The following is a 105316-nucleotide window of genomic DNA, read 5'->3' on the forward strand; positions in this document are numbered from 1 at the left end:
AGTATTGTGGATTTTATTACATAGTAGTGTAACATACTAAACTCTACTCATTTTGGCGGTGTCATCCATAATATCTAGCATATGTTGAGATTTTTGCTTAAAAAAACTTTTGTGTATTTGAAAAACAGACAGAGAGATAGCACTCCCATCTGCTGGTTCACGCCTCAAATGTCTGCAATAGTCCCTCCTTGGTGCCGCCCAAGCTGGGAGACAGGAATTCACTCCAGGTCTCCCATGTGAGTGCAAGGAGACCAATCATTTGAGTTGTCACCCCTGCCTCCCAGGGTCTGCAAGAGCAGGAAGCTGAGTCAGGAGTGGGGCCAAGTATTGAACCCAGGCTCTCTAATATGGGACATGGGCATCTTATCTGGCATGGTAAGCCTTAAGTCAAACACCTGCCCATAGAATTTTACCTTTTATTCTCTCCATTTTATCCACATCTGCCTTTACATTGTGATCCCTGTAGGACAGGGTAGTTCATTTTCACCTCCCCCACCTGCCAGCCCACGCCCTCCAACCAGAGAACTGAGGCAGAGAGGGTCAAGACTTGTCCAAGAACCCAGTGCTCACTAGTGGTAGAGCAAGGTCCAGAACCCATGACCTCTGCTTTCCCTCTTGGCACTTCTTCCTCTTGCTCAGAACACACCCGGAGAGAACATTCTGCAGAATGTCATCAGGCTAGCCACTCGGCACACTGTTTGCGACTATTTGCTGTAAAACTAAAGGAAGGAAACCAACACTCACTGGAGACCTTGTTAGGCACTTCACTTACATTATATTATTTAATTCGCATAATAATCTTTCAAGGAAGGAAGAAGGAAACAAAGAGCTCCGGAGAATAAGTATTCTGTCCAAGGCCACACACAGCATAAGTAGGGAAATTGAAATCTGAGCCCGGATCCTAGGGTCATTCCTATTACTGGAATATTGAGATGCTGGGAGAGGAAATGCTGAGCCTGGGGTCTATTAGCAACATAACATGTCTTTTTTTTTTTTTTTAATAGAATGAAGAGCTGAGGTTCTCAAGCAAAGTGAGCTGTATCGTCTTATTTTCCCATTTCCAACTCAAATTATGACCTTACCAAAAGTATTTATAAAAACATTCCCATGCGGCCGGCGCTGCAGCTCAATAGGCTAATCCGCCTTGCGGCACCGGCACACCGGGTTCTAGTCCCGGTTGGGGTGCTGGATTCTGTCCCAGTTGCCCCTCTTCCAGGCCAGCTCTCTGCTGTGGCCCGGGAGTGCAGTGGAGGATGGCCTAAGTGCTTGGGCCCTGCACCCCATGGGAAACCAGGAGAAGCACCTGGCTCCTGCCTTTGGATCAGTGCGGTGCGCTGGTCGCAGCGCGCCAGCCGCGGTGGCCATTGGAGGGTGAACCAACGGCAAAAGGAAGACTTTTCTGTCTCTCTCTCTCACTGTCCACTCTGCCTGTCAAAAAAAAAAAAAAAATTCCCATGCATAAATTTTCTAAACACATATATACATTTTGTCTCATTGTTGCAATTTGACTGGTTACACTGAATCAAATCAATAACTGACACATGGGCCATAGCACTGGAAGAAACTTGATGTGCCTAAAATGTGACCATCTTTATTTTTCTTATGGTGTATTTTTACTTAGGTTTTTTTCATGACTTAGTATCATTATCCAAATTTTAGTTTAGTTTTCCTTAAGCAAACAATAACAGACATGAGCACATCATTTTAAATTGGACTACATGCTTAGAGGAAATTTAACACCACTGTGATGCATGTTGCTATGGTCTGAATAACAGTGCCCCTTCCAAAAACTCAAGCTGAAACTGAATCCCCAGTGCAACAGTAGTAACAGATGCAGTCTTTGGGAAGTGAGTAAGTCCTGGGTGCTCTGCTCTCATGAATGAGGTTAGCACCCTTACAAAAGGCCTGAGGTTGAAAGGAGCATTCTCCTGCTCTCCAGTCCTTTCCAGCAGGGGAGGGCACGGCATTCATCCCTCTGGAGCACGCAGCAATAACGTGGCCTCTGGGAAACAGACAACAGTCTTCACCAGACCCCAACGTCAGCCCCTTGATCGTGGACTTCTCAGCTTTGAAAACCATGAGGAAGCAACCTGTGTTGTTTATAAACTACCCCATCTTATAGCAGCACAGATGGACTAAGACACACTGTTGTATCACAGAGGGAGTGCCCATGTGCCCAGAGTGGGCCAGCAGCCTGGTTGCTTCTGTCCTTGGACAAATGACCAGATCATTGGGAGCATCAAGTAAGTCAGTGATCGTAAAACCTCTCATAAATATCCAACAAAGAACCTCACAGAAAAAAAATAGTTAAGTGCTTTGGTTGAGGTCACCCAGTACCCATAGCTGGTAGATCTGCAGCTGGGATACAGCTTCAGGGGTCAGACTAGAAAAAGGATCACTTAGCGTTTTTGTTTATAGTGCAGATTATTAGAAGGGCCTAAAAATGTCATTTTAAACAGCAGCCCTGCTATTGTGTAAAAACTTGAAAAAAAAAACAAAAACCGGTTTGCCTTGATTTAATGATACCTGGACCCTCACTCTTCCCACTCTGCCGACCTCCTTCCTGTTTGCTTGGGTTCTTTCCCTCCTCAGAGGGCTGACCTTTTCTTGGTCTCATCTCCAGACTGATAGCAGAGCACCCGCTGTGGACTCCGGGGTGCTGACCACAGGGATCAGTGTGTTCATCTTCTTACAGGGCAGCTCAGATGTGCTTTGAAGGCACGGGAGGGGTTAAGTTTGATCAGAAGGGATTACTTCATAAAATTAAACTTTCACCCAGCCTGCCCTCCTCCGGCCTCAGCGGGGTGCCCTTGCCCAGGGCTCAAAGCCGGCATGTCTCTTCCTCACACCCAGTGACTCACCAAATCCTTTTTCCTGCCTTTCCATCCCTTCTGATGCCACGGAGTTGTAGTAGGAGCTAACTGCGGCCTGCTAGGAGCTACTGTAAGACTTTCCATCCACCCATCAGTTCACTTGACCCTCAAAGCAGCCCTGTTTTAATTGCACTTTGCAAATGAGAAACCAAGGCAGGAACTAAGAAACAAACTTGACGATGCACTACACAAAGGGCAGTCAGAATCCCACCCAGGCCTTATGGCTCCTGAGCCCATCCTCCAAGCTTTCACAGCCTCTCTCTCCTGTCCTTTGTCCAACAGCTTCCTCCTGACTCATCTTCAGGCTCCATCTCTCCCCCCCCCCCCCGCCCCCCAATCTCTTCCGGGCAACTTTGTTCTCCAATACCAACGGAACCTGCCATCCCGATTATTTCGAAGTCCAACCACCATTCTCGGCTGATCTCTCTGGGCCCGCTCTTATCGCAGCCCACCACTTTCAAGCTTTTTAAGTTCCAGGAATTCACCCATGTCTTTCCTGTGCTTAAGTGTCCCACTCCCCCACCCCCATGAATTCCTGGAGAAAAGCACTGGAGCTCAGTAACATTTATCACGTAGGTTGTTAAAAAGCGGCAGCGGCTTATGGGCAGTGTTACAGACAGAATTGTGAAATCTTCCCCGGGGCTTCTCCCGAGCCAGGACGAATTCTCATCCAGCTGGATCCGGATGCTTTACCACCTCGCAGTGCTCTGCGGGTTTCTGCCCGCATCCTCACGAAGCCTCCGGCTGCCTCTCCCGGCGCGCTCTAACGCGCAATGGACGAAGGCGCCGAGCAGCGCAGTTCTTCCCGCTGCCGGACCAAACGGCCAACTTCACGACCCCTCCCGGCCGCACGCATTCTGCAGGAGGGGTGGCGCCGGCTTACCAGGGGCCGCGGGGACCCCGCACCCTGGACCCGCACGCGGCAGGGCCGCTGCGGCCTGAGCTCTCAGGAAAAGGGAAGGGTGCAGGCGCCCGAGAAACGTGGGCCCGGAGAACCGCGAATGTTTTCTCAGTATAGAGCCCCGCGCATGACGCCACCAGGAACCTAAGGCTGCCTCCCCGCCGCCGGACCCACAGGTGCCCCTCCCTGCCCTCGCCTCGGCCCGCCCGGCCTCCCTCCCTCCTTCCCTCCCGTGCTCCTCTCGGAACAAACAGCCTGCAGTTCCCGCAGCTGCAGCGGGAGCCGCGAAACGCGCGCCGGGAGCGAGCCCCGGAGGGGGCGGGCGGCGCGGGCCGGAGCGGGGCCCGGGCGGGACTCGGGAGCTGGCGCCGCTCCCCGCGCGCTCGGGCGCCGGGCCTCTGCGCGCTGCCTTCCTGCGCCCTCCCTCCGGGGGGGGGGCGGGGGCGGGGGCGCAGGGCGAGGCTCGGGCCCCTCGGCGGCACCCCCTCCCCGGGCAGGCGCGGGCGGAGCCCAGCCCGCCTCAGCCGGCCGCGGCGGGAGCAGCTCGGCGCGGCGCCGCGGGCAGCGAGCTCTGCATTCGAACCTCCCTCGCAAAGACAGTCTCCGCCCCACAATGCACCGCGGCGGGCAGCCTTTGAAAAAGCGGCGCGGCTCGTTCAAGATGGCGGAGCTCGACCAGTTGCCTGACGAGAGTGAGTAGCACCTCAAAGCACCCCCCCCCGCTTCCCGCCGGCCGCCTGCCCCGCGCCTGCACCGGCCGGGACGTGTGGCCGTGCCCTCCGCCCGGCAGGTAGGCTGCCTGCCAGCCCCACCGTGGTCCCCTAGTCGTCCTACTCCGGGGCTGCCGCCGCGTCGCCGCCTTTGTTATGGTGTCTGTGTGTTGGTTTCTGGGGTTGTGTGAGCGCCAGGGCCGGAAGCCCAAAGCCCAGGAGTCCAGCGTGTGCCGGGCGGAGGCGGTGGCTGCTTCCCTGGCCCGACTCCGGCCCCCGGCCGAGGCGAGCGAGGAGCGGCCCCCGGACGCCGGGGCTGTCCTCGCCGCCTGCACCACTCGCCCGGCGCCGAGAGACGCCCGCCGGGTTATGTAACTCGCCGGGCCGGGGGGCAGAGGGCGGGCTTGGGCTGGGCACGCGGTGGTCCCAGCCCCTTCTTGTTGTCCCGGCCTCTGATCATGACCTGTCACAGCTCCTACCTCTGCTGGCGCCGATGATCTCCACCGTCCCCCACCCCACCCCACCCCACCCATCGCTGTGTCCACCCCTGGAAGTGTTTCCGTGTCAGAGGCTTGGCCCCTTCCCTTGGGACCACAGGTGGCCATGGAGCTTTGCGGAGATAACCCAGACGGGCGACATAGTGTTCTGGTCTCCCCATCCCAGACTGCTCTGTGCGTCTGTGCCTTCAGAGTCCTCGGGGTCCTCCTGACGGTTGGGTGCCACCTGCACAGCACACAGGGTCAGTGCCTTACCTGACACCCACTCCAAACGCTGGCCCATGTAGCTGCACCCTGCCCCTGACAGCCCGGACGCGTGTGCCCGCCGTGTTGAGCAGGGCAAAGCACCAGTTCAGTGGTCTAAGGACAATGGAACCTTATTTTGTGATTTTCGATATCGCATAAATTATATAAAAAATTTTAATTACAAAATGGTCCTGAATCCACACATACTGTTCAGTGTATGTGTACATATCATTTGAGAGGGTTTTCGTGTAACAGACTTAGAAAGCTCAGTCACTATGCACAAGGCAAATACATAGATTTTAACAATGAGAGCTCAAGATAGTGCCAGTTCTGTTTTCTTTGTGAGGTCAAGTGTGAAGTTAAAAGTTCAGGTTGCCAAGCTGGTGAAAAGTTGTATTAAAAAGTGTTTTAAATTTTGTCTAGACCAGCACTAGGTCCCCAGAGAACTTTCTCAGTGATGGAAATAGTCTCTTTTGTGGTGTCCCACAGGGCAGCCACAGTGACTGTGGAACACTTCAAGTATGGCTAGCATGACTGGAGAACTGGATTTGAAATTTTGTTTCATTTTAATTAAATGGGAAATAGTTATATGTAGGTATTGTACCGGCCCGCCGGGACACAGTTGCAGACCCTCCATGAGTTTTATTGCAGCCCCTGGGTTGGAGACTGCAGTTGCTTGTGATTTAAGATGCCTGCAAATACAGGTGGGCCTAGTGAGCATGCCGAGCTCGAAACCTGCAGCCTTGTTGTGTCTCTCATACTTGTCTTTGCTGGAGGATGTCTTACTACCCTCTTAGAAATCACAATCAGTAGAGCTGTTGTTCTGGTTACTGTAGTAATTCTGTTGAAATGAGAGGTGTTTTAAGTGACTTTCTTATTAGGAATATTTGTCATATCATCAGCAGACACTTACTGAAAACTTACTGTGGTCCTTTGTAAGGATTGAAACTCAACACGAGGATTCACATTCCAGGCACAGCTTCAAGCTGTATAACCTAATCATTTGGGTGACTTTGTGATGTCTCTAGTACATTGCAGGATGTGTGTATGTATAGGGGGTGTCTTGTTTAACTGGACTATAGCTTTGCTGAAAGCGGAAATTGCTTTACCTTTTGTTACAAAGTGCCACGAATCAGCTATACATAAGTACTTGATTTATATGGAGTTGATTGTAGAGTTATGGGCGTTACTAATGAAACTGGAGCAGAGAACCGAAAAGGAAAAGTAGTTTCAATTTGGTGCTAGAAATAGCAATGTTTTCTGACAACTTTGGTGAAGGAAGCTAGGTAATGAACTAGCTGATAGCCATTATAACATTTTCAATAATAAAAACTACCATTTATTGAGTACTTACTATTAGCCAAGTACTTACTATTAGCAAAGCATATTATGTGTTTGCTCAGTTAATTCCCATTTCAATTATGTAATGCTAGATTTTATAGATGAGGAAACTGAGGCTGTCTTTGGCCCAGCTCTTTCCTCTGAGCTCCCAGCCTTGATATCTCTTGCTTTGTCACATCTTTTAGATGCCCTCAAACCTCAGGTTGAAAATCTACCTCTCATAATCCCATCCCGTATATAGGTACTTCCAGTGGAGCCTGTCTTAATGAATGGTTCCTCTGTGCATTTGGCAGTCAGAAACCTTACAGATTATCTTCGACACTCCTCTCTCTCCCTCTGATTTCCCACGTTTAAACCTTTACCAAATCTTGTAACTTTGTGCCTTCAGGATGTCTCAGTTCTACCTATTTATCATCACCGTAGCCCAAGCTGTCACCATCTCTTCTGTAATCACTTCAACTTCCGATTAATTCATTTCCTCCCCACATACTCACAGCTGGAGCAATCCTTTGGAAATGTTTAAAACCCTTCAGTAGCTAGCTACAAGACCTTTCGTTGGCTGAGAGACCGCACATCCCCAGCTCCGTTTTGTAGCACTTTTCCTCTCTGTCCCTTGGACTTAATTGGACCTTTTCCTTCCCGTTGCTCGCCTGGCTCCCTTTTCTGCAGTGCCTTTGGATGTGCCGTTCTTGTGCCTACAGTGTCGTTCTCTCTCCCCACTTCCAGTTAACTTTTACTTACTCTTTAGGCCCCATTGTAAGCTGCTTTGGAGAGCTCTTTCCCATCCTACCTGACTAGATTTGGTCCTCTTTAAGTCTTTTTCAAGCCACTGTGTAATTTAGTGACAACTGTCACCATTGTAGTTTAACATACATGTGTCTGTCTGGTTAGTAGGCGCACCAGAGCAGGTGCTGTTCCCTTGCATTGCTAGTTCTGTGGATGACACCTGGCATTGGTAGTCCTCAAGCACTCTACCCCTCCCATTGTTCAGGCTCCTTGAGTACGCCAGCTTCTCAGGGCTTTTTACCAGCTGTTGTTCTGCCCAAACTCATGGCCTGGACTTCTGCTCTCTCGCGGCTAGATTTTTTCAGCTGTTCCTTCTGAAAGAGGTCTTCCCTACCTGCTGCGTGTAAAGTAACCCTCCACATGGAGATCACCCTGTTGATTTCCTTTATAGCAGTTATCGTGAGTAGTAATAATTGTTTTCTGTGGTCTCTTCACTAGAATGTAATCTCTGAGAGCAGATGCTTTGTCTGATTTGTTCCTTGGAATAACCTCAGTCCTTGAATAGTGTTTTTCACAAACATCCACTACATATTTGTTGAGTGAAGAGTGCACATAAACCAGTTGGAGTTGAATTCAAACTTAATCAGATGCACCTGTCTGGGAAGTTCCTGTTCTTAACCTAATAGGTTCTTTTTGATTGATCAAAGTAATTCCAACAGTAAACACTATATGAAAATTAGCTATGTAGTGTGTGCACTGTTCTAAGCACTGTTAATACACAAGGATACTTTAAAAAGTTCACGGAAAATGGAATTAAAAGTTAAGTTTATTTTGGTGAAAATATATTTTTAAATCCACAGAAATTTTTCATAATATGCATTTTCCCTGAAATTATTTTATTTTTTAAAGATTTATTTTATTTATTTGAAAGAGTTAGAGAGAGAGGTAGAGCCAGAGAGAGAGACGTCTTCCATTCTGTTGGTTCACTCCCCAAATAACCACAACGGCCAGAGCTGAGCTGATCTGAAGCCAGGGCCTTCTTCTGGGTCTCCCATGTGGGTGCAGGGGCCCAAGGACTTGGGCCATCTTCTACTGCTTTCCTAGGCCATAGTAGAGAGCTGGATCAGAAGAGGAGCAGCCGGGACTTGAACTGGTGCCCATATAGGATGCTGGCACCGCAAGCTGGGGCTTTAACTCCACAGTGCTGGCCCTCCCTGAACTTTCTGAAGACTTTTGCTTATTAACCCATTTAATTTCTATTTTTAAAGGAAGAAACAGCAGCATAGAGAAGTTAAGTACTTGCTAAGGTAACCAAGAAAGTGGCAGAGTGAGATTCAAACCCATCTGGTCTGAATCTAGAACCTATACTCCTAACCACTGTACTATACTGCCACTCAAAAAAAAAAATCTGGAGTGGGCATTGTGGCACAGTGGGTTAAGCCCCCAGGTGGGACACCCTCATCCCATATCAGAGTGCCAATTGGAGTCTGATCCAGCTCACTGGGAAATAAGTGGAAGATGGCTCAGGTACTTGAGTCCCTGCCACTCACATGGGAGATCTGGATGGAGTTCTTGGTTTTTTTTTGTTTGTTTGTTTGTTTTTAAGATTTATTTATATGAAAGGCAGAGTGACAGATCTTCCATCCAGTGGTTCACTCTCCAAATACCTACAACAGCCAGGGCTGGACCAGGCTGAAGCCAAGAGCCAGGAATCCATCCCAAACTCTCACACAGATGGCAGGGACCCAGGTATGTGGACCACCATCTGCTGCCTCCTAGCCATATTAACAGGAAGTTGGATCAGAAGCAGAGTAGCAGGGACCTGGGAACTGAACTGGCTCTCCAGTATGGGGTGTGGGCATCCTCAGCTGCATCTTAACCTGCTGAGCCACAACAACCAACCAGAAAAGAAGTTTTAAAGGTGATAGGTCAGAAGCCCTAAGGTGTGGTTTATACAGGGATGGGTTTCCTTGTAGTTTCCAGATCTCTGTTCAGATACTAGCACAAACACCTTATATAAATATAATGTTTCATCCTATCATGCCCATTCCATACTCACTGTCTTCCTGCTTTATTATTTTTTCCCGTGGTGCTTATCATCACCTGATGTGTATTTGTCTCCCTTCAAAACTATATACCCTCCACAAGAATTGGGACTTTTGCTGTTTTGCTTGCTCTTGTACCCCCATTGCCTGGAGCATAGACTGGCATGCAGTCAGCACTGCTTACCACTTTTTTCTCAAATGAACTATATTCCTTTGGTAACTTCATGGATATGAGTATTTTGTACTACTGCTGCTTCCCAGTTGTATTGTTGAGGCTTCTTAAGATTTTACAGTATTCTCCCAAACCCCCTCACCCCTGACTTTATCTGCCTTTGGTCATTAAACTTCAAAAAAGTTTTTTTTTCTATTGATTCTCCTTCTCCCCACACCTATAGATCCTGTCCATTGTTCATGCTGAAATCTTTAGTCCGATGTTCGTCAAAGTGGGTTGCCTGTAACAAAGTTCTCCAAGAGCTTTTTTAAGCAGTGCAGATTCTGCGTGCATGGGGAGCTTCCTACTAATTCTTATAAACACTGTGGTGTGCCTTGTCTAGTGAACCCCTCCTACTTTAAGCTAGCCCCTCTTGGCTGTTCTGAGGATCTTGAAGTATTTTTTTTTTTAATTTTTATTTAACGAATATAAATATCCAAAGTACAGCTTATGGATTACAATGGCTTTCCCCCCCATAACTTCCCTCCCACCCACAACCCTCCCCTTTCCCGCTCCCTCTCCCCTTCCATTCACATCAAGATTCATTTTCAATTCTCTTTGTATACAGAAGATCAGTTTAGTATATATTAAGTAAAGATTTCGACAGTTTGCCCCCACATAGCAACACAAAGTGAAAAAAATACTGCTGGAGTACTAGTTATAGCATTAAATAACAGTGTACAGCACATTAAAGACAGAGGATCTTGAAGTATTACACATACCTGCTTTCTAGACTTGGAAGGGACTTGTTGCCTGCTATGGCAGTCCCTGAATCATTTCTACTGTCTGTTTTCTCTGCTCCATTACCTGTTCTGATCTTTGCCTCAATGAATGTCAGTTTCCTTTCTCTCTTGCTCCAGTGCCAGAGCATGAATGAAGATACAAAATTACTTCTGTCCCTACTGTTTCTTTTTCCTCTCTTTTTACATTTTGCTGTCTCAGAATGGTCTCTACTTCTCACAACTTATACAAGACTCCCAAATGTCTTCTGCATTTCTTCCCTACCCTGTCTGGGTTTTGGTCTGTAGTTGTACTTGTCTACTAGTTATTTCCAGGAGCGCAGTGGTATTTTCCAGTACCACTTCAATCTCAATATTGCTAACTAAACACATCTCTTTCTTTCTCTTCCTGTTGATTATGAAATAATTGTTGATTTGTTTTATCTTTAATTTCAGGCTCTTCAGCAAAAGCCCTTGTCAGTTTAAAAGGTAAGAATTACAGTGTTTTTAGGTGTCCCAGAAGCTAGAAATTTAATTCATAAGATTCATTTGGATATCATGTTTCTTTTTTCCTTTTTAAGTTGATTCATTATAGCTTTTAAATATTTTCACTGATAGCCTTAGCTTTAAGAGTTTTATTTTTGGGACTGGTATTGTGGCATATGCCTGAGATGCTGGCATCCATATGGGCACACTGGTTTACTTCCTGGCTGCTCCACTTCCCATTCAGCTCCCTGCTAATGGTCTGGGAAAAGCAGTGGAAGATGGCCCAAGTGTTTGGGCCCCTGCCACCCACATGGGAGACCCAGATGAAGCTCCTGGCTTCAGCCTGGCTCAGCCCTGACTGTTGCAGCCATCTGGGGAGTGAACCAGCAGTTAGAAGATCTGCCCCCACACCTTGTGTGTATCTCCCTCTTTCTGTATAACTCTTTCAAATAAATAAATACTTTTTTGAAGATTTATTTATTTATTTGAAAGTCAGAGATACAGAGAGAAGAGAGAGATATATATATATTAATCTTCCATCCGCTGGTTCACTCCCCAAATGGTCACAACTGCCAGTGCTGGGTCAGGCTGAAGCCAGCAGCCAGAAGCTTCTTTGGGTCTCCCACATGGGTACTTGGGCCATCTTCCACTGCTTTCCCAGGTGCGTTACAAGGAGCTGGATCGGAAGTGGAGCATGCCCAAATGAGATGCTGGCTCTGCAGGCGGCAGCTTAACCTTCTGCACCATAGCACCAGGCCCATGAATACATTTTTTTTTTTTTTAAAAGCTGCTGCTTGGCCGGCGCCGCGGCTCACTAGGCTAATCCTCCGCCTTGCGGCGCTGGCACACCGGGTTCTAGTCCCGGTCGGGGCACCAATCCTGTCCCGGTTGCCCCTCTTCCAGGCCAGCTCTCTGCGTGGCCAGGGAGTGCAGTGGAGGATGGCCCAAGTCCTTGGGCCCTGCACCCCATGGGAGACCAGGATAAGCACCTGGCTCCTGCCATCGGATCAGCGCGATGCGCCGGCCGCAGCGCGCCTACCACGGCGGCCATTGGAGGGTGAACCAACGGCAAAAGGAAGACCTTTCTCTGTCTCTCTCTCTCACTATCCATTCTGCCTGTCAAAAAAAAAAAAAAAACCTTAAAAAGAAAAAGCTGCTGCCTGCATTGCCGACATCCCATATGGGCAATGGTTTGAGTCCTGGCTGTTCCACTTCCGATCTACCTCTCTGCTATGGTCTGGGAAGGCAGTAGAAGACGGCCCAGGTCCTTGGGTCCCTATACCCGTATGGGAGACCCAGAAGAAGCTCCTGGCTCCTGGCTTTGGATTGGCATAGCTCTGGCCGTTGCTACCATTTGGGGAGTGAACCAGCAGATGGAAAATTTGCCTCTCTCTCTCTGCTTCTGGCTCTGTGTAACTCTACCTTTCAAATAATTAATTTTTAAAAAATTATTCTTTAAAAAATTCATTTTCTTTTTGAGATAAAGGGAGATAGAGATCTATCTACTGGTTTGCTGCCCAAATGCTCATAACAACCAAGGCTGGGCCAAGTTGAAGCCAGGAGCCCAGAACTTCAGTTCAGGTCTCCGATGCTCATGGCAAGGACCCAAGTACTTGAGCCATCACCTGCTGCCTCCCAGGGTGTGCATTAGCAGGAAGCTGGATCAGATGCAGAGGAGTTGGTACTTTTACCAGGCACTTGATACTGGATGTGGGTGTCCCAAGCAACGTCTTAACTGCTATACCCTATGCCTATTCCATTTGGCAACTTTCTTTTTTTTAAAAGATGCATTCATTTATTTGAAAGGCAGAGTCACAGAGAGGCAGAGGCAGAGGGAGGGAGGGAGGGAGAGGGAAAGGAGGGGAAGGAGGGGTCCTCCATCTGCTAGTCCACTCCCCAGACGGCCGCAATGGCCAGAGCCACTCTGATCTGAAGCCAGGAGCTTCCTCTGGCTCTCCTACTTGGGGCCCAAGGACCCAGGCCATAGCGGAGAGCTGCTTCGGAAGAGGAGCAGCCGGTACTCGAACTAGTGCCAATACAGAATGCTGGCACTGCAAGTGGCAGCCCCACCCGCCACACCACGCTGTCAGCCCCCTGGCAACTTTGAATTTATATAATTTTGTAGGAGAATTGGCCTTCAGTAGAAATTATAAAGAAAAAATTATTCCAAAAATTAAAGAATTTCCTAACTAAATATTCCAGAAAGATCTTATTTAGATTTTTTTTAAAAGATTTTATTTATTTATTTGAGAGGTAGAGTTACAGATAGTGAGAATTAGAGAAAGATCTTCCTTCTGTTGGTTCACTCACCAAATGACTGCAATGGCTGGAGCTGCGCTGATCCGAAGCCAGGAGCCAGGAGCCACTTCTGGGTCTCCCAGGTGGGTGAGGGGCCCAAGCACTTGGGCCATCTTCTACTGCTTCCCCAGGCCATAGCATAGAGCTGGGTTGGAAGAGGAACAGTCAGGACTAGAACCGGCGCCCATAAGGGATGCCAGCACTGCAGGCAGAAGATTAACCTACTGTGCCACAGCGCCGGCCCCCTTATTTAGATTTAAAGCGTTTATTAAACAACTGTACTGAGCCATATGCTTTCATAATAGTTCAGTTTTAAGATTCCTGACTTTTCTAACTAATGATGCAAGTTTCCTGAAATAAAAGGATGGTACTTTGGTCTTTCTGAGAAGAAAATTAGATGTATTCCATGGTTTTGATAGTTTAACTTTTATTATAAAAGTCTTAAGGTTCTACTGGGTTGGGGGCTGGACTTGTGGCAAGCTGGTAAAACAGCTGCCTACAAGCCGGCGCCGCGGCTCACTAGGCTAATCCTCCGCCTTGCGGCGCCGGCACACCGGGTTCTAGTCCCGGTCGGGGCACCGATCCTGTCCCGGTTGCCCCTCTTCCAGGCCAGCTTTCTGCTGTGGCTAGGGAGTGCAGTGGAGGATGGCCCAAGTCCTTGGGTCCTGCACCCCATGGGAGACCAGGAGAAGCACCTGGCTCCTGCCATCGGAACAGCGCGGTGCGCCGGCCGCAGCGCGCTACCGCGGCGGCCATTGGAGGGTGAACCAACGGCAAAAGGAAGGCCTTTCTCTCTGTCTCTCTCTCTCACTGTCCACTCTGCCTGTCAAAAAAAAAAAAAAAAAAAAAAAAACAGCTGCCTACAACACTGGCATCTCATATGGACACCAGTTGCAGTCCTGGTTCAGTCCCGGTTCCACTTCTGATCCAGCTCCCTGCTAATGTGTCTGAGAAAGGAGCACAAGATGGCTAAAATACTTGGGCCTCTGCACCCATGTGGTAGACCCAGGTAAAGCTCCTGGCTTTGGCCTAGCCCAGCCCTGGCTATTGTGGCCATTTAGGGAGTGAATCAGTGGATGGAAGATCTCCCTTTTCTCCTTTCTCTGTAACTCTGATTTTTCAAATAAGTAAACAAACAAAAAGATTCTACTGGGTAGATAAATTTGGAACCAAGCTAAAATTCTCAAAGGCTCAGAGAATATTTAGTCTTTAAAATTACCATGTTGTGTTTTAGATTGGTGATTTATTAGATTATGTCCTTATAGCTTGAAGAGACTGCTCACTCATCTTCCAGAATGCCTCAGCTTCTTTGGCTAGCAGGATCAGCTCCATTTCACCTCTTTCTTTTCATGCTTCTTAAAATACACATCTGAAAAAATATTTCATGATCTAATTTTTTTCCAAAGGTTTATTTATTTGAAAGCAGAGTTACAGAGAAGCAGAGGCAGAGAAGAGAATCTTCCATCCGTTGGTTCACTCCCCAGATGGCTGCAATGGCCAGAGTTGTGCTGGTCTGAAGCCAGGAGCCAGGAGCTTCTTCTGAGTCTCCCACATGGTGGCAGGGGCCCAAGGACTTGGGCCATCCTCCACTGCCCTCCTGGGCCACAGCAGAAAGCTGGACTGGAAGAGGAGCAACTGGGACAGGATCGGGCTCCCCAGCTGGGACCAGAACCCGGGGTGCTGGCACTGCAGGCAGAGGATTAGCCTAGTGAGCCGCGGCGCCAGCCCTCCTCTTTGTTTTCATAATATGTCTAATCAGTTACTTGCTACATTTTTCCTGGTTGTGCACAACTTTGAAGATAGTTCTTTCAATTAATAAAAACATACTAATTTCATTTTCAGATGTTCAGGGTTTCATATATTGAAGCAAAAAGCATTTAGAAATATGCTCTAAATTCAAGGTTAGAAAGGGCTTTTTCCATTTTCCATTGCCTGCCCTACTTTCAGTTAGAGTTGTACCAACAATTATAAGATAGCTCCTGGCGATTGGAGTTGAGGGATTATTAAAAGCCAACAAGAAAAAAAAGGGCCAGCATTGTGGTATAGCAGGTTAAGCCACCACCTGTGATGCTAGCATCCCATAACGACACTAGTTTGAGTTCCACTTCCAATCCTGTTCCCTGCTAACATACCTGGGAAAGCAGCAGAAGATGGCCCAAGTACTTGGGCCCCTGGTACCCACGTGGGAAACCTAGATGAAGCTCCTGGTTTCAGCCAGGGGTCCTACTTTGCGGCCATTTGGGGAGTGAATCAGCAGATCGAAGATCTCTCTCTGCCTCCCTGCTCTCTAACTCTGGCTTTCAAATGATTGAAGTTTTTTTAAAAAAAGGGAAGCTATATGTTTCTGTGTAGACATTTAATACTTTCAAGATGCATTGCCCTATCAAATTATTAAGGAAGATGGACAGAATTAAGGAGGGATTTTTTTCATGTAATAAACTAAAATTGACACATCGGTAAATATTTCATATATATTGCGGTTACTAAAAAGTAATGTTCATAATATGAAACCCTTTGAATTAAACTTAAATTTTATTAGTATTACTTATTCATTACAGAGGGAAGTTTATCTAACACATGGAATGAAAAGTACAGTTCTTTACAAAAAACGCCTGTTTGGAAAGGCAGGAATACAGGCCCTGCTATGGAAATGGTAAGGAACGACTTTTTCTTACACTTTAAAATATAGCTAAACTGTATTATTGTCACATGTAAGTTATTAGAGTACAGTAAACAATTTCTAAGGTTTTTTTCCTCCCAGCCTCAAGCATTTGAGTTTTTAAGTGTCATGGAGTAATATGATATTATTTAATAAATTGTAGATAGTGATAAGCTGGTCATCATTAAGTATTTGTTAAGTAATTATTTCTTTAAATTGGGAAAAAACAAACTCTTGCATCCCCCAATCATACATTTTTTTAGATATACAAAAATGTTACATGAGTCTGGCCTTTGTGAAAATACATATAAATAGGCCGGCGCCGTGGCTTAACAGGCTAATCCTCCACCTTGCGGCGCTGGCACACTGGGTTCTATTCCTGGTTGGGGCGCCGGATTCTATCCCGGTTGCCCCTCTTCCAGGCCAGCTCTCTGCTAGAAGGCAGTGGAGGATGGCCCAAGTCCTTGGGCCCTGCACCCACATGGGAGACCAGGAGAAGCACCTGGCTCCTGGCTTCGGATCAGCGAGATGCGCCGGCCATGGCAGCCATTGGAGGGTGAACCAACGGCAAAAAGGAAGACCTTTCTCTCTGTCTCTCTCTCTCTCTCTCACTATCCACTCTGCCTGTCAAAAAAAAAAAAAAAAAAATATATATATATATATATATATATATATATAAATAGTGGTAAGGTAGTACTGTCTTGTGTAGGTCAAGGCTAAATACATTTAGAGGTGGGAAGCAGAGAAATATAACTAGTATGATTAACAGTTTTCAGTCCTTACAAGTCAATAGTGAAGTGGGCCTGGAGCTGGGATAGCAGTAGTCACAGTAGCTGGGGCAGCTAATCACAGTGAATGTGAGGGACTTCCTCATATTGTCAGTTCCATCTGTCATTCTGTTCTTCCTCTCTGTCCCTGATCAAGAGAGGGGGCAGAGTAGAAGGGACTTTGTGTCAGACCTATGGAATGTTGAGACTCTGAGTAGTTTTAATTTCAAGGGTCCAAACCTCTAGTCTTGACCCAATTGGATACTACCTGTGTGTTATACTAGCCCAGTGCACCCGATTGCCTTTCAGATAGGATGAAGGTATGTCTTTAGTGGGAGGAGAAAGCTTTGAAAAGGGAACTGGGTCTTACTGGAATATTATTTCTGTTGTTTGTTTCTGTTAATGAAACCTCTGAACCTAGGGTAGACTGAAATTTTTCAAGTTACAGACCCTTGAGTGTATTATATGCTTTTGGTAATTAACATTTTCTTTTAGTTTTACAGGTAACTCTTAAGTATTTATTTTTATCTTGTATTTTTATTTACAAATGGAAATTTGGTTAACAATTAAAAAAAATCATTTGATAGGTAGAAAGATGGAGGAGGTAGGTGGGGAGGGAGGGAGAGAGGGAGAGAGAGAGATGACTTCTATCCTTTGATTCACTCCCTAAATGCCTACAATGGCCAGCTGGGCCAGACCAAAGCCAGAAGTTAGGAATTGGGTCTAGGTCACCTACCTGGGTGGCAGAGACTCAACTGCTTGGGCCATCACCTGCTGCCTCCCAGGGTGTGCATTAGCAGGGAGCTGGTATTGGGAACAGAGCTGGGACTCAAACCCAGGCACTCTGATATGGGATGCTTACATCTCAAGCAGCATCTACCAGGCCAGATGCCTGCCCATTTAACAGTTTTTAACAGCTCACCTGGTATAATATTATATACATTTAAGCTTACTTTTCCAGAGAGATTTTGTATCTTTGCCCCAGCCTAACCTTAAGCAACAGACATATCTTCGTAGTACACCCAACTGGTATTAATTGAAGTGCCAACATAATTTGAACTGGAATTTCCAGAACTTATTTCCTTATCTTTATTATCAAAGGCTGCCAGTGTACTAAGGAGATTTGCATTCTAGTTAAAGTTTAATCATCAGTTAGGTGTTTCACTTGTAAACAAATTACAGAAATATATATCTTATACTTCCTAAATCTAAGATTATTTAACATTTGGCTTTTTGTGCCTTGTATTACCCATATTTAGTTCTTCCTTAATGCTGATAATCCAGTTATTTTCCAAGTATATTCCAAGTATAAAATTATATTTTGGATCAAAAGTGGGAAGTGTTCAGCTTTTTCATTAAATAAAAAATTTCTATGAAGCCTTTCAGAAATTCAAAAAGAAGTCGACTCTTTTCTGATGAAGATGACAGACAAATAAATACAAGGTCACCTAAAAGAAACCAGAGGGTTGCAATGGTTCCACAGGTATGTTTGCTAAACTTTTGTTTCCTGCAAAAGGAAGTAAACAATTGCTCCACATTATAAAAGTTATTCATTCTGTTACATTTTGAGTAACAAGTTTTTTTTTTGTTTGTTTGTTTGTTTTTTTTTTTTTAATCAGTACTGCTGCTTGGCTCCTACTTTGGTTAGCTAGAAAATGTCATTGATTTCTTGATCCATTTTAAATCAGAGTAGAAAGCCAGCTGTCAGTTCTACATATGCACACCTTTCTTTTAAGCAGGAAGATAGTAGATACTACGGAAGTGGATTTGACAATATAGAATCAGTTTGGAATTTGACATAGAAATAAGAGGGGAAAGATGTTTTACTTTGTCACTGGGGGAAGTATGTTGAAGACTTTGGTTATCCAAAAAAGGAAAACATAGCATGAAATCATTTCTTTTTTGTTTATTTTTGGCATCTTTTATTTATTTGTTTTTAAGTCGTTGTGGACACGTAAGAATCAAAGGAATGAAAATTGGATGAGGAGATAGTAACTTTAAGGATAATGTAGAGTGGGCATTTGGCACGGTAGTTAAGATTCTGCTTGAGATGCCTGCATCCCTTAGTAGAGTGCCTGAGTTTGGGTTCTGCCTCTGTTCCTGATTGCAGTTTCCTAATAATGTACACCCTGGCAGCAGCTGGTGATGGCTCGTACTGCCCAAAGGGGAGACCCACAATGAGTTCAAGGCTTTTGGTTTTGGCCTTGCCCATTCTTAGCTGTTGTGGGCATTTGGGGAGTGACCCAGCAGATGAACGCTTTCTTCATGTGTCTGTCTCTCTCTCTCTCCCTTTCAATTAAAAAAAATTTTTTTAATTAGAAAGGATAATGTAATTTTTCTGTCAAATTTATGACTTCTTATATAGTCATTCCCAACTTTTTTCTCATTATTTTCTCAAAAGTGTTATAAAATAAGATTTTCCGAACACAATTTTCTAACCAAGGACTTGGTATCATATAAATTAAAGGAATGACCTGCCCTCCCCCCCAAAAAAATGACGTACCTTTATGATAATTTCAAACAGTAAAATATTTCATGTTCTATATAATAAACAAAAATATATCAAACTTTTTAAACATCAAGAAAAAGTATACATAACGTTTGACCTGATTGAAGCCAAAACACAATGAACATTTCTTGGTGTGGTAGATATTGGATACGAGATTGAATGACTACAGAAGTAGTTAACAATAGCTTGACTTTGGAAGAGCTACATTATTAGAATGATGTAGATGATTCACAAACGTAAGAACTCTGGTCTTTATGAAACTTTCCTATCCCAACCCTGTCCGCTGCATTCCTTCCCAGGTACGTCATTCCTACTAGGACTATTTTACAAAGTCCTTTCTACTTCTGAGCAATACAAGACAAACATGATATGAGACTTCTTTAAAAATGTGAGTTTTTATATCATCTGAGTTTTCTCTAGTTTGTTGTTTTTTTATTTTATTTATTTATTTATTTTTTTTTACTTTCAAAGTCAGAGACAGAAGAGAGAGATCTTTTATTCACTAGTTCACTCCCCAAATGCCCACAACAGCCAGGGCTAGACCAGGCCAAGACCAGGATCTCAGAACCCCTGTAGTGACCGAGACTCAAGTACTAGAACCATTATCTACTGCCTCCCAGAATGCATAGTAGCAGGAAGCTGGATTGGAAGTGGAATAGCTGGGACTCCAACCAGGCATTCCAGTATGTGAGGCATACCAAGTGGGGACTTAAGTCATTATGCCAAACACCTGTTCCTCTTTACTAGGTTTTTTTTTTTGGACAGGCAGAATGGACAGTGAGAGAGACAGACAGAGAGAAAGATCTTCCTTTTGCTGTTGGTTCACCTTCCAGTGGCCGCTGCGGCCGGCGCATCGCGCTGATCCGGAGCCAGGAGCCAGGTGCTTCCTCCTGGTCTCCCATGCGGGTGCAGGGCCCAAGCACTTGGGCCATCCTCCACTGCACTCCTGGGCCACTGCAGAGAGCTGGCCTGGAAGAGGGGCAACCGGGACAGAATCCAGCGCCCCGACCGGGACTAGAACCTGGGTTGCCGGCGCTTATTGAGCCATGGCGTCAGCCCTCTTTACTAGTTTTAATATCCCTAGTATTTTTGGTCTTCATTTACATGATGTGACTTTTTCCCTTACCCATCTAGTTCTCTAAATCCATTGCATTTTGTCTGTGTGTTTATTTAAATACCATCCAGAGCAATTATGAAAAGCAAATCTTTTACTGATTCTTAGTATTTGCCAGGTCATGATCTAAGCATTTTGAATGCATCTGTGGATTTAATCTTTAACCAGGAGATTGGTTAATATGATATTAGTCCCCATCTTACAGATGGAAAATGGACGCTGAAAAGTTGTCTAACTTCAGATCATGAAGCTAGGAAGTGAAGATTGAGAGTACAATGGCAGGCATCTTATCTGCAGAGTCTTTCTAAAAAATATATACAGGGGCAGATGTTTGGTGCGATGGTTAAGACAGCACTTGAGATACCCACACACTATGTTAGAGTGCCTGGATTTGAGTCCTAGTTCTGCTTCTGATTCCACCTTCACGCTAATACAGACCCTGGGAGGCAGCTATGATGGCTAAGTAGTTGGATTTCTGCCATAAATGTGGGAGAGCTGAATTGAATTCTAGGCTTCCTGCTTTGATCTGGCCCAGTCCTAGCTATTACAGGCATTTGGGGAGTGATCCAGCAGATGGGACCTCTCTCTATTAAATAAATAACAGATATCTTTATTGAGATATAATTCACATATCATAAATTAATAAGCTCAAAGTGTAGTTTAATGTTTTTTTTAATATATGCACAGAGTTGATCAACTATCATAGTCAGTTTTAGAACATTTTCATCATCCTGAGAAGAAACCTTGTACCTGGTATCAGTCACTGTCTATTTTTCAATCATTGAATAATCCCTTAGAAGTCTAATTGCTATAACAAGGATATTTACATTAAAAAATTGGAAGATATGGGATAGGAATTTGGCATAGTGGTTAAGACACCACTTAGGACTCTGGCATCTGATATCACAGTGCCTGCTTGGAATCCTGACTACTCTGCTTTCAATCTAGCTTCCTGCTGGTTTGTACCTTAGAAAGCATATTGGGATCCTGCCACTCACAGGGAGACCTGGATGCTGAGTTCAGTCTGCTGGCTTTCACCTGGCCCAGTCCTGGCTGTTGTGGGTGTTTGGAAGTGAACTAGATGGAAGATCTCTGTCTCTCTGCCTTACAAATAAAATGGAAATAAATCAATTAATAAATTAATTAAAAAGCAAACAGGTAACACTGAATTATCCTAAGTAAAATGTGAAGCCTACTTTTTTTTAAAAGGTACTATCAAATAATCTGTCCATAAAAGTTTTAACAATTTAACATTGTGAATATATTTCCCCAAACTGACCAGTTACATATACTTTTATTATATATTATTAGAGAGAGAGAATCTCCAGTGAGCTGCCAATACCCTATTTAAAAATCTGCTCAATAACTCAGTAGAAAGACAGCACTTTATGTGATAAGTAACTTAGTTGTTATTTAGCTAAACATCTCCTGGCTTACAGGCTTTTTTTCTTATGTTAAAAAGTTAATTTTATAAATATAGTGTGGTATCCTGGACTGGGTTCTGGAACAGATAAAAGACTAATGAGAAAACTGATGAAATCCAAATAAAGTCTACAGTTATTAATACTAATTTTATACTGTACTAAAGTCTATAGTATTGTACCAGTTTTGACAAATATATAACATGGTTATTTAAGATATTGATATCAGGAAAAGCTGAGTGGAAGACATAAGGGAACTCCATGCTGTCTTTGCAGCTTTTCTGTAACTACAGTTTTTCCAAAATAAATTTATAACAAAAAATGAAAAGCTAATTTTGATCTCAATTTACCATCCTGATCTTCTGTTTCACTCACCTAATGGTAACCACCCTAACTAGGTTTATTATCGTAGGTTTTACATATAAATATATATATATATATACACACACACACACACACACATATATATATATAAAAATCTTGACTTTTTATACTTATAGAACTTTGTTTTCATAGAATATATATTAATAGTATTTTCATTTTGAATGTCTATTTTAAAATTACATTTAAAGTATCATTTTCATGATAATTATGGCATGCATCATCCTATAATTTTTTTTCCTCTCCCAAAAGTCTTTTTTTGAGATTTAATCATTTTGGTTGAGATGGACTGTCAAATAGGGTTCAACATTTAATTTCATTTTATTGTATGGTAGTCAGTCTTACATGAGACCATAATTTATTTATAAATTCTTTATAAATTATTCTGTTTAAATAGTGTCTAAGGTTTACTCTTGCAAACAATGCAGTGAACATCCTGAGCATGTTTGTATAAATTTACAAGTGTTTCTCTAGGACCAATGCCTAAAATGTGGAATTGCTGGAATATAAGATATGCACATTTAAAGTTTTTAAAGTACTGCCAAATTACTCTCCAAAGAAATTGTACTTGTCTATATTTCCTACCAACAATATATCAGTTCCCAATTTCCTGAATGCTTGCCAACTCTGTATATAACCAAAATCCAGATTTTTGCTAATTTGATACATTTAGAAATAACCTCTCGCTTGTTTAAGTTGGCATTTCACCTGTGAGTGAGGCTCAGACACTTTTCATATTTTAAAAATTATTTCTTTTTGTAAATTATTTTTTCATTTTTCTATTGGATTGTTGGTTATTTTAGTTTGTAAGGTTTTTGTACATAATAGAGTATTAGAAAGAGTCTGTATATTAGTTGTAATTTTTTTCCAGATTCTGTGGTTTGTCTTCTGGCTTTATTTCTATATTTCTTTCAATAGGCAAGATTTAGAAAAATTTTAATGTCAGATATAACCTACTTTCCTTTTTATAACTTCTTTACCTTCCTTAAGTAAATTTTGTAGTTCTAAAATTCTCACTTTTTTATTTCATATTTTTAAAATATTTAAATATTTCATACATCTGGAATTTATTTTGGAATAAGGAATGAGGTAAGACTACAGTGCAGTTTTTTTCCCAGAGGTCTATTTAGTTGTCTTGGTAACATTTATTGAGTAATCCATCTTTTATACATGGTTTCAAAAGGCTGTCTTCATCACAAGCTAAATTGCTCCATGTAGCTTGAATGACTTAAGTCTTTCTATGTCTAGGCTGTCTCTGTGGGTGCTTGTATTAAATTATTTTAACATGACCTTATATTGTTTCAATGTCTGATAAGACATTATTCTTTTAGGTTTTTCTTAAGTATTTTTTAAAAAAAATTTTATTTATTTGAAAGAGTTACAGAGTGAGGTAGAAACAGAGAAAGAGGTCTTCCACCTGCTGGTTCACTCCCTAGATGGCCGCAACGGCCAGAGCTGCACCAATCTGGAGCCAGTGGCCAGGAGCTTCTTCCTGGTCTCCTGCATGGGTGTAGGGGCCCAGGCACTTGGGCCACCTTCTACTGCTTCCCAGGCCATAGCAGAGAGCTGGACCGGAAGAGGAGCAGCCGGGACTAGAACCGGCGCCCATATGGGATGCCAGCACTTCAGGCCTGAGCTTTAACCAGCTGTGCTACTGCACTGGCCCCCTAAATATTCTTGGACATTTGAATTAGCTTGAGTAAGAAAGTCTTGTTGGCATCTTTATTAGGACTGCATAATATTTTAAGTTAATTTATGGGAAATGGGATATATGTAGTATTTTTTTTTTTTGACAGAGTGGATAGTGAGAGAGAGAGACAGAGAGAAAGGTCTTCCTTTTTGCCACCCTCCAATGGCCGCTGCGGCCAGCGGATCGCGCTGATCCAGAAGCCAGGAGCCAGGTGCTTCTCCTGGTCTCCCATGCGGGTGCAGGGCCCAAGCACTTGGGCCATCCTCCACTGCCTTCCCGGGCCATAGCAGAGAGCTGGCCTGGAAGAGGGGCAACCGGGATAGAATCCGGCACCCCAACCGGGACTAGAACCCGGTGTGCCCGCGCCGCAATGCAGAGGATTAGCCTGTTAAGCCACGGCGCCGGCCAGGGATATATGTAGTATTGAGTCTACCTATCCACCTATCCAAGAACTAGTTGTAGTTGTACTTTTTCAAGTCCTTAAAATCCCTCAGTAGATTTTAAAATTTTTTTCTCTGTCAATCTTTCAGATTTCTTAAATATATTCCTTTATGTTTAATATTTTATGTCAATTTTTCTGTCATTAAACAATATTTTTTCTATTGTCTAATTCTCATTTGTAGGTAGAGAAGAGTGATTTTTTTGGTAAATACTAATTTTTACTTGTAAACTTTGTATTCACCAACTTTATTAAATTCAATTCTTGTTTTTAATGAATACAGTTGATTTTCGTAAGTTTTTTGGGGCAGTCATAACACCTGCAAATAATAGTAGTTTTGTAATCTTTCCAGTTTTTATTCCTTTTATCTAATTGAGCAGTTCCTTCAAAACAGTGTTTAAAAATAGTGGTAGAACTGGCGCCGCGGCTCACTAGGCTAATCCTCCGCCTTGAGGCGCCGGCACACCGGGTTCTAGTCCCGGTCAGGGCACCGATCCTGTCCCGGTTGCCCCTCTTCCAGGCCAGCTCTCTGCTGTGGCCAGGGAGTGCAGTGGAGGATGGCCCAAGTCCTTGGGCCCTGCACTCCATGGGAGACCAGGAGAAGCACCTGGCTCCTGCCATCAGATCAGCGCAGCGCGGCGGCCATTGGAGGGTGAACCAACGGCAAAAGGAAGACCTTTCTCTCTGTCTCTCTCTCGCTGTCCACTCTGCCTGTCAAAAAATAAATAAATAAATAAATAAAAAATAAATAAAAAAATAAAAAAGTGGTAGATTGATATCCTTTTCAGTTTTTTGTATTTTTTTAAATTTATTTATTTATTTGAAAGTCAAAGTTACACACAGAGAGGAGAGGCAGAGAGAGAGAGAGAGAGAGAGAGAGAGAGAGAGACACATTTCCATCCACTGGTTTACTCCCAGTTGGCTGCAATGGTCAGAGTTGTGCCAATCCAAAGCTAGGAGCCAGGAGCTTCCTCTAGGTCTTCCCACATGGGTGCAGGGCCCCAAGGACTTGGGCCATCTTCTACTGTTTCCCTGGCCATAGCGGAGAGCTGGACTGGAAGTGAAGCAGCCAGGACTCAAACCAGTGCCCATATGGGATGCCGGCACCACAGGTGGTGGCTTTACCCACTATGCCACAATGCTGGCCCTGTTTTTTGTATTTTAACATTGAATATGATACTTATTTTTGGATTGAAGTGGGAAGAAATGTGTTTTATCAAGTGTCTTAGTACATTTTCTGTTGCTATTACATTTTGTGAACACCAACAACTGATTAATTTATAAAGAAAGGTTTATTTTGGCTCATAGTGCTCATTGGTCCGATGGTCTGGTAGCCTGATGTTGGCATTTGTTCTGCTTCTGGTGAAGACCTGTCTACAAGATCATGGCATGGGGCCAGCACTGTGGTGCAACCAGTTAAACTACAACCTGTGATGCCAGGATGTCATTTGGGCACCAATTTATTCCTGGATGCTCCGCCTCTGATTCAGCTTCCTTCTAATGCATCTTTGAAGACAGCAAAGGCTGGCCCAAGTGCTTGGCCCCTGCCGACTACATGGGTATCCAGATGGAGTTCTGGGCTCCTAGCTTTGGCCTTGCCCAGCTTGGGCTGTTGCAGCCCAAGTGAACCAGTGGGGAGTGAACCAGTGGATGGAAGATTGATTGATCGACTCTTTTTCTCTCTCTGGCTCTGCCTCTCAAATAAATGATTAAATATATATATATTTTTTGACAGGCAGAGTGGACAGTGAGAGAGAGACAGAGAGAAAGGTCTTCCTTTTGCCATTGGTTCACCCTCCTATGGCCGCCGCGGATGGTGCGCTGCAGCCGGCACAGCGTGCTGATCCGATGGCAGGAGCCAGGTGCTTCTCCTGGTCTCCCATGGGGTGCAGGGCCCAAGGACTTGGGCCATCCTCCACTGCACTCCCTGGCCACAGCAGAGAGCTGGCCTGGAAGAGGGGCAACCGGGACAGGATCGGTGCCCCGACCGGGACTAGAACCCGGTGTGCCGGCGCCGCAAGGCGGAGGATTAGCCTGTTAAGCCACAGCGCCGGCTCAAAGAACCTTTTTTGAAAAAGATATTTCATTTACCTGAAAGGCAGAGTGATGGAGAGAGCACACACAAGTGAGCACGAGGAGCCTTGAGCTCCATCTGGCAGGATCCCAAGTCCTTGACCCATCCTCCTCTGCCTTCCCAGTGGAGCATCCCTTGTTAGCAGGGAGCTAGATGGAAAGCTGAGCAGCCAGGATCAAACTGGCATTCAGATATGGGATGCATTACTGGTGGCAGCTTAGCCCCTATGCCACAACACCAGCCACTTTTCAAAGAACTTTTTTTTTTTTTTTTTGACAGGCAGAGTGGACAGTGAGAGAGAGACAGAGAGAAAGGTCTGCCTTTTTGCCGTTGGTTCACCCTCCAATGGCCGCTGCGGCCGGCGCATCGCACTGATCTGAAGCCAGGAGCCAGGTGCTTGTCCTGGTCTCCCATGCGGGTGCAGGGCCCAAGGACTTGGGCCATCCTCCACTGCCTTCCCGGGCCATAGCAGAGAGCTGGCCTGGAAGAGGGGCAACCGAGATAGAATCCAGTGCCCCAACTGGGACTAGAACGCGGTGTGCCGGTGCCGCAAGGCAGAGGATTAGCCTGTTAAACCACGGCACCGGCCCCAGAACTTTTGATTCTACTGATTGTTTTCCTATTTTTCTATATTATCTTTTTTTTTTAAAAGATTTATTTATTTATGTATTTATTTGTTTGAAAGGCAGAGTTACAGAGAGGCAGAGGCAGAGAGAGAGAGGTCTTCGATCTGCTGGTTTACTCCCCAGATGGCCGCAATGGCCGGAGCTGCGCCGATCCCAAGCCAGGAGCCAGGAGCTTCTTCCAGGTCTCCCATGCGGGTGCAGGGGTCCAAGGACTTGGGCTATGTTCTGCTATCCCAGGCCATAGCAGAGAGCGGATCGGAAGAGGAGCAGCCGGGACTAGAACCGGTGCCCATATGGGATGTTGGTGCTTCAGGCCAGGCGTTAACTCATTGTGCCACAGCACCAACCCCTTTTTATTATCTTTTATTCTGCTCTAGTTTCTTGGTGGGGGGGGGTGTGGAAGTGTAAATTATTTGATATCTTCTTTTCTAATAAAGACTTAAAATTTTTTTTAAAGATTTATTTATTTGAAAGAGTTACACAGAGAGATGAGAAGCAGAGAGAGAGAGAGACAGAGAGAGAGGTCTTCCATCTGATGGTTCACTCCCCAGATGGCCTCAACGGCTGGAGCTGTGCCGATCCGAAGCCAGGAGCCAGGAGCTTCTTCCCGGTCTCCCATGTGGGTGCAGGGGCCCAAGGACTTGGGCCATTTTCTACTGCTTTCCTGGGCCATAGCAGAGAGCTGGACAGGAAGTGGAAAAACCAGTCTTGAACTGGCACCCTATGGGATGCCAGCGCTTCAGGCCAGGGTGTTATGTTAACCCACTGTACCACAGCGCCGGCCCCAAGACTTAAAATTACAGTTAAAAGATATAGTCTATAAATTTTCCTCTAAGCACTACATTAGCCTTATTATTTAACTTTTGGTATTTTGTGCCTTCTTCAGTCATTTCATCTATTTCTATTCTATGAAACTTAAAATTGGTATTCAAATTATTTTAACATCCAGCAGAGGTGATCACAGGGCTTTTCTTAGATTATTAATAATAATAGATTATATTAATCTGATACTGGATCATCTTGATATCTGAATTCCCCTGGGTTGTTTTGTTTTCTTTTAATTTTATGATGTTCATCTGGTAAGATTTTTTTTTAAAGAGTTTTTTTTTTTGTTTTTGACAGGCAGAGTGGACAGTGAGAGAGAGAGACAGAGAGAAAGGTCTTCCTTTTGCCGTTGGTTCACCCTACAATGACCGCCCTGGCTGGCGCGCTGCGGCCGGCGCACTGCGGCCGGCGCACTGCGGCCGGCGCACCGCGCTGATCCGAGGGCAGGAGCCAGGTGCTTCTCCTGGTCTCCCATGGAGTGCAGGGCCCAAACACTTGGGCCATCCTCCACTGTACTCCCTGGCCACAGCAGAGAGCTGGCCTGGAAGAGGGGCAACCGGGACAGGATCAGTGCCCCCGACTGGGACTAGAACCCGGTTTGCCGGCACCGCTAGGCGAAGGATTAGCCTATTGAGCCGCAGCGCCGGCCAAAAGAGTTCTAAAATCCATATACATGAGTGATATTTTTTGAGGTTTTATGATAGTTTGGCAGATTTTATTATCTGTGTTATGCTGGCTTTATATAGAGTTGGGAAGCTTTTTTTTTTTTTTTTTTTTTTTTTTTAATGATGCTTTTAATGACCTTAAACATTTAAATAGTCTTAGAGTTCTGTGGTTTGGTATAGAATTCACAGAGGAAACCTTCTGGGCCTTGTGACTGCTGGCATGTTTATTCTCTCACTTTCTTATCTCTATATGTGTGTATGTCTCTGTCTCTCGTAGTAGTCTTTTGGTCTGTGAAGTCTAGGGATATTTCGTGTAAGTCTTTCCTTCCAGCATACCTAACTTGGAAATTTATTGCAGTTCAAACATCGTGGAGGCAAATAACTCACATTTCTTATCAGAATACCTTATGAAACTAGTGGCTTTAACTTTCTAAAAAATAATCAGGGAGTCAGTGTTTGACCTAGCAGTTAAGATGCCATTGTCACAGATTGGAGTGCCTGGATTCGATTGCTGTCTCTAGCTCGCAATTCCAGCTTCCTGTGAAGGTACACCCTGGAAGGCAGCAGGTGATGGTTCATGTACTTGAGTCTCTGACACCCATGAGGGTGAGCTGAGCTCAGTTCTTGGCTCTTGACTCCGGCCATTGTGGACATTAGGGGAGTGAACCAGCAGATGAGAATTCTCTCTCTCCCACTGTCTCCATAGATTTACTTCCTCAGGTAAGTGAAAGAAATTACTAGAATGTTTATTTGTTAAGCAATAATAAAAAATTCCGTGTTGAATCGTTGTGAGTAATTATCAGTTATGTATCAGTTTACAGATATACTCAGTGTTAAAAATGTTCATTTTTAGCCGGCGCCGTGGCTTAACAGGCTAATCCTCCGCCTTGCGGCGCTGGCACACCGGGTTCTAGGCCTGGTCGGGGCTCCGGATTCTATCCCGGTTGCCCCTCTTCCAGGCCAGCTCTCTGCTATGGCCCGGGAAGGCAGTGGAGGACGGCCCAAGTGCTTGGGCCCTGCACCCGCATGGGAGACCAGGAGAAGCACCTGGCTCCTGGCTTCGGATCAGCACAATATGCTGGCCGCAGTGGCCATTGGAGGGTGAACCAACGGCAAAAAGGAAGACCTTTCTCTCTATCTCTCTCCCTCACTATCCACTCTGCCTGTCAAAAAAAAAAAAAGTTCATTTTTACTTGCTGGAACTGTTATTAATCTCTGTTTTTTATTGCATAGAAATTTACAGCGACAATGTCAACACCAGATAAGAAAGCATCACAGAAGATTGGTTTCCGATTACGTAACCTGCTCAAGCTTCCCAAAGCTCATAAATGGTGCATATATGAGTGGTTCTATTCAAATATAGATAAGTATGTATCATGGCTTTTATCATGAATATTACTTGGACTAGAAATTTAAGTTTTTCAAATGTTATAAGCTACAACTTTTTCAATAGGTCTAATTTGATCCTTTTTCTCCTTGAGTCTGTTTTTCTATTTCTTCTTTCCAGTTCAGTTTGTTTTTATTTCTCATGTTTTTCTTCCTTCCCTTTTTAGGGAAGAAGCTGTAGATTTTTGTGAAAAATTAAATGAAAGCATTCTTTATATATTATAATTTGTAAAGACTATAGAGATAACCTATGCAGAACACCTTAACTTGCAAAGAATGAGATTTGTTTTGGAAATCTTAAAATTTTATGTGCTGGTATAAGAGTGGAGAAATTGTTATTCATGGTAAAGATAGCTCAAGAATTTTAGCAGAGTAGTCTTTCTATTTTGAGGATAGTACTTAATTAAGCACTTTATTTATAAATGTGTAAGTAGAACATAGTAAAAAATTTGGCTGAAATCCAATTATTCGACAACAGAATTTACTGAGGAAACATTCTGATTTGTAATCCGTATTCATATGCCCGTCACTGGGGCTTACTTTGCTGGCTATTTAGCTTTACTTCTTTTCTCTGCTTTCCAAACCAGTTGCCTCCTGTAAAGCTTGTGAATCTCATGAATATTCATATTTCAGTCCAAAGCATTTATGTATCATTGCTAAGACTGAGTCTTGGTTTCCCAAATTCATGAATAGAGGTTTTTTGTTCTTGTCCACAGGTTTTCTGTAGGTTTTCTGTAGAGCTTTCAACATGTCCTTGTGTGATCTGAGATTCACAAAAACTAATACAAACCTCTAGAGTCCTCCAGTGTTCTAAACTTGGCTTAGTCCTAAAGAGAACTCCTTGGTGATGGTATTACCTTTGGGACAAAGATACTTTGTTGTTAACATTACTTCTCTTTACAGATGTAATGCCAAGGCCAGGATAGCCTCCCAAAGGATGTTCTTAAGTAGCAGATTGAACAAAAATCAGTGTCTCCTGGAATCTCTAGCACAAGCAGCATTTCCTGAGTTACTTTCATAAATAGTTGTTTCACAAATGCCAAAGATTAGTTTAGTTTTAATGATTTGAATTGGTGCCTTTCTATATATATATCCTATATATAGTGTAAGTAAAAATTTGGCTTTTTTTGATTAGCACGATAGAGAAAATTGGAGTGCATATTTTGGATTTTATGTCTTTTAAGAACATAAGACATTGTACATTAACCATTAAAATACCATGTCTGTTTTACAGACCACTTTTTGAAGGTGATAATGACTTCTGTGTATGTCTAAAGGAATCTTTTCCTAATCTGAAAACAAGAAAGTTAACAAGAGTAGAATGGGGAAAAATCAGGAGGCTTATGGGAAAACCACGGAGGTAATAATGTTTGTTTAAAATTGATTAATAGTTGATAGTATCATTGCTACATTGATTTTCTTATCTTCAAAATGACTAGTACCAAAACATAACTTTTAGAATATTTGATTACATGTTAAATATATCCTGTTAACCAACTGTATTATAGGTGCTTTTTATTCTTATGCATCATATCATTAAAGCTGTAGTTTGAATTTTTGTTCAGCTCACAGGTTTAGAACATAATTTTATTGTTCTAAATTATTCATTCTATTTTCCGAAAAATATTTAGTAATATCTTAACAAGTATATTTAAGGAGGCTATAAGGTTATCTATGTATTGTTAATGTCTTTTGTGAAAACCTTTATTGCCTCAAGAACCTTTTCTCAAGAGTCTGTTTCACTTTCTATAAAAATAGAAACTAAGTTAATCTATCCAATATGTTAACTTTCCAAGAATTACTCTTCGTGTGAAATGACTTCCTATTCCAGTGTTATCTTTGTAGCATATTGGAAAGCCTGTATTACTTGTGAGTGGAAATTTGAGCTATATTAGAATAAGATCATTAGTTCTCACATTGTCTGCCAGGAAAAAGCACGTGCAAGACTTTTTCATTTTAAGTGATAGAAATGGTCAAAGAAGGCCTAGAAATATAAAGTGATTTGGAGAAGGAGAAATAGAATTTAATTTTAATGATCCCTATTGCATGGGGAACATCCAGCCTATGGGTCCTCTGAGGCCTGTGAAATCATTTGGTCTGGCCTTACAAAGGCTACTGTAGGTGAGACTCAAAATTCAATAAATCTTCGGCCAGCGCCGTGGCTTAACAGGCTAATCCTCCGCCTTGCGGCACCGGCACACCGGGTTCTAGTCCTGGTTGGGGCGCCGGATTCTATCCCGGTTGCCCCTCTTCCAGGCCAGCTCTCTGCTATGGCCCGGGAAGACAGTGGAGGATGGCCCAAATGCTTGGGCCCTGCACCCGCATGGGAGACCAGGAAGAAGCACCTGGCTCCTGGCTTCAGATCAGCATGATGCACTGGCCGCAGCGGCCATTGGAGGGTGAACCAATGGCAAAAAGGAGACCTTTCTCTCTCTGTCTCTCTCACTATCTGCTCTGCCTGTCAAAAAAAAAAAATCAATAAATCTGACTTTAAAGTAAATAAGTAAATTTTTTTTTAAAAAAGGAATGAACGATTGATACATACAACCAGATAGAATTCAGAAAACTTAATGCTTAATGAAAGAAGCCTTACAAAATAGTATATACTAGATGATTCCACATATATAAACTTTCAGAAGGTAGAAACTATACTGAGAGAAAACAACTTAGTGGTTGCTTGAGAAGAGGGGTATAAGAATGGAAGCAATATAAAAGAAAATGCACAGGAAATTGTGGATATGTTCATGTGTTCACTGTGTTGTGAGGGGTTTTATAATTTATATATAATATGCATATATCAAAATTTACCAAATAGTACACTTTAAACATATATAATTACATGCTGATTATACTTCAAAATGTTAACAAACAGAAATTTCAAAACAGAATTGAGGAAAGTGAGTACAAGAGAGGAAATGGTAATTTTGGTATTTAAGGAAGCAAACATTTGGAATTGTCAACTGTAGGAGGATAGTATGAGTCCTTTGTTCTTAAAGGCCAAAACAACCTCTAAATGATGTTGTATAGAGCAGAAGAAAATCCATTTTATGAAACTATTCTATTCATTTTCTAATAACCTATTATTCTTTGCTTAGCATTTTCACATTTTTCCCATGTATATTCTTCTGGTTTTTTGTTTTCTTTTGTTTTTTTCTAAGATTTATTTATTTGGAAGGCAGAGCAACAGAGATCTTCTGTTTGTTGGTTCACTCCAAATGGCTACAACACTCAGGTCTGGGCCAGAGCACAGCCAGGAGCCAGGGACTCCATCCTGGTCTCCCACATGAGTGGCAGGGACCCAAGTACTTCCACTGCCTTCCCAGGACATTGGCAGGGAATTGGATTGGAAGTGGAGCAGCTAGGACTTGAACCAGTGCTCTAATATGGGATGCCAGCATTGCAAGCTGTATCTTAACCCACTGTACTGCAACGCTATCCCCCTTATTTTAACTAGTGGCAGAAACTATATTATGAAGAGACATCTTCTGGCTCAGCCCAGTGCTCTTTATGCCAGCTTTAAAAATTATTAATGAGATACAGAAATCTTCGATTCACTGATTCACTCCCCAAATGGTCACAACACCTGGGGCTCGGCCAAACCTGGCTAGGAGACAAGAACTCTATCCGGGTCTCCCATGTAGGTGGCAAGGTACTTGAGTACTTGAGTTTTTATCTGTTGTTGCCAGGGCAAAATAATTAGGAGCTGGATTGGAAGCAGAATAGCCGGGATTCAACCCAGACACTCTGATGAGGGACATGGACATTCCAAGAGGTAGCTCAGCCTACTATGCCACAATGCCCAGCCCATTGTATCATTTTTACTCTTTGTTTTTAGTTTTTGAGACTATTTATTTATTTATTTTACAGTCAGAGTGGATAGTGAGAGAGAGAGAGACAGAGAGAAAGGTCTTCCTTTTTGCCATTGGTTTACTCTCCAATGGCCGCTGCGGCCGGCGCATCTCGCTGATCCGAAGCCAGGAGCCAGGTGCTTCTCCTGGTCTTCCATGTGGGTGCAGGGCCTAAGGACTTGGGCCATCCTTCACTGCCTTCCCGGGCCATAGCAGAGAGCTGGCCTGGAAGAGGGGCAACCGGGATAGAATCCTGTGCCCCAACCAGGGCTAGAACCCGGTAGCCTGTTAAGCCGGCAGAGACTATTTAATTTAAATGACAACAGTGTACCTTTGAAGATGGTAGTCATAAAACAGCGTGAAAGTCATATTTAAATGTTTTAGTTCATTGTAGAATTTGAAAAGGGGAGCAAGATGGGCATAAATGTGATTAAAAGTTTACACATGGTGCTCACTTCGATAGCACATATACTAAAAAAGAAAGTAAAAAATTTCATCCTTAAATTTATATTATTGTGCTCACTGGGTAACTGGAAAAACGTCATGTTCTTCTAAGTAGAATATTGAAATTGAACATTGTCTTTAAGAGACCTGTTAAGCTCCAGACACTGTTTTGTCAACATGTTGATGAAATCCTCTGGTTTTACAGGAAGAAATAATCTAGACCTGCTTGTATAGCTTTGTTTTGTGAGATCCTTCCCCCACCTCCCCCCAGTTTTAGGAAATTAAAGGTAATATGCTTGCAAGAGAAAGAATTTCTAAGAACCATTATTAAATACAGTGCTCAAAAAATAAGAATGAAAAAGGGAACAGTGAAATGGACGGTCAGATTTTAAATTTTTGTATAGGATAGTTATTAGTTTATGTGATTTTTATAATTTATTCTAGATGTTCTTCTGCATTTTTTGAGGAAGAGAGATCAGCATTAAAACAGAAACGGCAGAAAATAAGACTCTTACAACAAAGGAAAGTTGCAGATGTTTCACAATTTAAAGATCTCCCAGATGAAATTCCTTTGCCTCTAGTTATCGGAACCAAAGTTACAGGTAGGTGAAGACAAGTTTATTATTATTTTGAATTGTAAATTTTAGACAACACAATGTAATTAGGTTTAGAAAGCATATAGTTCTAAAGCAGTTTACTACAGAGATTACTCTTTTTTATTTTTAAAGTAGTTGGGAAAAAGTGTGCTGGTTCAAAGTAACATCTACAATGTAAGGTAAAGGAAACTATCACAAAGGTGGAATTTAAAATTCACTGAAATAAGTTTATAGAGTGTAGTTTAAATTTTCTAATTATTGTATCTTTTGCTTTTACAACATTTGTTTTCCTTTCCAAAACTAGCCTTGTCTGTGTAGTTCACAAATACTACTGTTTTTGTGGTCACTTGGTCTAGAAGCAGTTCATTTGGGATGTCTGAATAAAACTCTTTAGTAGTTTGCTTGAAATTTTCTAAGAGTGTAAAATCTGTCAGTTTTATAGATGTGATTCCTGTGTTCCCACTTCAGTTATGACAAGAAGGGGAAGGGAAAATGCAACAAAGTATCAAGTTTTTTTTTTTTTTTTTTTTTTTTGACAGGCAGAGTAGACAGTGAGAGAGAGAGACAGAGAGAAAGGTCTTCCTTTTGCCGTTGGTTCACCCTCCAATGGCCGCTGCGGTAGCGCGCTGCGGCCGGCGCACCGCGCTGTTCCGATGGCAGGAGCCAGGTGCTTCTCCTGGTCTCCCATGGGGTGCAGGACCCAAGGACTTGGGCCATCCTCCACTGCACTCCCTAGCCACAGCAGAGAGCTGGCCTGGAAGAGGGGCAACCGGGACAGGATCGGTGCCCCGACCGGGACTAGAACCCGGTGTGCCGGCGCCGCAAGGCGGAGGATTAGCCTGTTGAGCCACGGCGCCGGCCTTTTTTTTTTTTTTTTTTAAGATTTATTTATTTGAAAGAGTTACACAGAGAGAGAAGGAGAGGCAGAGAGAGAGAGAGGTCTTCCATCCACTGGTTCACTCCCCAATTGACTGCAATGGCCGGAGCTTCACCAATCCAAAGCCAGGAGCCAGGAGCTTCTTTTGGGTCTCCCACATGGGTGTAAGGGTCCAAGGACTTGGTACATCTTCTACTACTTTGCGAAGCCATAGCAGAGCTGGATTGGAAGTAGAGCAGCCGGGTCTCCAACCAGTGCCCATATGGGATGCTACACCACAGCACCGGCCCCAAAGTATCAAGTTTAAGTTAATTCTTCATAATTTATTGAAAAAGTAAAATTACAAAATATGTAAATACAGGACGAAAGGTAGGAAGTAGGTAAGTAGGTTAGTATTTAAAAGAGTTTGAGAAATAGCTCGATCGATCACGGAATGTTTTGTAGAGGAAAGGGAACCTGGAGTTATATATTTAGATCACTTTTTACATCATGAAAGTAGCACGTGGCGGCCGGCGCCGTGGCTCAACAGGCTAATCCTCCGCCTTGCGGCGCCGGCACACCGGGTTCTAGTCCCGGTCGGGGCACCGATCCTGCCCCGGTTGCCCCTCTTCCAGGCCAGCTCTCTGCTGTGGCCAGGGAGTGCAGTGGAGGATGGCCCAAGTGCTTGGGCCCTGCACCCCATGGGAGACCAGGAGAAGCACCTGGCTCCTGCCATCGGAACAGCGCGGTGCACCGGCCGCAGCGCGCTACCCCGGTGGCCATTGGAGGGTGAACCAACGGCAAAAGGAAGACCTTTCTCTCTGTCTCTCTCTCTCACTGTCCACTCTGCCTGTCAAAAAAAAAAAAAAAAAATGTTTGAAAGTAGCACATGGCATTGTGGCACAGCAGGTTAAGTTGCTACTCGTGTCACTAGCATCTCATGTCAGAGTGCCAGTTTGAGGCCCAAGTGTTCCACTTCCAATCTAGCTTCCTGGTGCTGCTCCTGGGAAGACAGTGGAAGGTGGCCCAAGTGCTTGGGCTCCTGCTGCCCATGTTGGCGACCAGAATGGGTTTCCTGACTCCTAGCTCCAGCTTGGTCTGGTCCTGGCTGTCTCAGCTATTTCAAGAGCCAACCAGAGAATGAAAGATTTCTCAAATAGCTTCCAACATGGTGGAGTTGGGAGGGAGCTTATTTCTCTAGTCTAGGAGAAGATAGTTTAAAAAAGTGGAGAGTGCAGTCTCAGGGAAGAGTTAGGGAGAAAATGGCAAAGGAAACTACGCAAATTAGAGGGACACAGTGGACCTGTGGGGAGGGTGTGGACACCCACAACTCAGGACCCCAGCAGCTGAGAGCCTACATACCACTGTTGGAGAGTGAGGTGAGACTAGACTGCAACCACCCAAGCCATTGGTGATCAAGCTGCAGGAAGAGCCTATAGGGAATCTGGCTTGGAGCCCTGTGGGGGATAGTGTACCTCCCAAACTAAAGAAGAATAAAAATAGGAGGGACACATCTCTCTCTTCCCAGTCACCTTGCAACAGCGTCCTGTAACAAGCTGATAAAGCGGGTGCCAATTTGGACATACGTAACAGCTATACCAGCTCATGTCCACGTCCAGCAAGCAGTTGAGTGGAGACTTCTGACTAGTGAGGAGAACTCACAGGGGGCTGGGTGCTCATGACTCTGGGAGGCTTGTGTTGTAGGACTGTGAAAAAAAGGGAGGCTGTGCGGGAGGACTCATGGTGTAGCTGGGACTTTGGGCAGTCACTGTGGGAGACTCCATACACTTAGGGCTTCCTGGTTACCTGGTGAGGGATATTGCTAGGGAATCTGAGCTTACACTGAGGACTGCAAGATCCTTTGTGTGGTTCATGGGGCAGGGTGAACAAATATTATACCCACTGGGCTAGCACTCAGGCACTGGTCTCCTTTGAGGAGAGAAGCTCAGCTGAGCAAAATAAACTTCTTTTGATTAAAAAAAGATTTACTGCACTAAACCAGGGTGTGTCACCTTGGACACTCCCTTCATCCTGGAGAATTGAACAGAGCTCCCTGGCCACACCCACCACACGCCTCTAGATATTCACTGAAAGCATACACTCCACTTATCTACAGAGGCATAGAACAAAGATAAAAGCTGCCACAGTGAAAAAACAAAGAAAAAAATCAATGAGTATCTTCACAAATGCCAAATAACAAGCACCAATTGAAGAAACAAGAATAAGGAAGACAACTTGATGCCCCCAAAAGAACACAACACTTCAATACTAGATTGTGAAGATGATGAGACTGAAGAAATGCCAGAAATGTAATTCAAAAATTGATCATAATATTATATAGAAGTGGCCGGCGCCGCGGCTCAATAGGCTAATCCACCACCTGTGGCGCCAGCACCCCGGGTTCTAGTCCCGGTCGGAGCGCCGGATTCTGTCCCAGTTGTTCCTCTTCCAGGCCAGTTCTATGCTGTGGCCAGGGAGTGCAGTGGAGGATGGCCCAAGTCCTTGGGCCCTGTACCCGCATGGGAGACCAGGAGAAGCACCTGGCTCTGGGCTTCGGATCAGCACGGTGCGCCAGCCTCAGTGCGTCGGCCGCAGCAGCAGCCATTGGAGGGTGAACCAACGGCAAAAGGAAGACCTTTCTCTCTGTCTGTCTCTCTCTCACTGTCCACTCTGCCTGTCAAGAAAAAAAAAAAAAAAAGATTATATAGAAGTCATTAGAAACAAATGCACGAACTACTGAAATCCAAATATGACATGAAGAAGATTTCCCCCATGAAATTGAAATCTTAAACCAAAATGAAATGAAGAAAATAGAACAAATAAAAAATGCAGTGGAAATCTTTAACAACAGAAGACAGGCTAAAGAAATTTTGGGATATGTACACTATGGAATACTACACAACGGTAAAAAAAAAAATGAAATTTTGTCATTTGCAACAAAATGGATGAATGTGGAAAGCATACTTAGTGAAATAAGCCAGTCCCAAAGGGACAAATACCATAGGTTCTCCCTGATCTGTGAGAACTAATAGAGCACCTAAAATGAAATCTGTGGAAGTGAAATTGACTATTTGAGCAGGGATGACTTGAGTTACAATTACAAGGCCCTTCAACAGGAAGCAGGGGGATGTGCTTGGGGCTCCTGCCACCTGCCAGCAGTCAGGTTATGTGTGGTGCTCAGTGTACCTGAGCCCCGAACCAGGGTCTTTCCTGGGAAGCATGCTGTGCCATCCCTTCTTGGCCTCCTTCATGGGCTAGGCAGGCAGTCTCCCAGCCAGGCACAGGATCACCCATAAAGAGCCTCGTGTGGTCACTGACATCATACATAAGAATGTTAATTGTTAACAACACGAGTCACTGTACACTAACTCCCCATGCAGGACCTCTGTCCTCAATGAGTTATATTATGAGAGTTAACTGTAAAACTAATTCTCAAACAGTCTCTGTGTGTGTGCGCATGTGTGTGCAAAGTGTTGAAATCTTTACTTACCCTAAGTTGATCTCAGGAAAGAATTGAAGGGAGTGACAAGGGGCTGGCTTGGTGGGAGGTTGGGGAGATAGCAGTCAAAGGATACAAAATTTCAATTAGACAAGAATAAATTCAAGAGCTCTTTTGTGTATCATGGTGACTATAGTTAATACATTCTTGATAGATGCCAAGAGTAGATATAAAGTGTTCTCACCTCAAAGCCCATAGCTATAGAGGTATTGCATATGCTAATTAGCTAGATTTAGTCATTGTACAATGTATGTATACTTCAAAGCATCATATTGTAGATGACAAATACATATGATTTCATTTGTAATGTTTCAAAGAAAAATTTGAATACACACTTGCTATGTATCTAAAGTCTTCCACTGTTTCTTTCCCCTTCCATCCAAACCTGCTGTTGAGCTCTTTCAGTGAAACTTTCATTTCTGATAGTATATTTGCTTATAGAATTTCTGTTCTTTTGTTTCATTTCAGTTTCGCAGTTGAGATTCCCTGTCATCGTCTTCCTTTTAATTCTTTTAACATTTTATAATAGTTGATTTTGAAGTTACTGGCAAGTCTATCATCTCTGCTTACCCCTTACCTTTTTCCTGTGCCACAGTTTGCTATTTCACTACATTCCTAGTAATTTTTGGATGAAAACTTGAAATTTTAGATAGTATATTGTGACAGCTTTTTTTGTTTTTGTGATAACGTATTTCCTTATTTGTTTTTGTGATACCATATTTTTAATTTACATTATAGTAAAAATCTTAATACTCCACTAAATAGTTCTTTGGAAAGTTGTTGGATTTAGTAACTTAGTAAACATTGATGTCTCTGCTCTGGGCTTGTTTGTTTAATTCTTATGTTTATTTTTAACCTGGCTTCCTAGAGGAACCCTTGTGTCTGTGTGATCAGTGGTCAGCCAATGATTTGGGCAGGTGATGCCCATTTTGAACTTGAATGACCTCAGATTGATTTGTGTGTAGGTTGAGGAATTTATACAAAGTTGTTGCCAATAAAACACTTTTTGCCAATCACTCTTGAGTCTTCCCCACCTATTTGCATAGTTTCCAAGTTAGCCTGGGATGTGTGGATAGATAGTTTATATTAGCCCCCCCCCCCCCTTTTTTTTATGGCTTTCTAGTTTCCAAGATCTCTTAGTTAAATACCTGATTAAGCTGCCACTCATTTTATCCAGGATCACCCCTTGGGCTTACAAAGCTGTGGGTTTTTCTTGTTCTTTCCTGAGCAAGTTTTCTACTTTTTTTTTTTTTTGACAGGCAGAGTGGACAGTGAGAGTGGGAGAGACAAAGAGAAAGGTCTTCCTTTTGCCGTTGGTTCACCCTCCAATGGCCGCCGCGGCTGGCGTGCTGCGGCCAGCGCACCGCGCTGATCCGAAGGCAGGAGCCAGGTGCTTCTCCTGGTCTCCCATGGGGTGCAGGGCCCAAGCACTTGGGCCATCCTCCACTGCACTCCCCGGCCACAGCAGAGAGCTGGCCTGGAAGAGGAACAACCGGGACAGAATCCAGCGCCCTGACCAGGACTAGAACCCGGTGTGCCGGCACCGCTAGGCAGAGGATTAGCCTGTTGAGCCACGGTGCTGGCCAAGTTTTCTACTTTTAACCAACTTGCAGTCACAGCTTTTTGCCTGCTGTCCCTCAAGTCTCCCTACTGGCAGCAGCACTGCAGGTTCTTATTACCAGCCCTTCACTAATAAAACCATTTTTGCCAGCAGAGATGATGACAACGGTGGGAAAGTAATTAACCTCATGCAAAAAGGTCACTGGCTCCCTTTGTCCTAGGCTGAAGCTTTGTTTTTCTCAGCAGTAAACATTTTAAAATTACTTTTTGCATTTGATTCATTTCCAGTGCTCTGGAATGGTTGTTTTTGATAGTCTTTTATTATTTGAGCGACTGAAAGAGCTCCCATCACCTGGTTCATTTCCCAAATGCTCTCAATGGCCAGGGCTCAGTAATCCCCACATACAGCCAGGACCAAAGCTGTAAACTGGAGACTCAACCCAGGTCTCCCAATAGGTGGCAGGAATCCAACTACTTTGAGTCATCACTTGCTGCCTCCTAGAATCTGCACAGGCAGGAAGCTGGACTCAGGATGCAGAGTTGGTAATCAACCCAGGTACTTTGATATGGGATACAGATGTCTCAATCTGCATTGACACCCCTCCCTTTTTGACAATCTTGTCCAAGTTGTCCTTTGTGAAGAATCACCAACCTCCTCTTGCTACCATAACAAGAAGCCTTTTCCTTTTTTTTTTTTTTTTGTTTCCACTTTTTTTAAAAATATATTTAGAAAGCTTTTATTTAATATAAATTTCGTAAGTATAACTTTTGCATTATAGCGGTTTCCTATGTTTTGTTTGTTTGTTTGTTTATTTGAAAGGCAGAGCTACAGACAGAGAAGGAACAATATAGAAAGGGATCTTTTATCCCCTGATTGATTCCTCATATGTCAACAATAATAGGAGCCAGGAACTCGATCCTGGTCTCTCACATTGGTAGCAAAGGCCCAAGAAATTGCACCATTTTCTTCCTTCCCAAGCACATTAGCAAGAAGCTGGATCAAAAGCACAGTAGCTGAGATTTGAACTGGCACTCTGATATGGGATATCTATACCCTTTTTCTATTTTTAATTCTTATTTGACAGAGACAGATAGGAATCTTCTATCTCCTTCCATCCCAGAATGCCCATAATATCCAAGGATGGACTAGGCTGAAGCCAGAAACTGGGAACTCATTCTGGATCTCCCTTACGGGTGACAGAGACCTAAGTACTTGAGCCTAAGGACTTGCTGCTTGCCAGAATGCATATTAGCAGGAAGCTAGAATCAGTAGTTGAGCCACGGGGGCCAGTGCTGTGGCATAGGGGGTAAAACCGCCACCTGCAGTGCTGGCATCCCGTATGGGCAGCGGTTTGGGTCCCGGCTGCTCTACTTCTGATCCAGCTCTCTGCTATGGCCTGGGAAAGCAGTAAAAGATGGGCTGAGTCCTTGGGCCCCTGCACCTGCGTGAGAGGCCCAGAAAAAGCTCCTGGCTACTGGCTTCGGATCAGTGAAACTCTGGACCTTGCACCATCTGGGGAGTGAACCAATGGACAGAAGACCTCTCTCTCTGCCTCTGCCTCTATGTAACTCTGCCTTTCAAATAATAAATATTAAAAAAAAAAAAAAAAAAAGTGGAGCCAACACTCTAATCCAGGCACTCCAGTGTGGAATGTAGGTATCTCAATCAGTATCCTAACTACTCTATCAAATGTCCACTCTTCCATTTCTATTTTTCATTTTTGTTTTTTGAGATTTATTACATGTATCTTCTATATCTTTGTTTACTCTTCCTTTAATCTGTCAGAAACTGAGAGATCTTTTCATTTCCTACAATTGTTTTTATCAGTTGATCCTTTTTAATTAGTTTTGCATGGAATATGTCTGTGTTCTAATAAACCATGCTTTTAAAGAAGATTTATTTATTTGAAAGGCAGAGTGAAAGAGACGGAAAGAGAGATATCAGTTCACTTCCCAAATGCCTACAGTGGCCAGATCTGGGCCAGACTGAAGCCAGGAGTCGGGAACTCCATCCAGGTCTTCTACTTGGGTGGCAGGGACTCAAGTATTTGCACAATCATCTGCTACCTCCCAGGCACATCAGCAAGAAGCTGAATCAGAAGTGGAGTAGATAGACTCAAACCAAGCTCTCTAATAAGGGATGTAGATGTCCCAAGTAGCGTAACACACTGTACAACAGTGCCTACCCCAAAAATATTGTGGATTATGCTTTTTGTTCAACAGAAAATGTATCACTTTTCCCAGTTTAAAGCCTTAAATGGTACTATTATATTTTTCACTCAAGTTAATATATCCGTTTCAATTTTCCTAATACTATTTCAGGCTGGATTTTAAAATGAGGTAACATGAGTTCATCTGTGTCAGCAGTCCCCAAGACCAGCCCCAAGTGTGGTGACTCACTAGGACTCACAGTATTTGGCACATACAGTCATACATCACTTAACTACAGGGATGTGCTATAAGAAATGTGCCATTAAACAATTTCTTTATTGTGTGAACATCCTGGAGTATACTTAGAGAAAATAATACACCTATGAAATCATTGGACAATATAATCTTACTGGATGACCATTGTATATACTATCTCTCATTGATCAAAACTTTGTTAGGTGATGCATGACTGTACTTGTACTCACAATCAAGATTTATTACAGTGAATGATACAAAACCGTGTACAAAGATGCATGGAGGAAAGTCCAGAAAAAATCAGGTGCAAGCTTCCAAGAGTCCTGTTCCAGTAGAATCACATGGTATTTGTATAATTACGCCAAAAACAGCTTGTCACAACATTTGAGAAGTGTCATCTTCTAGAGAAGCTCATTAGAGACACAGTGCTAGTTTTTTATAGTGGACTGGTCACAGAGGCATACTCTGCCGAGAACATACTCCTGAAAGGAACACAGGTGTCCAGCATTCTTTGCACAATCTAGATTCAGTAAGCCACCTTTGTTAGTTGGGGAACTGTTTAACATTCCCAAAATCTAAGTCTCTGGATGCCAGCCAGAAGCCAGTCAGTCTTGCAGGTAGGCAGTTGTGAGAATAGCAGTCTGGCCCTGCTGTGTCTTTTTTTTTTTTTTTTTTTTTTAACGTAAACTAAAGGTAGTGTTTTATTCATGAGTATAGTAAAAAGAGTTCTTTTGTTAGCTTTTTTTTTTTTTTTTTTTTTTTTTTGACAGGCAGAGTGGACAGTGAGAGAGAGACACAGAGAGAAAGGTCTTCCTTTTGCCGTTGGTTCACCCTCCAATGGCTGCTGCGGCCGGCGCATCTCGCTGATCCGAAGCCAGGAGCCAGGTGCTTTTCCTGGTCTCCCATGCGAGTGCAGGGCCCAAGCACTTGGGCCATCCTCTACTGCACTCCTGGGCCACTGCAGAGAGCTGGCCTGGAAGAGGGGCAACCGGGACAGAATCCGGTGCCCTGACAGGGACTAGAACCCGGTGTGCTGGCGCCGCAAGGTGGAGGATTAGCCTGTTGAGCCGCGGTACCGGCCAGCTTTTTTTTTTTTTTTTTTTAAAGAGACCTAAATCTCAGTAGTTTCATAGTTAAGTGTTTTCATTAATATGTCAAATTAGGGACATTAGTTTTGGTTGTTTCAAACAGTTCAACAGTTTCTGTTTTTCTGTTAACTATGAAGTGTGTGCTTCTTTTGAAACATGAAGAGATAACACTTTCTTTCCATGGTTTAAACTATATGCTTGGGAGTGGGTTTTGTGGCACAGTGGGTTAAGCCACCACTTGAGACCATCAAATCTGCTATTTCAGTGTAGGTTTGAGTCCCAGGCACTCCACTTCTGATCCAGCTTCCTGCTAATGTGCCTGTGAGAAAGCAGGTGCTGGTTTAAGTGTTTGGCATCTCCCCAAATGTCCAGTGAAGTACAAGGTTCCTGACATTGGCCTGGCCCACCCTGGCTGTTGTGGGCATTTGGGTAGTGAACCAAAGGATGTAGATCTCTTTTCTTGGGGTTAGCGCTGTGGTGCAGCAGGTTAATGCCCTGGCCTGAAGCACCAGCAACCCATATGGGCACCGGTTCAAGACCTGGCTGCTCCACTTCTGATCCAGATCTCTGCTATGGCCTGGGAAAGCAGCAGAAGATGGCCCAAGTCCTTGGGCCCCTGTACTCGCGTTGGAGACCTGGGGGAAGCTCCTGGCTCCTGGCTTCAGATTGGTGCAGCTCCAGCTGGTGCAGCCATCTGGGGGGTGAACCAGCGAATGGAGAACCTCTCTCTCTGCTTCTCCTTCTCTCTCTCTGTAATTCTGACTTTCAAATAAATAAATAATTTTTTTAAAATAGGAATGATTTAAATTTTTTAAAAAAAGATTATATTTATTTGAAAGATAGAAGGAGAGATGAGAGAGAGATAAAAGAGGTCTGTCTGCTGGTTTATTCTCCAAATGGTCAAAATGGCCAGGCAAGGGTCGGACCAAAGCCTGGAACTCAGAACTCCATCTGGGTTTCCCATGTAGTGGCAGGGCCCATACACTTGGGCCATCTGCTTTCCCAGGTGCATAAGCAGGGAGCTGGATTGGAAGCAGAGCAGCTGGGACTCAAACTGGCACTCTGACATGGGATGCTAGGGTTGTAGTCTGCAGCTTAACCTGCTCTATCAAAATGCTGGCCCCTTAAAGATTTTTTGTTTAAGTAAAAATAAGTTACATACTCAAGACAGTTTTATACTGGACAATTCTTTGATTCTCCCAAACATAATAATGCCTTTGTTTATTTTCAGCACGATTACGTGGTGTTCATGATGGCTTGTTCACTGGACAGATAGATGCTGTGGATACTCTGAATGCTACGTATAGAGTCACTTTTGATAGGGCCGGCCTTGGAACCCATACCATACCTGACTATGAAGTTCTTGTAAGTACTGTTTTGTGATACATTTGTGCTTTATGCCTATTAAATTGTTACATAGAGTTTGCTTGGAAATTGTATTTTATGATAGAATCCAGACTTAAGCTTACAAAGGGAAGAAATTCTTAGGGATTCCCAGCCTTGTACTAGACCCCTGGAACAGAACTACACTGTAATTCTTCCATTTGCCAGAAACAAAAACCTCTCTATCATACCTTACCCTCAACAGTACTTTAGTGTAACAGAACCAATGCTCCCTGACTAATCTTGGGAAGAAGCTGCACAATATTTTCATACCAATTGTTAGATTAAAATATATTCCTGCAAACTATAATGAAATGAGCATATTTTAGGGCACAGCATGCTGAGCCACTTCTTGGGACACCCATATCCTATATCAGAGTGCTAGTTTGAGTCCTGGCTACTCCATTTCTAATGCAGCTTCCTGCTAATGTATCCTGAGACACAGCACATGATAGCTCATGTGCTTGGGCCCCTGCCACCCACAAGAGAGACCCAGATGAAGTTGTGTCTCTTGACTTTGGCCTGGCCCAGTCATGGCTCTTAGAGACATTTGGGGAATGAACCAGCATGTGGAAAATCTCTTATCTCTTAATTTTCCATGTGTGTGTATATATATCTGTCACTCTTTCAAATAAGGAAAAAATAAATAGGCTCTAAAAATTATGAAGCAATATCTTGTACTTTAAATATTTATTTATTTATTTATTTGAAAGCAGAGCTTGGAGAGAGAAAGAGACAGAAAAGGAGAGACCTTCCATCCCCGGTCTGCTTCCCAAATGGTCACAGTGGCCAAAGCTGGACCCATCCAAAATCAGGAGCCAGGAGCTTCTTTCAGGTCTCCCACATGGGTGGCCAGGGCCCAAGGACTTGGGTCATCTTTGCTTTCCCAAGTACATTAGCAGGAAGCTGGATTGGAAGTGGAACAGTTAGGACTTGAACCAGCGCCCATATGGGATGCCTATTTTGCAGGCAGCAACTTTACCCACTATACAACGTGGGGCCCAACATCTTGTAATTTAATATTTGTCCTGTTTTATCCTCACACTTAGGCAGGTTGGGTATTAGTTACCTTCATTTTTTACATGATGAAACTGAGTTATAAGTACATTAAATAATTTACTCAGGGCTTTAGAGCTGGTTTCCTATAAGGCTAACCACAATTCAGATCTTTTAAATTTTGAGTATACTCCATTAAACTGCTAGACCGTCATTTCATGTTCATTTTTCATTTAGCTATGTCAAGGAGATTACTTTCTAATAAAATAATTATTAAAATTAATATAAGTGTGTGATCTAATAAAGCTTTAAGAATGAATAATGTAGGGCTGGTTTTTTATCACAGTGGATTAAGCCACTGCCTGTGATACTGTCATCTCATATTGTCACCAGTTCAAATCCTGATTGCTCCACTTAGAATCTAGCTCTCTGACGATATGCCTGGAAAGGCAGCAGAAGATGGCCCAAGTGTTTGGGATTGTACCACCCATGTTGGAGACCCAGATGGAATTCCACTCTCCTTGCTTCAGCCTTGCCTTGCCCTAGTTGTGGCCATTGAGGATTGAAACAGCGAATGGAAGATCTTATCTTTTCTCTGTCTCCCTCTTTCTCTGTAACTCTGTCTTTTAAATAAATTAATTAATCTTTTTTAAAAAAAATGAATGACAGGCCTGGCATTGTGGCGTAGCAGGTAAAGCCACCTGCTATGCTGGCATCCCATATGGACACTAGTTAGAATGCCAGCTGCTTCTGCTTCTTGATCTTCTTTTTTTTTTTTTTAAGATTTATTTTGGCCGGCGCCGTGGCTTAACAGGCTAATCCTCCGCCTTGCGGCGCCGGCACACCGGGTTCTAGTCCCGGTCGGTGCACCGGATTCTATCCCGGTTGCCCCTCTTCCAGGCCAGCTCTCTGCTATGGCCCGGGAAGGCAGTGGAGGATGGCCCAAGTGCTTGGGCCCTGCACCCGCATGGGAGACCAGGAAAAGCACCTGGCTCCTGGCTTCAGATCAGTGCGAAGCGCCGGCCGCAGCGGCCATTGGAGGGTGAACCAACGGCAAAAGGAAGACCTTTCTCTCTGTGTCTCTCTGTCTCACTATCCACTCTGCCTGTCAAAAAAAAAAAAAAAAAAAAAGATTTATTTATTTATTTGTTTGAAAGAGTTACACAGAGAAGGAGAGGCAGAGAGAGAGAAAGAGAGGTCTTCCATCCTCTGGTTCACTCCCCAGTTGGCTGCAACGGCCGGAGCTATGCCGATCTGAAGCCAGGAGTCAGGAGCTTCTTCTGGGTCTCCTGCATGGGTACAGGGGCCCAAGGACTTGGGCCATCTTCTACTGCTTTCCCAGGCCATAACAGAGAGCCTGATCAGAAGAGGAGCAGCTGGGTCTCAAAACGGTGCCCATATGGGATGCCGGTACTGCAGGCGGCAGCTTTACCTGCTGTGCCACAGTGCCACCCCCCACCTTTTAAAAAAAATTTTTTTTAAAGAATTTATTTACTTGTAAGAGTTATACAGAGAAGGACAGGCAGAGAGAGAGAGAGAGAGAGAAAGAGAAAGAGATCTTCCATCTGCTGGTTCATTCCTCAATTGGCTGCAAGGACCAGAGCTGCGCCAATCAGAAGCTAGGAGCTTCCTTTGCGTCTGTCCACACAGGTGCATGGGCCCAAACTTGGGCCATCTTCTGCTGCTTTCCCTGGCAATAGCAGAGAGCTGGATCAGAAGTGGAGCAGGGGGTGGGAGGGCGGAAATGGGGGGAAGAAACACTATATCCCTAAAAGCTGTACATAGGAAAATTTGTATTAATTAAATAAAAACCTTCCAAAAAAAAAAAAAAAAAAAAGTGGAGCAGGAGCCAGCACTATGGCATAGCGGGTGAAGCCCCAGCCTGCAGCGCAAGCATCCCATATGGGTGCCAGTTCAAGTCCTGGCTGCTCCATTTCCAATCCAGCTCTCTGCCATGACCTAGGAAAGCAATAGAAGATGGCCCAAGTCCTTGGGCCCCTCTACCCCTGTGGGAGACCCGGAAGAAGCTCCGGGCTCCTGGCTTTGGATCAGCTCAGCTCTGGTTGTTGCTGTCATTTGGGGAGTGAGCCAGCGGTTGAAGACCTCTCTCTCTGGTTCTACCTCTCTCTATAACTCTGTCTTTCAAATAAATAATGAATGAATGAATGAATGAATGAAGCAGCTGGGACTTGAACCAGCACCTATATGGGATGCCACCACTGTAGACAGCAGCTTTACCATCTATGCCACAGTGATGGCCTCTCTCTCTCTTTTTTTTTTTAAAGATTTATTTATTTGAAAGGTGGAGTTACGGAGGCAGAGGCGGGAGAGGGGGGATGGGGTTGGGGGCCGGTACTGAGGTGCAGTAGGTTAATCCTCTGCTGCATCACAGACATCCCAAATGGGCGCCAATTCCAGTCTTGGCTGCTCCTCTTCCAATCCAGCCCTCTGCTATGGCCTGGGAAAGCAGTGGAAGATGGCCCAAGTCCTTGGGCCCCTGCACCTGCATGGGAGACCCGGAAGAAACACCTGGCTCCTGGCTTCGGATCTGCGAAGCTCCAGCCATTGAGGGCATTTGGGGAGTGAACCAACAGATGGAAGACCTTTCTCTCTGTCTCTCTCTCTCTCACTGTCTGTAACTCTACCTCTCAAATAAATAAATAAAATCTCTAAAGAAAAAAAAAAAAGAGAATGAGTGAGAGAGAAAGAAAGAAGTCTTCCATCCACTGGTTCACTCCCCAGATGGCTGCAACGGACAGAGCTGCGCTGATTCAAAGCCAGGAGCCAGGTGCTTTTTCCATGTCCCCCATGAGAGTACAGGGGCCCAAGCACTTGGGCCATCTTCTACTGCTTTCCCAGTCCATAGCAAATAGCTGGGTCAGAAGCGGAACAGCCGGGACTCGAACCAGTGCCCATATGGGATGCCAGCACTGCAGATTGCAGCTTTACCCTCTAAGCCACTGTGCTGGCCCCTGCTTCATTTTCTTTTCTTTTTTTTTTTTTTATTTTAGACAGGCAGAGTGGACAGTGAGAGAGAGAGAGAGAGAGAGACAGAGAGAAAGGTCTTCCTTTCCATTGGTTCACCCTCCAGTGGCCGCCGCAGCCGGCTTGCTGCAGCCGGCGCACCGCACTAATCCGATGGCAGGAGCCAGGTGCTTCTCCTGGTCTCCCATGGGGTGCAGGGCCCAAGCACTTGGGCCATCCTCCACTGCACTCCCCGGCCACAGCAGAGAGCTGGCCTGGAAGAGGGGCAACCGGGACAGAATCCGGCCCCCCAACCGGGACTAAAACCCGGTGTGCCGGCGCCGCTAGGCGGAGGATTAGCCTGTTGAGCCACGGCGCCGGCCCCTGCTTCATTTTCAAACCAGCTCCCTCTAATGTGGCTAGGAAAGCCGCAGATTACCCAAGTGCTTGGGCCCGTGCACCCACATGCAAGACCCAGAATAAGCTCCTTGCTCCTGGGTTCCATCTAGCCCAGCCCTGGTCATTGCAACAGTTTGGAGAGTGAACCAACAGATAGATCACTTGATCAGCTGATCTCTCTGTCTCTCACCCTCTTTTTCTCCCTCTCTCTCTATTAGTCTGCCTTTCAAATAAATAAATCTTTTTTTAAAAATGAGAAAATGAACGTTTTATAACAATGTTTTCCTCGAAACATTATGAAAATTAATCAACCTTTCTTCATTTCTTTGTTATACTTGATTATGACCTTAAAATTAAAAATCTCTATCTCCTTAGTGCAAAAATAGAAATAAAAAAGCTTCTTTTCTGACATGTACTATTTTTTTCTTAACAATTTATGTGGTATAGCACATAAAGCTGCCACCTGCAGTGCCTGCATTCTATATGGGTGCTGGTTCGAATCCCAGCTCCCTGCTGAGGCACCTCGGAAAGCAGCAGAAGATGGTCCAATTATTTGTGCCCCTGCACCCATGTGGGAGACCGAGATGAAGCTCCTGGTAGCTATTGTAAATCAAATTGATCTCAGAAGTTCTTTCTCAGCCATGGCATTGTCTGTGTGTACAAAAGCTATTAATTTTTGCATGTTAATTTTATGTCCTGCCACTTACCAAAGTCTTTTTAGGAGTTCCAGTAGTCTCTTAGTGGAGTCTTTTGCTTCTTCTAAATATAGAATCATGTCATCTGCAAATAGGGAGAGTTTGACTTCCTCCTTTCCATTGTGTATCCCTTGGATTTCTTTCTTTCTTTTTCTTCTTTTTTTAAAGATTTATTTGTTTATTTGAAAGAGTCACACAGAGAGAGAGAGGGAGGCAGAGAGAGCATGAGGACGAGCTTCCATCTGCTGGTCTACTCCCCAGTTGGCCGCAATGGCCAGAGCTGCACCGATCCGAAGCCTGGAGCCGGAACTTCTTTCGGGTCTCCCACGCAGGTGCAGGGGCCCAAGGACTGGGACCATCTTCAGCCACTTTGCCAGGCCATGATAGAGAGCTGGATCAGAAGAGGAATAGCTGAGTCTCGAACTGTCCATATGGGATGCCAGCATTGCAGGCAGTAGCTTAACCTGCTATGCCACAGTGTCGGCCCCCCTTGGATTTCTTTATCTTACCAAGTGACTGGCTAAAATTGCAGTGGTGAGAATGGGCATCCTTGTCTGGTTCTGGATCTTGATGGGAATGCTTCCAACTTTTCCCCATTCAGCATGATGCTGGCTGTGTGCTTGTCATTAATTGCTTTGATTTTGTTGAGGAATTTTCCTTCTACACTCAGTTTGCTCAAGGTTTTCATCATGAAAGGATGTTGTATTTTATCAAATGCTCTCTTGTGCAGTCACAGAGTTCCCACAGTCCACAGTCACGCAGTACAGAGGATCTGCCCCACCCCTCTAACCTGTCCCATTCACAGAGCGAGCTGCCTGTGGGTGCTCCACCTAGGCAGTTTGAAACCTGAAGCCTGTGATAGATTGAGAGGCGGGGGTCACCTCACAGTCTTATGTGAGTACCCAGCCCTTGTCAGTCCTCCCAGCCAGACTCAAAGTCAGTGGAGAGCACAAATTTTTCTATCTGGTAAAATCTCTGGATCACATGCATGCAGGAAAGCCACTGGCCGCAGCCCCTACTCACTTCACTATGGTGCCTTCTCCTTGCCAGTTGCAGGGTGCATACACTGAGCTGCTATCCCCACTGCTTGTGCTCCACAAGGTGGCATCTTGTCCTGGCCAGTTGCTAGACGCATACACAAGAGCTGCTACAGCTGCTACTTATGTCCAAAATGGTACCCACCTTCTCTCAGCTGGTGGCTGGTGCTGTTTTCAGGGAGGATGGGGAGAGAGAAATGTGCCCCTTTTCTTTGCTGGGTTAGCAAGTACCCTGTCCCCCTTAGGGATCCAGGCTGGATTCACACCAGGCTCTCCCTGAACCATATCCCCAGTGGCACCAGCCTGCAGTCTGATCCCACCTCATTCTCCAAAGCTGGCACTGTCTCTGGCTCTCAGCTGCTGGGATTGTGTGTTGTGTATGTGCTTGTCACTGTGTATCCACACCTCCCGCAGCATCCCTCTTCCTTTTGTAGAATTTCCACTGTGGTTTTCTCTCTGACTCTCCTCTGAGAATGTACTTCCTTCAATTTTTTTGACTGTTTTCCCCTAGCCTAGAACAGTATACCCTTTCTGTATTCTACCACCTTGGAATCTCCCAAACATGCCTTTTAGAGAAGAGCAATGGGGGAGAAAGAAAATTTGGACTAAGTATAGACAAAATGACCACTCTTAAATTTTTACATTAAAGGATGAAATCTTCAAATCTCCTCTGTCAAAAAACGGTAAATTACTTTTCTGTTTCAGTGATATACTTTCTGTTTTGAGATCACCCAAATGTTTCTTGGGGGCAAAGTGAGAGTTGACTTTAACTGCAATAGGATATGTTCTGATAGTCTAAATGCAGAATGCCAGAGGTAGTCATAGAAGGCTTTTATTTTAATCTTTGATTCTCTGAACTCTTTCGATCCTTTAGTCTTTTTCTTCTCTTAATTCTTCTCTCGTGTGTGTTCAGTCTTTTAGCAGCAAAGTAGTGTTTTCATATTCTGATTTATCTTGTAGCCCTTGATCTTTATAAAATTATATCTTGTCTTAGAAATACTAATCCACAGAATAAGCTTTAATACTATAGTACAGCATAGTGTATGTCTGAGTATGTATCTCAGGCTGAAATACATTGTTTATAAAGCTTGAATAGCTGGTAAATTTCTTTAAGTTATGTGGATTATTCTCTTTTTTCAAAGAGTAATGAACCTCATGAGACGATGCCAATTGCTGCCTTTGGACAAAAACAGCGGCCTTCTCGATTTCTTATGACCCCACCACGGTTACATTATACTCCTCCCCTCCAGTCACCAGTTACAGTAAGTAATATTTTAGAGATATCATCAGTAATTTTATTTTTATGAATATGAACTATGTTCCTATAAAGTACACATCTATTACAACTTGAGGTATCCATATATTTTAAGTTGTCAAATATTTTTGTTCTTACTGGATTTTAATATAATAATTGCAATAGGATTTTCACTTTTCCTAAAAATAAGTTACTTTATTTGAGCAATCATTGATTAAATGATTACCTTTTATTTCCATAGGATAATGATCCTTTATTAGGACAGTCACCCTGGAGAAGTAAAATATCTGGTTCTGACACTGAAACACTGGGTGGTTTTCCAGTAGAATTCCTTATCCAAGTGGTAAGAATTTCTCTGAATACCTTGCTATTTGTTTAAAAACTAGATTTTCTTTTGTTGTGTTAAAGTTGAAAATTTTTCTGTGACCAAACTTTTTTTTAAGGCAGAGTTATAGAGTGGAAGAGAGAGTGAGAGAGAGATCTTCCATCCACTGATTCACTCCCCAGATGGCCACAATGGTCAGGGCTGGGCTAGGCCAGTCTGAGGGCAGGAGCAAAGAGCTTCTTCCACGTCTCCCTCTTGGGTGGTAGGGACCCAAGGGCTTGGGCCATCGTCTACTGCTTTCCCAGGCCTTGAGCAGGAAGATGGAGTGGAAGTAGAGCAGCCAGGACACAGACCAGCACCCACATTGAATGCCAGTGTTGCAGACAGTGGCCTTGCCACTATACCACAACCCCAGGCCCTGTGACCAAATATTTTTGTGTAACATTGTTTTATCATTGTGTGGGTTTTAGGATCTATGCTATTTCCAAAAACTGTTGAAAATAAAAAAGTCAAAAAGGACATCAGTCTTTTTGGTGGGGTTTTCTTGGATTTGGGTTCTTCTTTTTATGATATTTTAAGGACTTAAATATTGTAGCCTATGTCCTATGAAATTCTGAATGGTTGGTTGTTGGTCATTATGAGCAAGGCTACTATGAACATACATATACAAGCTTTTATGTAGATAAATGCTTTCATTTTCATGAGTATATACCTCAGAGTAGAATTGCTGGGCCATATGGTAACTCTGTGTTTAGCCTTTTGAGGAACTGCTGGGCTATTTTACAAAAAGACAAAGCAATTTTCCCCTTCTCTGTTCTATAGAGCAGCTAAGGTTTTAAGAGTGTATATTATTAACCTTTAAATGAACTACTAACTTGACTTAAATATATATTAAATGGGGCCGGCACAGTGGGTTAGACCTCAGTGGTTCAAGTACCAGCTGCTCTATTTCCAATCCGGATCCCTGCTAATGCACCTAAGAAAGCAGTAGAAGATGACCCAATAGTTTGGGCCCCTGCCACCCACATGGGAGACCCAGAAAAAACTGGCTTTGTTTTGTTTTGTCAAACCCTGGTCCTTGCAGCTATTTGGGGAGTAAACAAGTGGATGGAAGATCTCTGTCTTTCCTTCTGCCAGTAGCTTTGCCTTTCAAATAAATAAATCTTAAAAAAAATAAATAAATAGGGCCGGTGCCGTGGCTCAACAGGCTAATCCTCCACCTTGCGGCGCCGGCACCCCGGATTCTAGACCCGGTCGGGGCGCCGGATTCTGTCCCGGTTGCCCCTCTTCCAGGCCAGCTCTCTGCTGTGGCCCAGGAGTGCAGTGGAGGATGGCCCAAGTGCTTGGGCCCTGCACCCACATGGGAGACCAGGAGAAGCTCCTGGCTTCGGATCAGCACGGTATGCCTGCCGCGGCGGCCATTGGAGGGTGAACCAACGACAAAGGAAGACCTTTCTCGCTGTCTCTCTCTCTCTCACTGTCCACTCTGCCTGTCAAAAAATAAAAAAAAAATTAAAAATAAATAAACAAATGTGTTTTAAATGACTAACAAGACTCTTGAAGATAATATTATAGTATTAGCAAATTAATCTTACATTAATAAAATTTTAAGTGTAATTCATATTAAGAAAGTAAATTCACAAGATCATTTCAATAAATATTAAAAAAAAATCTTACAAAATTAAACTATTACTCTTATCAAACCAAGAATAGAAGGGAAAATCCTTAATCTGATGAAGAATATTTGCCAAATAACATATAGAAAACATAATTACTAGTCAAATGTTAAAAAATTTCTCTTTATGACTAGAGATGAGATCTTGATGCCTGCTATCACAGTTTTCTATTTAACAAATTTATGGATTTTCTTTATTCTTTTTTTTAAAGATTTTATTTCAGAGGTAGAGTTACAGACAGTGTGAGGGAGAGACAGACAGAAAGGTCTTCCATCTACTGGTTCACTCCCTAAATGGATGCAATGGCCGGAGCTGTGCCAATCCAAAGCCAGGAACCAGGTGTTTCTTCCTGGTCTGCCATGCGGGTGCAGGGGCCCAAGGACTTGGGCCATCTTCCACTGCTTTCCCAGGCCATAGCAGAGAGCTGGATTGGAAAAGGAGCAGCTAGGACTAGAACCGGCATCCATATGCGCCATAATGCCAGCCCCTTCTTTATTATCTTAATGTGATGTCTTGGGTTTAAAAAGAGCTCTTGGTGTTAAACATTTAAAGGGTTTTTTTTTTTAAGATTTATTTTATTTATTTGAAAGAGTTACAGAGAGAGGTAGAGACAGAGAGAAGTCTTCCATCCGCTGGTTCACTCCCCAGATGGCCACAACGGCCGGAGCTGGGCCAATCCAAAGCCAGGAGCCAGGAGCTTCTTCCGGGTTTCCCGTGCAGGTGCAGGGGTCCAAGGACTTGGGCCATCCTCTGCTGCCTTCCCAGGCCATAGCAGAGAGCTGGATCAGAAGGGGAGCAGCCAAGACTAGAACCGGCGCTCATATGGGATGCTGGCGCTTCCCGTCAGGACTTTAACCCTCTGTGCCACAGCGCCGGCCTAAAGGTTGGTTTTTTTTTTGTTTGTTTGTTTGTTTGTTTTTTAACAGGCAGAGTGGACAGTGAGAGAGAGAGAAAGGTCTTCCTTTGTCGTTGGTTCACCCTCCAATGGCCACCATGGTCGGTGCGCTGGGGCTGGCGCACTGAGCTGATCCAAAGGCAGGAGCCAGGTGCTTCTCCTGGTCTCCCATGGGGTGCAGGGTCCAAGCACTTGGGCCACCTCCACTGCACTCCCGGGCCACAGCAGAAGCTGGCCTGGAAGAGGGGCAACTGGGACAGAATCCGGCGCCCCGACTGGGACTAGAACCTGGTGTGCCAGTGCCGCTAGGCGGAGGATTAGCCTATTGAGCCGTGGGCCGGCTCTAAAGGGTTTTGACATATGTGTAGTACTATAAATATCGACCATTATAGTTTCATAATGAGCAGTTTCAGCACCCTAAAACTCTTCCATGCTCTACCTTTTCATTCCTCTCCCTGAACCCTGGCAACCACTGAATCTTTACTCTGCTCATAGTTTTGCCTTTTCCAGAAAGTCATATAATTGGAATCATACAATATGTGTCTTTTTCAGATTAACGTCTTTCACTTACTTACATGTATTGAAGTTCCTCCTTGTCTTTTCATGACATGACAGTTCATTTTCCTTCAGCACTGAATAATTCATTGTATGGATGCACCGCAGTTTATCCATTCACCTACTGAAAGACATCTTGGTTGCTGCTAAGTTTTGGCAGTTATAAATAGAGCTACCATAAACATCTATGTGTGAGATTTTGTGTGGGCATAAGTTTTCATCTCCTTTTGCAAGTTGCTAACTGGATCTAGAGATCTGGTTCGATTTGTGTTACTTCTTTGGTTTGTTTGTTTGTTTTATGTGACTAATGTAACTTTCTAGATTTTGTCTTCTGATAAGAGACCCATACTGTTTTATCTTTTTTTTCAGTGTTAGCTGCCATTGATTATCAATCCTAGGTCAATTCATTCGTTAGCTGCAAATGGAGTTCTCATTGTGTCTTCCTCCTCCTTTTTTTCTTACTAGTGAAAATAGTTTTTGAAAAAAACAAAATCTCCTAATATATTATTTGGTTACCTAAATGGTATAGTTTGTATTAAGAAAGGTAGGATAGGCTGGCGCTGCGGCTCACTAGGATAATCCTCTGCCTGCCGCGCCAGCACTCTGGGTTCTAGTCCTGGTCGAGGTACCAGATTCTGTCCCAGTTGCTCCTCTTCCAGTCCAGCTCTCTGCTGTGGCCCAGGAAGGCAGTGGAGGATGGCCCAGGTCCTTGAGCCCTGCACCCACATGGGAGACCAGGAGAAGCACCTGGCTCCTGGCTTTGGATCAGCGCGGTGTGCCGGCCGCAGCAGCCATTGGGAGGTAAACCAACGGCAAAAGGAAGACCTTTCTCTCTGTCTCTCTCTCTCACTGTCTACTCTGCCTGTCAAAAAAAAAAAAAAAAAAAGAAAGAAAGGTAGGATAAATGTTTATTCTTTTTCTTTGTTTCTATAAAATAATCAGTTTGGTCACTAGCATTTTCTAATGATGGCTAATTTGAAAAAAAAAAAAAAAAAAAAAAGTCACTGTGGGGGCCAGTGTTGCACCACAGTGGTTTGGGCTGCCACTTGGAATGCTGGCATCCCATGTGAGTGCTAGTTTGGATACCAGCTGTTCCACTTCCAGTTCAGCTCCCTGCTGGTGTGCCTCAGGAAGCAGCAGAAGATGGCCTAGTTACTTGGGATCCTGCAACCACATGGGAGACTGGATGGAGTGCTAGTCTTCGGCCTGGCCCAGCCCCAGCCATTATGGCCATTATTTGGGGAATGACCAGCAGATATCAATCTTAGATTGATTCTTTCTCTCTCTCTTTCTGTTTTTCCCTCTTCTGTGAAACTGCCTTTCAAATAAATAAATAAATCTTTTAAAAAAATCACTCTGAATTTACAAATTTTAACATTTGTGCTTCACTTCCTTACAATTACTATACTAATTGACCTACAAATTTTTCTATTTTGAGTCAGTGTATGCTTGTTCAGGTTGACATTTTAGTTCTTTAAACATATGCTAGTTACAGTGTATTTTAAAACAATATTTCTTGTTATCTAAAATAAAGTGCTTTGCTATCCTTATTAAAACACTCAGATCTGTAAAATATCTTGGTGAAAAATTGGAAATCTAGTGTCTGGTAAGCTTAAGTGCCTCTATTTTAAAACTTTTTTTTTTCTTTGTAGACTAAATTATCAAAAATTCTCATGATTAAAAAGGAACATATCAAGAAATTAAGGGAAATGAACACAGAAGCAGAAAAACTGGTAAGGGTTTCTTTTTCCCTATTTGCTTGTCTGCTTTTAAAATGGTAAGGCCTTCTGTATCTAATGATGAAAAAATATGGAAAGAAACCCATGAGGTAAATATTATTTTCAAATCCTCATCCTCTGTCATTAGCTCTTGTTATACTCAACACATAGATTAACAATGCAGTGTTGACTGTATAGTTGAATAGGATTAATGCGTATGGTAGGTACTTCGTCAGTTTTGCATGAATGTAGAATCCCTTGGATTGACTCCTCTGATTAAGGAAGTTGTACTGACAGAGGTTGTAAAAGAGTATTTCAGAAAAAGTAAATCAGGAAGTATGTAAGTTGCCAACTTTAGGTTATCTTGTTAGAGTTTATACCCTGTTTTATTAAGCTAATGAGTCCAAAGAAATGAGCAGTTTTATTCATAAAAGATAATAAACAGGGTTTGAAAAAACTGTAGAAAATATTCACTTGTGGCAGGCACTGTGGTGCCGTGAGTTAAAAACCCCAGCCTACAGCACCGGCATCCCATATGGGTGCCAGTTCGAGTCCCGGCTACTCCTCTTCTGATCCAGCTCTCTGCTATGGCCTGGGAAAGTAGTAGAAGATGGCCCAAATCCTTGGACCCCTGTACCCGCATGGGAGACCCGGAAGCTTCTGGCTCTTGGCTTCAGATCAGCTCAGCTCTGGCTGTTGTGGTCATTTAGGGAGTAAACCAGCAGAATGGAAGATCTCTGACTCTCTGGCTCTGCCTCTTTCTGTAACTCTCTTTCAAATAAATGAAATAATTCTTAAAAAAGAAAATAGTCACTTAAAGTCTTTATATTGTGGTGAACTTCACGTATTAAGAATTTGTAATGTGGCAAGTAGGTTTTATCTTAAGTACCATCTTCAGGTGATTGAAAAAGGCTGCATGATATGAAAAGAGAGGGCTTGGTCATTAGACTTAGGGAGAAAATACTGTGACGGGTTCCAGTATCTGTCATGTGTGCAGGAATGGGAAGTCTGAGCACTAGTCATCTCTAGGATAATAAGAGGATTGGTATGAATAAACAGTTACACACATAGATATCTAAATGGGAATAGGTGTAGATAAATAATTGCACAAATAGATACATAAATGAAAAACAGTTCTCTTTTAGCATTATAGAAATTTTTCCATAAAAAAGACTTTGGGGCAGGCACTGTGTGGCACAGTAGGTTAATCCTCTGCCTGCAGTGCCAGCATCCCATATGGACACCAGTTCTAGTCCCGGCTGCTGCTCTTCCGATCCAGCTCTCTGCTATGGCCTAGGAAAGCAGTGGAAGATGGCCCAGGCACTTGGGCCCCTGAAGCCACAGGGGAGAACCAGAAGAGGCTCTTGGCTCCTGACTTCAGATCGGCTCAGCTCCAGCCATTGTGGCCATTTGGGGAGTGAACCAGCAGATGGAAGACCTTTCTCTCTGTCTCTCCCTCTCGCTGTCTTCACTCTACCTAGTAGTCTGTGTAACTCTACCTCTCAAATAAATAAATAAAATCTTTAAAAAAAAAAAAAAAAGAAGAAGAAGAAGAAGAAAGAAAAAGACTTTGAATTATCTAATTCAACCTCTTCATTTTATGAAATTGTAAACTGAAGACCAAAATTAAGCATAATGTGAAATCAGTAATGTTAGATGGACAAGCTGTCAGATTGGAAAAGATCAGCCACCACATATTACTACTACATATCCTAAACATAGAAAGGTACATACTTACTCTGCTTTCCATCATTTTCATGTCTCCCCTTTATTCTATGCCTTTTCGGTGCTCTCCCCCTCTTCTGTGTTTCCTTTGATCTCTTCATCATTGCTTCCATCCTTGTGCATAATTTAGTTATTTCTCTTTAATTTCCCTAGCTAGAACTTATGTCTGAGTTTTATACCTTAAGGTATTAGGCTTGCATATACTCAGTCTAACCAGTTTTTAAACAGAGACCTATTTTGATGGTGGTTTGCCTTCTTGGCAGGTGAGAGCTCTGTAGAAGAGGGCTCATTGGCTTGGTTTGTCCTATATATAATTGAAAGTAACAATTCCTGTTATAAAAATTCTAAAGAGGGATAATTTAATGAGGAATACAGGTTTTTTAAATAATATTTAATGTATGGATTTCTTTTTCTTTACATTTACTATCATGGTTTTTTTTTTAAGATTTTATTTATCTATTTGAGAGGTAGAGTTACAGGCAGAGAGAGAGAGAGAGAGAGAGAGAGAGAGAAAGGTCTTCCTTCTACTGGCTCACTCCCCAAATAGCTGCAACAGCCAGAGCTTTGCCAATCTGAAGCCAGGAGCCGGGAGCTTCTTCCTGATCTCCTGTGTGGGTGCAGGAGCCCAAGCACTTGGGCCATCTTCCACTGCTTTTGCAGGCCATAACAGAGAATTGGATCAGAAGAGTAGCAGCTGGGACTAGAACCCACACCCATATGGGATGCCAGCGCCTCAGGTAGAGGATTAAGCTACTGCGCCACAGCACCAACCCCTATCATGTAGTTTTGAAAATTATCTTCTATGGTTAATCCTCCACCTGTGGCGCCAGAATCCCATATGGGCGCCGGGTTCTAGTCCCAGCTGCTCCTCTTCCAGTCCAGCTCTCTACTGTGGCCTGAGAGGTCAGTGGAGGATGGCCCAGGTGCTTGGCCCCTGCACCCGCATGGGAGACCAGGAAGAAGCACCTGGCTCCTGGCTTTGGATCAGCGCAGCGCCGGCCGTAGCGGCCATTGGAGGGTGAACCAACGGAAGGAAGACTTTCTCTTTGTCTCTCTCTCTCTCACTGTCTATAACTCTACCTGTCCAATAAATTAAAAAAAAAATTTAAAATTATCTTCTAACAAATGAATTTATGTGTCTTCTAACAAATGAATTATGTATTTTTTTCAAAGATTTACTTATTTATTTGAGAGAGTTAGAGAGAGAGAGAGGAAAGAAAATTTCCATTTGCTGGTTCACTTCCCCAGATGGTCACAACAGCCAAGGCTAGAGCCAGGAGCCAGGAGCTTCTTTCTGGTCTCCCATGTGGGTGGCAGGGGTCCAAGCATTGGGCCATCTTCCACTACTTTTCCAGGTACATTCTCAGGGAGCTGTATCGGAAGTGGAGCAGCCAGGATTCAAACCAGCACCAATATGGGATACTGGTGTCACAGGTGGAGGCTTAATCTGTAAATACCACAATGCCAGCCCTTGTCATATGTATTGACTTGTCTTTTTACTGTATTGTACCATAATCTAAGCAGTCTCCTATTAATGGATATTTGTGTTATTTTATAAACATAGTGCTCCAGTAAATATCCTTATCCATATAGCTTTGTGATTTTATGTTTTTTGGTGTCAATCTGTGGGGTAAATTCTTTTCTTTTAAGATTTATTTTATTTATTTGAAAGACAGAGTTACAAAAAGAGGTAGAGAGAGAGAGAGGGAGAAGGAGAGGGAGAGGGAGAGAGAGAAGGAAGTCTTCCATTTCACTGATTCACTTCCCAAATGACAGCAATGGAAAGAGCTGAGCTGATCCAAAGCCAGGAGCCAGGAGCTTTTTCAGGTCTCTCATAAGGATGCAGGGGCCCAAGCACTTGGGCCATCTCCTACTGCTTTCCCAGGCCATAACAGAGAGCTGGATCAGAAGAGGAGCAGCTGGGACTGAACCAACGCCCGTATGGGATGTTGGCACTGTAGGCTGGGGCTTTAACCCACTGTTCCACAGCATAGGCCCAAATTCTTTTCTTAACTGACAAATAAAAGCTTTACATATTAATGAGTGCCATGTGATGATGTTTTGACATGTAGCCATTGTGTTAACATTCAAATCAAGGTCAGCATATGTACTCATTTCTTTGTGGCGAAAACAGTCAAAATCCTAGGATAAATTCTTAGAAGATAGAATGGCTAGGTCTAAGTACATGAACATTTTAAAGATTTAGTGAAGGGGCCAGCGCTGTGATATAGCAGGTAAAGCCGCTGCCTGTAGTGCCCGCATCCCATATGGGTGCCGGTTAGAGTCCTGCTGCTTCACTTCCTATCCAGCTCTGTGCTATGGCCTGGGAAAGCAGTGGAAGATGGCCCAAGGGGCTGGTTCCGTAGCACCATAGGTTAATCCTCCGCCTGTGGCGCTGGCATCCCATATGGACGCTGGTTCTAGTCCCGGCTGCCCCTCTTCCAATCCAGCTCTCTGCTATGGTATGGGAAAGCAGTAGAACATGGACCTGCACCCACATGGGAGACTGGGAAGAAGCTCCTGGCTCCTGGCTCCTGGCTCCAGATCGGCCCAGCTGCGGCTGTTGCGGACATCTAGAGAATGAACCATGGAATGGAAGACCTCTCTCTCTCTGTGCCTCTGTCTCTGCCTCTCTCTAACTGCCTTTCAAATAAATAAATAAAATCTCTAACAAAAAAAATTAATGAAATTTCTACTTTAAAATGGTAGGCTGAACACATTTTCTTCCTAACTTTTATAATTCCACACAAAATGTGAATTATGAAAAGAAGTAAATAGCAAAAATGAAAGCCATCTGCTTAACAACATGAGCTTTCAAAATTTTTTCTGGCATGTTTTTAGATGAAAACAGAAACCATGGCTACCAGGGGTTGCATTGCACCCCTGAAGAGGCTCTAGACCTAGAGTTGGCAAATACAATGGAATGAAGAAGTAAGATGCATATTTTGAAAGGGGATTAATGCAAGGTCTGTTTCCTCATTCCTTTTCTTCATCTCTGTGACAGAACTTGGACATGGCATTCACTCAAGTTAAAAGTGGAGCAAGAAACACACTCCTAAAGAATTTGAATATACTATTATATACTATTAGGGAAACAATAGGGATTCTTTCTGCTTTTTGTAATGGTAGACTCAGTGATTTGGATTAACCTTCTTACTGAAAGCAGTTATTTCTTCTGGAATAAAATATTCAGATAACCTAACTGTAGACATCAGAGCATTAATGAGGCATCAAAGAATTACAGGTATTTAGTCTACAAAAATAAAAAGAAGTGAGAACTTGGCATTTAGGGTTACTTCTTTCTTGGGGGCTTTTGCAAGTTACAGAGAAGGTGATAGGTAAGCTGAGTGGTATTCTTTTTTTTTTTTTTTTTGACAGGCAGGGTGGACAGAGAGAGAGAGACAGAGAGAAAGGTCTTCCTTTTCCGTTGGTTCACCCCTCAATGGCCGCTGTGGCTGGCGCACTGCACTGATTCAAAGCCAGGAGCCAGATGCTTCTCCTGGTCTCCCATGCGGGTGCAGGGCCCAAGGACTTGGGCCATCCTGCACTGCACTCCCGGGCCACAGCAGAGAGCTGGCCTGGAAGAGGAGCAACCGGGACAGAATCTGGCACCCCAACCAGGACTAGAACCCGGAGTGCCGGCGCCATAGGTGGAGGATTAGCCTATTTAGCTGCAATGCCGGCCAGCTGAGTGGTATTCTTAAAAGGCTTACAGGAGAAGGGAGGATGAAAGTTAGAGTCCAAAGACCAATCAGGGGTTGGGGAAAGTTGGCAAACTTTCCATGCTTTGAGATGGGACCCCAAAGGACTTTACAGGAGAATCACAGCACTTCTCATTCATGAACATAGATGTAAGAATCCTAAATAAAACATTAGCAAATTGAATTTGTCAGTATATTAAAAAGGCAAATCATCACAGTCAAGCAGGGTTTACATATATATATATATTTTTTTTAATTTTATTTATTTATTTGACAGGTAGAGTTACAGACAGTGAGAGAGGAGACAGAGAGAAAGGTCTTCCTTCCCTTGGTTCACTCTCCAAATGGCTGCAATGGCTGGAGCTGTGCCCATCTGAAGTCAGGAGCCAGGAGCTTCCTCCAAGTCTCCCATGCAGGCGCAGGGACCCAAGAACTTGGGCCATGTTCCACTGCTTTCTCAGGCCATAGCAGAAAGCTGGACTGGAAGATGAGCGTCCAGGACTAGAACTGGCACCCATATGGAATGCTGGTGCTGCAGATGGAAGATTAACCTAGTGTGCCACGGTCCCGCCCCCCCAGGGTTTATGTTAATAAAAGAAGGCAAGAGGGTCTGTGTTTATATAAATAAATGGAATCCATGGCCACAGAAGATGATGATAGTCTCCACAAATTATAAAAAACAAAAATTAAGCCTGTGAGCTAAAATGACCTAAATACCCAAAAACTCTTCCTTTGGTTAGATCTTTTTTTTTTTTTTTTTTTTTTTTTTTTTTTTGACAGGCAGAGTGGACAGTGAGAGAGAGAGACAGAGAGAAACGTCTTCCTTTTGCCGTTGGTTCACCCTCCACTGGCCGCCACGGCCTGCGCACTGCGGCCGGCGCACCGCACTGATCTGATGGCAGGAGCCAGGTGCTTCTCCCGCACTGATCTGATGGCAGGAGCCAGGTGCTTCTCCTGGTCTCCCATGGGGTGCAGAGTGCAAGGACTTGGGCCATCCTCCACTGCACTCCCGGGCCATAGCAGAGAGCTGGCCTGGAAGAGGGGCAACCGGGACTAGAACCCGGTGTGCCGGCGCCACAAGGCGGAGGATTAGCCTATTTAGCCACGGCGCTGGCCTCCTTTGGTTAGATCTTAACAAAATTTAGTATGAATACAGTAAATATTTCCAGTGGGGTGGTAGATTCAAAGAATATACCAGAATTAACAAAATGGCAAAATTCATAGAAGCATTGTAGTTACAGTTCAGCGGCTATTTGGGGGCTGGCTCCTGGCTTCTGATTGGCGCAGCACATCGGCCGTAGCAGCCATTTGGGGGGTGAACCAACGGAAGGAAGACCTTTCTCTCTCTCTCTCTCTCTCTCTCTCTCTCTCTCACTAGCTCTGCCTGTCAAAAAAAAAAAAAAAAAAAAACTTGGATGTCTATTGATGTCCAGAGAAAATATGAAACTTCCACAGCCACCAAAAGAACAGAAAACAATAGATTTTAGAAGATCTCCAAGTTGTCTTAAATCAAAAACCTTCTACTTATATTAGTATCTTGATTGTCATAGTACAGAACACCCAAGAGTTTAGCAAAATTTTTAATTGGTAACCATGACATGGCCACTGGTAATAAAATGGTTGAAATATGTCCCTCACTGGGGCAGGCATCTGGCACAATGGGTTAACATGTCACATGTCGCTCAATCCCATGTCACAGTGCCTGGAATGGAGTCTGCCTCTGCTACTAATCCACCTTCCCACTAATGTACCTTGGAGGTAGCAGTAATGATCAGTAGTTGAGTTCCTGCCACCCACATGAGAGATCCAGTTTGGAGTTCCTGACCCCTATCTGTGGCCTGACCTACCCTGGGCATTTGGAGAGTAAAACAATAGATAGAAGATAGCTCGCTTGCTCTCTCTCCCTCTGTCTCCCTTTTCCCTCTCTCTCCCTCTCCCTCTCTCTCCCTCTTTCTCCCTCTTTCTCCCCTCTCCCTTTCTCTCCCTCTCTCTCCCCCTCTCTCCTTCCCTCTCTCCCTTCCCTCTCTCCTTCCCTCTCTCCCTTCCCTCTCTCCCCTGTCTTCCCTTCTGACTCCTACTCCCTCCCTCCCTTCCTGCCTCCCTCACCTCGCTCTGCCTTCCACGTAAAAAAAGTCCTCCATTATGTTTTCACACAACAGTCAAGAAAATGTACTATAGTGGTTTTTTCTTATCAAGACATCGTCCTTGGGGCCAGCTCCATGGTGCAGTAGGTTAATCCTCCCCCTGCGTGCTGGCGTCCCATATGGATGCTGGTTCTAGTCCCGGCTGTTCCTCTTCCAATCCAGCTCTCTGCTGTGGCCTTGGAAAGCAGTAGAAGATGGCCCAAGTGCTTGGCCCCTGCACCCACATGGGAGACCAGGAAGAAGCACCTGGCTCCTGGCTTCGGATCAGAACGGCTCTGGCCGTTGCAGCCATTTGGGGAGTGAACCAACAGAAGGAAGACCTTTCTCTCTGTCTTTCCCTCTCACTGTCTATAACTGTACCTCTCAAATAAATAAATAAAATCTTTTTTTTTAAAAAAGACATTGTTTTTTAAACGTAAACCTGAAGTTAAGCTTCATAAGATAAGAACCAAGGCCACAATGTTAGATTGCTGTAGAATAATTTATGCTTAAAAAAAGAAGAAAAAGCATATATCATATATATTTTAGTGAAAGAGCTAAAATTTAAATTGCTTAAAACAGCAGATAAAATGAATACTATTATAGTTACGCTACGTTTTGAAGAAGTGCTAACTACTGGTTGTATCCAAAGTATGTTCAGCTTTGTTTTGTTACCTGTATTTATTAAAAACAAAGGTAGAAGGGCCAGTACTATGGCATGACTGGTTAAATTCCCTGGCCTGCAGTGTTGGCATTCCATATGGGCACCATTTTGAGTCCCAGATGCTATACTTCTGATCCTGTTCCCTGCTAATGTAACTGGGAAAGCTGTGGAGGATGGGAGATCTGGAAGAAGCTCCTGGCTTCAGATCAGCTCAGCTGTGGCCTTTGCAGCCATTTGAGGAGTGAACTAGCAGATGGAAGACCTCTCTCCCCTCTCCCCCTCTCTGTAACTCTCTTTCAAATAAACTTTAAAAAAAGAGGTTTTTATTCAAAATAATTCCTTTTTTTAAGATGTTTTTATTTGAAAGGCAGAGAGCAGTCTTCCATCTGCTGGTTCACTCCCAAGTGGCCTTTGGTCTGGGCCAAAGCCAGGAACGTGGAACTCCATCCTGGTTTCCCACGGGTATGGAGGGGACCCAAGCACTTGGGCTATCTTCTGCTGCCTTCCCTGGCACATTAGCAGGGAGCTGGATCAGTAACAGCAGCAGGGACTTGAACCAGCTCTGTAATATGGGATGCTAATGTCACAGGCAGTGGCTTAACCCACTATAACACAAAGCCAGCAGCTAAGATTAGTTTTAAAATGTAAATTATGGAAGTTATCATAAAAGACTACCATTTCTATTGATGTATTATATGTATGATACCTTATAAAGGTACTAAAAATAAAAAGAATTATGTATTTTTGTTTAAATACCTATTATCCTATTTGATGTATTATTATTATTATTATTTTTAAATGTATTTATTTATTTGAAAGGTAGAGTTGCAGAGACAGAGACAGAGAGGTTTTCCATCCAGCTGCTTTACCTGCTGTGCCACGGCGGCAGCCCCAATATTTGCTGTGTTATTTATGAATTGATATTTTGCAGACTATCTTAGGGACAAATACAAATTACCAAATAAATTTAATTCCTTCTTTGCAAAAGGAAGATCCTTTTGGTGTTAGAATGTGTTTATTTCATTTTTACTATCTCAAAATCTGTCATTAAAAAGACTTTCAGGGGCCGATGGGTTCTATGGCATAGTGGGCTAAGCCTCTGCCTATAGCACCGGAATCCCATATGGGTGCCGATTCGTGTCCCAGCTGCTCTTCTTCCAATCCGGCTCTCTGGTGTGGCCCAAGTGCTTGGGCCCCTCTGCTCGCATGGGAGACCTGGAAGAAGCTCCTGCCTTTGGATCTGCTCAGCTCTAGCACTTGTGGCCTTTTGGGGAGTGAACCAATGGATGGAAGACCTTTCCCTCTGTCTCTGCCTCTCTCTAACCCTACCTCTCAAATAAATATTTAAAAAAAAAAAGGGCCAGCGCCGCAGCTCAATAGGCTAATCCTCCGCCTTGCGGCGCCGGCACACCGGGTTCTAGTCCCGGTCGAGGCGCCGGATTCTGTCCCAGTTGCCCCTCTTCCAGGCCAGCTCTCTGCTATGGCAGTGGAGGATGGCCCAAGTGCTTGGGCCCTGCACCCCATGGGAGACCAGGAGAAGCACTCTGCTCCTGGCTTCGGATCAGTGTGATGAGCCGGCCGCAGCGGCCATTGGAGGGTGAACCAGAAGCAAAGGGAAGACCTTTCTCTCTGTCTCTCTCTCTCACTGTCCACTCTGCCTGTCAAAAAAAAAAAAAAAAAAAAAAGACTGAGAAATTTGGCAATCCTTCCAGAAATATGAATTACAAATTATTTTGGTATACATTTTATTTATTCCTTATAACCTTTTTTTCTTTTTTTAAAGTGTTATTTATTTGGAGGATGGAGTTAGAGACAGAAAGATCTTTGATCTGTTGGTTCACTCCCCAAATGGCCACAACAGCCAGGACTGGGCCAAACTGAACCCAGGTGCCCAGAGCTTCTTTCAGGTCTCCTATGTTGGTATAGGGGCCCAAGCCCTTGTGCCATCTTCTGCTTCTTTCCCAGGTGTGTTAACAGGGAGCTGTATCAAAAATGGAAAAGCTGAGTTTTAAACTGGTGTCCATATGGGTGCCAGTATTGCAGGCTGTGGCTTAACCTCCTGCACCACAATGCCAGCCCTGAAACCACATAGTATATTAAAGTCAGGATATGTTTGTCAAAACTTACTAATTTTAATATGCCTTTCCTATTTGAGATTAAGCAAATATGTTTTAAATATATTAAAATGACATATACCTAGAGGGAGCATTTGGCAAGGTAGCATTTGGCAAGCATTTGGATACCATTTGAGATACCTGCATCCCATATCAGAGTTCTTGGGTTCAAGTCCCAGCTCTATTTCTGATTCCAGCTTCCTGCACACCCTGGGAGGCAGCAGATGATGGCTTAAGTACTTGGATCCCTACTACTTATGTGGGAAACCTGGATGGAACTCCTGGCTTCTGGCATCAGCTTGGCCCAACTCTGGCTGTTGTGGCCTTGGGGAGACATCCAACCTATGGAAGATCTTTCAGTCTGTTTGTCTCTCTGTCTTTTAAATTAAAATTAAGTAATCAAATTTTTAAAATTATACATGTAAATACAAAGTAATATGTACATGTGAGGGGCCAGCATTGTGGCAGAGCAAGTTAAGCCAACACTTTTGTTCCATATTGGAGTGTCCACTTCAAGTCCTGGCTGCTGTGCTTTCCAATCCAGCTTTCTACTCATGTGCCTAGGAAAGCAGCAGGTGTTACCCCAAGTACTTGGCCCCTGCCACCCATCTGGGAGACCCAGGTGGAGCTCCAGACTCCTTGGTTGATTCTAGCCCAGCACTGGCCAGCCACTGCGGCCATTTGATGAATGAATCAGTGGATGGAAGATCCCTTCCTCTTCCTCCCTCTCATTTCAAAACACAGAACAAAACAAAAATACATATGTAATTTATTAGTTTCTGACTGCCTCAGTATTATACAGAAATAGATATTAAACTGAAAATCTCAGTCTCTAATCATTATTTTTCTGCTTTGCAAATAATTTGTCTTGTCATACGTGGACATTAATAATATGAGAGTCAGAAAAGGGGTTCTCTTTGAGAGCTCTGTTTTAATCATTTTTTAAACCATATTGGGAAACTGGATACTGTGCTGTCTCTGCTCCTTTTTCCCCCATGTCCACCACTGTGAGCATTGATTTCATATCTCTGTATGTGTTGTTAGAGTTGTCCTATAATGTTTGTTAGTCCTCTTCTACTTTGGGGATCATGGATATCTGCAGAAATCTGCTTACAAGTTAGCCATCCTTCAAAACAATGCATTTTGCACAGCACAGTCACCCTCCATATGGCAACCTAGAACATTCTTGATTATAGAAACATGTTTAAGGGGTAATGTTCTGGAGCCAGTGCTGTGGCACAGTGGGTTAAAGCCCTGGCCTGCAGTGCAGGCATCCCATATGGGTGCCGGTTCAAGTCCCAGCTGCTCCAATTCCAATCCAGCTCCCTGCTAATGTGCTTGGGAAAGCAGCAGAGGATGGCCCAAGTTCTTAGGCTCCTGCAGCCACATAGGAGACCCAGAAGGAACTCCTGGCTCCTGGATTCAGCCTGGCCCAGGTCCAGCCCCAGCAACAGCCATTGAGGCCATTTGTGTAGTGAATCAGCGGATGAAAGACTGCTCTGTCTCTCTCTGTAACTGTCTTTCAAAAATAAATATTTTTAAAAGTTGGGGGTAATGTTCTTTATAAATTTGAGATATTATTTACATGTCATACAGTTTGTTCATTTAAAGTAAATTCAGAGTACAGTGGTTTTTAGTTTACAGTTCAAAATCAATTTTAGGCCGGCGCCGCGGCTCACTAGTCTAATCCTCCGCCTGCAGTGCCGGCCCCCCGGGTTCTAGTCCCGGTTGGGGCACCAGATTCTGTCCCGGTTGCTCCTCTTCCAGTCCAGCTCTCTGCAGTGGCCCCGTAAGGCAGTGGAGGATGGCCCAGGTGCTTGGGCCCCTGCACCTGCATGGGAGACCAGGAGGAAGCACCTGGCTCCTGGCTTCGGATTGGTGCAGTGCACCAGCCATAGTGGCCATTTGGGGGTGAACCAACAGAAGGAAGACCTTTCTCTCTGTCTCTCTCTCTCACTAACTCTGGCTGTTAAAAAAAAAAAAAAATTTTTTTTTTAGTAATTTTCATCATTCCAAAAGAAACTCTGTACCTTTTAGCAGTCCATCTCTTTTGTGTCCTGAACTCATACCCCTACCCCCAAGCAACCACTAATCTACTTTTTGTCTCTGTGGATTTGTCTGTTCTGGACATTTAATGGGAATAGAATCACATCACATGTGACCTTTTGGGGCTGGATTCTTTCATATAGCATAATGTTCGGAAGCTCCATCCATGTATCAGTGTTTCTTTTATTTTTATTACACTTGATTCCATGTATGTATGTGCTACTCTTAAAAAAAAAAAAAGATTTATTTGAAAGGAAGATGGAAAAGCAGAGAGAGAGAGAGAGTTGCTGCTTTTTGTTTTTTGCATGGAGTAGTAATAAGATGAAGAGCATTCAAAATGTTTCTCAGTATTTACAGCAATTTTACTGATCCTGTGTTAAATTAAGACCCAACGTGTCTACTCTCAGTTTTTTAAAAGTTTCAAATGCAACCCTGATTTTTCTTTTAAAAGATTACAATGTACATTACATTTATGATGGAAAATTTTTTGAAAAAATTTATCTGTTAAAGCAACTAAGGTTTTAAGAGTGTGTTATTAACCTTTAAATGGACTACTAAAATGCCTTAAATGTGTATTAACTGACTAACAAGACTTAAAAATAATCATACATTAATAAAATTGTAAGTGTGACTAATCACATTAAGAAAGATTATCTATAGGGCCAGCACTATGGCATAGCGGGTAAAGCCTGGCATCCCATATGGGAACCAGTTCGAGTCCTGGCTGTTCCACTTCCACCCTGGCTCTCTGCTATGGCCTGGGAAAGCAGTGGAGGATGGCCCAAGTCCTTGGGTTCTTGCGCCTGCCTAGGAGACCTGAAGGAAGCTCCTGGCTCCTGGCTTTGGATCAGCACAGCACTGGCCATTGCGGCCATTTGGGAAGTGAACCATTGGATGGAAGACTTTTCTCTCCCTCTTTCTCTCTGCCTTTGCCTCTCTGTAGCTCTGCCTTTCAAATAAATGGGTAAATCTTTTTAAAAAAATTATCCACGGCTGGCGCTGCGGCTCACTAGGCTAATCCTCCTCCTTGCGGCACCGGCACACCGGGTTCTAGTCCCGGTCAGGGCACCGGATTCTATCCCGGTTGCCCCTCTTCCAGGCCAGCTCTCTGCTGTGGCCAGGGAGTGCAGTGGAGGATGGCCCAAGTGCTTGGGCCCTGCACCCCATGGGAGACCAGGAGAAGCACCTGGCTCCTGCCATCGATCAGCACGGTGTGCCGGCCGCAGCGGCCATTGGAGGGTGAAACAACGGCAAAAGGAAGACCTTTCTCTCTCTCTCTCTCTCTCTCTCTCTCTCTCACTGTCCACTCTGCCTGTCGAAAAATTTAAAAAAAAAAATTATCCACAAGATCATTTCAATAAATATCAAAAAAATCTTACAAAATTAAACTATCTCTTTATAATGGAAAACAAATACTTTTTAAAAAAGATTTATTTATTTGGAGTCAGATGACCGAAATTTTTTTTTTTTTTAAAGATTTATTTATTTACTTGAGAGGCAGAGTTACAGAGAGAGGGAGAGACAGAGAGGTCTTCCATCTGACGGTTCACTCCCCAGCTGGCCACAATGGCTGGAGCTGAGCTGATCTGAAGCCAGGAACCGAGAACTTCTTCCTGGTCTCCTATGCAGGTACAGGGGCCCAAAGTGCTTGAGCCATCTTCCACTGCTTTTCTAGGCCACCAGCAGGGAGCTGGATTGAAAGAGGAACTGCTGGGACTCAAACTGGTACACCCATAGGGGATGCTGACGCCACAGGCAGATGCTTAACCTATTTACACCACAGTGCTAGCTCCAAGAGAGAGATCTTCTATCCACTGGTTCACTTCCCAAATAGTTGCAATGGCCAGGGCTGGGCTGGTCTAAAGCCAGGAGTTTCATCCAGGTCTCCTACATGGGTGCAGGGGCCCAAGTGCTTGAACCGTCTTCTGCTGTTTCCCCAGGCACGTTATCAGGGAACAGGATCTTAAATGGTACAGCTGGGACTTGAACCGGCACCCATATAGGATGACAGAACTGAGGATGTTGGCTTAACCCAGTATGCCACAGCTCTGGCCCCAACAAATACTCCTATCAAACCAGGAATAGAAAGGAACTTCCTTAATCTGATAAAGAATGTTTACTCAATAATACATAGCAAACATCATACTAATTAATAGAACATTAAGAATTTTATCTTTGGGGCCAGCACCGAGGCTCACTTGGTTAATCCTCCGCCTGTGGCGCCGGCATTCCATATGGGCGCCGGTTCTAGTCCCGGTTGCTCCTCTTCCAGGCCAGCTCTCTGCTGTGGCCCGGGAGAACAGTGGAGGATGGCCCAAGTGCTTGGGCCCTACACCCGCATAGGACACCAGGAGGAAGCACCTGGCTCCTGGCTTTGGATCGGCGCAGCCCGGCCATGGTGGTCATTTGGGGAGTGAACCAACAGAAGGAAGACCTTTCTCTCTGTCTCTGTCTCTCTCTCACTGTCTATAACTCTGTCAAATTAAAAAGAGAGAGAGAGAATTTTATCTTTGGGAATGAGGGGCTGGCCCTGTGGCTTAGTGGGTAAAGCCACCACCTGCAGTGCCCACGTCGTATACAGTTCGAGTCCTGGCTGCTCCACATCCAATCCAGCTCTCTGCTGTGGCCTGGGAAAACAATGGAAGATGGTCCAAGTCCTTGGGCCTCTGTACCTGCGTGGGAGGCCCAGAAGTCCCTGGCTCCTGGCTTTGGATCAGCCCAGCTCTATCTGTTGCAGCCATTTGGGAAGTGAACCAGCAGATGGAAGACTTTCTCTCTCTCTCTCTCTCTCTCTCTCTCTCTCTCTCTCTCTCTCTCTCTCTCCCCCTTTCTCATAACTCTGCTTTTCAAATAAATAAATAAATCTTGTAAAACAAAAGATTGAGAATGAGATACAGATGCCCATAGTCACAATTTCTGTTCAACAGATCTTGTGGCTGCCCACAACAGTTAGAGCTGGGCCAGGCTGAAGCCAGGAGCCCAGGCCTCCTGTTTGGGTTTCAGGGACCCAAGCACTTGGCTTGGGTCATTGCTTCCTCCCAGGTCTCATTAGCAGGAAGCTGAATAGGAAGTAGAGAAACCAGTATTTGATGACTTCACATGCCATGCCTTAACCCACTACACCACAATGTCCACCCTAGGCCAGCTTTAGAAATATAAAAAATTTTAAAAAATGTGTTTCCAGGGGCCAGCATTGTGGCATTAATGGGTAAAACCACCAACTACAGGCCTGTGCTGCGGCTCACTAGGCTAATCCTCCACCTGCGGCACCAGCACCCCGGGTTCTAGTCTCAGTTGGAGTGCTGGATTCTGTCCCGGTTGCTCCTCTTCCAGTCCAGCTCTCTGCTGTGGCCCATGAAGGCAGTGGAGGATGGCCCAAGTGCTTGGGCCCTGCACCCGCATGGGAGACCAGGAGAAGCACCTGCTCCTAGCTTCAGATCAGCGCAGCGCGCAGGCTGCAACACACCAGCCACAGCGGCCACTTGGGGGTGAACCAACGGCAAAAGGAAGACCTTTCTCTCTGTCTCTCTCTCTCTCCCATATTGGTACCAATGAGCTGGCTGCTCCACTTCCTATCCAGCTCCCTAGGAAAGCAGTGGAAAGGCCCCTGCACTCACTTTGGAGACCTGGAAGAAACTCCTGGCCCAGCCGTTGTGACCATTTAGGGAATGAACCAGCAATGGAAGATTTCTGTGTCTCTCCCTCTTTCTCTCTCTCTAGCTCCACCTTTCAAATAAATAAATCTTAAAAAAAATTAAAGTGTTTCTGTACATCAGCTAAGCAGTTAGAAAATGAAATTTAAAATGACATTCCTAAATATAAATTGGTACTTAAAGCTTTGATACAGAAAACCGTAGAATATTATTGAGAGAAATTAAAGACCTAAATTAAGAGAGATGCATATTTATAAATTCAAATTGTTGTGAAGAAGTCAATCTTCCCAAATTAATGTATAGACTGAGTATATCTGAATCAAAATCCCTTTTAAGTTGCTTGTATGCACTATTATAAAACTGGTTGCATGTAGACAGGCTCATTCTAAAATATACATGAAACTAGAAAAAGCCAGGGATTTCCAAGATATTCTTGAAGAATAACAAGGTAAAGTGACTTACTCTCTTGGATATCAAAACATTATAAAGATGAACTAATAATAAAACTATTAGATGAACTAATAAAGACTAATACTGGCACAAGATTAATAAATAGACTGTAGAACAGAAAATAAAGAGCCCAGAAACAGGCGTGCATACATGTGGACACTTGATCTGTGACAAAAATGGTTCTGCAGAACACTGGAGAAAAAAGATCTTTGAAATCCTAGTGGAGCCGTCAGTATAGGAGGGAAAAAACTCAACTCCTACTCCATACCATGGACAAAGTGATAGTGTTCTAGATCTAAAGATGCGAGAATATAGAAGAGAATGCAGGTGATTATATTTATGAGCTTGGAGTAAGAACAAGATGAATTTAGAGAGCAGTGACCATAAAGGAAAGTATTGCTAAATTAAACTACATTAAAATGAAGAACCTTGAGGGTAGTAGACATGGGTTGTAGCACTTAAATCACAGCTGTGAGCACCTGCAACCCATAAAGTGCCTGGTTTGGGTTTGCAATCCATCTTCCTGCTAATGCATACCCTGGGAGACTACAAATAATGGCTCCAGTACTTGAGTTCCTGCCACCTATGTGGGATACCCACATTGGGTTCCAGGCTTCTAGCTTCAGTGTGGCCTAGCCCTGGCTGTTGTGAGCATCTGGGGAATGTACCAGCAGATGAAAGAGGTCTTTGTGTGTTGTGTATGTGTGTCTATCTCTCCCTTTCTTGCTTCTCAAATAAAATGAAAATAATTGAAATTTTAAGATTGATTTATTTGAAAAGCAGAGTTATGCAGATAGAGAGAGAACATGCTCCAGATACAAAGACTGATCCTTAATCCAGGTCTCCCACGTGGCTGGCAGAGGCCCAAGCACTTGGGCCACCTTCTACTGCTCTCTCAGGTACATTAGCAGAAAGCTGGACGGAAAGTGGATCAGCTGGAACTTGAACCCCAGTGCTCATATGGGATGCCAGCATCATAGGCAGTGGCTTAACCTGCTGTACCACAATGCCAGCCCCAATAAATAAAAATTTTAAGAAGAACTTCTCACCAAAAGACACAATTAAGAGAAAATAAAAGATTGTGGCCAGCATTGTGGCACAGTAAGTTAATCTCACATTGGAGTGCTGGTTTGAGCCTTGGCTGCTCTGCTTTCTATCCAGCTAATGTGCTTGGGAAAACAGTGGAAGATGACCCAAGTACTTGAGCCCTGCCACCCATGTGGGAGACCCTAGTGGAATTCCTAGCTCCTGTCTTTGGCTTGGCCCAGTCCTGGCCACTGCAGCCATTTAGGGAATGAACAAGCAGATGGAAGATGGATCTCTCTCTCTCTCTCACACACACATTCTCTCTCACTCTCTCTTTCTCTGCCTTTGAAATAAATATTTTTATTAAAACGTTAAGTAGCAGACATCATGACACTCCTAAGAATGAGGACAGTCTCCAAAAAATATTACCACAAGAACTGTAACATTGAGTATAGACAAGGTTAATAACCTTAGTTTTAGGTACATCAAATCCCATTTTAGATTATTGAACTTGCATTACTTAAATAAAAATTTTTATCAAGATCTGGTTATTTTTTCTTTTCAGAAATCATATTCCATGCCCATTGGCATTGAATTTCAGCGGAGATATGCAACAATTGTTCTAGAACTTGAACAGCTGAATAAGGACTTAAACAAAGTTTTGCATAAAGTTCAGCAGTACTGCTATGAGGTGGGTAATTTATATGAATTTACCTCTACTTTTATATCTGAAGCTTAATGTTTTTACCTATGCATCTTAGAAAATCCAGGGAAGCCATTATCTTTGTAAGGCGTTTTAACAGAATCATATTTTATATGTATTTTTATTCCTCATAGCATCAGTGTGGAAGAGCACTTTATACATCATAACTCATCAATTCTGGATTTTTTGTTTTAAATTACAGATGGTATAGTACTCTCAAAATGTTTTTGTGCAAAAAAAATTTTTTATTCCACTACCCCAAAGGATGTATCTTGGTTTATTTTCCCTTAGTTTTTGTTTGTTGTGCAGTTCATGCTTTTTCTCACAAAGTTGTGGTCATGCTGTTTATATAATTTTGCTTCTTCCTCTTCTAAACTTTACATTAGAACTATGAATTCTTGAATTTCAGATACACAGGTCACAGTTTTATTTGTCAATTATCATTCATATATGATTTTTTTATATATGAGTAGTACAGCAATTTCACCTCAAATTGTTTTTCACTCCAGGGTAAGAATTAAGTGATGGAGATAAGTTTAGAATGTTCTTGCATTTACATTCCTTGAAATTATATCCTTCCAGTAAATCCCCTCTATTTGATATGAAATTCTTAAACAGTTGGCTTTTTTATGACAGTAACCACATAGATAAGTCCCAAAAATCTCCCCTAGGTGATGTTACCTATCTGCTTGAGGACCTGAGGGGACAAACTCTGCTTACATAAATTCTAAGGACAGTTTGCCCATTCCTTTAGCCATCTGTTATCATTTATTTTTGTTCTCGTGGTAGTTGCTAATTGCCTTTATAACATTATGTGTTCTCCTAATAAATATATTTTCTCCCCTGGACTAACAGTTATCTATGAGAGAGAGGTACAGGCCCAGCAACCCAAGGTGACATAACAAAGCCAGTGATACATGCAGAAATGGATTCCTTTTCAAACTTTCTCTAGTATCCAAGGACATTTGTGATAGATTCCTTTTCTAATGAAGCAACATAGTTTTTCACCAAGCTCTTGGGAGAGTACAATATTGGTTTTAAAATAACATATCAAAGAAAATGCAGCCGGCGCCGCGGCTCACTAGGCTAATCCTCCGCCTTGCGGCGCCGGCACACCGGGTTCTAGTCCCGGTCGGGGCACCGATCCTGTCCCGGTTGCCCCTCTTCCAGGCCAGCTCTCTGCTGTGGCCAGGGAGTGCAGTGGAGGATGGCCCAAGTCCTTGGGCCCTGCACCCCATGGGAGACCAGGAGAAGCACCTGGCTCCTGCCAACGGATCAGCGCGGTGCGCCGGCCGCAGCGCGCTACCGCGGCGGCCATTGGAGGGTGAACCAACGGCAAAAGGAAGACCTTTCTCTCTGTCTCTCTCTCACTGTCCACTCTGCCTGTCAAAAATAAAAAAAAATAAATAAAAAAATAAAAAAAAAAAAAAAAAGAAAATGCAGTATCAAGCAGTTGTCGTATTATATGCAAAACAGGTTAAGTGAACATGTATTTGCCAAAGATATACTAATGTGGGAGTAGAAAGTAGAAAGGCAAGGACCATGGAACAGGTTATTTTGAGCCTCAGACAATGAACTGAATGAAGTTCACACAGATAATAAGTATAACAGCAAAAGTTTATTATAGGAAAGTACGAAGTGTACGTCATACAAGAATAAAAGTGGGGCCGGCACTGTGGTGTAGAAAGTTAAGTCTCCTCCTGCAGTACCAGCATCCCATATGGTTGCTGGTTCTAATCCTGGCTGCTCCACTCCAATCCAGTTCCATGCTAACACACCTCGGAAAAGCAGCAGAAGATGGCCTGAGTGCGTGGGCCCCTGCACCCATGTGGGAGAGCCAGATGAAGCTCCTGGCTTCAGTCTTGCCCAGCCCCAGCTGTTGCAGCCATCTGGGTAGTGAACCAGTGGATGGAAGACCTCTTTCTGTTCCTGCCTCCCCATCCCCAAGTCTCTGCCTTTCAAATAAATAAAAAAGAGTAGACGTGAGCCAGGATTCAAAGCTCAGATTGAAGCTGAGACTTGGGGCCCCAAATGTGAAAATTATATTTTTATAAGGATGAGGGGCCCTTAGTGCAGCTGTGAAAACAACTGGGAAGAGTTTTGAAATTTGTTTTTCTCAGCTTCCTGAGTTAACTAAGCATCTCCTGCCTCACATAGCATCACTGTTCATTGTTGCCAAAAATTACAACTGCCCCAATACCCATCAGTGCTACAATGGACATGATAAACATGGTTTACACAATGGAATACTACCACTAATGAGAAGGAATGAAATCAGCTGCAACATAATGGATGGATCTCACAAATACAAAGTTGAACAAAAAAATCAGACATCAAAGGATAAATGTACAATTTCATTTCTGTAGAGCTCAAAAGCAGCAAAAGCTCCTCTGTGCTGCTGCACTCCAGGATGGTGGTTACCCTCAGGGAGGCAGTACTGCAGGATGGCCTTAGGAGGGCGGGCCCCTGGGGTGCTGGGCACAGCTTGCTTGTGAAAACTCATCAACCTCTATACTTGATGATTTATGTACTTTCATGTGTTTATGAATCAAATTAAAATTTTAGCAGTTTTAAGAAGAGGACAAGATTACTCAATGTGGCATTATGGTGGTTGTAAAATGCTAGAAAAAAAATTGGCTAAGTAACCTGTGTGACATCCATACAATGGAGTGCTGTGCTACTATAAGAAAGAGTGAGGGGCAGGTGTTTGACATAGTGGCGAAGATGCCACTCAGACACCGAATCCTGTACTGAACTGCCTGGGTTTGAGTCCCAGCTTTGCTACTAATTCTGACTTCTGGCTAATACATATCCTGGAAAGCCAGAGTTGATGGTAGTTGAGTCCCTGCTACCCATATGAGAGACCTGGCCTGAGTTCCCGGCTCCTGGGTTTGGCCTGGCCCAACAATGGCTTTTGCAGGCATTCTGGGAATGAATTGGGATGGGAGCTCTCTCTTCTGTTTCACTGTGCCTTTTAAATAAATGAAATATATTTTTAAGTGTTTTTTTTTTTTTAAGACCAACGACATTGTCTGCTTGCTAGCTGATATGATTTGCAGAATATTTATAATTTTTAAAAAGTATGAAAAAATATATGTGGGATCTGTTACCTTTAAGTTAGAAAATAAGTGTAAATAAAATATAATTATATCTGCTTAATATTTCAAATATTTGGGAATGAGGTAGGTTTTGGGGAATGGTGAGAAGTAACATTTGTCTGAGTGTTTCCCCAACAAATAGAAATAAACTCTAGGGCCCAGTGTTGTGGCACAGGGGGTTAAGCCACTGCCTGGAATGCCAGCATCCCATATGAACATTAGTTCGAGTACCAGCTGCTCTACTTTTTTTTTTTTTTTTTTTAAGATTTATTTATTGGGGCCAGTGCAGTGGTATAGTGGGTAAAGCCACTACCTGCAGTGTTGGCATCCCATGTGGGCACCGGTTTGAGTACTGGCTGCTCCACTTCTGATCCAGCTCTCTGCTATGGCCTGGGAAAGTAGTGGAAGTTGGCCCAAGTTCTTGGGCCCCTGCACCTGTGTGGGAGACCCAGAAGGAGCTCCTGACTTCAGAACAGTCTAGCTCTGGCTGTTGCAGCCATTTGGGGAGTGAACCATTGGATGGAAGACCTCTCTTTCTCTACCTCTCTGTAACTCTGCCTTTGAAATAAATAAATCTTTAAAAAATAAAAAAAAGGAAGACAGCGGAAGATGGCCTAAGTACTTGGGTCCCTGCAACCACATAGGAGACCCAGATGAAGTACTGGTCTCCTGGCTTTGGCCTTGCCCAGCCCTAGCCATCAAGGCCATTTGGGGAGTGAACTAGTGGATAGTTCTCACTCGTTCTCTCTCTCTCTCTGTCTCTCCCCATCTCTCTGTAATTTTGACTTTCAAATAAATAAATAAATCTTAAGAAAAAAAAGGTTTATTTATTTGAAAGGTGGAGTTGCAGAGAAAGAAAAAACAGATCCTCCATCTACTGGTTCACCCCTCTAAAATGGCTACAGTGGCTGGGGCTGGGCCAGGCTGAAACCAAGAGCCGGGAACTCCATCCGGATCTCCCAAATGGGTGAAAAGGGCCCAAGTACTTGGATCATCTTCTGCAGTTGCTCATGTGGGATACCTAGGTGGAGTTCCAGGCTTCTGGCTTCAGCCTGGCCCAGCCCTGGCTGTTGGAGCTTTTTGGGGGAGTGAATCAGCAGATGAAAGATCTCTCTCTCTCTCTCTCTCTCTCTCTCTCTCTGCCTTTTAAGTAGATAAATAAATCTTTTTTAGAAAGAATAAAGGGAATTCACATTGTGACATAGTGGGTAAAGCCACTGCCTGCAACACCAGCATCCTGTATGGCCACCGGTTCAAGACCCGGCTGCTTTTTTTATTTTTCTTTAGGATTTATTTTTATTATTTATTTGAAAGTCAGAGTTACACAGAGGAGAGGAGAGGCAGAGAGACAGAGTTCTTCCATCCTCTGGTTCACTCCCCAAGTGGCTGCAACAGCTGGAGCTGCACTGATCTGAAGCCAGAAGCTAGGAGCTTCTTCTGGGTCTCCCACTCAGGTGCAGGGACCCAAGGACTTGGGCCATCTTCTACTGCTTTCCCAGGCCATAGCAGAGAGCTGGATGGGAAGAGGAGCAGCTGGGGCTCAAATCGACACTCACGTGGGATGCCTGCATTGCAAGCAGTGGCTTCACCCACTATACCACAGTGCCAACCCCACAGCTGCTTCTAATACAGCTCCCTGCTAATGCACCTAGGAAAGCAATGGAACATTTCTCAATAGCTTGGGCCCCTGCACCCACATGGGAGACCCAGAAGAAGCTCTTAGCTCCTGGCTTTGGTCTGACCCGGCCCCGGCTGTTGCGGCCATTTCGGGAGTGAACCAGCAGATGGAAGATCTCTCTAGACTCTATCTCTTCCCTATCTCTAACTCTGCCTTCCAAACAAATAAATCTTTTTAAAAGAAAAAAAACTAAAATGGGATGCAAATAAAAATAAACAAACCTTACTGTATTTCAGAGGAGGAGACAAAATTAATCAAATCACTTGAGCATAGTGTTTTGACTCTGTGCCCTTACTCTAAACCAAACTTTAAACAAATGCTGAACTCTAATTAGTAGGACTTTTCCCTATAGTATAGCATGGATTAGCAGTGCTGAAATTCTTTGCATATATTCTAAGACTGAGCAGGTAAGTAAATAAATGTAATGAGGATTATGGGAGTCAGATTTCTCAGTAAGGGTGAAGGATGTTATAAAGAGGAAAATAGAGTAAACCCTGTGTTGTTAGGTTGGGTTAGGTAGAATCAGGGTGAATTTATGGTTTATTTTGTTACGATTGGTGTGTCTGTGCCTGCTGAGAGAGCCTAGAAGCAATGATACCCTACTAGCAAAGAACTCATCTTGGTCTCTAAACACTTCTCCAGTAAAAAGAAGCAGAGTTCCTTGAAAAAGACTGTATCTCAGACTTATAGCAGAGAAGGTAGAAGATGAGCCTGGACCATCTTATTCCTGCAAAGTAAAATATTCCCCAAAATGATGGGGACATGTCAAAAGGAGCCAGTTTGACAGAGTTCCCACTGGCTGCATCTGAAAATAGTAAGACACTATAACCTATAGGATAAAATAAGAAGCCATGAGTCCCTACTGATACTGATGAATCCCGTTTTTAAGGGAAGGTTCTTCCTTATAGTAAATGCCAACTAATAAATATAGAAGGAATGATAGGATTGAAAAACACCATTTGGCAACATCACAGTAATTGATACAGAAAAGAATTGTCAATGGATGCTAAAACTGGTAGGTAAAAGTTTGATGACAAACAGAATCTTTACATTGCCTCAAAGTATCTCTTCACAAATACACATTAATTACAAAGAAGAAATCCCTCACTGTGGAGAATCTGGAGCTCCTTAACCAAGTAACCAAATGTAGCCTCGCCAGCAGTGGGACTGTCAGTATCCCGTGCCTTCCGATAAGGCAGAGGATTATATGACTTCTATCTGCCTAGAGAAGAATTATGGATCTACAACATGGAAACCGGACGATGGAAAAAAAATTAACCCTGAAGGTGATGTGCCTCCTTCTATGTCAGGAAGCTGTGCTGTGTGTGTAGACAGGGTGCTGTACTTGTTTGGAGGACACCATTCAAGAGGCAATACAAATAAGTTCTACATGCTGGATTCGAGATCTACAGACAGAGTGTTACAGTGGGAACGAATTGACTGCCAAGGAATCCCTCCATCATCAAAGGACAAGCTGGGCGTGTGGGTATATAAAAACAGATTAATATTTTTTGGAGGGTATGGATATTTACCTGAAGATAAAGTATTGGGAACTTTTGAATTTGATGAAACATCTTTTTGGAATTCGAGTCATCCAAGAGCATGGAATGATCATGTACACATTTTAGACACTGAAACGTTCACCTGGAGTCAGCCGATCACTACCAGTAAAGCACCTTCACCTCGCGCTGCCCACGCCTGTGCAACAGTTGGGAACAAAGGCTTTGTGTTCGGAGGCAGATACCGAGATGCCAGAATGAATGACCTTCACTACCTTAATCTGGATACATGGGAGTGGACTGGATTAATTCCACAAGGCATATGCCCAGTTGGCCGATCGTGGCATTCACTAACGCCAGTTTCTTCAGATCATCTTTTTCTCTTTGGAGGATTTACCACTGATAAACAGCCACTAAGTGATGCCTGGACTTACTGCATCAGTAAAAATGAATGGATACAATGTAATCATCCCTATACTGAAAAACCAAGGTTATGGCATACAGCCTGTGCCAGCGATGAAGAAGTGATTGTTTTTGGTGGCTGTGCCAACAACCTGCTTGTTCACCACAGAGCTGCACACAGCAATGAAATACTTATATTCTCAGTTCAACCAAAATCTCTTGTACGGCTAAGCTTAGAAGCAGTCATTTGTAAGGAGGCGCAGAAAGAACTCAACATTGCTTCTGTGTAGTCCTGCCAAAAACGTACGATTTCAGTATGATCGTCAGGAGACAGACTGACTCGTGTTGAAGATTATTACACAAAATAATTGGCTGATGCACCTCAAAAATACCCAGGTCATGAGCACCTGAGGCACTGTTTCAGATACAGGTGTCCAAAGAGATGTGACAACCAAGTGTATTCAGGGGGTGAAATGGCTGTGCATAGGATGTTGTTGTGACTCTTGGTCTAATGTGAATATTAAAAGTTAAGAAAAATTAAAAATCAGGGGAAAAAAACTGTTACGAGGAAAAAACTTTGAAGGTAAGAGTGAGCATCATTTTAGTTATAAATGCTAGTTTATAAAGTCAAATCTGAAGATAGGACACAAACACACATAGAAATAATAGCCTGATGAATAGTCATCTCATGTTTCAATCGTCTGTGTTCAGCTTGCTCCAGACCAGGGCCTCCAGCCTGCAGATCAGCCGACGGACATGAGACGCAGGTGTGAGGAAGAAGCACAAGAAATTGTTCGGCATGCAAATTCCTCAACAGGACAGCCCTGTGTGGAAAATAAAAATCTAACAGACTTAATTTCCAGGCTTACTGCTATTTTATTGCAAATTAAGGTAAATTTCAGAGAAATTATTTTCTTAATTTTGACACTAACTATGTTGTTGAGATTATAATCCATGGATTGTGTCAGGTATTTTGTGTCTGTGTTTGAGCTATAATTCAACTCAGTCTCAAAATGTTTTTTTACTTCAGTGTCTAGCGGAAGGAGGAGACCTGAATTCCTTTGAATTCAAATCACTTACAGATTCATTAAATGATATCAAGAGTACAATAGATGCTTCTAATATCAGGTAATCCCTTAGGTACACTCTAATCATTTTTGTGTTAAATTCATAGTGATTTTCAGTACAAATCTTAAGAATTATGCATATTGGCCGGTGCCACAGCTCACTAGGCTAATCCTCTGCCTGTGGCGCTGGCACCCCGGGTTCTAGTCCCAGTTGGGGCACCGGATTCTGTCCTGGTTGCTCCTCTTCCAGTCCAGCTCTCTGCTGTGGCCCAGGAGTGCAGTGGAGGATGGCCCAAGTGCTTGGGTCCTGCACCCGCATGGGAAACCAGGAGGAAGCACCTGGCTCCTGGCTTCGGATCGGCGCAGCGCGCCGGCCGTGGCAGCCAATTTGGGGGTGAACCAATGGAAGGAAGACCTTTCTCTCTGTCTCTGTCTCTCTCTCACTGTCTAACTCTGCCTGTAAAAAAAAAAAAAAAAAAAAAAAGAATTATGCATATTTGTGAAGTATTCATATATTTTTATATTTAAAATATATTTTAAAAGAGCTTTTCAGTCTACAGACAATAGAAATTTCACAGAATTTTTTATGTTGAGAATCAGGAGACAGACTATTTACATTTGGGGTGAGGATGGCAGTTCAGTGTAGCAATAGAGCCGCCCCAGCCTGTGGGTCATCCTCTCTTTCTAGCACCCCTGTGGCTCCTTTGCTTCTTCAGAGCATGCTGTTTCAACTACCGCGAAAGTAGAATTGTGGCTAATGTGTAAGAAATTTATTCCTTCCCTGAGATTTATCTTAGCTATTTTTCTTAACTAAAATTTAGCTTTTCTTTTTTAAAAAAATTGTTCTTAATTTTGTGAAATAAAGTAGTTAACCATATTTCTTCTTTCTTTAGTTGCTTTCAGAATAATGTAGAAATCCATGTTGCACATATTCAGAGTGGCTTGAGCCAGATGGGAAACTTACATGCCTTTGCAGCAAATAACACCAACAGAGACTGAATGGAAGATGAATTATTCCAACTGCAGAGGGCATTGTTTCTGAGAAGTTCTTCTCCTTTGTATAGGCTTCCAACACCAAATACTCTCACTGCTGGAGAACAAGGGGACTTCAGTCTCCCATAAGTCCTTTCAATGTACTGTACTGCTTCAACCAGCATTGCTGGCCAGACTATATTAATTTATCTTTTATTACTCAGATACAGTAGCATTGCTTATGTTACATATGTTTATTAGCAAGTATTTTTAAACTGAAAATGTCTGAACATAATATAATTTTATGGAAGAAAATGACCATTTTTTTTAATGTGCATGAATTCAACCCAACACATGCAGGCAATCCTGCAGTGGAGAACATGAAGAAACCTGGTTTTTATGTGCATTTTGGTGGCAATGTGGAAATTCCACCTGGAAAACTAACTCCGGCTGATTTAGTTGCTCACCATCTCAGTCTTCAGAAGATAACATCATGAGGTGTGGAAAGTCCTAGTTTCAAGGAATCCACTGGAATATAGATGGGACGTATGAACTTTACAAGTATATAGGATATATACTTGGAATGTGAAATGGTTCTGTAGATCATTTTATAATAATATTTTAATTTATCATAATTTATAAAAGAAACTTTTGTTGTTTGTGAAAGAAAATGAAGGAGCAGGAAAAAACCGTTACTGCATAATGCTAAATTTCCAAAGTGGATTTGGCATGTCTTTTCCCGTTGATTCAGGGCAAAAAGTGCTATTGTTAGGAGATTTATTAAGATATAAAAGACTGATAACACACTATTTTCATATTTTTTGTTTATTTGCACAACTTTTAAACCAGATTACTGGTTAAAATCCAACAGTACACAATTTATAAAGTAAAAAGATTTTATAAGGAAAACAAATATAATAACCAGTGCTGTGAAATGCAGAAGAGAGGTTTGGTTTTGGTTGTTTTGTTTTCTTGTGTGTGTGTGTGTGTGTGTGGTTTTTTTTTTTTGTTTTTTTTGTTTTTGTTTTTTTTTTTTTTTAGGAAACCCCTGCCTAAAATGTTAATCTTGTAAAAACGTATGTATTTGTAATTTTCTTTGTTTTAATATAGAATATTATAAAGTCAAAATATAATAAATTGTTTTCAGATTTGGAGTTTCAGATAGGGCTGTAGCGGTGGTTTTAATTCTTTTAGATGTCTCATAAAATGAGACTTTTATATATGTTAATGTATAATAAAACTCAAACAAGATTATTTTCCATTTGAAATTTTTGTATAGTTTAAAAATGCTTCTGTATTCTTTGTTGGTATTGTGCCACTGCAGAACTGTAGTGCAGAGTTTATATTGAGCTAAGCTGTTATGTTAACTAAGAAATACATAAATCTTTTATTCTTAATATTTGTAATTATAAATAAATTGATCTATGAAAATTATTGTCTGTGTTCCTCATTTGATTAACATAAGTTGATAAGTATTCCTTCTATTTAAAAAGTTTGAACTGTATTTTCTATTAAATCATATTTTTAGGGCATACAATACAGATAAATTAGTCATTTTGAAGTATACCATTCAGTATAGCTTTAGGAAGGATTTTTTTTCCATCCGTGATCACTGCAAACAGTGAACCAAGTCACTTGGCCTGATATACACCCAGCAAAAGTTTGATTTCAGGGACCAGCGCTGTGGTGTAGCAGGTAAAGCTGCCGCCTGCAGTGCCAGCATCCCATAGGGCGCAGGTTGTAGTCCCAGCTGCTCCACTTCTGATCCAGCTCTCTGCTATGACCTGGGAAAGCAGTAGAAGATGGCCCAAGTCCTTGGGTCCCTGCACCTGTGTGGGAGACCTGGAAGAAGCTCCTGGCTCCTGGCTTTGGATCAGCCCAGCTCTACCTGTTGCAGCCATTTGGGGAGTAAGCCAGCAGATGGAAGACTGACTCTCTCTCTCTCTCTCTGCCTCTCTGTAACTCTAACTTTCAAATAAAATAAAAAAAAAAAAAAAGCTTGATTTTAATACATTCTGCCTAGAATCAGGTGTTTTGTTCATTTTTCCTTTGATATTGCTTAAGACTCATCTGTCATGCTTAAATAGTATGTCATTTTACACATTTTAATTGAGCACTAATTATCTTTCAGTGCCATCGTGTGTTAACAGCAGGAACTGTCCCTTAGAATTTAGTTGAGTTTTATTTCGGTCTAGGGGGAAAGAAATCTATATGATTCAGTGTAGTCATTTTGAGTGAGCTGGACATTGATTTGAATGATGCTGTCCCTGATTAACACATTTTTGGGAGCTCTGAAGAAAGCTCTCAAGGCCAGATTGAGCAAACAATCAGTCATGCACATGCTTTTTATTTATATAGATTTGGTTCTGAGTTTTTAAGCTAATTACAAAAATCATATTCACTTGTTACCACTGAGAATCTGCAAAAAATTGGCCGTTAATTTTTTTCTCTGGAATCCATGCACCTCTCTCCCTCCTCATTACCACCACACCTTGCAGTCCAGCTGCCATCATCATGAACCAGGAACACTGCTTATTAAAAAAAAAATGCTGACAGGATGAGATGCTGGGGAGAATCAGCACTTTTTTGTTAATACATTGGGGTTTTTTGTTTGTTTATTTGAAAGATTTATTTATTTGAAAGGCAGAGTTGGAGGCAGAGAGAGAGATCTTCCATCCACTGGTTCACTCCCCAAATGGCCTCAATGGCCAGAGCTAAGCTGATCCGGAGGCAGGAGCTGCTTCTGGGTCTCCTACGTGTGTGCAGGGCTTTTCCAGGCCGTAGCAGAAAGATGGATCAGAAAAAAAAAAAAAAAGGTGGAGCAGGGGTGGGCACTGTGGTATAGTGGGTAAAGCCACCGCCTGCAGTGCTAGCATCCCATGTGGGCACTGGTTCGAGTCGTGGCTGCTGCTCTTCTGATCCGGCTCTCTGCTATGGCCTGGGAAAGCAATAGAAGATGGCCCAAGTTCTTGGACCCCTGTACCTGTGTGGGAGACCTGGAAGAAGCTTCTGGTTTCAGATTGGCCCAGCTCCAACTGTTGTGGACATTTGAGGAGTGAACCAGTGGATGGGAAGCTCTTTCTGCCTCTAACTCTTCCTTTCAAATAAGTAAATCTTTAAAAAAAAAAAAAAAAGGCAAAATTGGTCATCGAATCTGCATCTATGAATGCCTTTAAGTCTTCTTAGGACTCAGGACAAATTCAGAATTCTTTAATAAAAAGATGTATTTTATTTGAAAGGCAGATTTAGGGAGATACAAATTCAGAACTCTTTCAAGACCCCCCAAGGTCATCTGTGATCTGATCTCACTCCGTCCTCCTGCTCCCTCCACAGCGCCTCTGCATAGCAGGGCTCCAGTTCTCTTGGGTAGTTCGTGATCATCCCATAGATCTTCCCTCTAGCATCCCCTTCTCCAGGAAGCTTTCCTTGACTGCAGCACACTTCCTATTAGTGTCCCCAGATCACGCACCTTTCTCTCTAGCACTTGCTGTGTTTGTCATTTTGTTTCTTGGGATGTGCTGCTTCCAGTGCTGGCCTCTGCTATATGAGAGCAGGGACTGGTTCTGACTTTGCTCACTGTTTTATTTCCAGGTCCTGGTAAAGAGCCTGTTCCTGGTCACCAAATGAAATTTGTGCAATGCATGCATAAATGGGTTTCAGGAGAGCTTAAGTATGGTCTGCCTTGGTGGCTGCTTTACAAGATGGGACTGTTCTCACTTGCAGAAATTCTGCTTTTGGGGTTGCTGTTAAACCTATCACTTCACATTAATCATGACTAAAAAGGTCACTCTATCTACAGGCATTGTATGGTGGTGGTCTCATGGGTGAGCTGAGTTAGCCCTAGGTTTGAGTTCTGGCCATTGCTGTTTAAGCTGTACGCTTGTGAAGCACTACTTAGTTTGCTTCACAATGGTTAAGATGGGAATAGTCCTGTCTTACATAGTAGGTGTGGGAATAAAAATAGGACTGTGACACGCTGAGTTGTTAGGGCCTTAAGAGAGTCTGAGAGGGGTATAGACTTCCTGTTCAAGATACTCCGTGGTTTGTCAGAATTAAAGACGTGACAGCAGGATCGAAATACAGACCTTGTAAGTGGCTCATGGGGGAAAAAATAATATAAGTAAATTACAAGATGTATTTTTAAATGTGATTCTTGTGAACCATAAATCTAAAGTGTTGTCTGCTGGTCTTGTGAATATATTTGTATCTGCGCATTTGCCTGTGTGATGAGACCTGACCTCCGCGCAGCAGGGCCTGAGCACAGTGTTTGGTACGTTGTGAGCACTTGGTAACCGCTATGTTGTACTTTTCATCTGCTTTCAGACATCCTTCAGAGAATTCAGAAGACCAGCTTGTTAGGGGAGCCTAAGCTGTGTTCTTTTTTTTTTTTTTTTTTTAAGACATTTATTTGAATGTCAGTTACACAGAGAAAGGAAGAGACATCATCTATCCTCTGGTTCACTCCCCAATGGCTGTACCGGCCAGGGCTAGATCAGACCAAAGCCAGAAGCCAGGCACTTCTTCCAGGTGTCCCACGTAAGTGCTGGGGCCCAAGGACTTAGGCCATCTTCTGCTTTCCCAGGCTTGTTAGCAGAGAGCTGGATCGGAAGTAGATCAGCCAGGACTTGAACTGGCACCCATTTGGGATGTCAGCATTGCAGCCGGAAGTTTTACACGCCATACCACAATGCCGGCCCCTCTCTGGCTTGCTTTTAATAATGAGTTTGTGAGACCACTGCTGTGGATAGCAGGTAAAGCTGCCACCTGCAGTGCCGGCATCCCATATGGGTGCCACTTCAAGTCCCGGCTACTGTACTTCCAATCCAGCTCTCTTCTATGGCCTGGGAAAGCGGTAGAAGATGGCCCAAGTTCTTGGGCTCCTGCACCTGCATTGGAGACCAGGAGGAGGCTCCTGGCTCCTGGTTTGGGATCGGTGCAGCTCTGGCCATTGCAGCCATCTGGGGAGTGAACCAGCAGATGGAAGACCTCTCTCTCTCTGCCTCTCTGTAGCTCTGCATTCAAATAAATAAATCTTTTTAAAAAAAAAGGTTTTTCTGCTCTGAAAAGTGGAAACCACTTGAACATCTCTAATAAAATTTAGACAACTGACATTGTCAAGAGTATGTCCAAAGTTCATGGAAAGAGTCATTAATAGCTGTTTATTTTAATGCAAAAAATTGTTAATCCATGATACAATTTTTTCATAACACATTTCCATGATATTTTTAAGCCCCCTCGTACACTCTCTAAGACACTGAGCATAGCGCAGGTTCTTCAGTAACCATTGAGACAAGATGCCTTGGCCCTGGCCTGGGCTTCCCAGGCGCCTTCCTTGAAGTGCAGTTACCCAGAAACTTCAGCTGTGGTTACCTCATGCTCGGTTCCCTCGACCCTTAGGAGTTTGAAATCCTTCAGATTTAGTTGAGCTTGGGCTAACTTAGAGTGATTTGCATACATTAAGAGTTATAGATTAAGAAAGAGAAGTCTTAAAGCAGAACTTTCATGAATGTTACTAAACTTTGGACAAGCAAACCTATGCTCTTAACCAAATTCGGTTTCTCAGCACAGAAGCCTGCTGATATGATAGTGATTACTGGTGAGGCACTGTACTAAGAGCTATCTAAAGGATGGAATTGGAGTGACCCGAACTCGCGCGGCTGGCACCGGCAGCCTCCTCAGCAAGCCCAAGAGTGGGATGACCCCCGAGGAGGGGCAGAAGCGGGATGAGGAAAAATTCAACATGGCCCGTGCTCTCTGCTCACGCAGTCGGTCAAGAACAACTCCCAGGTGCTCATCAGCTGCTGCAACAACAGGAAATCCTGGGCCGCATGAAGGCCTTCAACAGGCCCTGCAGCCTGGCGCTGGAGAACCTGGAGGAGATGTGGACTGGGGCCCCTGAGAGCGGCAAGGGCAGGAAGAAGTCAAAGCCGGCCAGCAAGGACCCGTACATCTCCAAGATGTTCCTGCGCGGGGACTCGGTCATCGTGGTGCTGCGCGACCCCCTCATCACTGGCAAGGAGGGGCCTCTCCCGCCCCCTGAAGACCTGCCCCGAGCCCTGGGGTTAATAAAGCCCCATGTTTTATTCTAAAATAAATAAATAAATAAAGGATGGAATTGACTTCAACAGAATTACACTGAAGCGTTTGTGAAGAACATTTAATATCCATTCAAGTTGCCCAGGAAGTACAATACCAAGTGCTAAGGATAATGTTGGAGTGATCAAACAGGTACAACATCAGGATTAGAGATGGCTTCAAACAGCAGAACCAGGTCAAAGCAGTGGGGAGGGGCAGGCCAGTGGAGGGGGTCTCGGGCGTTTTGAAGGAGAAAGGTAGTTGTCTGGTCCGAAACTGGAAGTGGCACATACAGTGGAGAGGTGAACTGAAGACTTGTAGAAGTGTTCTGTAGGCTGAAGAGGATGTCAGGGTGGGGTTGTGGGTCAGCACACTGCATCCCATGTTGCAGTGCCCGCATTCGGGTCCTGGCTTTGCTGCTGCTTTTTTTTTTTTTTTTTTTTTTTTTTTTTTTTTTTTTGACAGAGTTAGACAGTGAGAGAGAGACAGAGAAAGGTTCTCCCTCCGTTGGTTCACCCCCCAAATGGCCTCTACGGCCGGCACTGCGCCGATCCAAAACCAAGAGTCAGGTGCTTCCTCCTGGTCTCCCACACTGGTGCAGGCACCCAAGCACTTGGGCCATCCTCCACTGCCTTCCCGGGCTACAGCATAGAGCTGGACTGGAAGAGGAGCAGTCAGGACTAGAACCCAGCACCCATATGGGATTCTGGCGCCACAGGTGGAGGATTAACTAAGTGAGCCACGGCACCGGCCCCCCGCCCCCCACGCCGGCTTTGCTTCTGATTCCAACATTTCTGCTAATGCTGGGAGGCAGCTGGTGTTGGCTCAAGTACCTGGGTCCCTGGAGTTCCTGGTCCTGGCACTTGGGAAATGAACCAATAGATGAAAGATCTCTGTCTCCGTCTCTGACTTTCAAACAAAATAGCAAACTCTTAAAAAAAAAAAAAAAGATTGATTTATTTATTTGAAAGGCAGAGCTACAGAGAGGTAGAGAGGTCTTCCATTCACTGGTTCACTCCCCAAGTAGCTGCAACAGCTGGAACTGCACCTATCCGAAGCCAGGAGCTTCTTCTGGGTCTCCCACGTGGGTGCAGGGGCCCAAGGACCTGGGCCATCTTCTACTGCTATCCCAGGCCATAGCAGAGAGCTGGATCAGAAGTGAAGCAGCTGGGACTAGAACCGGTGCCCATATGGGATGCTGGTACTGCTGGTAGTGGCTTTACCTGCTATATCACAGCACCAGCCCCTAATAATAAACTTTTAAAAAGACGATGATGTCGATTACCTGGGAGAGCAAAGATTTCTGTAATTTGATGACAACTGGCAGCTACTACAAACTGACTCTTTGAAATAACCTGGATACTAAGCCAACGGAGTTATGATTGAGCGAGAAGACAACAGGTACAGTTTTCTGGAAAGTAAGAGTGGGGAGGTTGGGTAGACATTGGACAAAGAATACAAAATTTTGTATCATATCATGACCATAACAATATATTCCATATGTGAGAATTGCAAAGAAAGTAGATTTTAAGTATTTTCACCACAAAAAAATCAGTGTGAGGCAATGCATAATAAATAGGTTGATGTATCCATTCTACAGTGTATGCATACATGTTGTACGTCATAAATGTACATACATCATAAATACATATATAATTTTTACTTGACAGTTGAAAAAATAAAACACTCAAAGAAAATCAATCTTGGTACTCCGAATAGGGTTGCGAAGTGGAGCGAGAGTTGAAGTCCTGATCCCTGGGGGGACCAGGAGGAGATGGCCTCCGACAGGGAAGTCAGAGGACCGGATTCTGACGTGTCTCCCCGGCTGTCGGTCGTGGCTCCTTGGAGCTTTTCCTGAACTCGCCCAGAATCCTCAAAAGTTACCAAAGGCAGAGAAGATGTGTTCCTCCCATGAGTCCAGCTTTGGTCCGATGTCTTCAGAGAGAGGGGAGCAGTTCTGGAAATTCTGGCCTTGGGAGCTCGCGTGTGAGATGCCCCCTCCCACGCGGCTGGGATCCGGCAGGCAGTTCATGTCCACCTCCAGGGGCAGCTGGGGCTTCACACACTTGGATGCTGCTGCAGGAGCGCAGGGGCTGGGGACCAGCTCCTGCCCCAGGGAAGGCTGGAAGGACTTCCCGCTCTGACGCCGGGACTTGGCACGCCTGTTCTGGAACCACACCTGGAAGGAGGGAGACAGAAACTGCTTCGGATTACCCAGATTGCATTTCTCTCCCTAAATCGTTACTAACTCTCCACAATCGTTACTAACTCTCAAGGCCCACTGTTGAAACTGGCAGGGGCAGGCACCTGCCACAGCAGTTGGCGAGCTGCTTGGGCCGCCTGCGGCGGGATGGGAATCCTTCGGCCTGAAGCCTGCCTTCACTTTCCACCCAGCTTCCTGCTAAGGGCTCCCTGGGAGGCAGCAGATGATGGCTCAGGAACTTGGGGCCTCTGCCACCCATGTAAAAGACCTGGAGTGAGTGAGCCGGCAGGTGGAAGATACCCGTCTCCCCGCCTTTGAAATACAATGAAAATAAAAGTAAATATAAAGATAGAAACGGGCAGCTGCATGACTCCCAAGGGTGCAGAATAGAAACAAGCCTACCCTGTCCTCATGTGAAATGAGGGCTCCTGCTTCAAATCACACGTGGACAGGAGCAGGCAAAGAGGCAGCCTCCACGACTGGGATCTCCATTACTCTAGATAACAAGTGCAGTTTGCACCATGCTTCGCAAACTGCCAAGAAGGCCCAGATGTTTCAGACTTTACCCGAAATGCCTCACATCCTTCCAGACCAAAATTCCACCCAGGAACACCGGCCTTGTGGTGTGGGGACCAGTAGGTAATTCGGAGAGCCCTCCCTCCCCTCTTGGAGCCATCATTCCCAAACCCAAAGCCAGAGGGAACTCCAACCGCGCCTCATCTGTGTCTTTCCTGAGTCAGAAAAAGCGTAAAAATACCTGCTGGGCTAGCCTACTTAGAATTACTACGTACTAACTAATGAGAGATCCAAGTAATTGCGTGCGTGAAGTACGTCATTTCACACTCACAAACACCTTGTGCAACAGGCACCCTCCTCGTCCCCATTTTACAGCCCGGAAAACGGAGGCCCAAGGGAAGCAACTCGCCCAACGTCCCCCAAGTCAAAGAGAACCAGGGGTTTGTGGCCAATAAGCCTGGGAGTCCCGGCTCCGACGCGCGCCCATCCACCCACCCCCGCCTCCAGGCCGAGGCCCACCTGCGAACGCGGAGGGCCGCTCACCTGGATCCTGGATTCGGGGAGCAGGGTGAGCGCCGCCAGGCGCTCGCGCAAGTGGATGTCGGGGTACATGGTCTGGCGGAAGACGAGCTCCAGGAGCTGCAGCTGCTCGGGGCTGAACGACGTGCGCTTGCGGCGCTGCGACACCGACGGGGCGGCCGCGCCTTTAGGGGGCGCCGGCGAGCCCAGGCTGGGGGCCGGCGGCGCGGCGGGCCCAGGTTCCCTGCCGAGAAAGCCCGCGAAGGGCGCGGGGGCGAGGCGCTCTGAGCCCGGGCCCGCGGGGAGCAGGGCGGACCCCGGGCCCGGGGGTGGCGGGAAGGCCCCGCCGGCGTGGGCAGGCCGGTAGACGGGGAACGAGGCGGCGTCGGCGAACTGGAGCGGGCGGGACCCTGCTGCGGCCATGGCTCCGAGCCCAGTGCAACGCCGCCGAGGGCCCAGCCCCAGTTATACGGGCCGGAGCCCGAGGGAGGGGGCTGGCGGTGGCGGCGCCATCAAAGCAGTGGGCGCGGGGAGGCCCGTGTCTCTTTGGGGTGCGAGCCCTCCCCCGGCCCCGCCAGACGCCGGTGGGAATAATCGCTTCCGCTGGCCATGAGATGGGGAGGGAGGCGCGAACTTGGGCCCGGGCCCCTCCGTCCCCTCCCCCGCCCATCCCCCGGGTCGGCCCAGCCACCGCAATCAACATCTCCGAGAGAAGGTTTGCTCGGGGAGGGGCAGCCCGCGGGGCCCTAGGACGCGGGGCCGCGCCTCCCTCCCCGCCCGGATCTTGCCCCCACCAAGGGCAGCCTGGGGCTGCGCCTGGGTTCCGTCTGGCCCAGGCCTTGCGCCTGCCTGCCCCGCCGTCCCCGCCGTCGTCATCAAAGCCATTTATTTACCACCCCTGCTATGTGCTAGACCCTATACCAGGTGAGTCAAACAGCGCCGCTCCTGTGCACAGCGGACTTCCCCGACACGTCCCGGATCAGCCTGGGCCGGGGGTGGAGATAGAGGGGCCTGGGAGCGCCCAGGCGCTGACCGAGTGCCCCCGTTAGCTGCGCGCTGAGACGCCCCGCAGGGCTCACGCCGGGTCTAGCTAAGCGGAGCTGATGAAGGCCTTCCACGCGGTTCCCACGCCCTCTGAAGGCATCGTCCTTTCTCAGCCCTTGGTGGCTGATGGAAGTCTCTCCCTCCGTCTCTTTGTGTCTCCATCTTGGGTGCAGGGCTCAAAACTGGAGGTATTCTTGGAGCTGCTGCAATGAGCTCGGGACTTGAGTCTCTCCCTGCTGGGCTGGAGTGCCTACGGATACCCCTGCTTCCCCCATGGGCCGCTCCCTCCCCTCTTCCGCTGTACCCCTTCTGCCAGATCAGATGGATTTCAGTCCTCGGGTGTATGGCATGGGAGGTCAGGTCTGCTATTTGTCTATTCCCATTCCTTCTAACTCCTCGTTTCAAAAAACAATGGTGGCGTGTCCTTATGCTAGGGTGGGCTTTCTCTGTGCTCTTGCAAAGCCAGTAGCAGGCAGTCCATGTCGACAGATCAGGAAATAGATCACGATCCAGGGGCCCAGGTGACTTCCAGATGTGCTTCCGTGGTCACTGCACGTGGCCCGTGGTCACTTGGCCCCTCTACCGCCAGGGGTCCCTAAGGTTCCCATGGAGGCCTTAGCAACTGATGGCTTGCTGCAGCTGCGGGGGCTAGGGGCCAGCATGGCAGGGAACGCAGGTTTGCTGTCTGCTGGCCGCCAGCTGAAGCTTCACAGGCAGACAGCCTGGGCATCCCAGAAACTCTGCCCGGGGCTCCGAGGTCCTAGAAGTGCTCTGGTCTGTTTGTGTGGAATCCCCCAGGGCCCTGTGTCCAAGCCTCATTGGTGTGCTTGTGGTGATGGGCCCTGAACCTGCCTGTTCTTCAGTGGGCCAGGGAAATGGGCGTGTGAAGACAGTGGGGGCGGTGGCTGCCCGACCCGGGAGTGAGCAGGCTTTTCCCTCTGCTAGAAGAGCGGAGACATTCCAGCGTGCTGTTTGAGATTTGGTAATCTCGCGACTGACATACACGTGTTCTTCTCTTCCCACTGTGTCCTGAGCGTTGGCTGTTGTGTTGTAAGCTTCTGTGTTGAGATGAGACTTCAGCCTGTCCGGGGTTTTCGTCCTTTGGCTCTCAGTGAAGTCTGGAGGGAGTGTGTGGTGTGTGCTGAAGCCGTGGCGTCGCCAGGGACCGCGGGAACCCAGGCTGGCGCTGGGGCGGGAGGGTTGCAGAGGAGGCTCTCATGCCCTCCAGAGCAGCTGTATTAGGATTGTCAAATCATGTGCATGCATTGCTGTTATGCATTTTGGAACTTGAGTTTTTTGATGACTAAATGCAATGTTGTGTTTTGGATTGGGTCCTGGAAAATGGAAAGGATGTTATTGGGAAAACCAGAGAAATCTGATTAAAAACAAAAACTATTTTTTTTATTTTTTAAAGATTTATTTTATTTATCTGAAAGAGTTACAGAGAGAAGCAGAGAGAGAGAAAAAGAGAGAGAGAGAGGTCTTCCATCTGCTGGTTCACTCCCCGATTGGCCGCAATGGCCAGAGCTGCGCTGATCCGAAGCCAGGAGCCAGGAGCTTCTACAGGTCTCCCACGTGGGTGCAGGGACCCAAGGACTTGGGCCATTTTCCACTGCTTTCCCAGGCCATAGCAGAGAGCTGGATCGGAAGTGGGGCAGCCAGGTCTCGAACTGGCGCCTATATGGGATGCCGGCGCTTCAGGCCAGGGCTTTTAACCTGCTGCGCCACAGCGCCGGCCCCAACAAAAACGAAGTACAAACAGAAACAGAGTTTGGCAATGGGATGTCTGGAAAGAGATCCTGCTTCACTGAGGAGTGGATTTCCCTGTTCTTTTGGATTTTCGTGAACCAGGGACCCAGGGATGGAAGCCACTCCAGGGTCTCTGTTGTGTTGTTCAGTGGAAATTCAAATTATTTTCTATTCTTCTTTTGTTTGACAGATCCTTATAAAATCATAGTAGTTTTCACCAAATCTGCGTTCTAGATTCCTTGCTCAATTACGCTGCTGCAAACCTACAATGAATATTTGTTAATTCTTTCAACTGGAAATGGAAACAGCCCTATCTTTGGCAATAGCTTTAAAATGGGGGGGGGGGGGGGCTGGCGCCGTGGCACACTAGGTTAACCCTCCGCCTGCGGCACCACCAGCATCCCATATGAGTGCCGGGTTCTAGTCCCGGTTGCTCCTCTTCCAGTGCAGCTCTCTGCTGTGGCCTGGGAAGGCAGTGGAGGATGGCCCAAGTGTAAGGGCCTCTGCACCCACATGGGAGACCGGGAGGAAGCACCTGGCTCCTGGCTTCGGAACAGCGTAACTCCAGCCATAGCGGCCATTTGGGGAGTGAACCAACGGAGGGAGAACCTTTCTCTCTGTCTCTCTCTCACTGTCTGTAACTCTATCTGTCAAATAAATAAATAAATCTTTAAAAAATGTGTGTATTATTGCAAGTTATCATCTCAAAATAGATAACCTGTTTTTAAAGATGTATTTATATATTTGAAAGGCAGAGTTACAGAAAGGCATAGGCAGAGAGAGAGAGGTCTTCCATCCTCCGGTTCACTCCCCAGATGACCACAATGGCCGGAGCTGAGCCGATCCAAAGCCTGAAGGCAGGAGCTTCTTCTGTGTCTCTCATGTGGGTGCAGGGGCCGGAGGACTTGGGCCACCTTTTGCTGCTTTTCTAGGCCACAGCAGAGAGCCAGATTGGAAGTGGAGCAGCCAGGACTCAAACCAGTGCCCATATGGGATGTGGCACTGCAGGCGGCGGCTTTACCAGCTACACCAGAGCGCCGGCCCCAAAATAGATAATCTTGCAATGTAAGGCTTCATAAAGTGCTTTTCTCCAGAGAGGCATGTCAGTTTCAGAACCACAATCCGAAGTCCAGGGTCAGCGGGTGGCCCTGTCCCTGGGATTGGGTGTGGGTTCCCCAGCTCCAGCAGCTGGGCTAGCCCAGCCCTTGGTGTGCTGCAAGCTTTGGCCGGCAGTCCTGTTTGGTCTGTCAGTGCCCTCTGTTGCTATAGACAGAAAGCAGGGCCAGGTGAGACGGAAGAGCCCTACAGGCTGGGGCCAGGCCAGGGAAGACTGAAAGTCAGCAGGGGAAGAACACAAGTCGGTGGACGGAGGCCAGCCAGGGTCAGCGTCCTGCTCGGCGCCCTCAGTGTTTCCCACCGTGGCCCCTGGCCCTGACTCACCCAAACATCCTAAAGGGCTGCCTTCCCTCCCCAGGTGCTAAGTGCTCTCTTCCCCGGGCTCTCTTTGTTGTTCCCCCAGGCCCCTCTGGCTGCCTGGGAGCCGGCACGGGAGCGCTGGGTGTTTATTAAAGGGACAGCCAGGAAAAGGCAGCGGGGGAGTCAATGGCTCCACCTGCACCTCGGAGCTGGTTACCCTTTGATCCCTGCCTCCTTTGATTTCCTCTCCTCTGCTGCCCAGGCCTCTTGGGTTTCGGGGGTTTATTTCAGAACCAGGGGTTAGGAGGCTGAAAGACAACACCCCCACACACACAAAGGTATTCAAGTGACAGAAAAGTGATAAAACATTAAGAAGCCGTTTGTTGTAGTTTGGTCAGCACCACATCCGTTAAATAACAAACACAGAATAAGTTTTGACCCCAGCACGTTGAGGGTTTTTTTTTTTTTTTAATGATTTCTTCTTCCAAAATTATTTGTACCAAAGTCACTGAGTGGGGCCGACTCCTCTGTGTGAGTCTTTCTCAGCCCTGATCCACGTGGATAATCAGTAAAGTGGAAAGAACATTCCAGCCTCAGAGAAGGGAAACCATACGTCCCCCAAGTTCATGTCTACCTGCTTGAAGAACTGAAGCAACGGACAGAATGTTTGGTGCTCATCTCGTTCTGCAACATGCCTGCTGAAATGGGGGTGCTGTCATTGAGGAACTGAACGTTCGATTTTGCTTCACGTTAATTGATTTGAGGTTAAAGGGCCACGTGCACCATCACCAGCACAGCCCTAGCCTGTCATCTGGAAGATCACTGGTCATTGATAACTTCTTATGTGCAAGTGCAGAGACGTGGGCATTGATGCAACATCTTACACCACCTTTGAATTCCAGACTCCCACTCTTCGTGTTTCGATAGAACTCAGGAGCATCAATAGTTACCTCATTTTATAGCAGTCTCAGGTGGACTGGGCTGAACAGTGTGTGAAATACTATTATGGCATGCATAGATGGTTTGTCTTCAAAAGCAAACATTTGAGATCGCTTGCTGGTTAGAGGGCTATGATACTACAAGTTTCTTCAGCGTTGGACTTGGACCTCATTTAGTTGCGATCATCTTGTTTCCTTCGAACCATGTCGAAAAGCTGTTGTGCAAGTCCTCTGCCTCTGTGGGATGTGCCATGATATTGGGCTCGTGTAAATCATGTGTACCCTCCAAAGTCACGCCGGACAAGGCCAAGTAAAGACAGAGGTGTCAGGATAACACAGAACCGGCCTCCCTGCTTGGCAATAATTAATTAGTGTGTTAGCACACACCCAGAGTAACCGGAGCTCAATTCAGGCCCCTGTCCCAGCCTGCAGGTAGGGAGTGTGTATTTCCAAAATACAGTCTTTTGTTGTATGGCCTGTCATAGTTGGGGGGACATCCACACAGCTAGAGTGCCACCCTGAATTGATCGAATCAACCCAGGTCCTTAGTGGATCTAGGATGTAATAGGACACTTTCCAGTAGATTTGAATCCATTTCAGTGTACACGAGGAAGAGGAGGTTTTAAAGAAATTGTGTTCCCAAACACTTGGGGACTTTGCTCTTACAGCAACCTGAGCCTTGTGTACTTGTGTTGATGGAAGAGGAAGTAACTTTGGCCTCCTGTTCTTTCCAGTTGAACTGTTTCTGAGTGCCAGCTCCAGCCCAGCTGCTCGGGGCACGGCTGCCTCGGCTCAGCCCCAGACTCAGCCCACTCCCGTGGAGCACCCAAAGTACACTTTCACTTAGGGTTTACCACTGTACAAACAGTGCCTAGGGGGTCTGCTTTAAAAAAAAAAAAACACACACATTTATTTAATTAACTAATTAATTTGAAAGGCATAGAGAGGGAGCAATTCCATCTGCTGGCTCACTCCCCAAGTGCCAGGCAGAACCCAGGAGCCAGGGTCAATCCAGGTCTCCCCCATGCGTGGCGAGGAGCTAAGCACTGGCGTACTCCCCTGTGCCTCCCAGGCTGCGCCCCAGCAGGAAGGTGGGTTGCTGGGTTCAGAAGCAGAGCCAGCACCGGCGCCCACAGACTCCGACGTGGGATGTGGGTGTCCCAGCTGCGTCCAACAGCTTCCCTGGGAGCCCCGTGTTTCCGTGGGTTGCTTACTCTGGGGTTGTTGTTAACTCTTTAGCACTCAGACCTTGGTCTCTATATACCATTTCCCATTGAAAGGGGGAAGAAAAATGCTCCTTTGAGAAATGGCTCATTTTAGGGCTGTGACGGCAAATATATGAATCTGGAGTGTTTGAAAACGAGAAACCCAACAAGCTATTGAGGTAGCAGACATTCTCAAGAACTAATCTGAAGAAGCTCCCGCTGGCCAAACACAGGGCAATGTGGGCACCCATGGGAAGAATCCAGCACGTAACCATGCTAAAACTCATTAGTTCCTAATGATCATTTCAAGGACAAAAATGGGTCACCTGTGGAGGGCTCTAGGGGGCACAGTAGGTAAGCAAACAGCAAGAAGTAAGCACTGAACCTGCCTTTCCTCTCGATTGTACCTCAAGGTAAGCAAACTGTTGAAGTGTTTCCCCTTGTTGAAGTATTCGCCTAATAAATGAGGAAGAAATGCTGGAGTTACAATATTCTCATTTTAAAAAAGTAATTCTTGAAGCTGTTTTATTTATTTATTTTTTGACAGGCAGAGTGGACAGTGAGAGAGAGACAGAGAGAAAGGTCTTCCTTTTTGCCGTTGGTTCACCCTCCAATGGCCGCTGTGGCCGGCGCATCATGCTGATCCGAAGCCAGGAGCCAGGCGCTTCTCCTGGTCTCCCATGGGGTGCAGGGCCCAAGCACTTGGGCCATCCTCCACTGCCTTCCCGGGCCATAGCAGAGAGCTGGCCTGGAAGAGGGGCAACCAGGACAGAATCCGGTGCCCCAACCGGGACTAGAACCCAGTGTGCCAGCGCCGCAAGGCGGAGGATTAGCCTGTTAAGCCACGGCACCGGCCCGAAGCTGTTTTATTTTTATTCTTCTGAAAGGCATAGAGACAGAGACCTTCCATTACCTGGTTCGCTCCCTGAATGCCGAAGCCAGGTGCCAGGATCTCAGTCCGAGTCTCCCGTGTGGGTAGCAGAGACTCAAGGGCTGGAGCCGTCCCTGCTGCCTCCCAGGTGTGCCTCAGCAGGAAGCTGGAGTTGGAAGCAGAGCCAGGACTCAAATCCAGGCACTTGGATGTGGAACCCCGAGTGGTGGCTTAACCACTGCTCCGGATGGCCACTGCAGAGTATCCCCGTTCCTCAATCTCTAATGCAATGATGGGCCTCAGCAGTGATCTTCATGGCTGCTAGTGTCTACTTCCTTGTGCAAATGCGCACCACCCACGAGTCATTGTTGCCAAAATGCTGAGCCAGACTCTAACCCAGCCGTGAGAACTTACTACCACTTCCAAAGAAGCACAGGGAATAGGAACGTGTCACACACCACCTCAGCTCCGCAGTCCACAAAACACAGACTCAGAAGTGCTACAGCACAAGCAATCAGCTGCTTCATCAAGTCATCAGATAGACGGGAGAGGGAGAGGGAGAGGGGGAGGGAGAGGGAGAGGGGGAGGGAGAGGGGAGAGGAAAAGTTATCTACAGATTAAGATAAACCTAAAACACACACTAATCAAATGCAGTGTTTGAATCCAAATTCAAACCAACCACCCATAAAAATTAATTTCTGGGGGGCTGACGCTGTGGCGTAGCAGGTTAAGCTGCTGCCTGCAGCACCGGCATCCCATGTGGGCACGGGGTCCAATCCTGGCTGCTTCACTTCCAGCTGCTGCTGCTGGTGCACCTGGGAAAGCAGCAGACGGTGGCCTAAGTCCCTGGCTCCTTCACGCATGTGGGAGACCTGGATGAAGCTCCTGGCTCCTGACTTCAGCTTAGCCTAGTCCTGGTCATTGCAGCCATTTGGAGAGTGAACCAGCAGATAGAAGGTATCTCTCTCTCTCTTTCTTTCTCTCTCTCTCTCTCTCCTTCCCTCTCTGTAACTCTGCCTTTCAAATAAATAAATAAATCTTTTAAAAAATTCCTTCCTGGGACAAGGTGGGACATTTACACATTAGATATGAGATGATATCTGGAAATTGTGGTTTTTTCAGTTCACATAGTGATTTGTAGCCATGTATTTTTAAAAGACTCCTACTCTTTTTAAGATATATGCAGAAATATTGGCAGATGGAATAATAAGATGTCTGAGATCTGCTTTGAAACAATCCAGTTTGTGGGTAAGAGGAAGCATGGGGAACTAGAGGAACAAGTGTGACTTTGAGGTGACAAAAATTTGAAGCTACATCGTGAGAGTTCATTATATTATTCTCTCCACTTTAGTGTGCTTGAGATTTTCTGGCATACAAAAATAGTTTATTTTTTTATTGACAGGCAGAGTGGACAGTGAGAGAGAGAGAGAGACAGAGAGAAAGGTCTTCCTTTGCCGTTGGTTCAACCTTCAATGGCCGCCATGGCCGGCGTACTGCGGCCGGCGCACCACGCTGATCCGAAGCCAGGAACCAGGTGCTTCTCCTGGTCTCCCATGTGGGTTCAGGGCCCAAGCACTTGGGCCATCCTCCACTGCACTCCTGGGCCATAGCAGAGAGCTGGCCTGGAAGAGGGGCAACTGGGACAGAATCCGGTGCCCCGACCGGGACTAGAACCCGGTGTGCCGGCACCGCAAGGCGGAGGATTAGCCTGTTGAGCCACGGCGCCGGCCCACAAAAATAGTTTTTAAAGGCAGTATGTTTGAAGAAAGCGAAGGATACTGAACATGAGAACAGAAATACCACTTGGGGAAGGTCAGGTCTCCTGTCTGAGGTGGTGCTGGCTTTCTTTTTCTTTTCTTTTCTTTTTTTTTTTGACAGGCAGAGTAGACAGTGAGAGAGAGAGAGAGACAGAGAGAAAGGTCTTCCTTTACCGTTGGTTCACTCTCCAATGGCCGCTGTGGCCGGCGCACCACACTGATCCGAAGCCAGGAGCCAGGTGCTTCTCCTGGTCTCCCATGGGGTGCAGGGCCCAAGTACTTGGGCCATCCTCCACTGCACTCCCAGGCCACCGCAGAGAACTGGCCTGGAAGAGGGGCAACCGGGACAGAATCTGGCGCCCCGACCAGGACTAGAACCCAGGGTGCTGGCGCCGCAGGTGGAGGATTAGCCTAGTGAGCAGCGGTGCCGGCCAGTGCTGGCTTTCTTGTAATGGGGGGAAGATGAGCCTCAGTCCTTCTGTTTGGAGCTGGGGTTCGGAGAAGGGAAGGGCAAGCACTTGAACCATCCTCCACTGCTTTCCAGGCGCATGAGCAGGGAGCTGGAGCAGAGTGGAGCAGCCAGGACTCGAACCAGCACTTATATGGGATGCAGGCATTGCAGGCAGTGGTTTAACCTGTTGCGTCACAACACCAGCCCCTGCAGGAATTTTTCTTGGCTATTGTTACACTTCTCCCCAGGCAAGGAAGTTCCAGAAGGCACCTGAGCACAAGTAGCAAGAGGGTCGGGCTAGAACTCTTCATGTTTGTGTCTGCAGGAAGAGACACCCCCACCACGGCCCTGGCAGTGACCCTGAGTGCAGTTTACAGAGCTTGCCCCCTACCTGCTGGCCAGCAGATCCCCTCAGCAGCCCGGGCAGAAGTGGTAGGTGGTAGCCTACCTGGGAGGGGGCCACTCACCCCTGCCTCCTGCACATTCGGTCCTGGGTGCAGGAGGTGCCAAGCCCGGGACCCCACCCCAGGAACTTTCCCAAGCGGGCAGGTCACAGGCAGTCCCGGCAGCAGGAGAGCGGGCCACACTCTCCCCATCGTCTCCAGCGGGCCTACTTGGGTTTAGTAGCCATGCAGGCACTGCGGGCTGGGTGGCATGCACCCCAACAGCTTTTGCACGCTGGATTTCACGGGTAGGGCCTCTCCTTCCTGCTCTGTAGGGTAACAGATGACCAAGGAGGAGGGAAGGTGGTTGGAGGCTGAGGTCAGAGCCAGGCTGATCCTCTTAGCCAGGGGTGGGGAACGTCCAGTCTGCAGACTGTGCAGTGCCCGCAAAATCACTTGGTCTGGCCCTGCCAAGGCAACCATGGGCAGGACTCAAAATTCAACAAATCTAAGTTGATAGTTTTCTGTGGCACGCACGCAAATGTTATAAATATCCAGTGGCCCTGGGCAGAAACCGGTTGCCCCAGCCCTACATCCCTCCTGTCTGCTCCCTGCTGCTCCCCGGGGTGCTGTGGTTGCTCCTCCCCACACTCATGCAGGCCCAGGTCTTGCTGCAGGACCGGGTCAGGTCCGCTCTCCCCGGGAAGCCACAGGTCTCCCTGCCTGGAGCTGCTCCTCCCTTGATGCTGCTGCTGTCTGGTTACTTCATGCGAGTGCTGTTTTCTGTCATCGTAGAATCACTGTCATCTCTACTTAATACGGAGAAATCGAATAGAAACCACAGAAGAAAGAAAATTCTCGTAAACACACCTACCTGGGAACAGCCATTATCAACTCTTTATTCAGGTATATGTTTATACTTAATTAGAGCACTTATTTGGTGGATTTCAAAAGTTATGTACAGATTTGAAATTCGGAAGGAGAAAGACATCTCCCCCTACTGACTAACTCTCCAAATGCCTGTAACATCCAGGCCGGAGCCAGGGGCTAGGAACTCCATCCAGGTCTCCCATGAGCTTGGCAGGGACCCAAGCACTTAAGCCAGCACCTACTGCCTCTCAGGGTGTGCCTTAGCAGGAAGCTGATCAGAAGTAGAGCAGGACTTGCACCAGGCACTCGTCAATACGGACGTCAATACGGGAGGGCCAGCAGTGACCCAAGCTACTGCACCAAACATCCATTCCTCAATAGACTCTGTGTGTGTGTGTGTGTCTATAAAATGTCATTAGGTTCTTATGTGGATTAGCCTTGTTTCCCTAATCAGAATACAATCTCCCCTTGGACCTGAGTGTTTAGCGTGATTGTGTCTTGGCTGTTTTCTGTTATGATAACAGAATGCCTGAGCCCCAGGGGGATTTATAAAGAGCATGGGTTTATTTTGGTCCTGATTCCGGAGGCATGGCA

The 105316-nt window shown here is 44.9% G+C and overlaps 3 protein-coding genes and 1 pseudogene across 9 annotated transcripts; 3 read left to right on the top strand and 1 right to left on the bottom strand.

Annotated features, from left to right (window-relative positions):
- The first annotated feature begins 4323 nt into the window (after positions 1-4323).
- On the top strand, positions 4324-86091 carry LIN9 (lin-9 DREAM MuvB core complex component). Of its 6 annotated transcripts, none has more exons than XM_062210460.1 (15): positions 4324-4466; positions 10726-10758; positions 15612-15706; positions 17858-17962; positions 29457-29590; positions 30844-30969; positions 34346-34503; positions 45138-45271; positions 52523-52642; positions 52877-52978; positions 57739-57819; positions 75872-75997; positions 83398-83577; positions 83717-83814; positions 84647-86091. In XM_062210460.1, exons 1-15 carry the CDS (start codon positions 4388-4390, stop codon positions 84750-84752), a joined length of 1677 nt encoding a protein of 558 aa, XP_062066444.1. In that variant the 5' UTR covers positions 4324-4387; the 3' UTR covers positions 84753-86091. The 6 variants fall into 6 exon arrangements, with proteins under 6 accessions (XP_062066444.1, XP_062066446.1, XP_062066445.1 ...); XM_062210464.1 differs by lacking the exon at positions 15612-15706 and adding an exon at positions 19288-19376 and having other exon boundaries at positions 4421-4466; XM_062210462.1 differs by lacking the exon at positions 17858-17962.
- LOC133773246 (kelch domain-containing protein 2-like) lies at positions 81885-83012 on the top strand. The gene has a single exon (XM_062210466.1). It carries the CDS (start codon positions 81993-81995, stop codon positions 82974-82976), a length of 984 nt encoding a protein of 327 aa, XP_062066450.1. The 5' UTR covers positions 81885-81992; the 3' UTR covers positions 82977-83012.
- Positions 86092-90399: 4308 nt separating the features above from the next.
- On the top strand, positions 90400-90814 carry LOC133773401 (small nuclear ribonucleoprotein Sm D2-like; annotated as a pseudogene).
- Positions 90815-92673: 1859 nt separating this feature from the next.
- Positions 92674-94461, bottom strand: MIXL1 (Mix paired-like homeobox). Of its 2 annotated transcripts, none has more exons than XM_062211534.1 (2): positions 94063-94461; positions 92674-92979 (listed from the first exon to the last, which is right to left on the bottom strand). In XM_062211534.1, exons 1-2 carry the CDS (start codon positions 94459-94461, stop codon positions 92674-92676), a joined length of 705 nt encoding a protein of 234 aa, XP_062067518.1. The 2 variants fall into 2 exon arrangements, with proteins under 2 accessions (XP_062067518.1, XP_062067517.1); XM_062211533.1 differs by having other exon boundaries at positions 92674-93003.
- Positions 94462-105316: the final 10855 nt, after the last annotated feature.

Source organism: Lepus europaeus, chromosome 14, assembly GCF_033115175.1.
Source record: "Lepus europaeus isolate LE1 chromosome 14, mLepTim1.pri, whole genome shotgun sequence".
Lineage (NCBI taxonomy): Eukaryota > Metazoa > Chordata > Mammalia > Lagomorpha > Leporidae > Lepus > Lepus europaeus.

What these genes read in the sequence shown, in the direction of transcription:
- MIXL1 (XM_062211533.1), bottom strand. Translation starts at nt 94,461, where the DNA reads ATGGCCGCAGCAGGGTCCCGCCCGCTCCAGTTCGCCGACGCCGCCTCG. An exon ending in TCCCCGAATCCAGGATCCAG is followed by an intron (nt 93,004 to 94,062) that starts GTGAGCGGCCCT and finishes GGTAATCCGAAG; the next exon opens with CAGTTTCTGTCTCCCTCCTT.
- LOC133773246 (XM_062210466.1), top strand. Translation starts at nt 81,993, where the DNA reads ATGACTTCTATCTGCCTAGAGAAGAATTATGGATCTACAACATGGAAA.
- LIN9 (XM_062210460.1), top strand. Translation starts at nt 4,388, where the DNA reads ATGCACCGCGGCGGGCAGCCTTTGAAAAAGCGGCGCGGCTCGTTCAAG. An exon ending in CAGGCCCTGCTATGGAAATG is followed by an intron (nt 15,707 to 17,857) that starts GTAAGGAACGAC and finishes ATTTCTATGAAG; the next exon opens with CCTTTCAGAAATTCAAAAAG. An exon ending in CTATTTTATTGCAAATTAAG is followed by an intron (nt 83,578 to 83,716) that starts GTAAATTTCAGA and finishes TTTTTACTTCAG; the next exon opens with TGTCTAGCGGAAGGAGGAGA.